Raw genomic sequence first — 116,523 nt, 5'->3', positions numbered from 1 at the left:
CCTCATGTAGCGTGACACATCTCCTTCGCATAGAGTTGATCAGGCTGTTGATGGTGGCCTGTGGAATGTTATCCCATTCCTCTTCAATGGCTGTGTGAAGTTGTTGGATATTGGCGGGAACTGGAACACGCTGTCGTACACGTCGATCCAAAGCATCCCAAACATGCTCAATAGGTGACATGTCTGGTGAGTATGCAGGCCATGGAAGAACTGGGACATTTTCAGCTTCCAGGAATTGTGTACAGATCCTTGCGACAAGGGGCCATGCATTATCATGCTGAAACATGAGGTGATGTCGGCAGATGAATGGCACGACAATGGGCTTCAGGATCTCGTCACGGTATCTCTGTGCATTCAAATTGCCATTGATCAAATGCAATTGTGTTCGTTTTCCATGGCTTATGCCTGCCCATACCATAACCCCACCGCAACCATGGGGCACTCTGTTTATAAGGTTGACAACAGTAAACCGCTCGCCCACATGACGCCATACACGTGGTCTGCTGTTGTGAGGCCGGTTGGATGTACTGCCAAATTCTGTAAAACAATGTTGGAGGCGGCTTGTGGTAGATATATTAACATTAAATTCTCTGGCAATAGCTCTGGTGGACATTCCTGCAGTCAGCATGCCAATTGCACGCTCCCTCAAACTGCACATTTTAGAGTGGCCTTTTATTGTCCCCAGCACAAGGTGCACCTGTGTAATGATCATGCTGTTTAATCAGCTTCTTGATATGCCACACCTGTCAGGTGGATGGATTATATTGGCAAAGGAGCAATGCTCACGAACAGGAATGTAAACAAATTTGTGCACAAAAGTTGAGAGAAATAAGCGTTTTGTGCATATGGAACATTTCTGGGATCTTTTATTTCAGCTCATGAAACATCTTGTTCAGTAAAGACCTTTGTGTACAGCAAGCAAACTTTATGATTGAGTCCCAAATGGCAGCATAATCCCTATATACAGTTGAAGTCGGAAGTTTACATACACCTTAGCCAACTACATTTAAACTCAGTATTTCACAATTCCTGACATTTAATCCTAGTACAAATTCCCTGTCTAAGGTCAGTTAGGATCTCCACTTTATTTTAAGAATGTGAAATGTCAGAATAATAGTAGAGAGAATGATTTCTTTCTGCTTTGATTTCTTTCATCACATTCCCAGAGGGTCAGAAGTTTACATACACTCAATTAGTATTTGGTAGCATTGCCTTTAAATTGTTTAACTTGGGTCAAACGTGTCGGGTAGCTTCCACAAGCTTCCCACAATAAGTTGGGTGAATTCCTCCTGACAGAGCTGGTGTAACTGAGTCAGGTTTGTAGGCCTCCTTGCTCGCACACGTTTTTTTCAGTTCTGCCCACACATTTTCTATAGGATTGAGGTCAGGGCTTTGTGATGGCCACTCCAATACCTTGACTTTGTTGTCCTTAAGCCATTTTGCCACAACTTTGGAAGTATGCTTGGGGTCATTGTCCATTTGGAAGACCCATTTGCAACCAAGCTTTAACTTCCTGACTGATGTCTTGAGATGTTGCTTCAATATATCCACCTAATTTTCCTTCCTCATGATGCCATCTATTTTGTGAAGTGCACCAGTCCCTCCTGCAGCAAAGCACCCCCACAGCATGATGCCGCCACCCCTGTGCTTCGCAGTTGGGATGGTGTTCTTCGGCTTGCAAGCAACCCCCTTTTTCCTCCAAACATAACGATGGTTATTATGGCCAAACAGTTCTATTTTTGTTTCATCAGACCAGAGGACATTTCTCCAAAAAGTACGATCTTTGTCCCCATGTGCAGTTGCAAACCGTAGTCTGGCTTTTGTATGGCGGTTTTGGAGCAGTGGCTTCTTCCTTGCTGAGCGGCCTTTCAGGTTATGTCGATATAGGACTTGTTCTACTGTGGATATAGATAATTTTGTACCTGTTTCCTCCAGCATCTTCACAAGGTCCTTTGCTGTTGTTCTGGGATTGATTTTCGCACCAAAGTACATTCATCTCTAGGAGACAGAACGCGTCTCCTTCCTGAGCGGTATGACGGCTGCGTGATGCCATGGTGTATATACCTGCGTACTATTGTTTGTACAGATGAACGTGGTACCTTCAGGCGTTTGGAAATTGCTCCCAAGGATGAACCAGACTTGTGGAGGTCTACAATTGTTTTTTCTGAGGTCTTGGCTGATTTCTTTTGATTTTCCCATGATGTCAAGCAAAGAGGCACTGAGTTTGAAGGTAGGCCTTGAATTACATCCACAGGTACACCTCCAATTGACTCAAATGATGTCAATTAGCCTATCAGAAGCTTCTAAAGCCATGACATAATTTTCTGGAATTTTCCAAGCTGTTTAAAGGCACAGTCAACTTAGTGTATGTAAACTTCTGACCCACTGGAATTGTGATACAGTGAATTATAAGTGAAATAATCTGTCTGTAAACAATTGTTGGAAAAATTACTTGTGTCATGCACAAAGTAGATGTCCTAACCAACTTGCCAAAACTATAGTTTGTTAACAAGAAATTTGTGGAGTGGTTGAAAAACTAGTTTTAATGACTCCAACCTAAGTGTATGTAAACTTCCGACTTCAACTGTAGTTCACAGGAATAGGGTGCCATTTAAATTGATAATACTGCACAATTTAAACACTTGCCCGCTATTCACCCCTTTCTCTGATACATGTGTAAATATTGTACTATAAATTGTGCCTTCCTGCATACTTATGCTAAAATGTTTATTATATTCTACTGAGCCATTTACTTTATGTTCATATTGTTATCTTTTATTATTTCTTAATGTTGCATTGTCGAGAAGGAACCTGCAAGTAAGCACTTTGTTGGACGGTGTATACCAGGGTTCTTCAATTCCGGTCCTGGAGGGCCGAAACACTTCTGTTTTTTATTTCTACCTGGTAGTTAATTGCACTCACCTGGTGTCCCAGGTCTGAATTAGCCCCTGATTAGGAGAGGATGACAATGCAAATAGTCCGGGTAGCCATGATTAAACTATTTTGGTCATAAGAGACGGTGGCAGAAACATTATGTACAGAATAAATTACCAATAATGCGAAAAAACACACATAATAGCACAATTGGTTAGAGGGCTGTAAAACGGCAGCCATCTCCTCCGGCGCCATCTTTTCATAGACTGACCAGGTGAATCCAGGTGAAAGCTATAATCCCTCATTGATGTCACTTGTTAAATCCACATCAATCAGTGTATATGAAGGGGAGGAGACAGGTTAAAGAATGATTTTTAAGCCTTGAGATATGGATTCTGTATGTCTGCCATTCAGAGGGTGAATGGGCAAGACAAAAAATGTAAGTGCCTTTGAACAGGGTATGGTAGTAGGTGCCGGGCGCACCGGTTTGTGTCAAGAACTGCAATGCTGCTGTTTTTTTTTTAAAACGCTCAACAGTTTCCCATGTGTATCAAGAATGGTCCACCACCCAAATGACATCCAGCCAATTTGACACAACTGTGGGAAGCATTGGGGTCAACATGGGCCAGCATCCCTGTGGAACGCTTTCGACACCTTTTAGAGTCCATGCCCTGACGAATTGTGGCTGTTCTGGGGTGCAACTCAATAATAGGAAGGTGTTCCTAATGTTTAGCATACTCAGAGAATATCACAGGTTTTATACAGGGCTGTCCGCTAGCAGAGTCTAGACCTGAGAGAATATTACAGGTTACATACAGGGCTGTCTGCAAGCAGAGAGGAAGAGGCGAAACGAGAGGATTTACTCCACCCAAAATCTGTCTGCATGAGATAAGCTTTTTTGTATAGAGGTCTATGAGAGTGTCGAATAACATGAAGCTTATTTGATCTAATATAAGTTTCGTAATGTTTAGGCTGTTAAATATGTACTGATATAAGTGGATGCACGTGATATTCCGGCAATTTTGCTGTGCCTGTTGTTCACATGCATACATGCCCTCTCATTGGTTAAAATGGTCCCACATGATCTCGGCTGCCTCCAATCATTGAGGACATGTATTTCCATTGTTAAAGCGGTCACTCGGCTATCTTGTCAATATAATAGATCCTCTTTGGTAAGGGGGAGGTCCAGAGGGGGTCAGTCAACTTCCCCCTCAGGAAGTTGGAGCATTTTGCATTTTTGAAAACCCTGTAACTGAGTCTTAAACTATATCAAACAATGTAGCCAACACAGAAGTCTTGTTTGATCCTAAATAAACAGGATTAATTTTGTTTGGGGAGAAAATTCGGAATTATTCAAATAGTGGATGCAATGTAGTAATCTATTTTACTGTAGGCTATTTGGAATATGAACTAGGCCTACAGTGTATTCAGAAAGTATTCAGACCCCTTACCTTTTTACACATTTTGTTACGTTATAGCATTATTCAAAAATTTATAATAATTGTTTTCCTCTTCCATCTACACACAATACACCATAATGACATATCTAAAACAGGTATTTCGATTTTTTTGCAAATGTATTAAAACAGAAATACCTTATTTACATAAGTAATCAGACCCTTTGCTATGAGATTTGAAATTGAGCTCAGGTGCATCCTGTTTCCGTTGATCATCCTTGAGATGTTTCTACAACTTGATTATAGTCCACCTTTGGTAAATTCAATTGATTGGACATGATTTGGAAAGGCACGCACCTGTCTATATAAGGTCCCACAGTTGATAGTGCATGTCAGAGCAAAAACCAAGCCATGAAGTCGAAGGTATTGTCCGTTGAGCTCGGAGACAGAATTGTGTCGAGGCACAGATGTGGGGAAGGGTAGCAAGAAATGTCTGCAGCATTGAAGGTCCCCAAGAACACAGTGGCCTCCATCATTCTTAAAATGGAAGAAGTTTGGAACCACCAAGACTTTTCATAGAGCTGGCCGCCCGGCCAAACTGAGCAATCAGGGGAGAAGGGCCTTGGTTGGTGACCAAGAACCGGTTGGTCACTCTGACAGAGCTCCAGAGTTCCTCTGTGGAGATGGAAGAACCTTCCAGAAGGACAACCAAATCAAATCAAATCAAATCAAATCAAATCAAATTTTATTGGTCACATGCGCCGAATACAACAGGTGCAGACATTACAGTGAAATGCTTACTTACAGCCCTTAACCAACAGTGCATTTATTTTAAACAAAAAAAGTAAGAATAAAACAACAACAAAAAAAGTGTTGAGAAAAAAAGAGCAGAAGTAAAATAAAGTGACAGTAGGGAGGCTATATATACAGTAAAATAAAGTGACAGTAGGGAGGCTATATATACAGGGGGGTACAGGGTTGCAGAGTCAATGTGCGGGGGCACCGGCTAGTTGAGGTAGTTGAGGTAATATGTACATGTGGGTAGAGTTAAAGTGACTATGCATAAATACTTAACAGAGTAGCAGCACCATCTCTGCAGCACTCCACCAATCAGGCCTTTATGGTAGAGTGGCCAGACGGAAGCCCGCTTGGATTTTGCCAAAAGGCACCTAAAGGACTCTCAGACCATGAGAAATAAGATTCTCTGGTCTGATGAAACCAAGATTGAACTATTTGGCCTGAATGCCAAGCATCACATCTGGAGGAAACCTGGCACCATCCCTACGGTGAAGCATGGTTGTGGCAGCATCATGCTGTGGGGATGTTTTTCAGTGGCAGGGACTGGGAAACCTGTCAGGGTCGAGGGAAAGATGAACGGAGGCAAGGACAGAGAGGTCTTTGATGAAAACCTGCTCCAGAGCACTCAGGACCTCAGACTGGGTAAAAGGTTCACCTTCCAACAGGACAATGACCCTAAGCACACAGCCAAGACAACGCAGGAGTGGCTTCGGGACAAGTCTCAATGTCCTTGAGTGGCCCAGCCAGAGCCGAGACTTGAACCCGATTGAACATCTCTGGAGAGACCTGAAAATAGCTGTGCAGCGACACTCCCCATCCAACCTGACAGAGCTTGAGAGGATCTGCAGAGAAGAATGGGATAAATTCCCCAAATACACGTGTGCCATATATATAGCGTCATACCCAAGAAGACTTGAGGCTGTAATTGCTGCCAAAAGTGCTTCAACAAAGTACTGAGTAAAAAGGTCTGAATACTTATGTAAATGTGATATTTTTTGCTTTGTCATTATGGGGTATTGTGTGTACAGTCGTGGTCAAAAGTTTTGAGAATGACACAAGTATTGGTCTTCACAAAGGTTGCTGCTTCAGTGTTTTTAGATATTTTTGTCAGATGTTACTATGGTATACTGAAGTATAATTACAAGCATTCCATAAGTGTCAAAGGCTTTTATTGACAATTGCATTTTTCAAGACCTCTGCAATCCGCTCTGGCATGCTGTCAATTAACTTCTGGGCCACATCCTGACTGATGGCAGCCCATTCTTGCATAATCAATGCTTGGAGTTTGTGGGTTTTTGTTTGTCCACCCGTCTCTTGAGGATTGACCACAAGTTCTCAATGGGATTAATGGGACTCAATGGGACTTTGCAATTCATCTGATCACTCTTCATAACATTCTGGAGTATATGCAAATTGCCATCATAAAAACTGAGGCAGCAGACTTTGTGAAAATTAATACTTGTGTCATTCTCAAAACTTTTGACCACGGCTGTAGATTGAGGAAAATAAAAAATGTAATCCATTTTAAAATAAGGCTGTAACATAACAAAATGTGGAAAATGTCAAGGGATCTGAATACTTTCCAAATGCACTGTATATGAGCTTGTTTCAGATCTCAATCCATGACCTAATCCATAAAGTTAGGTCTGACTACTAGGCTTCTATTAATCCAACATGCCTTGTTGTCATTGGTGAACTGACTGTTATCACATCATTAGCAGCCGACTGTTGCCAAACAGCTATATCAATAGGACAGATCAAGAACTGATTAATGAAGACTGTTAAAGATTAGTAGGCCTAACATACATTTCTGTGAAGAACGGTATTAGCGGAACAGCTCTCTCTGCCATGTCTGTTTCCATCCACATAGCAACGCAAACTGAACTACCACAACACTGCACGTTTCCCCAAAAAACCACTGCAGGTTTCCTTGCTCGTCAAGGCGCTAACACCTACTATCTTTGCGGAGACCAAAGCATGTGAGGGCAAGAAAGTTCTCGCTTTGTTGACTAATAATAAATAGTGGTTATGTGCTTGACTAACACATGCAATTTTGGAAAATGTATTTGGCAAACAGTTAATTATTCTTTGTCCCTTTTTCCTCACACATCAGGGGTATAAAATAACATGCTCACATACCCCCCATCACTCCCATTGATTGTTAGCTTGTGGTGCCTAAAGTTAGCTGAAGTTTGTAGTGGCAAGTTGTAAAATAGTTGACTACTTATTTTATTTAAATTCAACCTCCAACTGTTTGCTCATTGCTGTTGCTCTAAGATGGCAACTCAGCGCAAATGCGCATGTCCCCATTAGACCTCAAGGAAACAGTCAGTGGTGGTATTTGATTAGGCTATCATTTATTTAAAATGTATGGAATTCCGCAAACAAAGAAAGGCACATAACTACAGAGGACAAACATAAGTACAAGGTGGGCGTTTAATAATTGTACTTTTAAGTATTGACCTTGTGCGAATCGATGTAGTCGGAGCTAGATTCCACAAAGCCTGGTCTTGGCTCCACGCTGTTGGTCAAGTTCATCAGAAACATCCATCACAATGGAGTGGAGTTTAGTCGCTAGACGACAGGTAGAGTTTTTGCTTTGAAATGGCGCCTGGGCCTACAGCTACACTCACTCTCATTTGTTCCTTGGCGTTTACCATTCGTCTTCTCTTCACAATAACCTTACAGTCCTCTGTGTGAACATAAAGGCCTTTGTTTCCTCGTCTGAATTTAGCTACGTTGGAGTGAATTGGGAGCAATGACTCTCCTTTTTCAAGTACCAAAATGTCACCCATTAACTAATGCACGGGGACCCTTATTACTTCAGCACTATCGTCATATCGGATATGTGTAGTCATATCCGCTATGTTACAGTAGATAACATCAGATTTACATTAGAATGAGGCTCTTAAGATAAATGACCATGTGTATCTTTAATTAATTGAATCCCACGTACACATTTTTACATAAAAATGTTAGTCATTTAGCAGACACTCTTATCCAGAACTTCGTGCATTCATCTTAAAGTTCACCTGTGTAGCTAACCAAATCTTCTTCTTCTTCTTCTTCTGTGGGTTTTATGGCAGACTACATCCAAAAGTTTATTGCCGCCACCAACTGGACGGTTTGAAATAAATAAATAAAAATCCATACTTAGTGATACTAACAATCCACCCTAATAAAAATTGTACATTGCCAAAACAAACAAAACTCCCACTTCTTCCTTCTTTTAGTTCTCCATATTTCCCTTCTCAGGCTCTAGGACCTGAGAAGGTGGTACGGCTTTTGCTAATATTCTATGTAACTCCTTCGCTGTGAAATCTTTCAGCCCCAGGAACCGCTCCGCCGCAGTCACAATGATTTCTATCTTCCTAGATCTTTTCTCCACCTTGGCAGTGCCATTTATCCCCATTGCAATAAAGGCCACAAAGTCCACCTTTTTAACCTTTAAAATGTCAGGATGCTCTTGGTGTAAGACAACCCCTGCAGACTGCTGTGAAGGCCTATCCACTACCATGGACTCTTCTGGTGCAACATTCAAACTCTCAACCCTTTTCACAGCTTCTGCATATGAAATGCTCTGTACAACCCTGACTTTGGCCACCTCATTCTCCTTTACCCTTGTGGGGCATTCAGAAGACGTGGCTTCATGATTCCCTCCGCAATTACAACATGTCACATTTTCTTCACTTTTATAACACATAATATGATATTTTCCACATCTTGTACATCTCGGTTTCTCCCTTCTGCAAACACCTTCTACATGACCAAAAGCTTTACAATGTTCACACTGCATTGGTCTTGGGATAAATGCTCTAACTCTGTAGTTAATATACCCTAACCACACTTCATTAGGGAGAGACTCCATCACCACACGATTCATCCGACGTGCTTCAATCACTCCTGGAATATTTTTCATCTCTTCCAAATCAACTTCCCACGAAACGCCTGATATAACCCCCTTGAGAGGTGCCCTGTTCCGAAGAGACATACACAACACTTCAAACTTATCAAATCAATTAAGACACAATGCACGTCCCTTCTGATCCGCAGAATCACAAAAAAATCAAAACAAGCCCGCCTCTCGTGATCCTCACATCCTTCACTTTACACAGTACTCTCTCCACCAGTTTAGATAACTCAAATGGTTTCTTCAAGATTGGTACTCTGCTCAGCTGCTCCTTATTAACAAACCGTACTCCTACTATATACGAAGGGTCATTCTCATCACTGTACCCTACTTTTCTCCTTTTTCCATTCTTTTGAACAATACTCAAATTCTCCTTGATTCTACCGCCATTGTATTCAGATTCCACTTCATCATCTGCTTCCGCCATCTTCCTTCTCCAACGTTCGCTTCCTGCCAGCCTCCAACATCACAACCACGCACTTACCCCGTAACCAAATCGTCGCTAGATCGAATTACTTGAGGCTTATTCATGTCCACGTATGTCACGTGCTTGCTATTACGCCCCTTTTAACCCTTTAAATCATTTAGCTAGAGCAATTGCGCGTCGCCGAAAACTGTACTTGTAATGTTAGCCACTAGAGGTCGTGAGTGCTATAATATATTTTTGGGAAAATAGAAGCTACAGTTTATCACATCAGAAAAAGAGTGCATACTTTCAATATGACCTGGACTAGAGTACACAGTATGTCATGTTTGTTTCTCTGTCTGCATTTATATATCCTTTATCTACATCTTTACTCAGGTCCACAAAAAGAGCATGAAATATGTGTGTTTTGCAATGAAGCACATAAGTTACATTTAATTCGTTTTTTGGACATTTAGGCTCTATCATCATTCGTAATCTCTCTCTCTCGTAGGCTACAATCCAAATGGGATGTAAGTGAGTGGATCGCTGATCACTAAATTAATGACATAACCCATTTATGACCCTGATGTGAGTTTATCACCGTAAAAGTCACCTCATGACTGAGGAATAGGCGATGGTGTATGTATAACACTATACATTTATGGTATAAAACTTTACTTTAACATTATCTCTCCATGATAGCTTCCTGTCCTAAACATTTCACACTCTGTCCAACTGCACTTGGCTTTAAACTTTTAGTTATAAATAGTTAATCCTTTAATACCTGCATTGTGGATTACCTAGTTTATCCTGCTGCTCCTTTTAGTCTCTCTTGTCCAAGCAGAATACAGGGAATACAACCAGAATACTGAGGAGTGGGTTAGGCTATATCCAATAGCTGAACCTGGGCCAGTATCAATATAGCTTCTCAGAGTAAGAGTGCTGACCTTAAATCAGTTTAGCCTTTTAGATCATAAGGAATAAGATTGCTTTGACAGAGGGGACCTCATCCTAGATCAGCACTCCTCCTCTGAGACCCTTTATAAATACAGGCCCTGAACTCCCAGTCACCCCTCAGTCTGATCAGAGCTTAGCCAAGGAGCAGATCAGATATTTCCCTCTGCCACATGAGCATGTGTTTGGAATATGATCATTTGGTACAGCATTAGTGGAATGCATGACCAAAGGCAGCATGACAATGTGACGTCTATTTGCATTCATGTTTACATCTGTGTGCTGAAAACAGGCACCACAGAGGCCTACGCCAAACTGGTTGCTGGTATTTCTGAGTTGCATGAGCAATGCTTTATTAGTAGAAGGAAAAGAGCAATAGAGTCAATTGATATACAAACCTTGAAATTTTTTGAAACATCATAATATTTGCTGACCTTTTCTACACTCCTTTTGGCTCATATAAAAGGCAAATTTTATTGAAAGAGTGCTTTGTTTGAATTGTGACCAATATGAACAGTGTGAGGGCTATAATCAGTACCAATGGCCTTTTGCAATGGCTTTGTTTATGTTCATTGAATAGTGATTTAATGTGGTACTGTGTGTGTTTGGAAGGAACACAGTATTGACAAGGGCTGCTTTGGACATGGCACTCTATTCCCTAGTGCACTGCCATAGGGTTCGACAAGGAGCCATATAGGAGGAAAAGTTTCAGATGGATGGAGAGAAACAATGAGGATGAGAATTGGCAGAATGGCCAGCACACTGCCTGACCACTGCGTAGGTACTGACAAAGAGATAGGCATACTTCAGCCAGTAGGTTTGCATTGCTCTGATGTGACAACAGTGGCTGTTGGTGTGGCATTTTTCTGGACAATAGCTGCTATGCAGCAGTTTGGAGTTAGATCCCAATGTTCTGACCTTGTGTTCTATCCGACTCAGAGATTCTATTAGCAGCAGCTGACACGGTCTGAGTCACACCATTATCTGAAGGTTATATCTATCGTCACATGCTGAAATATCAAGATCACAAAAAACGTCCTGAATTGAAATATAACTGACCGCAGCCCTGATCCTCTGAGACAGTAGCCTACTATTGTTCTAATAGAGAAGAATCCTCAGATTACTGTAATGCCTAGTCATTCAGCTTCATGGGAAGTGCAGATGTGAGCCAAAGTACTGAGATCATGTCAGTATGATTTCAATTGTTACTTGTTGCAGAAAATGACTGACCTTGACTTGGTGCATATAATACATAAAACTCACACACACAAGTGGGCTACAGGATAGGCTACAGAATAGAATGAGGCACCTGAATAGGCTACAGCTGTGCTAAATGGGATATATTGCTACATTGTTGTGGAAATAATTATCTCTGACCTGTCAATTTCCTGCCTTAAATTGCATTCTTTCCCCATACAGTTTTTTGTTACTGTGATGAGATGTTTTCTTCTTCTGGAAGTTCATGAATGTAAGAAATGTGAATTGTCAGTCACTCTGAAATGAAGGACACATCAGTTTAATCTGTATTACAAACCAAGCTCACTGTATTACAAACCAAACTCACAAACCAAGCTCACGATTAGTTTTATCTCTATGAATAAGATATACTAATATTATATAAAAAAGGTTAAAAGTTGCTCTGAGAGATCAAATCATAATATCTAAGGATATGTAGTGTTTAATTATAGTATTCATAATTGATCATTTGCTTATCATTAGACAAGTAGACGAGAAGCCACACCTTCCTCGTGGCCAATCGCCAGCAATGACGCGTAGAATATTAAGAATTACTTGTTCGAAGTAGGTGGAAGTTATCGATGGGACTTCGGTAGCCTTCATCTCTATAAAGTTGTCATTGCGATTTTGTTCGACGTTATGACTAGTTGCCGACAACTTTAACGAACACGCCCTCTAGGAAATAATTAAATTGACATTGCTAACTAACTAAGTGGTAGAGGAGAAGCACATTCACCACGACGATGATAGCCTCTCATCTTCTGGCTTACTACTTCACGGAGCTCCACCATGACAAAGTTCAACAAGTAAGTGCCTAGAAAACATAGCTACACGTCTTTGCTCTTTTTATGTTATTAAAGAACAACAAATGAACATATTTTCAAGTGATATTTGTTCGTTGACCGGTTAGCTAGCACTCGAAAGAAGAGGTTACTTGGAAGTACGCCACACGTGTCGTGTGATGACTCGGATCATGTTGGCATTGCGTCAGTGGAACGTCTTGCTAGTTTCCTTGAGCCATTTACCATTGTGTCGAATTCACTCATAGGAGTGGTAGCTAAATAGTTTTATTTCCCGTCAAATGCCCCACGTCAATGTCTATCAAAACTAACTCAATTAAAGTTGAAGACACTGACGAGATATGGCCAAATATTATTCACTTTTACTGACTTGTTCAATATGCAGTAAGAGCGCATCTTCTTGTTTCCGCATTTCAATGCCAGAGCGAGAGCCGTCGGCCCTGTCCATGGATGGCAGCAAGAAATAGCAGCACTGACCTAGCAATGTTTTGATAAATAGACTGTTGGCATGTCAGTTTAGCTTGGCTGAACCAGAAACTTAAGACTGTCTACATCACTGACCTAAACAGGACTATCCACATAATTAGACACAGGATGCATGCACACTTATCTTTACATCAGTAGTAGGCTAACGTTAAATGGTTGTTAAAATGAGCCTACGGTGAAGTGCTGGTACGTAAATCCAGCCTGGTCTCATAGACTAGACGTAACATGGTAAACTTAAATCCGGGACACACAAATTAGTATGTTACTTCTTTTTCGATGAGGTTTAATGGCGGTTGGCATCCAATTTGTTGCATTACCGCCATCTACTAGACTGGAGTACAACTCCTTTATATTTTGCTTGAAAAAAATAAATAAAAAATACCCTACCATCTAACACTACACTCACAAATTCAAAAATATTATTAATAATTAACACCACCCTACTCCACTATTTAAATATATTAATTCCTACTTCATGCCCTCAACCTGAAATGATGGGACATCACCACTTAACACTCCTTGTAACTCTTCTGATGTTATGTCTCGCACACCAAAATACCTCTCTGCAGCTGCCACCACAACCTCAATTTTCTTTGACTTACATTCCATCCCTGCAGTACAATTAATAACCATTGCTATAAATGCTAAAAATCCAATCTTACTGAAACATACATCACTTGTTGGCCTATCCCTCTGTACTGGTACATACCTACTACTCTCACCACTCCTCCCCCTTGACCCATCTTCCTCTACTTTCTTCACTGCCTCAGCATATGACAACTTCTTCACTACTCTTACCCTGGAAACCTCAGACATTTCTGATCATGAGTATGTTACATTTGGTATGGTTACATTAGACATATAGTTACTTAAGTAGATTGGTTGGTTGGTCGGGGTGTGAGTTCAAATCTCATGGACAACTTTTGCATTTAAGCTAATTAACAACTTTTCAACTACTTACTACTTTTTAGCTACTTTGCAACTACTTAGCATGTTAGGTAACCCAAACCTTAACCCTTTTAGCTAACCCTTCCCCTAACCTTAACCCTTTTAGCTAATCCTAACCCTTTAACCTAACTCCTAAACTTAACCCTAACCCCTAGCCTAGCTAACGTTAGCTAGAATTCGTAACAACACATATGTTTTGCTAATTCGTAACATATATGAATTGTAATTCATAACATATCATACGAAATGGGTGATGGGACATCCACAAATTAATACATACCATACGAAGCGTAACACATCACACTAAATGGAATATCTTGGCTTTACGTACAGAATAATATGAAATGCTCTGACACCAGGTTGGTAAGTCATCTTTCTTTCACCCATCACCCTCTCACTCACCTTTTAGGTTTAGGTTCACTACCCCAAACACACACACTCACTCCCTCTCAGCTGTGCTGCATATGTGGCAAGGGCAGCATCTATGAGAGCTTTGTGTTGCTTGTAGCGGGACAGGGGTATTTTGTGACATAAAATTGTAGCAGATGTTGATGCGGGTGTAGCGAAATCCTTATGTTACTAACTCCAACAGTGCAGTAATATCTAATAATACACACACATTTAAAAGTAAAGAATGGAAATATAGAAATATCAGGATGAGCAATGTCGTAGTTCGGAGTATAAGTGTGTGTGTGTGTGTGTGATGTATAGACATTATGGACAGTATGTGGATAGAATATGGAGTATATCTGAAGAATACATGGATGGAATAGTATATGTACAGCAATAGTTGAATAGGATGGCCTTGACTACAATACAGTATATACATATGAAATGAGTAAAACAGTATGTAAACATTATTAAAGTGAGCAGTGTTCCATGTCTATGTACAAAGGGCAGCAGCCTCTAAGGTGCAGGGATGAGTAACCGGGTGGTAGCCGGCTAGTGATGGCTATTTTAGTCTGATGGCCTTGAGATGGAATCAGTTTTTCAGTCTCTCGATCCCAGCATTGATGCACCTGTACTGACCTCACTGTTGCGCCTTCTTCACCACAATGTCTGTGTGGGGTGGAACATTTCAGATTGTCAGTGACGTGTACGCCGAGGAACTTGAAGCTTTTAACCTTCTTCACTGTGGGCATGCTCTCTCTGCTGTCTCCTGAAGTCCACAATCCGCTCCTTCATTTTTGTTAATGTTGAGGGAGAGGTTATTTTCCTGGCACCACTCTGCCAGGGCCCTCACTTCCTCTCTGTAGGCTGTCTCGTTGTTGGTATCGCACCAGTCCAGACAAACTCACCAGCTGTGAGCTTGACTTGCTAAGCCTGTAAGGTGCGGGCACAGACTGTACTACTAGCATCAGACTTAATTGACATTTTACAGCCCCATCTTAGGTCAATAAATGTCACATACTTGTCCTTTTTGATCTGCCTGCTCCGTCACTGGCAGCTACATTTGGGCTTCTCACCCTTCTGATCCATTCTCTCTAGGCTAGTCTGCTTCACCCTACTTACGCCATGACACAATTATGATTCCTGTCCATAGCCGCGGGAAGTAGGGGTGCTGCATCGCCCCCTGATAAATTGAAATAATTTTGCCAAAATTATATAATTACTCCTCTCTGAACACTGACTGAATTTGGGCAGCACGCACGCCAAATAGCAAACAACTTGTGTTGCAGTCATAAGAATATAATCCATAGAAGGGTTTTGGAACCTCTCACCCAGGAATTTGACTGGTAAACTCATGGGTATGCTCAAAATGGCTGCCAGTTCTGACTTGAATGGTCAATGTCATTCTATGGATTATATTTCTCTTCGCGCTGTCAGTGAGTAGCAACATTTTAGACCCTACAGGATTCCACGATTCGGTGATCACCATTTTTTGTGTGCAAAATAAACAATTCCCTGCATATTATCAGTGCATTATTTCTGCATAAAACAGTCAAATCATCGCAACAATATCTCATGAAACTGACCCATCACCCCAGTACAAAAAGAGGGCTCGCAATTTCAATCAATCAGTGCACATCTTCCGCATAATATGGTTCAATCAAGCCACACGTCAAGATTTTTTCCCTCAGTGCATTTCCGCTACAAATTGCACCAAATCCAGAGGGTCAGAAGTTTACATTTACATTTTACATTTTAGTCATTTAGCAGACGCTCTTATCCAGAGCGACTTACAATTAGTGAATATATATATATATATATATATATATATATATATAGCATCACAATGCTTCCGTGCACAATGCAAGGTCCATACAGAAGTGGTTTGTTGAGATCGGTGTGGAAGAACTTGACTGGCCTGCACAGAGCCCTGACCTCAACCCCATCGAAAATCTTCAGGATTAATTGGAACGTCGACTGCGAGCCAGGCCTAACATCAGTGCCCGACCTCACTAATGCTCTTGTAGCTGAATGGAAGTAAGTCCATGCAGCAATGTTCCAACATCTAGTGGAAATCCTTCCCAGAAGAGTGTAGGCTGTAATAGCAGCAAAGGGGGGACCAACTCGATATTAATGCCCATGATTTTGGAATGAGATGTTCGACAAGCAGGTGTCCACATGCTTCTGTCGTGTATGTGTATATCTCTACTCCTAATACTGTACAAGCTGTCTTTTTATTTTCCCTGGGCCAGGTCAAGACCAGGTCATTTTTTATTTATTCATTATCTGTTTGACAGTGTCAGTAGCCACTAATTTCAGTCATTTGTGTAGTATTAAAAAAAATACTGATAATTTCTCCTGTCATGTAGGCATTAATGACGTAAAATTAAGGCCTACCATCAACTCAAAACATATTCTCGTGGCTATGGGAGTGTCATGTCTCGACCATTCTTCCCTCGCTACTTTTCCCCTCTACCATTCTATTCCGGTGTGGTTCTGCTATCTAGGCCTGTCTCCAGTTTCAGATTTAATGCTGTACAGTCAGTCTGTCCAGGTTGCTGCTGGAACGTTGTGTCCTGTCAGTGTATCAGATATGTATTAATCACAATCTGTTGCTTTGGTGCTAGCCAGGACATTCACGCCAAGGTGACTTAAGGGGATGTGTCCCAAATGCCACCCTATTCCCATATAGTGCACTACTTTTGACTAGAGCCTTCTGGTCAAAAGTAGTGCACTAATATGTATGTGTGTGTGTGTGTGTGTGTGTGAGTGTGTATATATGTACAGTTGAAGTTTGAAGTTTACATGCACTTAGGTTGGAGTCACTAAAACTCGTTTTTCAACCACTCCACAAATTTCTTGTTAACAAACTATAGTTTTGGCAAGTCGGTTAGGACATCTACTTTGTGCATGACACAAGTAATTTTTCCAACAATTGTTTACAAACAGATTATTTCACTTATAATTCACTGTATCACAATTCCAGTGGGTCAGAAGTTTACATATGCTAAGTTGACTGCCTTTAAACAGCGTAGAAAATTCCAGAAAATGATGTCATGACTTTAGAAGCTTCTGATAGGCTAATTGACATAATTTGAGTCAATTGGAGGTGTACCTGTGAATGTATTTCAAGGCCTACCTTCAAACTCAGTGCCTCTTTGCTTGACATCATGGGAAAATCAAAAGAAATCAGCCAAGACCTCAGAAAACAAATTGTAGACCTCCGCAAGTCTGGTTCAATTTCCAAACGCCTGAAGGTACCATGTTCATCTGTACAAACAATAGTACGCAAGTATAAACACCATGGGACCACGCAGCCGTCATACCGCTCAGGAAGGAGACGCGTTCTGTCTCCTAGAGATGAACGTACTTTGGTGCAAAAATCAATCCCAGAACAACAAAGGACCAGTAAAATGAGTCTGATATCGACATAACCTGAAAGGCCGCTCAGCAAGGAAGAAGTCACTGCTCCAAAACTGCCATAAAAAAGCCAGACTACGGTTTGCTACTGCACATGGGGACAAAGATCTTACTTTTTGGAGAAATGTCCTCTGGTCTGATGAAACAGAAATAGAACTGTTTGGCCATAATGACCATCGTTATGTTTTGAGAAAAAACGGGGCGGCTTGCAAGCCGAAGAACACCATCCCAATCATGAAGCACGGGGGTAGCAGCATCATGCTGTGGGGGTGCTTTGCTGCAGGAAGGACTTGTGCACTTCACAAAATCGATGGCATCATGAGGAAGGAAAATTATGTGGATATATTGATCTCAAGACATCAGTCAGGAAGTTAAAGCTTGGTCGCAAATGGGTCTTCCAAATGGACAATGATCCCAAGCATACTTCCAAAGGTTTTGGAAAAATGGTTTAAGGACAACAAAGTCAAGGTATTGGAGTGGCCATCACAAAGCCCTGACCTCAATCCTATAGACAATGTGTGGGCAGAACTGAAAAAGCGTGTGCGAGCAAGGAGGCCTACAAACCTGACTCAGTTACACCAGCTCTGTCAGGAGGAATGGGCCAAAATTCACCCAACTTATTGTGGGAAGCTTGTGGAAGGCTACCTGACACGTTTGACCCAAGTTAAACAATTTAAAGGCAATGCTACCAAATACTAATTGAGTGTATGTAAACTTCTGACCCACTGGGAATGTGATGAAAGAAATCAAAGCTGAAATAAATCATTCTCTCTACTATTATGCTGACATTTCACATTCTTAAAATAAGGTGGTGATCCTAACTGACCTAAAACAGGGAATTTGTACAAGGATTAAATGTCAGGAATTGTGAAAAACTGAGTTTAAATATATAAGGTGTATGTAAACTTCCGACTTCAACTGTATGTATGTACATTTTACATTTTAGTCATTTAGCAGACGATCTTATCCAGAGCGACTTACAGGAGAAATTAGGGTTAAGTGCCTTGCTCAAGGGCACATCGACAGATTTTTCATCTAGTCGGCTCGGGAATTAGAAGCAGCGACCTTTCGGTTACTGTCGCCCCCCCCGTGTGTGTGATGCAATTTGGGACGCAGCCACTGTACCAGGGTCTTGCCTTACTTACTGGCGCCGGGCCACGTGATTGTGCAAGGCAGCAGTCTACCACTTTTATCAATGATATCAGCATGTGTAGGCTATGTTGTGGTTTGGAGGCTTTTACTGTAGATCAGCTAGGCATTGAGACTCATACAATAAAGCCAAAATATTTGGTTTGTGGTTTGCTAGCCGTTTTTCACTCGTCTCATGTTCCCCCTTCCTCCAGTCACATGCTCCTTGCTGCCGGACCCGTTTCGCAAGCCAGTGAGGTTGTGTGGTTCCTGGTATTTAGATTAGTGTGGTTGGCCATGTGGGAAATCAGCTGCTTGTACATATGGCAGTTCCTGGAGTTGGAGCCAACCAGTAAAGCAGGGGGTGGGGTTAGTTAGCCCTGGGGAAGTGTGACTTCCAGTACAATAAAATGTTGTCGGAGGAAGGATGTAGTCAGATTTGGCTTTGACGGTGATATGATTGAAGGAAAACAAATGGATCTAGGCCTATTGTAGACGACGTGCCTAACAAATAAGATAGAGAATTATGATTTTCCATAGTGTAGTCTCTCTGACTGCTTGTCTGTAATGTCACCCAGACTGTGGAAACATTCACTCTGTTCTGATTCTGAAACATTAATATTATCATGACAAAGCGGGCATTATCAGATGACTGTTGGCATTTCAGCCAGGGGAGATTGTAGTATGATAAGATGTAACTTTGACAAGATGTAATGCCACTGTCCCTACTGGCTCCGGACCATAGCTACGCATGCGCATGCATGCGCACACACACACCAGGGTTTCCGTTAGGACAACGTGACCGGGAATCACATTTAGATTATGGTAATGCATCTTAACAACAGGACATCCAACTCCTGTAATGAAGCAGCCAATAAAACATATTTTTCAAAACATTTGCCAAAATGCAATTCGCAGGGAAAACACCATTCTAAACAGTGTACCTGATGACAGTGGTTCCATATGTGACAGAGATTAAATTCTCTGTTAGAAACTTAAAAAGAGGGGGAATCTAAAGATGCAACAACTAGGATGGGTTGCTAATATGACTAGGATTGTTCCTTTGGCTTCTGGACAAGGAAAGAAAGTTGATATGAAAACCAATAGAACAAGAGAGAAATGACATTGAAGCAGGTTCTCTAGGCTGAAATAAATTTGCCTAAATTATAAAATTACTCCTGTCTATACAGAATTAAATCATTCAAAATAATTCACCAGAAAGCATGACTTAGCCAAAGAAGAATTGAGGATAATTTGCTTCTTTAAAAAAATAGCTGTGGATTGTTTCAAATCACAAGCTCATAGGCCTATGTCTATTTGGGCAGCGGGAGTGGCAATAGGCCTAGCTGATTTGAGTTGCGGCTGTCAGTGAAAAGCATCAACAATATGTGTGAAGATAATGTGTCTTGATTATAATTTAAAATGTTGAGACGAAGAAGAAGGGGAGGGGTGTGTGCTATAGGCAAGTCTCTCTCCAGAATGGCTCAGCTGTCTCTCGCCAGTTCTTACACATTCATTTTGTCAGTGTGAATTGTTTGCCCTTTGATTGTTTTATTTTTTTAATAAATTGCCAATTACAACAGAATGGCTGAGTAGAGAGATGACTGCGATTTGAAATAATCTGAATTTTCATCTTCTAGTACTGTTTTTATTTGTTAGCTTTATGTATTTTTTTACTTAGTTGACAATAGAGGTTATAGGCATACTGCTGCATTTGTCTATAGGCTATGAGTTCCATGCGCTCATTTCTTAAGCCGCCAATGAATCACAGTATCAATGTGTCCATATGGCAGAGGCTGGTGCTCTCGCATTAGTTGAATTTTATTCAGATTTTTATCTTTAACCATGTGACAATGATTTTGAGAAACATTTTTATTTATTTATTTATTTATTATTGAAATGAAACTGTTCCACGAATGGTGAATGGGAGGCGCGCTTCAATTACCAGTTGAGAAATAAAAATAGTAGCTCATTTTAATCATGCACTAAAACTGTTTTTAACATGCGATTGCATTTAATATTGTTGGGCAATGAACGGGCTTATAAAAGCCCTGTAAGCCCGTTCATACAGGTATTTCTGTAGCTCAGCTGGTAGAGCACGGCGCTTGTAACGCCAAGGTAGTGGGTTCGATCCCCGGGACCACCCATGCACAAAAATATATGCACGCATGACTGTAAGTCGCTTTGGATAAAAGCGTCTGCTAAATGGCATATTATTTATTATTATATATTAGGATACTACAACAGCAACCAGCTGAGCCGTTGCAGGAGATATGCCTCTCAAGATAGGCGCTGCGCGTGTATGATAGTTGTGTTGGATAAAAAAGATGCATGAAGACTAACGAAAATACACAATGCAATTTAATTCTAAATTATGCAAATTAACCTATAGACCGATAAGCATGACGGTCAAATGTATTTACATCGACTAGTATTTCCATCAATGAATAAAAAGCATTATTTTATAAGGTTTTTTTTCTTCCACCCCGGTCATTTTGTCCAGCAGCAGTTTTATCAGCTAACGGAAACCCTGACACACACTAAATGTGCTAATTGAACACAACATTATGTATGCTAACTTCAGTGGTAAAGCAACAAAATAGAGACACGCTTATAACCACATATCTAGGCCTAAACAAACAGATGATTGTTCCTTTGCATAGCTACCAATGTCACTGCATGGCAACCCTAATGATCATTGAATTCTCATGTCAGAATAGAAGTCAGACGTAGCTAATAATCAATAGGGAATATTGGTTAATATTTATGCTAGCGTCCTGTCCAGGGAGTGCACTGGTACATCAAGTTGCCTCATGCTACAGAATCAGGAGATATGCTCCTGCCCTATGAGCCTTTCTGGCTCGAACAAGGCTTACTTATCCATCTTCCTCTCTCTGTCTCCCTTTCCTAAGGTCAGTTGGATAGATACTTGTACCACCTCCAGTTACATCTAGATTACTCTCTTTTTCTCTCTCAAGGTGGATAAATACCTGTACCACCTGCGGTTATCGGACGAGAACCTGATGGACGTATCGGTGAGATTCCGACGGGAGATGGACAAGGGTCTGGGCCGTGACTCCAACCCCACGGCCGCTGTCAAGATGCTGCCCACGTTTGTGCGCTCCACCCCTGATGGGACAGGTGAGAGTGTCGAGGGAGGGGGCTTGACTGACAGCTGTTGAGTCATTTTTTAAAATTTATTTTTAGGTTGTGTCGTAAATAGAGACGCCAAACCCACCACTGGTATGTATGGCCTATGATCTCTATTTTCATGTCATCTGATCAAAGCACTTCCTGGAGTTTGATAAACTGCATTGGCGCTTGGATTGGAACCGGTGCTATGGTCAGATGACATGAAAATAGAGCTCTTTGGCCACGCACACCAATGGTAGGTTTGGCATCGAAAAACAGAAAGATGTGCAGAAAAGTACCTCATACCTACAGTCAAATATGGTGGTGGATCTTTGATGTTATGGGTCAACAGCATCATGAACTTTACCAAGTACCAGGACATTTTAGCCAAAAACCTGGTTGCTCTGCCAGGAGGCTGACACTTGGCCACAAGTTGATCTTCCAGCAAGACAACCCCAAGCGCTTGTCAAAATCCACAAAGAAATGGTTAATTGACCACAAAATCAACCTTTTGCAATGGCCATCTCAGTATCCAGACTTGAAACCCATTGAAAACCTGTGGTTTGAATGTAAGAGGACAGTCCATAAGTACAGACAAAGGATATCAATGATCTGGAAAGATTCTGTATAGGGGAATGGTCTAAGATCCCTCCCAACGTGTTCTCCATTCTCATAAAATATTTTAGAAAAAGGCTGTGTCATTATCATCGCAAGGGCGGGTGCTAGAGTTTTATCTTGTTCTTGATACCGTGTCTTGTTTTGACTGATGTCTATGTTAATATGGTTCAAATTCGCTAGGTAGCTAACCAATAACTGTAACGATTTGAGAGAAGTGCTCATTGTGCAAAGGTATTTATCTTTTCAGTAAACATTGGATGCGAAATGTAGTTTACATGTTGTCAACAATCTAAGCCAACCCCGTCTGTTTTGCCCCATAGTTGCACACACGCCGGTTTTGTTGCTAAACAACCAACCCGTCTATAGACCGGCAGCAAAAAAAGTTTCTTATGAGTGCATTTCACACTACTTTTGGATTATAATTAGATTGAAAGTCTCATGAATGTCCTGCTTAATATAATGTTTGTGTTATCGTTGCTAATCAACTGCATTATACCCCCAAAAATAAACACTTCAACCAGTAAAATGGCTCTTTGGCACCGGCCTATATCAATGAGCGTTAGCATTTTAGCAAACAACTGCTGCATCCAAAATAGGTATTTTGCAACTATTACGACCAAATATATAATTTTGCCGACTGTTCAAGCAACAACGTTAGCCTATGAGAACCCCAGAAAGTGTTTTTGTTTAGAAGTAATAACTATGTAAATCTAGGAAAAGTTGAATGGGCGCAGATTGTGAATGAAAGTTTTTCTTTTTCAAGGTGGCCGTTGTACTTGTTTAGGATATGAATAGCAGCTTGGAGTATGCTTAGAAATATTTCAACTATGGACAGTTCTGTAATTTGCTGAGATGAATAGGACGTCAGGGAGGTTTTTGATTGATTAACAACTTTAGATTTAATTTTATTAGGATCCCGATTAGCTGACGCCATAAGGACAGCTAGTCTTCCTGTGGTCCGACGCATAACTAAAACGACATTACAGACAAAAATACTTTATAATTTACATACAATGACCAATTTAGGTAATGAGAGTATGCTGGTGAAGAATGGCACATACAGTACCAGTCAAGTTTGGACACACCTACTCATTCCAGGGTTTTTATTTATTTTTACTATTTTCTACATTGTAGAAAACAGGACAATGACCCAACACACCTCCAGGCTGTATAAGGGGTATTTTACCAAGAAGGAGAGTGATGGAGTGCTGCATCAGATGACCTGGCTTCCACAATCCCCCGACCTCAACCCAATTGAGATGGTTTGGGATTAGTCGGACCGCAGAGTGAAGGAAAATCAGCCAACAAGTGCTCAGCATATGTTTAACACTTTTTTTTTGGTTACTACATGATTCCATATGTGTTATTTCATAGTTTTGATGTTTTCACTATTATTCTACAATGTAAAAATAAAGAAAAACCCTGGAATGAGTAGGTGTGTCCAAACTTTTGGACTGGTAGTGTATAACATCCGAGCTCTGTTACAATATCCATCCACGCTAGCGTACCACTAAGAAGGAAACTGTGAATTGGGCATGCGCTCTACCTGTAGGCCTACTCTGCATGAACATTGTGATGTGAAGCCTTGAGTCCCAGCTGTGTTTTCCCTGAGTTTGACCTGTGTTAGTGACTGTGACCGAAACAGGTGGCATATCAAAAACACTCTCAGAGACTGGAGAAGGTGATTTATCATTAGTGACTGGAGAGGAACGGTAAATGTGAATTGTAGAGGTGACCAGGCCAAACTTCTGTTTGCCCAGCCTGTTGACTCAGGTCATTATTGGCACGTTAAACCCCAGCCTAGCAGATAAGTGTCTATCCAACTGAACTGCTATTATCTCCCTCGCTCTCAACTCTCTCTCAACTCGCTCTCGCTCGCTCTGCCCTTCTGTCTTTGTTCTCAAGTCATGGTTCTATTTTCTACAGAAATGTGTTCCTTAAGTTGAGACTGACCATCGATCAAGTATTCCTCACTTTGAAAAGGACATTCAAATTAAAAGGTCATTGAAATGTTGAATGTTAGGCTAGTCACTTAACAAATGTGACACGATTCAAAACATATTTTATACTTGTTTATTGAGTTGAATAAAACCTCTGAGTGTGGTAATTAACATTTTATGTTGGTTGTCTGCTTGTTATGCATTAAAACGGAATGTCAGTCCATTGAAAGATTCACCACTTTATATCTCATGAAACTGTTAAAGATGCTACACAGGCTTTTAAAAATGTATTTTGCGTTGTAATTTCAGAAAATGTCCATGATATAGCTGCAGTACATTTTAGTAATTTAGCAGACGCTCTTATCCAAAGCGACGTACAGTTAGTGCATTCATCTTAGGATAGCTAGGTGGGACAACCACACATCAGTCATAGTAAGTACATTTTTCCTCAAAGTAGTTATCAGCAAAGTCAGAGCTAGTAAACCGGATGAACATCATGAAAATGATCGGAGAGGTTGAGGGTAGAGGAAGTTCAGGAGTAAAAACAAACTAAATACAGTGAGGGGGAAAAAAAGTATTTGATCCCCTGCTGATTTTGTACGTTTGCCCACTGACAAAGACATGATCAGTCTATAATTTTAATGGTAGGTTTATTTGAACAGTGAGAGACAGAATAACAACAAAAAAATCCAGAAAAACGCATGTCAAAAATGTTACAAATTGATTTGCATTTTAATGAGGGAAATAAGTATTTGACCCCTCTGCAAAACATGACTTAGTACTTGGTGGCAAAACCCTTGTTGGCAATCACAGAGGTCAGACGTTTCTTGTAGTTTGCCACCAGGTTTGCACACATCTCAGGAGAGATTCTGTCCCACTCCTCTTTGCAGGTCTTCTCCAAGTCATTAAGGTTTCGATGCTGACGTTTGGCAACTCGAACCTTCAGCTCCCTCCACAGATTTTCTATGGGATTATGGTCTGGAGACAGGCTAGGCCACTCCAGGACCTTAATGTGCTTCTTCTTGAGCCACTCCTTTGTTGCCTTGGCCGTGTGTTTTGGGTCATTGTCATGCTGGAATACCCATCCACGACCCATTTTCAATGCCCTGGCTGAGGGAAGGAGGTTCTCACCCAAGATTTGACAGTACATGGCCCCGTCCATCGTCCCTTTGATGCAGTGAAGTTGTCCTGTCCCCTTAGTAGAAAAACACCCCAAAAGCATAATGTTTCCACCTCCATGTTTGACGGTGGGAATGGTGTTCTTGGGGTCATAGGCAGCATTCCTCCTCCTCCAAACACGGCGAGTTGAGTTGATGCCATAGAGCACGATTTTGGTCTCATCTGACCACAACACTTTCACCCAGTTCTCCACTGAATCATTCAGATGTTCATTGGCAAACTTCAGACGGGCCTGTATATGTGCTTTCTTGAGCAGGGGGACCTTGAGCAGGATTTCAGTCCTTCACGGCGTAGTGTGTTACCAATTGTTTTCTTGGTGACTATGGTCCCTGCTGCCTTGAGATCATTGACAAGATCCTCCCGTGTAGTTCTGGGCTGATTCCTCACCGTTCTCATGATCATTGCAACTCCACGAGGTGAGATCTTGCATGGAGCCCCAGGCCGAGGGAGATTGACAGGTCTTTTGTGTTTCTTCCATTTGCGAATAATCGCACCAACTGTTGTCACCTTCTCACCAAGCTGCTTGGCGATGGTCTTGTAGCCCATTCCAGCCTTGTGTAGGTCTACAATCTTGTCCCTGACATCCTTGGAGAGCTATTTGGTCTTGGCCATGGTGGAGAGTTTGGAATCTGATTGATTGCTTCTGTGGACAGGTGTCTTTTATACAGGTAACAAACTGAGATTAGGAGCACACTCTTAAAGGCAGTGCTCCTAATCTCAGTTTACCTGTATAAAAGACACCTGGGAGCCAGAAATCTTTCTGATTGAGAGGGGGTCAAATACTTATTTCCCTCATTAAAATGCAAATCAATTTATAACATTTTTGACATGCGTTTTTCTGGATGTTTGTTGTTATTCTGTCTCTCACTGTTCAAATAAACCTACCATTTAAAATTACAGACTGATAATTTCTTTGTCAGTGGGCAAACGTACAAAATCAGCAGGGGATCAAATACTTTTTTCCCTCACTGTGTATGTATGTGTGATTGGCTGTGATTTTCGCCTATTGATTTCTCCCGCTGGCTTCTGTTGTCAAAATGGGAAAGCGGTTTTGACTTTGGCTGTGTTGTCTAGTGTAAACCGGGGCAAGCTGCCAATGTAGAAATCGTCATTTCCTGGTTGCTAAAACTCTACACTGTTCACTCAATTTCAGTTTATTGAAGAATACAAGCACTGAATAGTGTAGGGAATCATTGTACCATCTAAATTGCTGTGAAATATATTTTCAATAACAAAAAATATAGTCTTTCCATCTGTTTTGAAGCTGGTAGACCAAAACTGAAAGTAAAAGGCTCAAAATGCTAGTCTCCGCCATGTTATGGGGAAGTGAGATGAGGGGGAGATTGTTATAAATGCAGTCTAGTGCTGTTGCAATTCACATACAGCGGGGAGAAGTATTTGATACGCTGCCGATTTTGCAGGCTTTCCTACTTACAAAGCATGTAGAGGTCTGTAATTTTTATCATAGGCACACTTCAACTGTGAGAGACGGAATCTAAAACAAAAATCCAGAAAATCACATTGTATGATTTCTAAGTAATTAATTTGCATTTTATTGCATGACGTAAGTATTTGATACATCAGAAAAGCAGAACTTAATATTTGGTACAGCAAGTTAATTACTTAAAAATCATACAATGTGATTTTCTGGATTTTTTTTTAGATTCCGTCTCTCACAGTTGAAGTGTACCTATGAAAAAATTACAGACCTCTACATGCTTTGTAAGTAGGAAAACATGCAAAATCGGCAGTGTATCAAATACTTGTTCTCCCCACTGTAGCTTCCACATAGGGGAAAGAATTTATCAGAATTTATCAGTAGCACCTTTAAAGGTCATGGGTATGTTATTGGCAATAGGTGAAAAGACAAAACACTTTTCAAAGAGGACTGTGGTGGTAAGAAGGAGTCTACTGCTTCATGGTCAAAGTCCTCTCAGTGGCTGTAATGAAATTCATTTTAGTCTCACCCATGATCCCTGTAACTTCCTTCTTACCGGACACAGAGACATAAAAATGGTATCCAAAATCCCGAAGTATCCCTTTAAGTGGACACATTGAAAGGAAATATCAAAACCAGCAGACACACGACCCTCCATGAATTGAGTGACACCCCTGATCAAATTCAACATTTACTAATGTAAAGAGAACTGAGAGCATGTACAAGAATCCATACATTTTTTTGTGTGAAATTGAGTGAAGGTGTCTCTGTTTTCATCCTTCTCTGTCCCCTGGTGCAGTGGAACAATTCTTCAGCCTCAGTAGCATAACTCTGGATAGCTGGCGTTCTGTAAACATTGAAAGGACATTTTCAGACTGGATCTGACATTTTTAAATATATTTTGTTAAACTGCATTTGCACAATATAACCCCCCCACATCTGCCATGTTCATATTCAGCATAACACTCTGGTTTGGCTCCTAACCCTCACAAACCAGGCTGGAAAGTAGTGTAGCCTCAACCTAGTAAGCATGCACATTTTCTGATTTATGAAATTGAGTTTTGGAATATGTACTGTAGAGATGGTTTGCACATTGGCAAGGTGTCACCTAGATGTAAGAATAACATTCTAATCCCTGGTCGAAGTATGCCATTGTAGAACTGTAGAATCTCACCCTTGTTGACTTTGTAGAACCATTCAGTTGAGTGCATTTGTGGCACAACTTGTTTGTGAGTGGGGGCCGGCTGACTTGGGTCTGTCGTCATCCACATTACCGTGGATGTAGATGAGCTGTCACAGCTGTGTAGTACTACTGATATTGAATACTGCATTGTTGGAAAAGAGCTTGCAAGAAAGGCATTTCACTGTACTTGTGCATGTGACAATAACTTATTGAATGCTGCCTTCGTCTTCTCTGCATCCTACAGCAGTAGAGATGGAGAGAGAAAGAGAGGGGAAGATATTACAATTTACATGCTGTGCTGGGTGCCATGGCGATGGGTAGGCTGCCACTATGGTGAGTGGTCTGTTTTCATCTTTATCTGTCCCCTGGTGTAGTGGAACAATTATTGTTCAGCCTCAGTAGCATGATTCTGGATAACTGGTGTTCTGTAAACCGTAAAAGGACATGTAGATGGGACAGCTTTCAGACTGGATCTGTCATTTTGAATTAAATATTTCTGATTTAAACACCTGCATTTGCATAATATAAGACCTCCATCCTCAGACTCGTGTTTTTATATTAGCGCTGGCTGCCGGCTAATCAGCCGGTTAGACTTCTAATCAGCCAGTTACTTTTTCCACTTCATATTAACTAGGCTACAGTGCATTCGGAAAGTATTCAGACCCCTTGAGTTTTTCCACATTTTGTTACGTTACAGCCTTATTCTAAAATGGATTAAAAAAAGAATAATCTCATCACTCTACACAAAATACGCCATAATGACAAAGCAAAAACTAATTTTTTGACATTTTTGCAAGTGTGTGTATGTATATACAGTGGGGAGAACAAGTATTTGATATACTGCCGATTTTGCAGGTTTTCCTACTTACAAAGCATGTAGAGGTCTGTAATTTTTATCATAGGTACACTTCAACTATGAGAGACAGAATCTAAAACAAAAATCCAGAAAATCACATTGTATGATTTTTACGTAATTAATTTGCATTTTATTGCATGACATAAGTATTTGATACATCAGAAAAGCAGAACTTAATATTTGGTACAGAAACCTTTGTTTGCAATTACAGAGATCATACGTTTCCTGTAGGTCTTGACCAGGTTTGCACACACTGCAGCAGGGATTTTGGCCCACTCCTCCATACAGACCTTCTCCAGATCCTTCAGGTTTCGGGGGCTGTCGCTGGGCAATACGGACTTTCAGCTCCCCTCCAAAGATTTTCTATTGGGTTCAGGTCTGGAGACTGGCTAGGCCACTCCAGGACCTTGAGATGCTTCTTACGGAGCCACTCCTTAGTTGCCCTGGCTGTGTGTTTTGGGTCGTTGTCATGCTGGAAGACCCAGCCACGACCCATCTTCAATGCTCTTACTGAGGGAAGGAGGTTGTTGGCCAAGATCTCGCGATAGATGGCCCCATCCATCCTCCCCTCAATACGGTGCATTCGTCCTGTCCCCTTTGCAGAAAAGCATCCCCAAAGAATGATGTTTCCACCTCCATGCTTCATGGTTGGGATGGTGTTCTTGGGGTTGTACTCATCCTTCTTCTTCCTCCAAACACGGCGAGTGGAGTTTAGACCAAAAAGCTCAATTTTTGTCTCATCAGACCACATGACCTTCTCCCATTCCTCCTCTGGATCATCCAGATGGTCATTGGCAAACTTCAGACGGGCCTGGACATGCGCTGGCTTGAGCAGGGGGACCTTGTGTGCGCTGCAGGATTTTAATCCATGACGGCGTAGTGTGTTACTAATGGTTTTCTTTGAGACTGTGGTCCCAGCTCTCTTCAGGTCATTGACCAGGTCCTGCCATGTAGTTCTGAGATGATCCCTCACCTTCCTCATGATCATTGATGCCCCACGAGGTGAGATCTTGCATGGAGCCCCAGACCGAGGGTGATTGACCGTCATCTTGAACTTCTTCCATTTTCTAATAATTGCGCCAACAGTTGTTGCCTTCTCACCAAGCTGCTTGCCTATTGTCCTGTACCCATCCCAGCCTTGTGCAGGTCTACAATTGTATCCCTGATGTCCTTACACAGCTCTCTGGTCTTGGCCATTGTGGAGAGGTTGGAGTCTGTTTGATTGAGTGTGTGGACAGGTGTCTTTTATACAGGTAACGAGTTCAAACAGGTGCAGTTAATACAGGTAATGAGTGGAGAACAGGAGGGCTTCTTATTTTTTTTATTTTTTTTTATTTTTTATTATTATATATATTTATTTATTTTTTTTGGGGGGGGGTGGATCAGCTTAATATTGCAGATAGATTGTATCTTCTATCAATGTAATTGTCTGCATCACTTCCAATCCCCCATGTTTTTTTTATTTTTTATATATATATTCCCCTTTATTACTTTTCAACCCCACCATCCTTTCCCTACTTGGAGTAAATTAGTGAACAACAACGCCCAGGCCTCTACTTCCGGTCTATACTTACTATCTACACCTTATGGACAGAGTTAATTTTACAATAATTCATATATATATATATATATATATATATATATATATATATATCTATATATACATATATCTATTTATTTTTTTGCTCCTGAACCTCTTCTACTCTCAACCTCTCCGATCATTTTCATGATGTCCATCCGGTTTGCTTCTAAATGCCATATCTTTCTAACTGTGCTCTTTCCCAAAAGCTCCCAACATACAACCTATATACTTATTATGGACACAGTATGCTTACATTATTAGCTATCTTTGTTATTATTTGTTGTTATTTGTTATTAGTCCCATCCTTCAACTCTATTCAATACCTCCCATCTATCTCTTAACACCATCCATATAGGATTTCTATTTGCCATATATATTTCAACCGTACTGTGATGTTTTACAAAAGTTCTGAACCTTTCTATTCTCATTGCTTCTACAGATTGTGAATTAAAAATAAACATTTTTGCTAAAAGTATTATTATATTATTGATTGATTGACTATGACTTTTCAGATCACCCAGTAATGCTATCTGCAAGGTTAGTTCCAGGTAAATATTGCAATCCTTTAGCCATTCCTGGACCTGTGTCCAAAAACAAGCTACAAATGGACAGAACCAAAACAAATGATCTAATGATTCTATCTCTTCACAGCAAAATCTGCAGAGCTGGGAAGATTGTATCCCCCATATAAATAATATTCTATTGGTAGCAAGAATTTTATATAATAATTTTAATTGAAAGATTCTAATTTTTGAATCCGGTGTCGTTTTGCGTGTCAGTTCATAAACACTATGCCATGGGATCGGTACGTCAAAGATCTCTTCCCAACTATTTTGCAATCTATATGGGACGGCTGTCAATCCTTTGGTCCTTAAGTGAAACTGATATACTTTTTTATTTATCACAGTTTTCCTTAACCAATTATGTTCTTTAATGCAAGGCCGACAGACAAGTTCCTTACTCTCTCCCCCTTCAACTTTCCTCTTCCATTTTTGCAGTAATGCTGCAATTATTTGGTTGTAATTTTGGGTAGAGCAGACATTTCCATATGTTTTTGTTAGCTGCATGTGCGACAACTCCACCATTCCTACCGATAATATCATTTACGAAAATTATACCTTTTTTAAACATTTTCTCAAAAAATAACATTTTTTTATCAATTAGTATATTTGAGTTTAACCACAATATTTGTTGCAATATTTGTTCTGTAATTTCTGGAGGATTAAATTGAAATTGCATCCAAACTTTCTATGGCTTGTTTTAGAAATAGTGTCTTTGAGACGCAGAGTAGGTGAACGGATGATCTCTGCATGTGTGATTCCCACTGAAGCATGGAGGAGGTGGTGTTTGGGTGCTTTGCTGGTGACACTGTCTGATTTTATTTAGAAAGCAAGCCACACTTAACCAGCATGGCTACCAAAGCATTCTGCAGCGATACGCCATTCCATCTGGTTTGGGCTTAGTGGAACGATCAATTGTTTTTCAACAGGACAATGACCCAACACACCTCCAGGCTGTGTAAGGGCTATTTTACCAAGAAGGAGAGTGATGGAGTGCGGCATCAGATGACCTGGCCTCCACAATCACCCGACCTTAACCCAATTGAGATGGTTTGGGATGAGTCGGACGGCAGAGTGAAGGAAAAGCAGCCAACAAGTGCTCAGCATATGTGACCCTGCCGATGAAAAACATCCCCACAGCATGATGCTGCCACCACCATGCTTCACTGTGAGGATGGTGTTCTCAGGGTGATGAGAGATGTTGGGTTTGCGCCAGACATAGCATTTTCCTTGATGGCCAAAAAGCTCAATTTTAGTCTCATTTGACCAGAGTATCTTCTTCCATATGTTTGGGGAGTCTCCCACATGCCTTTTGGCGAACACCAAACGTGTTTGCTTATTTTTTTCTTTAAGCAATGGCTTTTTTCAGGCCACTCTTCCGTAAAGCCCAGCTCTGAGGAGTGTACGGCTTAAAGTGGTCCTATGGACAGATACTCCAATCTCCGCTGTGGAGCTTTGCAGCTCCTTCAGGGTTATCTTTGGTCTCTTTGTTGCCTCTCGGATTAATGCCCTCCTTGCCTGGTCCATGAGTTTTGGTGGGCGGCCCTCTCTTGGCAGGTTTGTTGTGGTGCCATATTCTTTCCATTTTTTTATTATGGATTTAATGGTGCTCCGTGGGATGTTCAAAGTTTCTGATATTTTTTTATAACCCAACTTTGTCCCTGACCTGTTTGGAGAGCTCCTTGGTCTTCATGGTGCTGCTTGCTTGGTGGTGCCCCTTGCTTATTGGTGTTGCAGATTCTGGGGCCTTTCAGGACAGGTGTGTATATATACTGAGATCATGTGACAGATCATGTGACACTTAGATTGCACACAGGTGGACTTTATTTAACTAATTATGTGACTTCTGAAGGTAATTGGTTGCACCAGATTGTATTTAGGGGCTTCATAGCAAAGGGGGTGAATACATATGCATGCACCACTTTTGCGTTATTTATTTTTTAGAATTCTTTGAAACAAGTTTTTTTTTTTTTTTTTCACTTCACCAATTTGGACTATTTTGTGTATGTCCATTACATGAAATCCTAATAAAAATCCATTTAAATGACAGGTTGTAATGCAACAAAATAGGAAAAACACCAAGGGGGATAATTACTTTTGCAAGTCACTGTATATGCGTGCACTGAATTTTTTAAAATCTGCCTAATCATATAATTACATATATAATCCCTATTAATTCAATAGGATCTCTGAGGGCCTAGTCGTAAAGATTTTATTGTGGCATAAACACAACCAGTCATGATGTTTTCATCTAATTTGTCAAACAATCACTTCAAAGGTCTCCTTTACTAGGCTACCCGTGCACGTTCATCCACTTGCAGTGCCCAGTGCTTGACTTGGACAGGAGCTCACCTGACCTGAGTACCGACACCTAAAATGTTTCTATCACTTGAGCTCTTGTTCCTCTTATAGAATATTAGCTCAAAAGTACCAGCACCTATTTTTATTTATTTTTTATTTTTAGTCATTTTAGCAGACGCTCTTATCCAAAGCGACTTACAGTTAGTGAGTGCATACATATTTCAGTCCAAGTCAAGCCCGGCACTACCCGTGAACGTGCACTACCCGTGCACATTCATCCACTCGCAGTGCCCAGTGCTTGACTTGGACAGGAGCTCACCTGTCCCTTCAACACTCTTTCCAGTGGTGAATGGAAAGAGACATCTGTTACACCAAAAAGTGTAGACCAGAATTTATGCGTCCACTGTTGTCCACGAGCATCTCAGTGTCGGCCACTCATCTCTGCCTTGGCCAAATTTCAGTGTTTTCATCTAACTACATCGCATTCTGGAGGGTAGGCTATACCACCAGTTTTCAAGTCCATTCGCAAATGTTTCATGCCTCTGACATCAAAAAATGTTTTCCACATGCGCCGAATACAACAGGTGTAGACGTTAGTGAAACGCTTACTTACAAGCCCTTAACCAACAATGCATAAAATTAATTTAAAAAAGTGTTAAATAAAAAAAATTTAAGCAAATAACTAAAGAGCAGCAGTAAAATAAAAGAACAGTAGGGAGGCTATATACAGGGGCGTACTGATGCAGAGTCAATGTGCGGGGGCACCGGCTAGTCGGTAATTGAGATAATAGGTACATGTGGGTAGAGTTAAAGTGACTATGCATAAATAATTAACAGAGTAGCAGTAGCGTAAAAGAGGGGATGGGGGTGCGGGGGCAGTGCAAATAGTCCGGGGAGCCATGATTAGCTGTTCAGGACTCTTATGGCTTGGGGGTAGAAGCTGTTTAGAAGCCATGCGATAATGATAACTGTAGGCTACTACACCATTTTGTTTTAATTAGAGTGATGGGCTCATGTTTTACTGGTACGGCGTACCACATTCTTTATTATGCTGGGACGCCGTACCGGACCGTACCGCTTTTCTTTCACCCCTGGAGAGGGGGATTAGTTTACCTGACTGTGTTGTGATGCAGCTGGTCCCAGATGAGAGGCCAGCTTAGTCTTCAGCTCCGCCAGACACAGAGTCATGGAGCCAGAACGGAGGGGGGTTCACTTTTTTTTATAGGTGTTAAGGGTTGCATAGGTGTTTTTGCTAAACCACCTCTGCCACTACTTGTTGAACACAGATTGTTTCTGTAGACATTCCTTATCATTTCACTGTATTCCCTTCCCTGCTGTTTGTAAACCTTTCTGAGGATGGCATGCTGTTGGACGGGACATGAAGGGGAACTTTGATGGGCTCCAGACAGTGTCATCTCCAGCAGCCTCTGGCTTGTCAGGCTGGTGGGCAACAGGGGGCTGGAGCTTAGGCAAGAGAGCAGGGTTAGCCTCATCTTGCCCACCTACTTTGTGCTGTTTGTATCTGACATCACAAATTGAAAATGATAGAAAATTGTAAATGATAGACAACCCTGGCACTGGTTGGTTTCAAATACTGCTAGTGTTAAAACTACTCTTCACAAAATAGTCATTAAATGCGGTCATTAAAAACAACCTCATGTCCATCTTGTTAGCTACTAGTTCCTCTATGTTGTTGTTAAGGGGATGTTTATGGTAGGGCAATAAGCAGAAAAAGCTGGAATTTCAAAGATTGCATAAGTAAGTCGTCTGGCTCGAGAGACTTTGCTTCAATCACATTCTTGCTGCTTGTGGTCATATCTGTTTGCTGCTACAGTGGGGGAAAAAAGTATTTAGTCAGCCATCAATTGCGCAAGTTCTCCCACTTAAAAAGATGAGAGAGGCCTGTAATTTTCATCATAGGTACACGTCAACTATGACAGACAAAATGAGGGAAAAAAATCCTGAAAATCACATTGTAGGATTTTTAATGAATTTATTTGCAAATTATGGTGGAAAAAAAGTATTTGGTCAATAACAAAAGTTTCTCAATACTTTGTTATATACCCTTTGTTGGCAATGACACAGGTCAAACGTTTTCTGTAAGTCTTCACAAGGTTTTCACACACTGTTGCTGGTATTTTGGCCCATTCCTCCATGCAGATCTCCTCTAGAGCAGTGACGTTTTGGGGCAGTCGCTGGGCAACACAGACTTTCAACTCCCTCCAAAGATTTTCTATGGGGTTCAGATCTGGAGACTGGCTAGGCCACTCCAGGACCTTGAAATGCTTCTGACGAAGCCACTCCTTCGTTGCCCGGGCGGTGTGTTTGGGATCATTGTCATGCTGAAAGACCCAGCCACGTTTCATCTTCAATGCCCTTGCTGATGGAAGGAGGTCTTCACTCAAAATCTCAGAATACTTAGCCCCATTCATTCTTTCCTTTACACGGATCAGTCGTCCTGGTCCCTTTGCAGAAAAACAGCCCCAAAGCATGATGTTTCCACCCCCATGCTTCACAGTAGGTATGGTGTTCTTTGGATGCAACTCAGCAGTCTTTGTCCTCCAAACACGACGAGTTGAGTTTTTACCAAAAAGTTATATTTTGGTTTCATCTGACCATATGACATTCTCCCAATCCTCTTCTGGATCTTCAGACGGGCCTGGACATGTACTGGCTTAAGCAGGGGGACACGTCTGGCACTGCAGGATTTGAGTCCCTGGCGGCGTAGTGTGTTACTGATGGTAGGCTTTGTTACTTTGGTCCCAGCTCTCTGCAGGTCATTCACTAGGTCCCCCCGTGTGGTTCTGTGATTTTTGCTCACCGTTCTTGTGATCATTTTGACCCCACGGGGTGAGATCTTGCGTGGAGCCCCAGATCGAGGGAGATTATCAGTGGTCTTGTATGTCTTCCATTTCCTAATAATTGCTCCCACAGTTGATTTCTTCAAACCAAGCTGCTTACCTATTGCAGATTCAGTCTTCCCAGCCTGGTGCAGGTCTACAATTTTGTTTCTGGTGTCCTTTGACAGCTCTTTGGTCTTGGCCATAGTGGAGTTTGGAGTGTGACTGTTTGAGGTTGTGGACAGGTGTCTTTTATACTGATAACAAGTTCAAACAGGTGCCATTAATACAGGTAACGAGTGGAGGACAGAGGAGCCTCTTAAAGAAGAAGTTACAGGTCTGTGAGAGCCAGAAATCTTGCTTGTTTGTAGTATACTTATTTTCCACCATAATTTGCAAATAAATTCATTAAAAATCCTACAATGTGACTTTCTGGATTTTTCTTTCTCAATTTGTCTGTCATAGTTGACGTGTACCTATGATGAAAATTACAGGCCTCTCTCATCTTTCTAATTGGGAGAACTTGCACAATTGGTGGCTGACTAAATACTTTTTTCCCCATTGTATGTAGCTTTCATAAAGGCTGTGGTAGAATTACATGCGCTTTTTATAAAAGAGCCCTATTACATTAAAAATACCGTTAGGGCTAGTTGTGGTACAGGCTATATGGAAGACTTGTAGTATATTTAACTAGACAAGCACCACATTCCCACTTAAATATTTGGTAGCACACTTGTATTCTATTGCAGTTAGCACTGTAGTGTGTGAGTGGTATGTGTGCGTTTTTTTTTTTTATTGCTTTACAGCAGGCTGTGAAAAATACATGTTTTAGGGGCCAACCTTCTTCAGTGTGATTTATATTTTTTGTTTATCCACCAGAAAAGGGAGACTTCCTGGCTCTAGATCTGGGTGGGACCAACTTCCGGGTCCTGCTGGTGAAGGTGTCTGACAACGGGAAGCAGAAGGTGGAGATGGAGAACCAGATCTATGCCATTCCTGAGGAGCTGATGAGGGGCAGCGGCTCAGAGGTGAGAGGGGGGAGGATTCATGTGAGGCCATTTGGACGTACTGCCAAATTCTCTAAAACTGTGTTGGAGGCGGGTTATGGTAGAGAAAATTAACATTAAATTATCTGGCAACAGCTCTGGTGGACATTCCTGCAGTCAGCATGCCAATTGTGGTTGATAAGGGCTATGAAGTAATATTTGTAATATTTTACCGCAACATTATCATTTAGCTATTATACAAAAGAAATGGGGTTGGGAAAAACAACCAATCATATCAATGAGCTGATGGGTTTTCTAGCACATTGACCAGTTTGCTGCTGTATGTTAACACAGAATACCCCTCTGTTTCTCCTTAAGTTGTTCGACCACATTGCTGAGTGTCTAGCTAACTTCCTGGAAAAGCTGGGGATAAAGAATCAGAAGCTTCCTCTGGGCTTCACCTTCTCCTTCCCCTGCCAGCAGACCAAACTGGATGAGGTGAGGAATAAGGAGGGTGACCATTGAAGACCGCATTGGAAAGTTAAAGGGAAAGAAATAACTGAGATTTCAGAATGCCCCAGAAGTTTTCATTGCCTGTTTGTGTGCGTCTTCATGCAGAGTATTCTGGTATCATGGACCAAGGGCTTCAAGTCACACGGGGTGGAAGGGAGAGATGTGGTCAGCCTTCTGAGGAAAGCCATCAAAAAGAGAGGGGTGAGTCAATAGAAAGTTAATGGGCCAAGGTTATACACTGAGTAGCCATTGCAGTGGCAGCACTACCTTGCCACATCATGCTGTTTCCCCCATACATATCATTTATGGACTCCTAGGAGCTTTCCAGATATTGTGTGCTACACATATCATCTGACCCACTAAGGATATGCGGAAAGTATGGCATGAAGGCTTCAGGCCAGCACTATCAAGGCTAACTGAAACCCAGTGTTAATTCAAGTTTAGAAAGATACCGTCGCACTCAACCCGCTTGGGGGTTTAGAAGTTATTCATTGGTGCCTAAAACCGGTCCCAATAAAAGATGCGTGCACACAAATACATAATAAATCCAACAAATTATATAGATTTTTATAACACAATAGGCAGATACCCCAAGGTTCTTCTGTGTGATTTAAAAGATAAAAATAATAAATCCAACAAATTATATTTATATTTTATAACAATAGGCAGGGGAACCATATTACACACGGAATAATGCTTGTTAGTAGCTGACATGTCTGTTCCCATGCTTGCTGTTTTCACAAAGAAAATCCATAAAGTTTAACTCTTCATATTGAGCTTTACAGTAGTTTTCCTTCCATGTCTAAGGGTGTATTCAAAACACTCGGGTAAGTCGTAGCCCACTTTTCGCTTTATTGATGCAGTCTGTTTTACAATACAAGAGTTACACAACACATTCCTTTATAATGTTTTATTTGGATGTGCATATCTTTCCTTTTTTCCTTGTATACAAAAGTCTGGATGTTTGACAAAAGCTATTGGCCAGTCTGCCTAGTCAGTGCCTACATCAAGGGGCCTTAAACGGGCAGGCCTCAAGTATCCTTGGTCAATACTGTAAGACAATTGTGGGAATTATGGGAGGAAAGTTATGGGAATGTACATTTACAGAAACATTTTGGAGAATATTATGGAAATGTACATTTACGTGAAAATTATGGGAATGCAGCTGGAGTGTATAGAGCCTGGTTTGAGGCCCTAGAGATGCAGAGAATGCCATTGTCTGCTAAGCTATTCAGTATTCACTAGCCGTTTTGTCTTATTTTCCTACATTTCTGTTTATTTGTTGTTTGTCTGATGATGAACTAGTCAGTGGTGAGTCCAGGGGCGATCGCTCGTTGAATGCAGGGCATGCACCGTCCACATGTCTTGCTAAGTCCACACTACGCTTTCCAAAAGCGTGGCGGGAAAAATAGGATGGTAGTCTTTTCTTGTGCTTTGCTCATGTCCTGACCGCTGCACTGATCTATAATGGAATTACTATGTGTTTTCATCCTTCCAAGAAAAGCACCTAATTATAGTTGAATAGGTCATCATTATATTGTGAACTGTGTCATCCACGGATTTCGAACTAACATGAGTTGTTGATTTCTAAAGAGAGATTTGCTAAAACACAGCTGCTTTCACAGCATGTAGCAGAAGTACCAGCTCTGCCAGAGACTTCTTGGCTGAACTAGCTAGCTGCTCGCTCTCTCTTAAATGCAACCCCGAGGTTCACATTTTGTTGCTTTGACAACATGTTGTGCCACTGTTTCATTTAGATTTCAGTGTCAATTCAGGGCAGAGGCTTGTTTCCCTTGCTCTGCAAGGGCTATGGAACGTTAATGCTGCTTTGTGACGGTGTTGTTGGGATTAGAGAGTTGCTGGTTCGCGCCCAGTGCTGGACAGGGTCCGGACCTATTCTGTTGCACTTGTATCTTTTCTACATTCATCTATTAAGCAGAACTGCTGTGGCTCGTTCCCTGTCTTTTACCACTTGAAAAGTAATAACCAGTTAGTTTGCTAGCAAAATAGCAAGCTAGTTTGAGTTTTCCTGTTGAAAAGCAATATCCCAAGTATAAATACAGTAAAGTACACACACTAAAGGGTACATAAAATAAATAAAAATATATATCCTTTGTAATACACTTTTTACACAACTGCAAAGTTCATTGAGTAGGGCTTTCAAGGAGTTGGTCTGATGTGATGTCATCGGCCTCCCTCTTTTCTTAAGGAACAATAGAGGAGCAATAGAGAACAAAAGAGGAAAGGCCCATCCCCCGGCTTGTGTTATGTCATACCTGAACCACCTATTGAGATATGCCTTTTGTTAAGTCAATCAAGTGTTAAATGAGGTGAAAAGGAGACTGGAGTAGGCCCCCCAAAAAATATAAAACAGATTAAACTGGCTGCTAATAACATCGGAGTAGGACTGCTGATCTAGGATCAGTTTAAACTTTTAGATCATAATGAATAAGATTATATGGACAGAAGGGACCTGATCCTAGATCAGCACTACTACTCTGAGACACTTTCTGAATACGGGCCCTGATCACACCCTGCATCTTGGAGTTGCATCATGCGTAATGATTTCAGTCACCGCACGCTGGCCAAGTGAGTCACTTGTTAACTAAATAGTTAACTATGACCTGTTTCTATCTTTCCCCAGGACTTTGACATTGACATTGTGGCGGTAATCAATGACACTGTGGGCACAATGATGACTTGTGGATATGACGACCATCACTGTGAAATAGGCCTCATTGTCGGTGAGTCCCTCTCCATCCTAACATATATGGGGATTAGTGGGAATTTCTGTGATTTGTGTAATCCAACACAATGTTCTCGATCCCAGTATTTTGAGCGAGGTACTGAGCACTCCATCATGAATGCAATCCATACACAATCAATAGGACTCACTTGCAATATTCTGGCTCCCTACAGTGCATTCGGTAAGTATTCAGACCCATTGACTTTTCCCACATTTTATTACGTTACAGCCTTATTCTAAAATGGACTACATTAATGTTTTTCCTCATCAATCTACAGACAGTACCCATAATGTCAAAGCGATAACAGGTTTAGACATTTTTGCACATTTAGAAAAAAACAACAGAAACCTTACTTACATAAGTAAGTATTCAACCCTTTGCTATGATACTCAAAATTGAGCTCAGGTGCAACCTGTTTCCATTGATCATCCTTGAGATGTTTCTACAACTTGGAGTCCACCTGTGGTAAATTCAATTGATTGGACATGATTTGGAAATGCACACACCTGTTTATATAAGGTCCCACAGTTGACAGTGCATGTCAGAGCAAAAACCAAGCCATGAGGTCGAAGGAATTGTCCGTAGAGCTCCGAGACAGGATTGTGTCGAGGCACAGATCTGGAGAAGAGTACCAAAACATGTCTCCAGCATTGAAGGTTCCCAAGAACACAGTGGCCTCCATCATTCTTAAATGGAAGAAGTTTGGAACTACCAAGACTCTTCCTAGAGCTGGCCGCTTGGCCAAACTGAGCAATCGGGGGAGAAGGGCCTTTGTTATTATAGGTGTGCTAAGCTTGTAGCGTCATACCCAAGAAGGCTCGAGGATGTAATCGCTGCCAAAGGTGCTTCAACAAAGTACTGAGTACTTCAATATTGTGATATTTCAGATTTTTATTTTGCTGCTAAAATTTCTAAAAACCTGTTGTTGCTTTGTCATTATGGGGTATTGTGTGTGTATATTGATGAGGGGGAAAACAACTATTTAATCCATTTTAGAAAAATCTGTAGCGTAACAAAATGTGGAAAAAGTCAAGGGGTCTGAATACTTTCCGAATGCACTGTATGTTCTCAACATAGAATTACATATAGAACACTGAATTATTATAGGATCTCTTGGTGGTCACTTTCAATGTTTTGAGGTTTCTAAAAACTGATGTGCTGAGAGGCCTTCATTGTGTGAATACAGTCCATACATGCACTCTCCCCCATATGTATTTGGACAGTGAAGCATTTTTTTGGGGGGGCTCTGTACTGCACAATTTTGCATTTGAGATCAAATGTCACCTTTTATTTAAGGGTATTTTCATACATATGTTTTACTGTTTAGAAATGAAAGTCCTCTGTAGCTCAGTTAGTAGCGCATGACTCTTGCAACGCCAGGATAGTGGGTTTGATTCCTGGGACCACCCATACGTAAAACATTTATGCGTTTATGACTGTAAGTCGCTTTGGATAAAAGCATCTGCTAAATGGCAATTTTTATTATTATTATTATTATTATTATTATTATTATTATTATTATATTTAATCGCTCCCATGTGAAGTCATAAGTATTTGGACAAATTCACTTATATGGTATTAATGCACGAAATGACTACATAAAGTTTGTGACTCAACAAACTCGTTGGATGCATTTGCAGTTTGTTATGGTTATGTTTTACCCAATAGTAACTGAATGGCGACTGGAGTAATTGTCTTTCTAAATGAGTAGATAAACACCTCTATATTAATCCTGATAATGCCATGATTAAGAAAAATCATGAATGAATCATGAATAAGGCTACAACAAAACATGCTAACTTCTCACCATTACCAATAACAGGGGAGGTTAGCATTTTTGGTGGGGTATGATCATGGTAGCATCCACATTAATGTAGAAGTGTTCAGAAACATCTTCTATTCTTACTTACAATAAAAGTGACTCCAAAATGACACAATTCATTATTCTGTTTCTATTGGGCAAAACATAATCCGAAACACAACCAAAACAAACTGCAAATGCATCCAATGAGTTTGTAGAGTCCAAGATTGATGTAGTCATTGCGTGCTAGGAATATGGGACCAAATACAAAACTTTTGACTACTTTAATACACTAAAGTGATTTCTTCACATTGGGGGGCTAGATAAAGCGCTTTCATTTCTAAACAGTAAAGCATACACTGAACAAAAATATAAACGCGACATGCAACAATTTCTAATATTTTACTGAGTTATAGTTCATAGAAGGAAAACAGTCCATATAAATGCATTAAGCCCTAATCTATGGATTTCACATGACTGGGAATACAGATATGCATCTGTTGATTACATATGCCTTTTAATAAAAAGGTAGGGGTGTGGATCGGAAAACTAGTCAGCATCTGGTGTGACCACCATTTGCCTCATGCAGCGTGACACATCTCCTTCGCATAGAGTTGATCAGGCTGTTGATAGTGGCCTGTTGTCCCACTTCTTAAATGGCTGTGCGAAGTTGCTGGATATTGGCAGGAACGTCGATCCAGAGCATCCCAAACATGCTCAATGGGTGACATGTCTGGTGAGTATGCAGGCCATGGAAGAACTGGGCCATTTTCAGCTTCCGTGAATTGTGCATAGATCCTTGCAACATGGGGCCATGCATTATCGTGCTGAAACATAAGGTGATGGCAGCGGATGAATGGCATGACAATGGGCCTCAGGATCTTGTCACGGCATCTCTCTGCATTAAAATTGTCATCGATAAAATGCAATTGTGTTCATTGTCCGTAGTTTAAGCCTGCCCATACCAAGACCCCACCGCCAACACAACGTTGACATCAGCAAACCGTTCGCCCACCACATACACGTGGTCTGCGGTTGTGAGGCCGGTTGTACGTACTGCGAAATTCTCTAAAACAACGTTGGAGGTGGCTTATGGTAGAGAAATTAACATTAAATTATCTGGCAACAGCTCTGGTGGACATTCCTGCCTTTTATTGTCCCCAGAACCAGTGTAATGATCATGCTTCTTGATATGCCACACCTGTCAGGTGGATGGATTATCTTGGCAAAGGATACATTCTCACTAACAGGGATGTAAACAAATATGTCCACAGAATTTGAGAGAAATAAGGTTTCTGGGATCTTTTATTTCAGCTCATGAAAAATGGGACCAACACTTAACATGTTGTGTTTATATTTCTGTTCAGTGTATATGTATGAAAATACCCTCACATAAAAGCTGACATTCTCTACTGTCGCCTCATATGAAACAAAATGTGCTTCACTGTCCAAATACATGTGGAGGGGAGTATAATCAGTATGTAAATAATGCAACTACTCTGGGTTTATTGTGACATGTTCAATCGTGCTTTGGTGTAGATTTGTACAGAGGTTTCAATGCTAAGCCTCTGTACAAATCTAAACCTTGAAATTAGATTTTGAAGCGTGATTGTTGATGATTCAATGTCCACATATGCTCTTTAGAGATTCATTTTCTTTGTCATCAGATTAGTCATGCATGCTAAATATACAAATGATTGAATTTAAAACACCCCGTAAAAAAAAAAAAAAAGATTAAATAAATAAACAGCCAGCATCTATTGTTCAACAAAATAAACACTCTTTTGCTGATCATTGGAAAAAAGTAGCTGGCACATAGTAAAGCAGGGATACTCTGTTGTATCCAAGCCTGGAGGGTGGGACAGAGTACTGCTGGTTTCCAGATTTGAGAGTATCCCTGTATGGAGCTGAGCTCAAGACCAAACTACTGTAGGGCTCACCTGGGCTTGGAAAGAGGAATCTAAAATGGCTCAGGACAAGAAGAGATGGAGGGAGGGGGGGGGGGGGACCTTTTGGAGGCCTTATGTGCCTGTTGCCAACAGTATGACCATGTTTGTCTATCGCTGCCCCCCAGGTACCGGCACTAACGCCTGCTACATGGAGGAGATGCGTCACCTAGAGCTGGTGGAGGGGGACGAGGGGAGGATGTGTGTCAACATGGAGTGGGGGGCGTTCGGGGACGACGGCGCTCTGGATGACCTCCGTACAGACTTCGACCGGGAGATCGACGCCGGCTCCCTCAACCCCGGCAAACAGCTGTGAGTGACAGGCAGACACATGGCCCGCCCTCTACTTCTACTATACCGTCTATTACACTAGTCATCTCTGTCTGTTGCCCAATGCCACCTGGAAAAGATATCAACCTCCAGCTGCCTTGTAGATCCGGCTTGATGTTGAAACTGTCATTTTCAGCTTGTTAACTCTTTAGACCCCAATAGAATTCAAGAATGCTGCTGTAGATTACTGAGAATTTTCACAATAAAGCTAATTTTATCATATTTCAAACCGACATAGCTCAAAAACAAAGAACAAATTACAATTACAAGTTAACTGTTTTAAAGAGCACAAACTCTTTAATATGATACCACATTCATTTCAATAGGAATAACACTAATTTCATCTCCCATTGTGTACAGACACACTCACTATAAAAATAACTAACACTCAAAACAACAAAGAACTCTAAGAGTATTTAAATTGTAGTAAATTTGACCAAATTACTCTAAAAATGTACAAACTATAATATGTTATACTTTGAAATATTATTTACATATACCTCGTCAAAAATGTATCAAAAAGTTGACCAGAGGACACTATACAGAAATTATTTCGAAACCCACACAAAGTAAGCTATTGGATTGGCAAAGATTCTTACTTCTGTTACAATATAAAAATGCAAACAACTATTCAGAGACAATTTCAAAATGTTAGATAACCTCTCCCAATACAATTTAGTAGAGGCCAGGCCTGACACAACTTGTAGAAATAGTACTTTGATGACAATTTAGTGAATTAAACAAGTATTAGCTAGAGAAAGATTCAGATAAACACAACAACTGTTCAGATACTATTTTAAAACATACACAATTTACCTATAAGATTTGTAGTAGAAATGAATGTCACACTCACTCACACAATGTTTTGTGTTTAGCCTACACCAAACATGTCATGGAAGTTGTTGAAGCATGGCCCCATTCTACAAAGTGGCACAAAATGTAAAAAATAATACTGACAACAATTCAGTAAATGCAACAAGTATTAGATAGAGGCCGATAAAGAGAGAAGATTAAAAAAACACTAAGTTTTAGGCTAGCTTCAGACTTTATTGCCGAGATTAGTAGGACAAATTCATATTTTATACTGTCACCTTAGTGTTTGCTTTTAGCCTACAACATGTCATGGAACTTCTGGAAGCACGGCCCCATCCTGCAAAGTGGCACAAAACACAGAGCACCCAAAGGAAGTTTCTACACATCTCCCACTCTTTGCCCTGCGTCCACTCTGGATGCACACCAAACACCCTCTCTTGCGCCCTTCAAACTGCACCAGGGAGTTGCCTGCTTTCAAATTATGTATTACAACTCGGTCCACTCCCCTTGGTGCCACACTCTTGGCTCCCCGCCACTGTATCCATCACAAAGCGCATGCACAGTTTGCATTTTGAATGCCTTCAGGGACACGCACCTTTTTTGCAATTTTGAGCATCCCTCAAAACACATACTGCCACCATTTCCTGCCGGTCCATCAAATATTCTAGTAGCTCCTGAGCTGGTTGAGATGGTCAACCCTGCCCATTTTCTTGTTGTAATCCAGGACCAGCTCTGGAACAGATAGGAGTTCGTTCTGCCTGTATTTTGATACTGGTTTTAGGGTGTCATTCCCTGAGCTGTTAGAACATAGAAAGTACACCTCCTCTCTCCCTCCATTCCCCTCTCCCTCCTCTTCATCCTCCCTCCAATCATCTCCAACTCCTCATCCCTGCCTTCTGGTGCTGAGCCCTGACTCTCCCAATCACTTCCCTCGCTCTTGTCACGGACCTAGAGTAACAGAGGGGAGGGGGGGGGGGGAGCAGCAACAACAAATAGGATACTATTGTGGTCAGGAACCACTCTCTGTCCCTCTCTCCCTTCCTCTCTTTTTTTCCCTCAACTATACACATACTCTCTTCCTAATAATCACCTCTTAGGGGTTTCCATAATATCTTGTGTGGTAGAGTTACACGCCTCCCATTCCACTCACTCACAGTAAAAAGTATCATCATGATGTTATACAGCACTTTCAGTCAATCAATCAAAATTATTTTATGAAGCCCTTAGTGTCCAGATTGTTTCTCAGTTCATGGTGTACATATACAGTGGTGTGAAAAAGTGTTTGACCCCTTCCTGATTTGTTATTTGTTTGCACGTTTGTCACACTTAAATGTTTCAGATCATCAAACAAATGTAAATATTAGTCAAAGATAACAAGTAAACACAAAATGCAGTTTTGAAATGAAGGTTGTTATTATTAAGGGAAAACAAAATCCAAACCTACATGGCCCTGTGTGAAAAAGTGTTTGCCCCCCCCCCGTTATAACACAACTCAACTGTGGTTTATCACACCTGAGTTCAATTCCTCTAGCCACACCCAGGCCTGATTACTGCCACACCTGTTCTCAATCAAGGAATCACTTAAATAGGACCTGCCTGACAAAGTGAAGTAGACCAAAAGATCCTCAAAAGACATCATGCCGAGATCCAAAGAAATTCAGGAACAAATGAGAAAGAAAGTAATTGAGATCCATCAGTCTGAAAAAGGTTATAAAGCCATTTCTAAAGCTTTGGGACTCCAGCGAACCACAGTGAGGGCCATTATCCACAAATGGCGAAAACATGGAACAGTGGTGAACCTTCCCAGGAGTGGCCGGCCGACCAAAATTACCCCAAGAGCGCAGCGACGACTCACCCAAGAGGTCACAAAAGACCCAACAACAACATACAAAGAGCTGCAGGCCTCACTTGCCTCAGTTAAGGTCAGTGTTCATGACTCCACCATAAGAAAGAGACAAAAATGGCCTGCATGGCAGAGTTCCAAGACGAAAACCACTAATGAGCAAAAATAACATTAAGGCTAGTCTCATTTTTGCCAGAAAACATCTTGATGATCCCCAAGACCTTTGGGAAAATACTCTGTGGACTGACGAGACAAAAGTTGGAACTTTTTGGAAGGTGTGTGTCCCATTACATCTGGCGTAAAAGTAACACCGCATTTCAGAAAAAGAACGTCATACCAACAGTAAAATATGTTGGTGGTAGTGTAATGGTCTGGGCCTGTTTTGCTGCTTCAGGACCTGGAAGGCTTGCTGTGATAAATGGAACCATGAATTCTGCTGTCTACCAAAAAATCCTGAAGGAGAATGTCCGGCCATCTGTTCGTGACCTCAAGCTGAAGCGAACTTGGGTTCTGCAGCAGGACAATGATCCAAAACACACCAGCAAGTCCACCTCTGAATGGCTGAAGAAAAACAAAATGAAGACTTTGGAGTGGCCTAGTCAAAGTCCTGACCTGAATCCTATTGAGATGCTGTGGCATGACTTTAAAAAGGCAGTTCGTGCTCTCAAACCCTCCAATGTGGCTGAATTACAACGATGAGTGGGCCAAAATTCCTCCACAGCGCTGTAAAAGACTCATTGCAAGTTATCGCAAACACTTTATTGCAGTTGTTGCTGCTAAGGGTGGCCCAACCAGTTATTAGGCTGTATGGGGCAATCACTTTTTCACACCGGGCCATGTGGGTTTGGATTTTGTTTTCCCTTAATAATAACAACCTTCATTTCAAAACTGCATTTTGTGTTTATTTGTTATCTTTGACTAATATTTACATTTGTTTGATCTGAAACATTTAAATGTGACAAACATGCAAACAAATAAGAAATCAGGAAGGGGGCAAACACTTTTTCACACCACTGTATATGTCAGACTGATGGATAATCAGACAGGATAGAGCACACAAAAAGACGTTCATGGATGACCAGCAGGGTTAGCTGATCAGTTATGAAGCTGGGACAGTTTCCAAATTAATAGCATCGGTAGAAACAGGACAAAACAAGCAACTTGTTAGCTGGCTATGCAAACAAATATCACTGCAACTCAATATCATATGAGCTCCACTGTTCGGGCTTCTACCATAACACGACAGCTAAGATGTCAAATTTGAGGAAAACAATGCATATCTGTACCTAGCAAACATGACAAGCCATAACCTAAGCCCAACAGATAAACACAACATTTCCCTGATCTCCATTTCGGCAGCTAGTTAACTGATTGTCTGCATGGCTAGCTAGTGAAAGTGACAGCTGAGGTTGACACGCTGCGAGCGCAGGCCAAATTTACCACCAAACATATTTTCTGGCCAGACCAGCTAGCTAGCAAGCTATAGCAAGCAGCTTGGGCTGTTTCCATATGAATTACATCGGTAGAATCAATACTAAACAACCAACTAGTTAGCTGACTATATACAGCTAAACACCAACTATTTCCATGAGACAGAGCGCAATCATTGGAGCTCCACCACTGATGTGCTCGCCTGTACCAACCAAGTATGACAGGATTTGTGTGTGTGTGTAGGTTTGAGAAGATGATCAGTGGGATGTACATGGGGGAGCTGGTGCGTCTCATCCTGGTGAAGATGGCCAAGGAGGACCTGGTGTTCAAGGGTCACACCACTCCAGACCTCCTCACCACCGGACACTTCCAGACCAGCTTCGTCTCCGCCATCGAAAACGACAAGTCAGTAGTATGAGTGTGTGTACAATATATGTGTGAGACTGTGGGCCTATTTAATCAAAGTATAAAATAATAGATGACATGGAACTTTCTTTGACTCTGTCTTGTGTCTTGATATAACTTGGTTGATAATAATGAATATGATGATGCTGCTGATGATAATAATGAATATGATGCTGCTGCTGATGATGATGCTGCTGATAATGAAGATGATGCTGCTGCTGATGATAATGAATATGATGATGCTGCTGATGATAATGAATATGATGCTGCTGATGATGATAATTCATATGATGATGATGCTGCTGATGATAATGAATATGATGATGCTGCTGATGATGATAATGAATATGATGCTGCTGATGATGATGATGATGATGATGATGATGATGATGAGCAAGTACCAAACCTAATGTTATACTTTTTAAGCTGGTATGTAACTGAGGTGGTGGTTTCTTTCTGACAGAGACCAGGAGGGTCTGGTGAGTGCAGAGAAGGTGCTGAGGGGGCTGGGCCTGGACCCATCTGGGGAGGACTGCGTGGCCACTCAGAGGGTGTGTCAGGTGGTGTCGATGCGGGCCGCCCACCTGTGTGCTGCCACGCTAGTCTCTGTGTTGAGACAGATCAGAGACAACAAGGCTGCAGAGAGGCTGAGGACAACCATAGGAGTGGACGGCTCTGTCTACAAGAACCACCCACAGTGAGTGGAGCAGTCTTCGTGGACAAGTGTGTGTCGCGTGTGTTTTAGCCCAAGTGTGTGTGAGCTTTGAGATGTTCCCGCCAATTCAGAATAGAACAGATGAAGTGTTGCACTTGACATGGCACTTAACATATTTTACTAGACACTCAGGTAATCTACATCTTCTCTGTGACACACCACTCCGGGTTACTACTCACTGAAGTATAGAAGAAGTGCTCTTACTTCAATAGCATTAAAATGAACTAAACTAGAGTGCACAGTGTAATTACAGTGGAACTGACCCTCGGATCTCAAGTGCCAGTCAAGAATTTGGTTGGTTTTTCAGTTCACCCTGTTCTTCTACAGATGTTGGACTTTAATTTGATCACCCTGTTGTTCCAGGAAATTCCCTGCTGCAAACTTTTAGTGTATTAGTTTAAAAGGCTTTGTAATTTCCACTTAACTTGATTTCCCTTAACAAAAAATGTATCCATCCCTACAAAAATTTCCATTAATTATAATCCACACACTAATTCAGATTTCCTGTTGCTGCAGGGTTATTTTCCTGCTGTGAGAAACTGGTCAAATTAAGATCCTACGCCTTTATGTAAAATAAGACCTTCAAATCAAGTGCTACCATTTCCCTCCTCTCCTCTCTCCCTTGTGGACACACTGTAGATCTCAAGCAGAGCAAGGCTCAAATACACTACTACTCCAGTCCTTTCATCACATCGAAAATGAAATGCAATTGCAAAACATTTCATTCAAATGTATTCAGACCCAATTTGACACTCAATCTACAACTCCCTGAGTTTCACACCAGAGCCATGACTCACTGTGAAGTATAGGAATTTTCCTAGAATAAACTATACTGTCGTATCCTCACATGGTCTCTCCTATCATTGCTATGCGGATGACACTCAACTACTTTTCTCCTTCCCCCTTTCTGACACCCAGGGAGCGACACGCATCTCTGCGTGCCTGGCAAATATCTCAAATTGGATGTCGGCCCACCACCTCAAGCTCAACCTCAATAAGATGGAACTGCTCTTCCTCCCGGGGAAGGCCTGCCCGCTCAAATACCTCTCCATCACGGTTGACAACTCCACAGTGTCGCCCTCCCAGAGTGCAAAAAACCTTGGCGTGACCCTGGACAACACCCTGTCGTTCTCTGTAAACATCAAAGCAGTGACCCGCTCCTGCAGGTTCAGGCTCTACAACATCTGTAGAGTACGACCCTACCTCACACAGGAAGCGGCGCAGGTCCTAATCCAGGCACTTCTCTCCCGTCTGGACTACTGCAACTCACTGCTGGCTGGGCTCCTACCCCTACAGGAGGGTAGCTCCCGCTCAGCCCAGTCCAAGCTCTTCTCTGTCCTGGCACACCTGATGGTGGAACTAGCTTCCCCCTGAAGCTAGGACAGCAGAGTCCCTGCCCATTTTCCAAAATCATCTGAAACCCTACCTCTTCAAACAGTATTTTAAATAATCCTCCTCCTCACCTCCGTTAGTGAGCATTTCTCCTTTGCCAAGATAATCCAGGTGTGGCATATCAAGAAGCTGATTAAACAGCATGATCATTACACAGATGCACCTTGTGCTGGGGACAATAAAAGGCCACTCTAAAATGTGCAGTTTTGTCACACAACACAGTGTCACAGATGTCTCATGTTTTGAGGGAGTGTGCAATTGGCATGCTAACAGCAGGAATGTCCACCAGAGCTGTTGCCAGAGAATTGAATGTTCATTTCTCTACGTCGTTTTATAAAAATGTGGCACTGTCCAACCGGCCTCACAATCGCGTATGGCGTCATGTGGGCGAGCGGTTTGCTGATGTTCAACGTTGTGAACAGAGTACCCCATGGTGGGGTTATGGTATGTGCAGGCATAAACTACAGATAATTAACACAATTGCCTTTTTATCAATGGCAATTTGAATGCACAAAAATACTGTGACAAGATCCTGAGGCCTATTGTGAGGCCCTTTTTTTTAAAGGTATCTGTGACCAACAGCTGCATATCTGTGAGGGGAATTACAATGGAAATGACCCTTAAACCTCAAGTGCCAGTTAGTGACAGGACCAAGTAATGAATGGTTTATACATGCATGTATTCACTAATAAGAAACATGAATAAATTATATTTAATTTACGAACAGTTTACTGATAGCTAATAAAACTTTTAATAACATTTGTATATGCTTAAAGTAAAGTTGTGCCTCTCTTCGCCCAGGTTTGCGCGGCGGCTCCACAAGATGGTGCGGCGGCTGGTGCCAGACTGCGACGTACGTTTCCTGCGCTCAGAGGACGGCAGCGGGAAGGGCGCGGCCATGGTGACGGCGGTGGCGTACCGGCTGGCTACCCAGCATGCCGAGCGGCAGCGTATACTGGACACCCTGCGTCTGAGCCGGGAGCAGCTGCTGGAGGTGAAGTGCAGGATGGGAGAGGAGATTAACAGAGGCCTGGCCAAGGAGAGTCATGACCAGGCCACCGTCAAGATGCTGCCCACCTACGTCCGCTCCACCCCCGACGGCACAGGTAAGGTCAGGAGAGAAGGGGGAGAGAAGAGGAAGGGGTGGTATCTGCGGGAGAATCTCAATTGCATTTCCTTGTGTCCTCTCGCCTCCTCAAAAACCATTGGATTAGAAGGTTAGAGGGGAGGGAGATGGGAGGAGTATGTGTGTCTGGGAGGAGATAGAGCCATAAGATGTTAATTGAAGGGTACCCACCATGGGCCTTGATAATCCTTGAAAGTTTTAGGATTTTAGAAAGGCCTTGATTGAACATCCTGGAAAATAGACAATGTCCTTGGCAGGACTATAGCAGGAGACTGAGGAGTAGGAAGCCTTAAGCTGTTACATGTAGTTAAGAATTTACCAAATCAATACACCAATTCTACAGTCCAGCTGTACCTAGGATTTGTATGTGTGGGTGGTCAGCCAGCAATCAGAGGGTTACCGGTTGGAAATTCAGGGCTGACAAAAAGTCTGCCAGGATGTGAACACCTACTGCCGTTGTGTCCTTAAACAAGGCACATAATCCCCAAACTATAAGTATAATATTAAAACATGTAGGAGTGTTATCGTGCTTGCTTAGCTACTCTCCTCATTGTCTGACTCATTGAACTTATCAGAGCATGGTGACTTCTTGGCCCTGGACCTGGGTGGGACCAACTTCCGAGTTCTGCTGGTGCGCGTGCGGGGAGGGAAGAGACGCAGCGTGGAGATGCACAACAAGATCTACGCCATCCCCCAGGAGGCTATGCAGGGCACTGGAGAGGAGGTAAACCGTAAATGTCCGTCTCGATGGACAATAAAGTTGTGTTATAGGTAGAGCACACAGTCCCACTGCATTGGTCATTTGACAACTCTCTGTCTGTCTGTTCTCTGTCAGCTGTTTGACCACATAGTGCACTGCATCGCTGACTTCCTGGAGTACATGGGTATGAAAGGAGCTTCCTTGCCCCTCGGCTTCACCTTCTCCTTCCCCTGCCATCAGAACAAACTGGACCAGGTAACAAAGCAAACACGCACACACAAAACTCAATGCATTTACATAGTTTTTGTATGGATTGAACCAGTGCTGAACCTCTCAGACAAAACGTTGAAAACACTTGAACAGTCAACGTGCTCTGTCTGCACCTGTTCATTGAAAGGGCAAAGCTAGGAAGGACAAGTGTTGACAGGAGTGGGTGAAGTGCATCACATGGTCTATTCACACATTCTATAGGCGCCTGTAGCCTGCGATCCTGACATAGCATAGACTAACCAACACTCTGCTCAGGACCAGGTAAATATGCCCATCCCCCGCCCTCCTAATGTGATGTCCATTCCTCCTCCTCAGGGTATCCTGATAAAGTGGACCAAGGGTTTCAAAGCTACCGGCTGCGAGGGAGAGGATGTTGTGTGTCTACTGAAGGATGCTATCCACCGCAGAGAGGTTAGAGGTCACACCCACCCACTGGGCTTAGTCACAATCCGACACTGCCCAGAATCAAAACGCTGTTACATATTACAGTACCTGTAGGATGTCAAATCCTTTAAAAATTGGATATGATACCATGAAAGTACACCAACCGTAACCTTTTTGGAATTTCATATTAAAGTATACCAATCTCAAATCTGAAATCCTTTGGTTATGAAAAGGGTTCCATGTTATAATAAGAATAATCTCTGTGGGCTATACTCGGCCTTGTCTCAGGATTGTAAGTTGGTGGTTGAGGATATCCCTCTAGTGGTGCGGGGGCTGTGCTTTGGCAGAGTGGGTGGGGTTATATCCTTCCTGTTTGGCCCTGTCCGGGGGTTTCTTCGGATGGGGCCACAGTGTCTCCGGACCGCTCCTGTCTCAGCCTCCAGTATTTATGCTGCAGTAGTTTATGTGTCGGGGGGCTGGGGTTAGTTGGTTATACCTGGAGTACTTCTCCTGTCTTATCCAGTGTCCTGTGTGAATTTAAGTATGCTCTCTCTAATTCTCTCGTTCTCTCTTTCTCTCTGAGAACCTGAGCCCCTAGGACCATACGTCAGGACTACCGGGCATGATGACACCTTGCTGTCCCCAGTCCGCCTGGCCTTGCTGCTATTCCAGTTTCAACTGTTCTGCCTGCGGTTACGAAACCCCTACCTGTCCCAGACCTGCTGTTTTCAACTCTTAATGATCGGCTATGAAAAGCCAACTGAGAGACCTGAGCCCTAGGACCATATGTCGGGACTACCGGCCGTGGTGACTCCTTGCTGTCCCCAGTCCGCCTGGCCTTGCTGCTATTCCAGTTTCAACTGTTCTGCCTGCGGTTATGGAACCCCTACCTGTCCCAGACCTGCTGTTTTCAACTCTTAATGATCGGCTATGAAAAGCCAACTGAGATTTATTCCTGATTATTATTTGACCATGCTTGTCACTTATGAACATTTTTGAACATCTTGGCATGGTTCTGTTATAATCTTCACCCGGCACAGCCAGAAGAGGACTGGCCACCCCTCATAGCCTGGTTCCTCTCTAGGTTTCTTCCTAGGTTTTCGCCTTTCTAGGGAGTTTTTCCTAGCCACCGTGCTTCTACACCTGCATTACTAGCTGTTTGGGGTTTTAGGCTGGGTTTCTGTACAGCACTTCGAGATATTAGCTGATGTAAGAAGGGCTATATAAAATAAATATGATTGATTGATTGATGTTAGTGATCCGTAAGTCCTTGTGTTGATGTTTTTGTAGGAGTTTGACCTGGACGTGGTTGCCGTGGTGAATGACACGGTGGGCACCATGATGACCTGTGGCTACGAAGACCCACTGTGTGAGGTGGGCCTCATCGTAGGTGAGTCTCCGATAGCCTACTGTATGTGCCTTCTGGACCACAAGCACAGGCTGTAAGAAATCAACAACTGCCTTCCTTTTATTTAAGTAAGTGTCTGTCGCTCTCTCTTTCACACACATACACACACTCACTCACACATTTCCCGTCACTCCAGGTACTGGCACCAATGCCTGCTACATGGAGGAAATGCAGAATGTGGAGCTGGTGGAGGGGGACGAGGGGAGGATGTGTGTTAACATGGAGTGGGGGGGCTTTGGGGACCACGGGGAGCTGGACGACTTCAGCACAGACTTCGACAGAGCCGTGGACGACTGCTCCACCAACCCTGGCAAACAGAGGTAGGCTATTACTGTTTGTTTACAATTGGAAAGAAAGAAAGAAAGAACACCTTTAGGTGGGGTGCTGATTTAAATTAAATCTCTCCTTCCTGTGGATCTATTGGACTGTTTGTTAAAGTTGATGTATGTATCTTTGGAGGCTGGGATTAGGGTTGCAAAGGGAGGGTATATTAATGGAAACTTTCTAATTGTACCAGTATACCAGTATGTAATCTATCACAGGACATCTAGTGGCCCGTTAGTGTACTTCAGATTATCACAGGTGTCTAATTATCTCTGGCCCTCTGTGTGGCCTTATCACATGTAAAATCTATTAAATAAGATGATTTTAAAACAAAAAAATAGAATGACAAAGCTGTAAAATATTATTCTAAATATAAACCATCAATTTAGTGAATTCCATTGGTGTTTAATATGAGGGTTTTAGCATGAAATATCCTTTATTTACACACTTTTTAAATGTATTTTACTATGTCAATGTATTTGTTAATGTTTTGGAGTTAAACTGGTGGCAGTTGTGAAACTAATAAATAGTTGGAAGAGTTGCAGAGTTAATAGAAAAGAATGACATTGTTGATTTATTTTTTATTATTAATTATGCTATTTTCTCGAACATATGGGCTATTTACTAGAAAACCATGGACAATATGGACAGAGATATAAGAAATCAATAATACATTGAACAAAAATATAAATACAACATGTAAAGTGTTGGTCCCATGTTTCATGAGCTGAAATAATAATAATAATAGATCCCAGAAATATTTCATACACACAAAAAGCTTATTTCTCTCAATTTTTGTGTACAAATTTGTTTACATCCCTTTTAGTGCGCATTTCCAGAAAAAATGCACATTGAGCTCACAGAAAACCCCAGAAAGATTAACCAATTGAACCAACATTGGTCAATTTTCTTGTTTAAGAATGAAAAAATTACCTAAATTATCGATGGCAATTTGAATGCACAGAGATACCATGACAAGATCCTGAGGCCCATTGTCGTGCCATTCATCTGTAGCCATCACCTCATGTTTCAGCATGATAATGCACGGCCCCATGTCGTAAGGATCTGTACACAATTCCTGGAAACTGAAAATGTCTCAGTTCTATGGCCTGCATACCCACCAAACATATGTCACCCATTGAGCTTGTTTGGGATGCTCTGGATCGACGCGTAGGACAGCATGTTCCAGTTCCCACCAATATCCAGCAACCTCGCACAGCTATTGAAGAGGAGTGGGACAACATTCCACAGGCCACAATCAACAGCCTGATCGACTCTATGCGAAGAAGATGTGTCCTGCTGCATGAGGCAATTGGTGGTCAAACCAGATACTGACTGGTTTTCTGATCCACGCCCCTACCTTTTTTTAAAGGTATATGTGACCAACAGATGCATATCTGGTTTCTCAAATGACTGCCTCGCCTGGTTCACCAACTACTTCTCAGATAGTTCATTGTGTCAAATCGGAGGGCCTGTTGTCTGGACCTATGGCAGTGTCTATGGGGGTGCCATAGGGTTCAATTCTTGGGCCAACTCTTTTCTCCGTGTATATCAATGATGTCGCTCTTGCTGCTGGTGACTCTCAGATCCACCTCTACACAGACGACACCATTTTGTATACAACTGGCCCTTCATTGGACACTGTGTTAACAAACCTCCAAACGAGCTTCAATACCATACAACACTCCTTCCGTAGCCTCCAACTGCTCTTAAACACTAGTAAAACTAAATGCATGCTCTTCAATCGAACGCTGCTGGCACCCGCCCACCCGACTAGAATCACTACTCTCGACGGGTCTGACCTAGAGTATGTGGACAACTACAAATACCTAGGTGTCTGGTTAGACTGTAAACTCTCCTTCCAGACTCACATTAAGCATCTCCAATCCAAAGTGAAATCTAGACTCAGCTTCCTATTTCGCAACAAAGCCTCCTTCACTCATGCCGCCAAACATGCCCTCGTAAAACTGACTATCCTACCGATCCTTGACTTCGGCGATGTCATTTACAAAATAGCCTCCAACACTCTACTCAGCAAATTGGATGTAGTCTATCACAGTGCCATCCGTTGTCACCAAAGCCCCATATACTACCCACCACTGTGACCTGTACGCTCTTGTTGGCTGGTCCTCACTACATATTCGTCGCCAAACCCACTGGCTCCAGGCCATCTATAAATCACTGCTAGGCAAATCTCTGCCTTATCTTAGCTCATTGGTCACCATAGCAACACCCACCCTTAGTATGCGCTCCAGCAGGTATATCTCACTGGTCATCCCCAAACCCAACACCTCCTTTGGCCGCCATTCCTTCCAGTTATCTGCTGCCAATGACTGGAACGAACTGCAAAAATCTCTGAAGCTGGAGACTCTTATCTCCCTCACTAACTTTAAGCATCTGTTGTCAGAGCACCTTACCGATCACTGCACCTGTACACAGCCCTTCTGAAATTAGCCCACTCAACTACCTCATCCCCATGTTATTTATTTTGCTCATTTGCACCCCAGTATCTCTATTTGCACATAATCTCTTGCACATCTAGCATTCCAGTGTTAATACTAATTGTAATTATTTTGCACTATGGCCTATTTATTGCCTTACCTCCATAACTTGCTACATTTGCACACACTGTATATACATTTTCTGTGGTATTTTTGACTTTATGTTTTGTTTTACCCCATATGTAACTCTGTTGTTTTTATCGCACTGCTTTGCTTTATCTTGGCCAGGTCGCAGTTGTCAATGAGAACTTGTTCTCAACTGGCTTACCTGGTTAAATATATATATATTTTTTAATCTGTATTCTCAGTCATGTGAAATCCATAGATTAGGGCCTAATGAATTTATTTAAATTGACTGATTTTCTTTTATGAGCTGTAACTCAGTAAAGTCTTTGAAATTGTTGCATGTTGCGTTTATATTTTTGTTCTCTCTGTGTGTGTGTGTGTGTGCAGTGCATTCGGAAAGTATTGACCCCTTTACTTTTTCCACATTTTGTTACGTTACAGCCTTATTCTAAAATGGATTAAATTGTTTTTTCCCCCCTCATCAATCTACACACAATACCCCATAATGACAAAGCAAAAACAGGTTTTTAGAATGTTTTGCAAATCTATTAAAAATAAAAAACTGAAATATCAGTTTTCAGACACTTTACTTAGTACTTTGTTGAAACACCTTCAGCAACGATTACAGCCTCGAGTCTTCTTGGGTATGATGCTACAGTGGGGAAAAAAAGTATTTAGTCAGCCACCAATTGTGCAAGTTCTCCCACTTAAAAAGATGAGAGAGGCCTGTAATTTTCATCATAGGTACACGTCAACTATGACAGACAAATTGAGATTATTTTTTTCAGAAAATCACATTGTAGGATTTTTTTATGAATTTATTTGCAAATTATGGTGGAAAATAAGTATTTCGTCACCTACAAACAAGCAAGACTTCTGGCTCTCACAGACCTGTAACTTCTTCTTTAAGAGGCTCCTCTGTCATCCACTTGTTACCTGTATTAATGGCACCTGTTTGAACTTGTTATCAGTATAAAAGACACCTGTCCACAACCTCAAACAGTCACACTCCAAACTCCACTATGGCCAAGACCAAAGAGCTGTCAAAGGACACCAGAAACAAAATTGTAGACCTGCACCAGGCTGGGAAGACTGAATCTACAATAGGTAAGCAGCTTGGTTTGAAGAAATCAACTGTGGGAGCAATTATTAGGAAATGGAAGACATACAAGACCACTGATAATCTCCCTCGATCTGGGGCTCCACGCAAGATCTCACCCCGTGGGGTCAAATTGATCACAAGAACGGTGAGCAAAAATCCCAGAACCACACGGGGGGACCTAGTGAATGACCTGCAGAGAGCTGGGACCAAAGTAACAAAGCCTACCATCAGTAACACACTACGCCGCCAGGGACTCAAATCATGCAGTGCCAGATGTGTCCCCCTGCTTAAGCCAGTACATGTCCAGGCCCGTCTGAAGTTTGCTAGAGTGCATTTGGATGATCCAGAAGAGGATTGGGAGAATGTCATATTGTCAGATGAAACCAAAATAGAAATTTTTGGTAAAAACTCAACTCAACTCGTCGTGTTTGGAGGACAAAGAATGCTGAGTTGCATCCAAAGAACACCATACCTACTGTGAAGCATGGGGGTGGAAACATCATGCTTTGGGGCTGTTTTTCTGCAAAGGGACCAGGACAACTGATCCGTGTAAAGGAAAGAATGAATGGGGCAATGTATCGTGAGATTTTGAGTGAAAACCTCCTTCCATCAGCAAGGGCATTGAAGATGAAACGTGGCTGGGTCTTTCAGCATGACAATGATCCCAAACACACCGCCGGGCAACGAAGGAGTGGCTTCGTAAGAAGCATTTCAAGGTCCTGGAGTGGCCTAGCCAGTCTCCAGATCTCAACCCCATAGAAAATCTTTGGAGGGGAGTTGAAAGTCTGTGTTGCCCAGCGACAGCCCCAAAACATCACTGCTCTAGAGGAGATCTGCATGGAGGAATGGGCCAAAATACCAGCAACAGTGTGTGAAAACCTTGTGAAGACTTACAGAAAACGTTTGACCTGTGTCATTTCCAACAAAGGGTATATAACAAAGTATTGAGAAACTTTTGTTATTGACCAAATACTTATTTTCCACCATAATTTGCAAATAAATTCATTAAAAATCCTACAATGTGATTTTCTGGATTTTTTTTCTTCTCATTTTGTCTGTCATAGTTGACGTGTACCTATGATGAAAATTACAGGCCTCTCTCATCTTTTTAAGTGGGAGAACTTGCACAATTGGTGGCTGACTAAATACTTTTCCCCCCACTGTATAAGCTTGGCACACCTGTATTTGGGGAGTTTCTCCCATTCTTCTCTGCAGATCCTCTCAAGCTCTGTCAGGTTGGATGGTTGGATGGGGAGCGTCGCTGCACAGCTATTTTCAGGTTTCGCCAGAGATGTTCGATTGGGTTCAAGTCCGGGCTCTGGCTGGGCCACTCGAAGACATTGAGACTTGTCCTGAAGCCACTCCTGCGTTGTCTTGGCTGTGCGCTTAGGTTCGTTGCCTCAGTCTGAGGTCCTGAGCACTCTGGAGCAGGTTTTCATCAAGGATCTCTGTACTTTGCTCTGTTCATCTTTCCTTCGACCCTGACTAGTCTCCCAGTCCCTGCCGCTGAAAAACTATGGATGGTGCCAGGTTTCCTCCAGACGTGGCGCTTGGCATTCAGGCCAAAGAGGTCAATCTTGGTTTCATCAGACCAGAGTATCTTGTTTCTCATGGTCTGAGAGTCCTTTAGGTGCCTTTTGGCAAACTCCAAGTGGGCTGTCATGTGCCTTTTATTGAGGAGTGGCTTCCGTCTGGCCACTCTAAAAACCTGTTTTCGCTTTGTCATCATGGGGTATTGTGTGTAGATTGAGGAAAAAAATATATGTAATCAATTTTAGTATAACGCTGTAACGTAACAATATGTGGAAAAGGGGAAGGGGTCTAAATACTTTCCGAATGCGCTGTGTTTGTGTATGTATGTGTACATTTTAGAATAATAGTGAAGACATCAAAACTATGAAATAGCACATTTGGAATCATGTAGTAACCAAAAAAGTGTTAAAGAAATCAAAATATATTCTATATTTGAGATTCTTCAAATAGCCACCCTTTTACCTTGCTGACAGCTTTGCACACTCTTGGCTTTCTGTCAACCATCTTCATGAAGTAGTCACCTGGAATGCATTTCAATTAACAGGTGTGCCGTTTTAAAAGTTAATTTGTGGAATTTCTTTCCTTCTTAATTCGTTTGAGCCAGTCAGTTGTGTTGTGACAAGATGGGGGGCTGTACAGAAGATAGCCCTATTTGGTAAAAGACCAAGTCCATATTATGGCAAGAACAGCTCAAATAAGCAAAGAGAAACGACAGTCCATCATTACTTTAAGACATGAAGGTCAGTCAATCTGGAAGATTTCAAGAACTTTTAACGTTTCTTCAAGTGCAGTCGCAAAAACCATCAAGCGCTTTGATGAAACTGGCTCTCATGAGGACCGGAATGGAATGGAAGACCCAGATTTAACTCTGCTGCAGAGGATAAGTTCATTAGAGTTCCCAGGCTCAGAAATTGCAGCCCAAATAAATGCTTCACAGAGTTCAAGTAACAGACACATCTCAACATCAACTGTTCAGAGGAGACTGTGTGAATCAGGCCTTCATGGTCAAATTGCTGCAAAGAAACCACTATTAAAGGACACCAATAATAATAAGAGACTTGCTTGGGCCAAGAAACACGAGCAATGGACATTAGACCGGTGGAAATCTGTCCTTTGGTCTGATGAGTCCAAATGTGAGATTTTTGGTTCCAACCGCCATGTCTTTGTGAGACTCGTGTGGGTGAACGGATGATCTCCGCATGTGTATTTCCCACCGGAAAGCATGGAGGAGGAGGTGTTATGGTGTGGGGGTGCTTTGCTGGTGACACTGTCTGTGATTTATTTAGAATTCAAGGCACATTTAACCAGCATGGCTACCACAGCATTCTGCAGCGATACGCCATCCCATCTGGTTTGGGCTTAGTGGGACTATCATTTGTTTTTCAACATGACAATGACCCAACACACCTCCAGGCTGTGTAAGGACTAGGTGAAAAATCTGTCGATGTGCCCTTAAGCAAGGCACTTAACCCTAATTGCTCCTGTAAGTCGCTCTGGATAAGAGCGTCTGCTAAATGACTAAAATGTAAACATGTAAATGTAAGGGCTATTTGTCCAAGAAGGAGAGTGATTGAGTGCTGCATCAGATGACCTGGCCTCCACAATTCCCCGACCTCAACCAAATTGAGATGGTTTGGGATGAGTCGGACGGCAGAGTGAAGGAAAAGCAGCCAACAAGTGCTCAGCATATGTGGGAACTCCTTCAAGACTGTTGGAAAAGCATTCCAGGTTAAGCTGGTTGAGAGAATGCCAAGAGTGTCAAAGCTGTCATCATGGCAAAGGGTGGCTATTTGAAGAATCTCAAATAAAAAATATATTTTGATTTGTTTAACACTTTTTTGGTTACTACATGATTCCATGTGTTATTTCATAGTTTTGATGTCTTCACTATTATTCTAGAATGTATAAAATAGTAAAAATAAAGAAAAACCCTTGAATGAGTAGGTGTTATAAAACTTTTGACCATGTATGTATGTATGTATGTATGTATGTATGTATGTATGTATGTATGTATGTATGTATGTATGTATGTATGTATGTATGTATGTATGTATGTATGTATGTATGTATGTATGTATGTATGTATGTATGTATGTATGTATGTATGTATGTATGTATGTATGTATGTATGTATGTATGTATGTATGTATGTATGTATGTATGTATGTATGTATGTATGTATGTACAGTGGGGGAAAAAAGTATTTAGTCAGCCACCAATTGTGGAAGTTCTCCCACTTAAAAAGATGAGAGAGGCCTGTAATTTTCATCATACGTACACGTCAACTATGACAGACAAATTTAGAAAAAAAAATCCAGAATATCACATTGTAGGACTTTTAATGAATTTATTTGCAAATTATGGTGGAAAATAAGTATTTGGTCACCTACAAACAAGCAATATTTCTGGCTCTCACATACCTGTAACTTCTTATTTAAGAGGCTCCTCTGTCCTCCACTCTTTACCTGTATTAATGGCACCTGTTTGAACTTATTATCAGTATAAAAGACACCTGTCCACAACCTCAAACAGTCACACTCCAAACTCCACTATGGCCAAGACCAAAGAGCCGTCAAAGGACACCAGAAACAAAATTGTAGACCTGCACCAGGCTGGGAAGACTGAATCTTCAATAGGTAAGCAGCTTGGTTTGAAGAAATCAACTGTGGGAGCAATTATTAGGAAATGGAAGACATACAAGACCACTGATAATCTCCCTCGATCTGGGGCTCCACGCAAGATCTCACACCGTGGGGTCAAAATGATCAAAAGAACGGTGAGCAAAAATCACAGAACCACACGGGGGGACCTAGTGAATGACCTGCAGAGAGCTGGGACCAAAGTAACAAAGCCTACCATCAGTAACACACTACGCCGCCAGGGACTCAAATTCTGCAGTGCCAGACGTGTCCCCCTGCTTAAGCCAGTACATGTCCAGGCCCGTCTGAAGTTTGCTAGAGTGCATTTGGATGATCCAGAAGAGGATTGGGAGAATGTCATATGGTCAGATGAAACCAAAATAGAACTTTTTGGTAAAAACTCAACTTGTCGTGTTTGGAGGACAAAGAATGCTGAGTTGCATCCAAAGAACACCATACCTACTGTGAAGCATGGGGGTGGAAACATCATGCTTTGGGGCTGTTTTTTCTGCAAAGGGACCAGGACGACTGATCCGTGTAAAGGAAAGAATGAATGGGGCCATGTATCATGAGATTTTGAGTGAAAACCTCCTTCCATCAGCAAGGGCATTGAAGATTAAACGTGGCTGGGTCTTTCAGCATGACAATGATCCCAAACACACCACACGGGCAACGAAGGAGTGGCTTCGTAAGAAGCATTTCAAGGTCCTGGAGTGGCCTAGCCAGTCTCCAGATCTCAACCCCATAGAAAATCTTTGGAGGGAGTTGAAAGTCTGTGTTGCCCAGCGACAGCCCCAAAACATCACTGCTCTATAGGAGATCTGCATGGAGGAATGGGCCAAAATACCAGCAACAGTGTGTGAAAACCTTGTGAAGACTTACAGAAAACGTTTGACCTGTGTCATTGCCAACAAAGGGTATATAACAAAGTATTGAGAAACTTTTGTTACTGACCAAATACATATTTTCCACCATAATTTGCAAATAAATTCATGAAAAATCCTACAATGTGATTTTCTGGATTTTTTTTTCTCATTTTGTCTGTCATAGTTGACGTGTACCTATGATGAAAATTACAGGCCTCTCTCATCTTTTTAAGTGGGAGAACTTGCACAATTGGTGGCTGACTAAATACTTTTTTTCCCCACTGTATGTATGTATGTATGTATGTATGTATGTATGTATGTATGTATGTATGTATGTATGTATGTATGTATGTATGTATGTATGTATGTATGTATGTATGTATGTATGTATGTATGTATGTATGTATGTATGTATGTATGTATGTATGTATGTATGTATGTATGTATGTATGTATGTATGTATGTATGTATGTATGTATGTATGTTTTTTAAAGTTATTAAAGTATGTTAATTACCAAAATTGCAGAAGAATCCGGTAACTTTAGTAAATTACCAGTAGCTTTGCAACCCTAGCTGGGACTACTACACACACCAGTGCAGTAACACTTTCATCCATAAAGCCTGAAGTGTAGTTTTCCAGAGTAGGAGACTGTCAACAAGACTGTGTAGCAGTAAGCCTCAGGAATCAAGTCTCTCTCTATCGGTCTGTCTGTCAGGTATGAGAAGATGATCAGTGGGATGTACCTTGGGGAGATAGTGAGGAACGTACTGCTGGAGTTCACTGCTAAGGGACTTCTGTTCCGAGGCAAACTCTCTGAGAGGCTCAAGACCAGAGGCATCTTTGAAACCAAGTTCCTCTCCCAGATCGAGAGGTGAGTCTGTGTCAGTTTGTTTGTCTGGGAATGTTTGTGGCAATTACGCCTTCAGTCAATTTTTAGTGTTGATGTCTGATGAGCAAAAGGAAGATTTGGGAAAGTGTGTCACTAAAGACGTTAACAGTCATGGTGGGAGCAACGTGTGAATCCCTTTTTCTGGGTATCAAAGCTATTGGATTTGACACCAAAATGTCTAGCATAGGATGGAGAACAATGTGTGCACTTCATGTTCACAAAATGTGTTGATTTGATATAGATGTTGATATTTACTTGACTGTTGTCTGTAACAGTCAGTGCCTGTCTCTCCCTCACTCTCCCCCCCTTGTCAGTGACCGTCTGGCCCTGAGGCAGGTGCGCTCCATCCTGCAGCACCTGGGTCTGACCAGCTCTACGTGTGACGACAGTATCCTGGTGAAGGAGGTGTGCAGCGTGGTGGCTCGCCGCGCAGCCCAGCTCTGTGGTGCCGGCCTGGCCGCTGTGGTCGATAAGATCCGGCAGAACCGCAACCTCCCCGAGCTCAAAATCACAGTGGGTGTCGATGGAACACTCTACAAACTACATCCACAGTGAGTGGTTATTAGATAGTATTATCACAAAAAGACAGTCAGGTTAAAGCTATACTCCATGGGCTGTATTCATGAATCATCTCAGAGTACGAGTGCTGATATAGGGTTTAGCCTTTTCGATTACAATGAAAAACATTATATAGACTGGGTGTACTCTCCTACTCCTAGATCAGCACTGTTATTCGTACACTTTTTGAATACGGGCCCAGACGTTAATTGCACATTTAACTGTAGGCAGCTGGTAGTTTTAGTTTATAGCCTTTACTTTGCTCATACTTTTTTCTTTATTATCTTACTGAATCTATGAATAAAATGAGCCAAAAGGAGAAACAATGAGAAACTCTAACTTAAGTTATTCTGCGATGCTCTGTTTCCATGGTTTCCATTTCGTGGTTACGTAGGTACAATTGTGTAAATGCCAACATCAATCAAGTTAATGAAAATGTTACGCAGGGTTTATTTATGCATTTACAAACCTAATCGGTGTGATGTATGGAGTTTAATTGGAGTGAGATATAGATATATGCAGTGCCTTCGGAAAGTATTCAGATCCCTTAACTTTTTCCACATTTTGTTAGGTTACAGCCTTATTCTAAAATTGATTAAAGAAAACAATTTCCTCATCGATCTACAGACAATACCCCATAATGACAAAGAAAAAACAGGTTTTTAGAAATTTTTGCACATTTATTAAAAACAAAAAACAGATGCCTTATTTACATAAGTATGCTACGAGACTCGAAATTGAGCTCCGGTGGAAAATGTCGAAAAAGTCAAGGGGTCTGAATACTTTTCGAAGACACTGCATATATCTAAAATGCCAGGAGTGTGCAAAGCTGTCATCAAGGCAAAGGGTGGCTATTTGAAGAAGCTCAAATAGAAAATATATTTTGATTTGTTGAACACTTTTTTTGGGGGGGTTACTACATGATTCCATATGTGTTATTCATAGTTTTGATGTCTTCACTATTATTCTACAATGTAGAAAATAGTAAAAATAAAGAAAAACCCTTGAATGAGTAGGTGTTCTAAAACTTTTACCCATATATAATAAGCATCTGGGAATCCTAAAGTCTATCCTCAAATACCTTTTAACAGCACCTTCTTACAGTTACTGCATGTACACCTGCCTATGGGTTTGCCTGATTCGCTTGTCCCTGGCCATGTGAACTCACTTCCCCTTCATTCCCTGCAGCTTCTGGTCCATTGTCTATTCTCAGTAAGAACATTCTAACCTGGGACGTGTTGAATGGAGCTGAAGGATGGGACTAATAACTAACAACAAGATAGCTAATGTTAAGCATACTGTGTCCATAATAAGTATATAGGTTATAGGTTGAGAGCTTTTGTGAAAGAGCACAGTTATAAAGATATGGCATATAGAAGAAAACCGGATGGACATCATGAAAATGATCAGTTGAGGGTAGAAGTTCAGGAGTAAAAAACAAACAAAATATAATTATTGTAAGTTTCCATAAAATGTATATAGTATGTATAAGCTAGAAGTAGAGGCCTAAGCGTTGTTGTTCACTAGTTTACTCCAATTAGGGAAGGGGTGGTGGGGTTGGAAAGTTATAAAGGGAAATATATTTTTTAAAAGGCTATGTATGTATGTATGTGTATTTATTTATTGCGAGAGAAAAAAATATGGGGGATTGGAGGTGATGCTGATCTATCCCCCTTAAAAAAATTTTTATATATATATATATATATATATTATATAAAGTATTTGATCCCCTGCTGATTTTGTACGTTTGCCCACTGACAAAGAAATGATCAGTCTATAATTTTAATGGTAGGTTTATTTGAACAGTGAGAGACAGAATAACAACAACAAAAAATCCACAAAAACGCATGTCAAAAATGTTATAAATTGATTTGCATTTTAATGAGGGGAAAAAAGTATTTGACCCCCTCTCAATCAGAAAGATTTCTGGCTCCCATGTGTCTTTTATACAGGTAACGAGCTGAGATTAGGAGCACTCCCTTTAATAAAGGGAGTGCTCCTAATCTCAGTTTGTTAAAGGGAGTGCTCCTAATCTCAGCTTGTTATCTGTATAAAAGACAGCTGTCCACAGAAGCAATCAATCAATCAGATTCCAAACTCTCCACCATGGCCAAGACCAAAGAGCTCTCCAAGGATGTCAGGGACAAGATTGTAGACCTACACAAGGCTGAAATGGGCTACAAGACCATCGCTAAGCAGCTTGGTGAGAAGGTGACAACAGTTGCTGCGATTATTCGCAAATGGAAGAAACACAAAAGAACTGTCAATCTCCCTCGGCCTGGGACTCCATGCAAGATCTCACCTCGTGGAGTTGCAATGATCATGAGAACGGTGAGGAATCAGCCCAGAACTACACGGGAGGATCTTGTCAATGATCTCAAGGCAGCTGGAACCATAGTCACCAAGAAAACAATTGGTAACACACTACGCCGTGAAGGACTGAAATCCTGCAGCGCCTGCAAGGTCCCCCTGCTCAAGAAAGCACATATACAGGGCCGTCTGAAGTTTGCCAATGAACAGAACTGGGTGAAAGTGTTGTGGTCAGATGAGACCAAAATTGAGCTCTTTGGCATCAACTCAACTCGCCGTGTTCGAAGGAGGAGGAATGCTGCCTATGACCCCAAGAACATCATCCCCACCGTCAAACATGGAGGTGGAAACATTATGCTTTGGGGGTGTTTTTCTGCTAAGGGGACAGGACAACTTCACTGCATCAAAGGGACGATGGACGAGGCCACGTACTGTCAAATCTTGGGTGAGAACCTCCTTCCCTCAGCCAGGGCATTGAAAATGGGTCGTGGATGGGTATTCCAGCTTGACAATGACCCAAAACACACGGCCAAGGCAACAAAGGAGTGGCTCAAGAAGAAGCACATTAAGGTCCTGGAGTGGCCTAGCCAGTCTCCAGACCTTAATCCCATAGAAAATCTGTGGAGGGAGCTGAAGGTTCGAGTTGCCAAACGTCAGCCTCGAAACCTTAATGACTTGGAGAAGAGCTGCAAAGAGGAGTGGGACAAAATCCCTCCTGAGATGTGTGCAAACCTGGTGGCCAACTACAAGAAACGTCTGACCTCTGTGATTGCCTGCAACATCCTCCAGCATGACCGGTTTGGCGGTGGGTCAGTCATGATGTGGGGTGGCATTTCTTTGGGGGGCCGCACAGCCCTCCATGTGCTCGCAAGAGGTAGCCTGACTGCCATTAGGTACCGAGATGAGATCCTCCGACCCCTTGTGAGACCATATGCTGGTGCGGTTGGCCCTGGGTTCCTCCTAATGCAAGACAATGCTAGACCTCATGTGGCTGGAGTGTGTCAGCAGTTCCTGCAAGAGGAAGGCATTGATGCTATGGACTGGCCTGCCCGTTCCCCAGACCTGAATCCAATTGAGCACATCTGGGACATCATGTCTCGCTCCATCCACCAACGCCACGTTGCACCACAGACTGTCCAGGAGTTGGCGGATGCTTTAGTCCAGGTCTGGGAGGAGATCCCTCAGGAGACCATCTGCCACCTCATCAGGAGCATGCCCAGGCGTTGTAGGGAGGTCATACAGGCACGTGGAGGCCACACACACTACTGAGCCTCATTTTGACTTGTTTTAAGGACATTACATCAAAGTTGGATCAGCTTGTAGTGTGGTTTTCCACTTTAATTTTGAGGGTGACTCCAAATCCAGACCTCCATGGGTTGATAAATTTGATTTCCATTGATAATTTTTGTGTGATTTTGTTGTCAGCACATTCAACTATGTAAAGAAAAAAGTATTTAATAAGATTATTTCATTCATTCAGATCTAGGATGTGTTGTTTAAGTGTTCCCTTTATTTTTTTGAGCAGTGTGTATATAAAAAGACAAAAAAACGAACAAACAAAAAAACATTCTGCCTCATCGCTCTCCTTCTCTCCTCTTCACAGCTTCTCCAGCATCATGCATGAGACGGTCAGGGACCTGGCGCCGCAGTGCGAGGTCACGTTCCTCCAATCAGAGGACGGAAGTGGAAAGGGGGCGGCTCTCATCACGGCGGTGGCCTGTCGCATCCGAGACGCCGGGCAGCGCTGAGCGAGGTGCTCTGGGGACAAGGTCTGCGTCCCAAATGGCACCCTATTTCCTATATAGTGCACTACCTTTGACCAGGGCCCTATGCTCAAACGTAGTGTACTATATAGGGGGCCATTTGGGTAACAACCAAGGGCAGGGTCACAACAGGGACAGCACAGGATGACAAAGGGATATATGAAATGTGCTTGTATGAAATGACTCCTCCTCTCTACTAGTGCATCAAACGTTTAGAGGATGAATCCCAAAATAAAATGGAGTTAGTTGTGCGAGACATTTTATAGGTACTAGGATAAGTAGCGTATGGTTTCTTTAATGTGTGCATGGTTTTCTCTAGTTACACATGATAGGTTCAGGGCCAGTATGTCCTGCAGGTACCACTGTTTGTATGGCCACAGCTGTGGCTCTAGGCACATATTCACACATACTTGTGGAACTAAGGGGCCTAGCCCAAACCATTATTCCTCCTCCACCAGACTTTACAGTTGGCACTATGCATTCGGGCAGGTACCGTTCTCCTGGCATCCGCCAAACCCAGATTCGTCCGTCGGACTGCCAGGTAGTGAAGTGTGATTCATCACTCCAGAGAAAGCGTTTCAACTGCTCCAGAGTCCAGTGGCGGCAAGCTTTATACTACTCCAGCCGATGCTTGGCATTGCGCATGGTGATCTTGTGTGTATATATACTGTAGGAAGGCTATCATCTAAAAGTGGTAGGCCTACTTCATTTTTAAGCGCGCTTGCACCATCTGGCATGTAGAGTATCTTAAATAAAAATGTAATGCTATTGTGGGAGATGCCATTTGAAGCAGTATATACTCTGAGCTTGTCCTTGACTGTTAGAACATTACATTATTGAAAGAACATTACAAATTCACCTTAGAGAAATTAACGTTTAACAAACTCTTTAAGAGACAACAGTCAGAATGAATGGTAGACACTTTTTTTTCTATTCTGTTGCGGAATTGGATCTATGGTATTGGTATCCTGAATGGTAAATATTTTATGATGGGCCGGGGTAAACGAGACACCGTCATAACAAAGATTTACCATTCAGTATACCAATACCATAGATTCCATTCTGCAACAGAATAGAAAAAGGACTGAAAGGAATAAAATCCCCAAGTTCACTGTGTTTCCTTTGTCTACACTGTTTCTCAAGGATAGTGCTGTATGAGTCCCAAACTCCGTAATAACCGTGAAAGGAATCAATACAAAGCAGTATCGTGGTATACCCTGACATTGTTAAATTACCAACCATTTATACTGTGTGCCATATTGAGAGTGGACGTAGACGTGTTTTCCTCTTACAAATTAGCTACTTACAGTATACCTAATTTAAGAGGAACTACACTACCAGGTATTTTTGGGGGGGAATGAGAAATGTTTTCTAACCAACTGATATCTGTCATTAATTGTTACATGCTTAAGATTTGTGTGGAGTCTGGGAATGTTTTAATGATCACTTACTCAATAAAGACCAATGGCCACACTCAATATGCACAGAAACTCAGGGCCACACTCAATCTAACGAGGGTCGCAGTGCAGGGTTAGAAATGTATTGTTTGTGAGTTGCAAGAGATCATATGTTTTATAATGATATGACATTGGTAAGTTTGAGATGTTTAGCCTTGGCTAGGTTTGTGTTTTGTGCATCTCTTACAAACTGGGTATTCTTGTACAATAAATTCTGGATGAGAATGAATTCCCATCTGCTCACTATTTGACGACTTAGGCATCATATTTTGATAGCAAAATAGCTCAACTACGTATATCCTTGTCTAAAAGGTTCTGTAAAATCTTGTTTTATTATGTGACATGCACCCAGTTTGAAACACCATTGTTACAGGATGAATTGTGCAAAGATTCCCATTGAACCTTTGGCAGGAACTTTTTTTTTGTTGTAAAAGCTGTCATGTCTGTGATCTTCTTTCAGCCAAACATAAATTATATTCAGCTATTGTTGGCTGCATCTGGCTCCTTCGAAGAATGTGAAGCCACAGACGCCCAGAAAACTTGCATCTTGGCTAGTTTTCTGGGCATGGCTTACAACTACTGTTCCCCCTCACACCTATGCTGCTGCTAAAATGATTATTTATGCGATTTATTACAACTATTACTCTACTGTACATTGTTTGCCGTTACCATTAGTACCTATTTATCCTGCTACTGGTCACTATTACTCCTGTTTACATGTATACGTTACCACAAGTATTTATATATTCCTGCTACCAGTCACTTTTCAGGCCTGTTTACATATCCGCATATCATGTCACACTGACACTCTTACTAACGCCCACACACTTACACTTACATACACACTCACCACCACTCTCACACCCACCCACCACTTATGCTGCTGCCATACTGCTTACTATTATTATAATTTATCCTGCTACCAGTCACTTTCTCCTAATCCCTGCCTACAGGTACATACAGTGCATTCGGAAAGTATTCAGACCCCTTGACCTTTTCCACATTTTGTTACATTGCAGCCTTATTCTAAAATTGATTAATTTATTTTTTTCCCTCATCAATCTACACACAATACCCCATAATGACAAAGCAAAAACAGATTTTTGCACATTTTATTAAAAATATCACATTTACATAAGTATTCAGACCATTTACTCAGTACTTTGTTGAAGCAACTTTGGCAGCGATTACAGCCTCGAGTCTTCTTGGGTATGACGCTACAAGCTTGGCACACCTGTATTTGGGGAGTTGCTCCCATTCTTCTCTGCAGATCCTCTCAAGCTCTGTCAGGTTGGATGGGGAGCGTCGCTGCACAGCTATTTTCAGGTCTCTCCAGATGTTCGATCGGGTTCAAGTGCGGGCTCTGGCTGGGCCACTCAAGGACATTGAGACTTGTCCTGAAGCCACTCCTGCATTGTCTTGGCTGTGTGCTTAGGGTCTTTGTCCTGTTGGAAGATGAACCTTTGCCCCAGTCTGAGGTCCTGAGCACTCTGGAGCAGGTTTTCATCAAAGATCTCTCTGTACTTTGCTCCGTTCATCTTTCCCTCAATCCTGACTAGTCTCCCAATCCCTGCCGCTGAAAAACATCCCCGCAGCATTATGCTGCCACTACCATGCTACACCGTAGGGATGGTGCCAGGTTTCCTTCAGACGTGACGCTTCAGGCCAAAGAGTTCAATCTTGGTTTCATCAGACCGGAGAATCTTGTTTCTCATGGTCAGAGTCCTTTAGGTGCTTTTTGGCAAACTCCAAGCGGGCCGCCGTGCCTTTTACTGATGAGTGGCTTCCGTCTGGCCACTCTACCATGAAGGCCTGATTGGTGGAGTGCTGCAGAGATGGTTGTCCTGGAATGTTCTATATCCACAGAGGAACTCTGGAGCTCTGTCAGAGTGACCATCGGGTTCTTGGTCACCTCCCTGACCAAGGCCATTCTACCCCGATTGCACAGTTTGGCCGGGCGGCCAGCTCTAGGAAGAGTCTTGGTGGTTCCAAACTTCTTTCATTTAAGAATGATGGAGGCCACTGTGTTCTTGGGGACTTTCAATGCTGCAGAAATGTTTTGGTACCCTTCCCCAGATCTGTGCCTCGACACAATCCTGTCTCGGAGCTCTACAAACAATTCCTTCATCCTCATGGCTTGGTTTTTGCTCTGACACGCACTGTCAACTGTGGGACCTTATATAGACAGGTGTGTGCCTTTTCCAAATAATGTCCAATCAATTGAATTTACCACAGGTGGACTCAAATCTAGTTGTAGAAACATCTCAAGGATGATCAATGGAAACAGGATGCACCTGAGCTCAATTTCGAGTCTCATAGCAAAGGGTCTGAATACTTATGTAAATAAGGTATTTGTTTAATTTTTTTCTCAATTTCGAAAAACCTGTTTTCGCTTTGTCATTATGGGGTATTGTGTGTAGATGAGGATTTTTTTTTTTTAAATCAATTTTAGAATAAGGCTGTAACGTAACAAAATGTGGAAAAAGTGAAGAGGTCTGAATACTTTCCGAATGCACTGTATCTACCTCACACTCCAGTGTCTTGTACATTTGGTATTGGCACTGACCCTGTTTATAGCTTCCTCTCATTTCTTATTTCTCCTATTTTCCTTTGCATATATTTTGATATTGATTACTGCACTATTGGGTAGAGCTTGGAAGTTAACCGTGTTAAATGTGCTCACATCCCTGTTGGTGATCTTTTCTCCTTTGTCAAGATAATCCATCCACCTGACAGGTGTGGCATATCAAGGAGCTGATTAAACAGCATGATCATTACACAGGTCACTTTGTGCTGGGGACAATAAAAGGCCACTCTAAAATGTGCAGTTTTGTCACACATAATGCCACAGATGTCTCAAGTTCTGAGGGAGCGTGCTGACTGCAGGAATGTCCACCAGAGCTGTTGCCAGATAATTGAATGTTAATTTCTCTACCATAAGCCACCTCCAATGTCTTTAGAGAATTTGACAGTGCGTTCAACCGGCCTCACAACCGCAGACCACGCGTAACCACGCCAGCCCAGGACCTCTACATCTGGCTTCTTCATCTGCGGGATCGTCTGAGTCCAGCCAGCCGGGCAGCTGATGAAACTGAGGAGTATTTCTGTCTGTAATAAAGCCCTTTTGTGGGGAAAAACGTATTCTTATTGGCTGGGCTTGGGCCTGGCTCCCCAGTGGGTGGGCCTATGCCCAGTCATGTGAAATCCATAGATTAGAGCCTAATGAATTTATTTAAATTGACTATTTACTTTTATATGAACTGTGACCCAGTAAAATCGTTAATTGTTGCGTTTATATTTTTCAGTATAGTATCTTCATCAAAACATCTGCATGAGTCGTCAAGACACCTACTCCTTTTATCGATCTTTAAAGAAGATTATTAACAATATAAATATATTTTGCTGCATATTTACAGTACCAGTCAAAAGTTTGGACACACCTACTCATTCAGGGGTTTTTCTTAATTTTTACCATTTTCTACATTGTAGAATAATAGTGAGGACATCAAAACTATGAAATAACACCTATGGAATTAGGTAGTAACCAAAGAAGTGTTAAACAAATCAAAATATATTTTATATTTGAGATTATTGAAAGTCGCCACCCTTTGCCTTGATGACAGCTTTGCGCACGCACTCTTGGCATTCTCTCAACCAGCTTCACCTGGAATGCCTTTTCAAAAGTCTTGAAGGAGTTCCCACATATGCTGAGCACTTGTTGGCTGCTTTTCCTTCACTCTGCGGTCCAACTCATCCCAAACCATCTCAGTTGGGTTGAGGTCGGGTGATTGTAGAGGCCAGGTCATCTGATGCAGCACTCCATCACTCTCCTTCTTGGACAAATAGCCCTTACACAGCCTGGAGGTGTGTTGGGTCATTGTCATGTTGAAAAACAAATAATAGTCCCACTAAGCGCAAACCAGATGGAGCGCTGCAGAATGCTGTGGTAGCCATGCTGGTTAAGTGTGCCTTGAATTCTAAATAAATCACTGACAGTGTCACCAGCAAAGCGCCATCACACCTCCTCCATGCTTCACGGTGGGAACCACACATGCAGAGATCATCTGTTCACCGACTCTGCGTCTCACAAAGACACGGCAGTTGGAACCAAAAATCTCAAATTTGGACTCATCAGACCAAAGGACAGATTTACACCGGTCTAATGGCCCAAGCAAGTCTCTTCTTATTATTGGTGTCCTTTAGTAGTGGTTTCTTTGCAGCAATTCGACCATGAAGGCCTGATTTCACGCAGTCTCCTCTGAACAGTTGATGTTGAGATGTGTCTGTTACTTGAACTCAGTGAAGCATTTATTTGGGCTGCAATCTAAGGTGCAGTTATTCTAATGAACTTATCCTCTGCAGCAGAGGTAACTCTGGGTCTTCCTTTCCTGTGGTGGTCCTCATGAGAGCCAGTTTCATCATAGCGCTTGACGGTTTTTGCGACTGCACTTGAAGAAACTTTCAAAGTTCTTGAAAATGTCCGGATTGTCTGACCTTCATGTCTTAAAGTAATGGACTGTCGTTTCTCTTTGCTTATTTGAGCTGTTTTTGCCATAATATGGACTTAGCCCTATTTGGTAAAAGACCATCTTCTGTATACCACCCCTACCTTGTCACAACACAACTGATTGGCTCAAACGCATTAAGAAGGAAATAAATTCCACAAATTAACTTTGAAGAAGGCACACCTGTTAATTGAAATGCATTCCAGGTGACTACCTCATGAAGCTGGTTGAGAGAATGCCAAGAGTGTGCAAAGCTGTCGTCAAGGCAAAGGGTGGCTACTTTGAAGAATCTCAATAGTTATGTACTTGAAAATGTATCAATTTACCAATATGGCACATTTGGGCCGACCTTGATACAAAATAGTCCAGTATTGCAACGCTTCACTGGATCAATCTGAAACTTTGCACACACACTGCTACCATCTAGTGGCCAAAATCTAAATTGCGCCTAAACTGCAATATTATATTGTGGCATTTCTCTTGCATTTCAAAGATGATGGAAAAAATGAAGAAAAAAACGCATGTTTTTTTGTTTGTATGATCTTTTACCAGATCTAATGTTATATTATCCTACATTAATTTCACATTTCCACAAACTTCAAAGTGTTTCCTTTCAAATGGTAGCAAGAATAAGTCTCCTGAGTGGCGCAGTGGTCTAAGGCACTGCATCGCAGTGCTAGCTGTGCCACTAGAGATCCTGGTTCGAATCCAGGCTCTGTCGACCGGGAGACTCATGGGCAGCGCACAATTGGCCTAGCGTTGTCCAGGGTAGGGGAGGGAATGGCCGGCAGGGATGTAGCTCAGTTGATAGAGCATGGCGTTTGCAACGCCAGGGTTGTGGGTTCAATTCCCACGGGGGACCAGTATGAAAAAATATATATATATATGTATTCACTAACTGTAAGTCGCTCTGGATAAGAGCGTCTGCTAAATGACTAAAATGTAAAATGTAAAAGAATATGCATATCCTTGCTTCAGGTCCTGAGCTACAGGCAGTTAGATTTGGGTTTGTCATTTTAGGTGAAAATTGGAAAAAAAAGGGTCCGATCTTTAAGAGGTTAAACACAGGAATAACTCTACAGGTGAGAGTACTTCTTAGTTTTAGTGAACTGAAAATTCATCTTAATTTATCCCCACTGTTACAGCAGAAAGCCATCCAAATCTGGCAAGCGAACTGATTACCAGCTATACTTCAATTCAATGCCATTTTACCTCAACACAAAGCAAATGTCAATGAACTGGTCCAAAATGAGTTGGACAAATCATTTGGCACACATGACAAGGGCAAAAGCCAGTCAAATAATTCACTCAACAATTGTAGCCTCAGTTATACCATGCATCACAACTGTGTACCCTACCAAAGGAGCCGAGGATAAGATGTCCCTCCCCCCAAGAGGCTCTCAAAACAATAGATTAAATGAGTAGAAGCTCTTCCGTCATTATCTAATCAGTCTGGTTTGATTTGTGCAATCATTGTAATTGGGTCATTTGTTTGACAGGAGAGACAATCCATCAAGTCCATTGTCTTTGCTGCTGCTCTAATCTGTCTATTGAAAATGACTGATTTCCAGTAGTTTGGTGGCTTGAATTATTAAACAATGTGAGTCAATGTCAAGTGTAGTCTGTAGGGAACTGGGCTTTCATTCATGTACTACAATGGAGGACAATGTGAGGAATGACTATTGCAATTTATTTTTGTATTTTATTTGTTTGTGTACTGCAGAGGGAGACCAGACTGTACTACAACGTATGTCTGTTATACTCTATTTTTATCCAATGCTACAGTAAATGAAAGTACAAACAATAGAATTTGAACAATATTCTTTCAAAATATTATGAGATGTAATATATGATGTAAGGCATACAGGATGAAGATACTCTGTGTATCAACTGGTTCCGTGATGATTTTTTTGTGTTGACTTTAATGTCAGTCTTGAATTTGAATCCATTTGAATCCCTATTGGCTTCCATGACCTTTTACACCCCCAATTAAATCAACAATTGCAGTCTATCACCACACACAGTGCCTTCAGAAATAATTCACACCACTTTACTTTTTTCACATTTTGTTGTTATAGCCTGAATTTAAAATAGATTCAATTTAGATGTTGTGTCACTGGCCTACACACAATATCAAAGTGGAATTATGTTTTTAGAAATTGTTACAAATTACTGAATATCCGGCTTCTTCACCTGTGGGATCATCGGAGACCAGCCACCTGGGCAGCTGATGAAACTGTGGGTTTGCACAACCAAATAATTTCTGCACAAACTGTCAGAAACAGTCTAAGGGAAGCTCATCTGCGTGTTCGTCGTCCTCACCAGGGTCTTGACCTGACTGCAGTTCGGCGTCGCAACTGACTTCAGTGGGCAAATGCTCAACTTCGATGGCCACTTGCACGCTGGAGAAGTGTGCTCTTCACGTATTAATCCTGGTTTCAACTGTACCGGGCAGATGGTAGACCGCATGTATGGTGTTGTGTGGGCGAGCGGTTCTCCTGCCTGCACGAAATTGATTTTACATTTCTGAAGATCTCCCTACACTCTGAGAACTGTATCCATAGAGAAGGAATATTACTTTGGAGGTGTGTGGCTAAGTAGGTAAGAGTGTAACACTGGTAACATCAATACAACGCCATGGATTCAATTCCCGCAGGGATCACATACATCTTACATTCTCTATTTGTATTTATTTGGCAGCGCTAACTTGTACATAAGGCAAAAGCAGACAAAGAAAATAGGAAAAGGTTGAAAAAACTGCAATAGCTCCGTTTGTAATATGCAGGCACTCACACAAAGAAGTTGACAGAAGTATAGACAAGTTTTTGAGCCGTTTCCGCTCTACTTCCTGAACTCCTCCCGTCGATGCAATCCACTTCCGTTCTGCCGGGCTGGGTTTGTTTTGCTAGCTAGCTCCGTTGTCCCGACAAAGAGGATATAAAAATTACAATTACAACATGAAGAAAAGTGGTTCGGGAACGACGTGTGCGGTAGTTGGTTGCAAAAACTCGAGAAAGCACCTGAACGAGTGGTTAGATAGAGAGTGCTACGACCACAAACCAGCTACGAAGAGGCAATGTCCATGCGCTCCATTGTTTACATTTTTTCGCAAGCCTGATACCGACTCGGAATCAAGGACCTGGCTGAAGGCATTGAATCTAAAGAAACCACCCCTCAACGTTTTTGTTTGTTCCTATAACTTTGTTGACCAAAAACCTACCAAGGATAATCCTTTCCCAGAGTTGTGGTTGGGATACAATCGCCCTCCCCAGCCAAAGAGGCGTCAACTCACCCAGCGGACCACTGCCTCCCCCAGATAAAGAAACGCAGACTTGAATCTGAGGGTAAGTTCAGCAACTTTAGCTATGAAGCTGACAATACTGTTAATTATGAAGAAGTTGTCATACATTAACATTGCTACCGGTATTTTGCTAAGGCAGTTGATTGTTTTGGAGATGGGACAAACAATGCCCACGATAGCTACATCATTAATTGTGTGTGTGTGTGTGTGTGTGTGTGTGCCTGCCTCAGTGTGTCTTAGTCTACATCATAAATACAATGCAAGATGGCAGGCTGTTGTGATGATGATTGTGTGTGTGCGTGTGAGTGCAATGTTGTAGTACACATTTTTCCATTGTGATGTTTGTAGTGAGAGGACTCTATGCCTGCATTAATTTTGCTCCATCCATGTTTTCTCTTCCCCTTTTAGATGCTCCAGAAACCTGTCAGCCTGTCTGTGAGGCCGAGCCTGCTACACCAAAATTTCGAGATGCCCAGACCCAATGGGAGGATCCGTCACATATTGATCACATTTACTGTTCAACAACACAGTCTGTTAAAGTAGACAAGGCCACACAGTGCGAGGCAGAAATGGGTCCTACTGTGACCAGCACCACGGTCATTGATGATGCTAGGTCCCGGCTGTATACAGGAGTGCTTATGGTTCAATTCTTCACCCTGGTGACGGTGTTGTTGCCTTTCAGTAAGCCATCAATTACCCTTCCTGTTGTTGACCAAATACTTATGACGTTGATGAAACTAAAACTAAACCTAATATTAGGAGATATTGCTCACCGCTTCAATGTGTCTACATCCATGGCAAGCATTGTGATTAGTCACTGGATTGACGTGATGGGTGAACAGTTCAAAGTCCTGATCCCCTGGCTTCCAAGAGAGACCATTCGTGCCACCATGCCCTTGTCGTTTCAGAGGAACTACCCTCGAACCACCTGCATCATTGACTGTGCCGAAAGTGCCATGCAGAGAGCCACAAACCACGACTCAAGGAGTGACACTTTCAGCCAGTATAAATCACGCAACACTGTGAAATATCTCGTCGCTGTGGCCCCTAATGGGCTAATCATGTTTATATCTGATGCCTATGCTGGCAGAAGCAGCGATAAGTTTATCACCATGGACAGTGGGTTCCTAGACTATCTGAGGGCTGGTGATGAGGTCATGGCGGACCGTGGGTTCACCATTCGAGACTTGCTTGATGAGAGAAGGGTCAGTTTGAACATCCCTGCTTTCACCTACAGGCGCAATCAGTTGACCAATGAGGAGACGACACGCACCAGGCGAGTAGCCAATGTCCGCATACATGTGGAAAGAGCAATCCAGAGACTGAAGGTGTTTAAGATTTTATCCCAGAATGTTCCCATCAGCATGGCACCGAAACTGGACAACATCTTAACCATCTGTGCTGGCCTAGTTAACCTGAAGAGTCCACTGATCAGTGAGGTTTAGAATCTTGCCCTGTGTCCCTGTCTACCAACACCCAGCCATGTTGTTAATTAAATACAGATAAACACAACAAATACTGCGTGCATTGTATTTTTTTATATTATATATGAATATTTTCATAGTGATGTAATTGTGTGGGCTGCTTTTGTATTTTACTTTTAATACCTGTTAAGATTAAACACGCAATCTTTCTTGTTGAAGCCATTTGTTTAGTTTCCTCAAAACAATTAATTAATCCAGTGTTATTTATGTACAGTATGAGCTTACTATGAATTATGAACTGTGTTAAAATAAATTGTAGCACTCTAAGGATTGAAATTACATCAAACTTTATTTTCACTCAAACAGTAGGCACACTGATATATTGCACAGCATAAAGAGATCATGTAAACAATGGACATCTGTTGGCTCCTGTGGGCATGACCTAAATAAGGCAGTTTATTTTGGTTTTAAAATGCTGAGATATTTACTGCAGAACTGTAACCTTCCCTCAACAAAATCATCAACAATTTTCGGGAGCATGTGGGCAAAGTAGAATGTGCGCAGCCTTATGATATGCCCCTGGACAAAGCCTTGGTCGTAGGGTACTTCGATTTCTAGGTGCTCAGTTTTGTTCCAGATCACCAACTTGGAGTGCTGAAGCCCTGTGCAGTGCATCCCAATTTGTACCTGCATGTAGTAGCCTTTTGGACCATTGCAGGCAATATGGTAATCTACCCTATCTCCGTTTGCCACAGTTGTGATTTCGCAGTTCTTTGTTGCCAACAATTCTGCAAGTGACTTGTTTCCCATCACAGGTGATTTGATCTCCAACAGAATGTCGTTGTTTATCACTCCATCGAGAGATGCTGCAAGCCACGGTTCCTTTTCGCACACCACTAAGCCTTTGGTTTCAATGCTGTTGCCCAGAGTTTCCAAATAGTCCCTTGCAAGTTCCTCCCCCTCCGCTCCTTGACGGGTTGCGGCATAGTAGTAGAACCGTGTTCCCAAGCTAGCGTCGACATCGCTGTGTTTACACCGGCAGACGTTGTGCCAACAACTTCCGGCGGAAATGAAATGCATTTGTGTAGAGTTATGGCGCCACCCGGGATACAGCGCGTAAACTTGTCTATACTACTGAACATATTTTAGCCTACACAACATTTGAGCAAATTGACCTTGAAAGATACAGATTACACAGATTGACATTTAATTGACCTGGCATGCCTTGTGGTGCATTATGACCATTGGCCACCCTGCTGCAATATAAATCAAACAACAGAACATTATTAGTACATTAATAATTAGTACACCAATTTAGTTTTATTTACCGGTTGCCCTAAGAGAAGTATAATTAGAAAACTTTTCATAACTTTTTAAGTGCAGAACATTTTAAAAATACAATGTAACTAATTCAATGTTCCTCCACCCACTTTATAGACCATTTTCAATGCAAGGCACTATTTATGGAGTATCACTTTACACGTAGCCAAACAACCAGTAAGCCCCTTTACTTCCATTGATCATGTTCCAATACAGCTCCAATTAATTTAACTGATGACTTTGTTTGATTTGATGTGATTAAAATCTGTAATATTTAATGAGTCATTTTGACTGTCTCATTGCAACATGAACTCAGGTTTAACATTGTTATAAAACAATTACTCCCAGAACACCAATCATATCAGGATACATAAACATGAAATTACAAAGACCACTACAAATAGATAAACACAAACATATACAGTAGTTTGACAATCAGTAGTCTGAAAATAATTTGAAGCAGTGGTTCCATCATGCATTGCGGTATTTACAAAGTGGCTCTTATCCTGTGGTTGAATAAAATACACAGAATGGTATTTGGTTATTGTAAAAACCTACTACAACATGGTAGGCTTCCCTCACATAGGGAGGTTTCCAGTTGTCAGAATAATACACACCTGTGTCTGCAGGCAGTAGTGTTTGTGTCAAAATACATGCTGCACAAACACTGCTATCACAATTGGGGCCAGTTACATTTCCATTTAAATTCTTAAGGTAAACTGAAAATCCAATTTTCCTCAAGGTTTTCCAGTGAGGTATGATCTCCAAAGTGCACTGGAAATGAGGGCGTAAGGTTGACATTGGATTGGCCAGAGTTTATTTGATGCCTTCCGTTTCCTATCCTGCCTTTTTGTTTCCTTCTGTTTATATCTCAGATAGGTGGTGGGCCGTAGCAAGCTGTCTGCTTTAGTTTCGAGATGATCGATCTGTAGAGGAGGAGCTGTTTTTTTCCTTATTGTGTATGTGTAGAATAAATAAATATCTCAATTTGTTGGCAATGTCAATTCTTGCAAATGTTTACAAAATAATAATTTTATGTTAGCTAGCTGGACAGGCAAACGCAGCACGGTACTAAACTGTAAACCCTTTCAAAACGTGTGTACTATCTCTGCTGATCACGTTATCCGTATCTAAGGTAGTAGACAGCAGGTGACAAACTGCTATCAGGTAGTCTTTTTATTTTTTTGTAATCTAACTATTTAGTTATAGAAATGTGATACCATCAATGCAAGCTGTAAAATGACCCAACGTAGAACACAGCAACCTTAGTAATGTAGCTAGCTTTGTAAAAATCTGTTTTTGCCTTGTCATTATGGGGTATTGTGTGTAGATTGATGAGGGGGGAAAAAACAATTAAATCCATTTTAGAGTAAGGCTGTAACGTAACAAAATGTGGAAAAAGTCAAGGGGTCTGAACATTTTCCGAATGCACTGTATGTATATCTGTTCCTCTTCATCAAACAGCAGCTCTTATTTTCACAAGAGGCTGTGTTTACAAGTCTGGCAAATTTGCCTGAGCAGACAGTGTTAAAATATAATTTTTATGATAATATTTTATAGTCATCATAAGAATGTTTTAATGTCATATACATTGAATCTGCTCCTCCCTCGACGAGAATCAATCAACTTCACGTTTTTCGGCTCACCACCTAAGAAGGATCATGGTAAAGAGTCAGCCTTTCTACTGCCTGTCTGGCCAGCACCTACTCCTGTGTGGACATCCTTTGTTGTTCTGACAACAAGCCTTTTTCAGTTTGAGTCCAATGTTTATTAAATAAACTGAGGAACTCAGCAGACCCTTGTGTCTACCTGTTATTTCTACTCTGGTCCTGCTGGCGCTGGTTTACTACCCCCACACATCGCCTCAGAGAAGAATAGGAATTTCATTTTTCATTAGCATGTATTGAGCATATGAGCTTTGACCCTCTTGAACTTTCTCACTCATCATTATTCACAATTCATTCGGGATTATCTGTAGTCATGGTAGCATCCACATTAATGTAGAAGCGTTTAGAAACATTCTATTCTTATTTACAATAAAGGTGACTCCAAAATGACAAGGCATTATTTACCATTCTTTTCTATTGGGCACAAAATAATCTCAAAAACAACCAAAACGAACTGCAAACGCATCCAACAAGTTTGTAGAGTCACAAGCTTGATGCAGTCATTGCGTGCTAGGAATATTGGACCAAATACTAAACTTTTGACTACTTTATTTATAAGAATCCTTAGGTGTGTCAATTTTCTTGTTAAACAAAATCTCTTTCTCTGAGCAATTGTATCAGTATAAAATAATATCATTTCGTTATATAGCTCAGTATGAATTTGAAGTTAATCATTATTGCTCATCTTTATCAAGGGTGTTAATCATTTCGGACGCCACTGTATATACTTAATACAATACAAATATGGAGGCTTTCAGTACACCAATGCAGTATCATGCTTTTGCAACAGTCAATACAACCATACTAACACTTCAACACATGAACATGATTCAGCAGATCTTATTGCAAGCAAGCCACTTTGATCTTTAAACACTTGCAAATTAGTTTTATCTGTTATCTTATCAGCTTATGGTTTGTTATCTTGTATTCTATAAAATATTAGCTAGACTTATTATTGTAAGTGTTACATTCCCCAATAAGAAACCAAAAATCGTTGCTCAACATAAAAAAGGGAACTACCAAATGAGCCACTGAAAACCAAAACAAAACACGTGGGGTCCCAAACATGGGTTCCGAAAGGCATCCACGGGAGTGCTGGCCAAGCAACTCCAGTTGAGTCCTAAAAGATCCCCACCATGGACACCCACTGGACTTGCCTGACATCAGACAAACCAAAAGAAAAACCCCACACCAACTGAGGATAGGGAGCGAAAACAAAAGGGGCGCAAACCCAATTATGGGAAACCACAAACGCTCTGCTCAACAACCTAAAGCCAAGTGGAAGCGCTAAACAGAGGTGTAGCTCTTCCAACATCTATTTTTCTAGCCATTCAATTTCAGCTTTGCCAACACATGTGAAACACCTTCTGACTAAAAAGGACAACAGGTGCAACATCCTGACCAACGAGGAGGATTCCAATCAATAGTAAATTGTTTACCACTCCTTGCTTTGGGCAAACTACCAACACATTCCACCAGAACCCTGCTGAAAGGTTAGTCAAAAGCAGGTATAGGCTGCAAAGGTGCAACCGGCAGTTTGGTTTGGTTTACCTGTCAGCGCGCAAATGCGACAGGATTGACAGTAAACCACAACATCCTGTTTCAGACCAGGCCAGAAGAAGTTAAGCAAGATATGGTCATACGTCTTGTTGACCCCAAGATGGTCTGCCATACTACCATCGTAAACCAAAGTCAGTATCTCTTGTCAGAATTCACATCACTTCCTATCTCACAGGCATAGCAGGTATTCATATGGTAGCATTTATAATGTTACCTCATTAGCAGAGCAGGTATTTATATGGTAGTGTTTATAAGGTTACCTCATCAGCATAGCAGGTATTTACATGGTAGTGTTAGCCTCACATCTCTCCTCCTCCTTCACTATTAGCAAGCGTGTGGAATGTCATTCATCTATTAACTTCAGCCTATGAGCATTGCACACAAAGGCAATTCCACCACGCTTCCTGAAAAACCTATGGGCTCACTCGTACAATAATCACTTTCAGTTCTTTCAACCAATGGGCATAAATGCTTAGCAATGAGGATCAGATTTGCCTTGGTACGTCGGTCTAGTACTTCCCAAGTGGGTTTTTCTTGAAATGCTTTCACTTAGAAGTCCATGACTTGCTTTATTTATTTACCCTGTGAGTGATTATTCAACTTTCCACTGCTTCAGAGGGATTTTAGCGACTACAAGAAACCTGGGACACAAGATCCCGGACGAGCCCCCATTTTGTTACGTTCCCTAATAGAAAACAAAAATCGTTGTGCAACAGAAAAAAAGGAACTAACAAATGAGCCACTGACAACCAAAACAAAACAGGTGGGGTTCCAAACATGGGTTCTGAAAGTCATCCATAGAAGGGCCCACTGAGTAGTGATGTTATGTTTGATACCGGAGCTCTGAGGCATGCGTTGAAATCGCTTTATCAGAAGCACGTGATCAATGACATCCAAAGCTTCGTTTCATCGAACAACCACCTGATTGGTTTGGTATTGGTTTCAGTTATAGACAAAAAGGCTACACTGCACACACGCTACGGCGTGTGCTGCGTCATCTATAATAATTTGGCAGTTAGGCAGACCAGCAGCTCCCACTAGTGTACACTGTATTGATCAAAGCCTCGAGTAATCTACATATTTTCGACACAATTGGCTGGAAATGCTCAATACTTCATGAAGCTTTGTTTCCCCATCACTACCACTGAGTGCTGCGTCCCCATCATGGACACCCACTGGACTTGGCTGTCGTCAGACAAACCAAAAGAAAGAACCCACACCAACTGAGGATAGGGCGCAAACCCAAACTGCCAAAAACAAAGGCTTTGCTCAACAACCTAACATGGACGCGCTACACAGAGGCGTAGCTCTTCCAACATCTCATTTTCCTACAGAAGCCCTTAAATATCGGCTATGGCAGCACAGGTGAAACACCTTCTGACTAACGAGGACAACAGGTGCAACATCCTGACCAACGAGGATGATTCCAATCAGTACCCCACACCCAGAGAACAACTTCGAAATCGAGAGAGAAACCAACTGTAACATAAGGATGCACCAGATTATTAATGGAAAAACGGACTCACATACAGTAACGATAACATAGCATATAGAATAGAAAAATGGCTATTTATACAACCAATACTGCGTCATACCTCTGACCTGAGCCAGGTTTCTTTTTCAGTTTAATTAGTGCTCTGTCTTTTCAGCACCTAAGTAGTCAGTCCTACCAAACACTAGGCAAGGCCTAATAACGTTAGCCTAGTACGACCATCTGGAAATCTTACAAAATAAACAAAGCGGAGGTGCATAAAGATGGCGGCCCCCATGCACTTACCACAAATTCCTTGTTTTGATAAGTTTGCCGTATTGTACATTGCTCTCATTACTCTTTTTTTGTATGGTCATGAGCATAGTATACATGATCCCAATTTTATCTTCAAGACGCCGGTAATTTGAAAAAGTAGATTGTGCTGATTTATTGGCATATTGAACCATAAAAAACTGAGTGGAGAGTGCGAAAACAATGACGTCATATCTGAATTCTGACATCTTTATCCACATTAGCCATTCATATTCCACTCATTTATATTCCAAGCAAAAACAGAATAAGAAGCGCATCACCATGATATATTTGCTTTGATTTGCTCTCTTTCTTTTTAAGGGGCCATATCCAAAAAGCATCTCAGAAAAGGTCTTAGGAATCCTGTTAAAACCAGTTTTAAGACTAAAAAACTCCCCACTCTGAGTAGGTTTTAGGATGATGCTAAAGCTCATGAACAGTCAAAATCATGTTTTCCATGAAATTGGATGATATTTGGATGAAACCATGTCAAAGTATGATGACCAAGGTATGAAAAATGACTGTTGCTTCTACATTGATAAAGTTTGATCATAAAGTTGCTGGTCCCCTCCCCCATGTCAAACACTTGGATTCAGGAGGTGGGATTATTAAGGGGATAGGGTGACATCACCTTAACTCTCATTTTAATACACCAATGGTAACATGATATTCTCTCACCTAATTTAAATATGTACCACCTCGCAACCAACATCGGAAAAGGCGTTTGCGGAGGGGCATGGTTTATATACAGTGGGGAAAAAAAGTATTTAGTCAGCCACCAATTGTGCAAGTTCTCCCACTTAAAAAGATGAGAGAGGCCTGTAATTTTCATCATAGGTACACGTCAACTATGACAGACAAATGAGAAAAAGAAATCCAGAAAATCACATTGTAGGATTTTTAATGAATTTATTTGCAAATTATGGTGGAAAATAAGTATTTGGTCAATAACAAAAGTTTCTCAATACTTTGTTATATACCCTTTGTTGGCAATGACACAGGTCAAACGTTTTCTGTAAGTCTTCACAAGGTTTTCACACACTGTTGCTGGTATTTTGGCCCATTCCTCCATGTAGATCTCCTCTAGTGCAGTGATGTTTTGGGGCTGTCGCTGGGCAACACGGACTTTCAACTCCCTCCAAAGATTTTCTATGGGGTTGAGATCTGGAGACTGGCTAGGCCACTCCAGGACCTTGAAATGCTTCTTACGAAGCCATTCCTTCGTTGCCCGGACGGTGTGTTTGGGATCATTGTCATGCTGAAAGACCCTGCCACGTTTCATCTTCAATGCCCTTGCTGATGGAAGGAGGTTTTCACTCAAAATCTCACGATACATGGCCCCATTCATTCTTTCCTTTACACGGATCAGTCGTCCTGGTCCCTTTGCAGAAAAACAGCCCCAAAGCATGATGTTTCCACCCCCATGCTTCACAGTAGGTATGGTGTTCTTTGGATGCAACTCAGCATTCTTTGTCCTCCAAACACGACGAGTTGAGTTTTTCCAAAAAGTTCTATTTTGGTTTCATCTGACCATATGACATTCTCCCAATCCTCTTCTGGATCATCCAAATGCACTCTATCAAACTTCAGACGGGCCTGGACATGTACTGGCTTAAGCAGGGGGACACGTCTGACACTGCAGGATTTGAGTCCCTGGCGGCGTAGTGTGTTACTGATGGTAGGCTTTGTTACTTTGGTCCCAGCTCTCTGCAGGTCATTCACTAGGTCGCCCCGTGTGGTTCTGGGATTTTTGCTCACCGTTCTTGTGATCATTTTGACCCCACGGGGTGAGATCTTGCGTGGAGGTTCAGATTGAGGGAGATTATCAGTGGTCTTGTATGTCTTCCATTTCCTAATAATTGCTCCCACAGTTGATTTCTTCAAACCAAGCTGCTTACCTATTGCAGATTCAGTCTTCCCAGCCTGGTGCAGGTCTACAATTTTGTTTCTGGTGTCTTTTGACAGCTCTTTGGTCTTGGCCATAGTGGAGTTTGGAGTGTGACTGTTTGAGGTTGTGGACAGGTGTCTTTTATACTGATAACAAGTTCAAACAGGTGCCATTAATACAGGTAACGAGTGGAGGACAGAGGAGCCTCTTAAAGAAGAAGTTACAGGTCTGTGAGAGCCAGAAATCTTGCTTGTTTGTAGGTGACCAAATACTTATTTTCCACCATAATTTGCAAATAAATTCATTAAAAATCCTAGAATGTGATTTTCTGGAGAAAAAAAATCTCAATTTGTCTGTCATAGTTGACGTGTACCTATGATGAAAAGTACAGGCCTCTCTCATCTTTTTAAGTGGGAGAACTTGCACAATTGGTGGCTGACTAAATACTTTTTTTCCCCCACTGTAGCTAGATAGCTACTCCACTGGTGACAAAATTTGACTGTAGGGTGTCAGCAAATATAATTAATAATTTACACTATTAATCTATGGCAAAGATACTTATACATCTCCCCTTTCATCTGTGTCTGATGTTCAGCCAGCATGGAAAAATGGGGGGGAAGGGTATTTCCAAACTCTGACGCAGTTGTCATGTCAACACATCCACCCCATCACAAGAGACATGCCAAATTGGATATTAATTTTTAATGAAATCATTGATGCAATTTCAATGTTATTTGAGTTGCTTTGTGTCCCACCAAATTTGCTTGAGATGATTTTACTGCAGCGCTGCTCACTGTATCCAAGTTTCTTGACATAGGTGTTTCAAGGAGCTGTCAGTCAAGGCGAGCTCATAAATATAAGCTCCCCCCACTCAGCCTGTCTTTTCAAACTTCCTGGTAGTTAGGCATGAGAGAAAAAGTATTTCTATCCCCCCAAAAAATATTATGGGTGATATTTTAGTCACTCAAAATACTATTTTACATGGGAATCAGAATGACTGTTCAGGATCTTTAAGACACAGCTCAGACAGGAGGCGGGATTATTAAGGGGTAGTAATCAGGACAGTTTGAGGTACCACAAAGGAAAGATAGTCATGACCCTCATTGGCATTAATGGGGAATAACCAATTGCGATGAGGCATGAAGCTGTGAACTCAATACCATGCTTCAGATAACCACGGTGAATACCTATGACTGTATACGTCAAATGTTACAATAAAAAACGTTTAATATAATTTTCGCCTGACACGATCACTTTGCCTACCCTTAATTATTGCCTAATATGTTGGCATGCATAAACTTTTTTTAACCAATTCTGAAGGTTGTTAAAAGCAGAATTTGTATACCATTATATGAACACACTGATCACTCCTGTATAACAACTATCGCTTTGGCACAGTAGGCATCAAGTCACTACCGATAATGTTACATAAAACGTTTGAATGGTCTCATTTTCATTGAACACAATCAAAGTTAACAACAAGCCCTATTTGCCCAATTCTTATAAGCATTCCCAATTTAGGCATCTTTTTTTTAACAACGTGATATTGCGCTCCAAATGGATAACTTGAAATAACATGATGTAGGTTAATTAAATAATCGAAATAAAAATGTGATTATTTATTAGCCTAGTGGTTGTAATTATTTCAGATAGCATGTGAAATAGGCCTCATGTAAAATCATTGTCAAAAGCGAAGATACTGTTGCATGTAGGTCTAGATTATTTTGGGATCATAGAAATAGCAAAACATTATTTTAACAACTTTTAAGGTCTACCAAAAGGTCTATCATTTTCGTCGAACACAGTCAAAGGTAACATAAGCCCTACAGTATGCCTTCAACTGCCCAATTTAGGCATCTTTTTTTAACAACATGATGTTGCGCTCCAAAGGCATAACTTTAAATAACATTTAGGTAATTAAATAATTGAAAGAAAAACGTGTTTATTTATTAGCCTAGTGGTTATAAGTATTTAGGCATATTATGTGAACTAGGCAAAAGTGCATGTTGGTCTAGAATCTAGATCATTTATAGAATTATCATATAGAAATATCAAAACATTATTTTAACTCCAAAGTAATTGCATGTGGCGCAGGAACCACTGACTGACTGAGGTCTCCTCTGTCAACTAGGTGGGATTCTTATGACTAAAGAGAAATCATGCATAGCTTTTATTTTTACCCATAAGAGTAGGAGTAAAATCCCACACTGGTTGAATCAACATTGTTTCAATGTAATTTGTCAAAGTATTGTGACATGGAATCAACATAGAAAATACATTGGATTTGAAAAAGGTCAACCAGTTTTGTTTTCTCATTTCAACCAGCGTTGTAAACATTGAAATTAGGGTAAAACTTCAACTTAAATACATTGACTTAACCTGTCTAACAGATTGTTACAATCTAATTTCAACATAATCACCATAACTATTTATACGTTGAAATTGGGTTGAAAATTCTACATAGAAACCTTACAAAAAAAAGTATTCTATATTCAATATATAATGGGGTGGTTGAAATTATGTTACATTTTATATTTGATTAGACATATTTTATTTTACCTTGTTTCAATGTTGATAGTAAAATGGTATGTTTGAATCAACATCATGCCATTGTAACAGTGTCACTTCCATCCCTTTCCTCGCCCCAACCTGAGCTTGAACCAGGGACCATATGCACACATAGATACCAGTCACACTGGAACTTTGGAAGAAGTTACCTTTAGCCCTATAATTAGGATGCCACATCCATGATATTAATAGTACACTTTTACTTTTGGATATTGTCTTGTATATGAAGGATGGTTGGTTGATTTCAAATTTAATGTACAAGTTATTACTATGTTGAATTCACGTCTCCATCTCAACCAAAAATCTAAGTTGAAGAATAGGACTAAATCAAATCAAACTTTATTTGAAGTGCTTTTAAAGTTTGATTTGATTTAGTGCTATTCTTTAACTTAGATTTTTGGTTGAGATGGAGACGTGAATCTAACATATCAAGCATTTATTTGTAGACAAACTGGGTAGCATTGGGCCAGTAACCAAAAGGATGTTGGTTCAAATACCAGAGCCGAAAAGGTGAAAAATATGTTGATGTGCCCTTGAGCAAGGCAGTTAACCCTAATTTACTCCAGTGGTGCCGTACTACTATGACTGACCCTGTAAAACAACACATTACTGTAAGGGTTGGTGTGAGGTGTGACCCAGGTGCGGTGCAGGATAGACAGTAGGCAAGGATGGTGAAATAAGGATCTTTACTGGTGGTCCAAAAGCCAGGATACAAAACAACGGACTATTCACGAAAACAAATGAGGAGCACATAGGTCTCCAAAAAACAGGCCGACAGCAAACAATACAAAATACTAACTGACTGGAAAAACACAAATGACACAGGGAGAACACTTCTCGAGTACCTGTAACTCGTCACGTGATCCGACACTGATACGTACTGCTTGACATCAAGGAACTAGCAGAGAAAACTGAGCATGGGAACACAGGGAAGTGAGGGCATATATACACAAGTGAATCAGATAGACACAGGTGACACAAATAGGCAGATAATTAGTCTCGACTGTGAGTGAGGAGGTGCGCCTATGGTTGTCGAAGGATGACACCTAGTGGGTCGCTCCGGAACTGCGACCCATTCCTGTAACACATTACACCGCACCTATCCCGTGTATGTGACCAAAAAAAACATATATTTAATAGTGAACGCAACCAAATATCAACATTTGAAGGAACTGCATCTTCTGCTTGGATACTATATACTGTAAAGAGGGGTCTGAAATTATTGACACCCTTGATAAAGATGACGAGCACTAATGACTGTATAAAATAAATAATTCAAATACTGAGCTATATTTTATGTTGAAAAAAAAGGGGTAAATTATATTATTTTATAGTAATACAATTGCTCAGAGAAAGAGATTTTGTTTAACAAGTAATACTTTTTTTCTCAAAAAGGTAGAAATTATTGACACCCCTAAAGATTCTTATAAATAAAGTAGTCAAAAGTTTAGTATTTGGTCCCATATTCCTAGCACGCATTGACTACATCAAGCTTGTGACTACAAACTTCCTGGATGCATTTGCAGTTAGTTTTGGTTGTGTTTCGAATTACGTTTTGCCCAATAGGAACTGAATAATGAATTGCGTCATTTTGGAGTCACTTTTATTATAAATAAGAATAGAATATGTTTCTAAACATTTCTACATTAATATGGATGCTCATAGCAGTGGCAAGTAGGGGGGGGAAATCATATAATATACACTACCAGGCAAAGGTTTGGACACACCTACTCATTCAAGGGTTTTTCTTTATTTTTACATTGTAGAATAATAGTGAAGACATCAAAACTATGAAATAACACATATGGATTCTTCAAATAGTCACCCTTTGCCTTGATGACAGCTTTGCACACTCTTGGCATTCTCTCAACCAGCTTCACCTGGAATGCTTTTCCAACAGTCTTGAAGGAGTTCCCACATATGCTGAGCACTTGTTGGCTGCTTTTCCTTCACTCTGTGGTCCGACTCATCCCAAACCATCCTAATTGGGTTGTCGGGGGATTGTAGAGGCCAGGTCATCTGATGCAGCACTCCATCACTCTCCTAATGTCCATTGCTCATGTTTCTTGGCCCAAGCAGGTCTCTTCTTTTTATTGGTGTCCTTTAGCAGTGGTTTCTTTGCAGCAATTCAACCATGAAGGCCTGATTCACACAGTCCCCTCTGAACAGTTGTTACTTGAACTCTGTGAAGCATTTATTTGGGCTGCAATTTCTGAGGCTGGTAACTCTAATGAACTTATCCTCTGCAGCAGAGTTAACTCTGGGTCTTTCACTCCTGTCGCGGTCCTCGTGAGAGCCAGTTTCATCATAGCGCTTGATGGTTTTTGCGACTGCACTTGAAGAAACTTTCAAAGTTCTTGACATTTTCTGGATTGACTGACCTTCATGTCTTCAAGTAATGATGGACTGTCGTTTCTCTTTGCTTATTTGAGCTGTTCTTGCCATAATATGGACTTAGCCCTATTTGGTAAAAGACCATCTTCTGTATACCTCCCCTACATTGTCACAATACAACTGATTGGCTAAAACGCATTACGAAGGAAAGAAATTCCACAAATTAACTTTTAGGAAGGCACACCTGTTAATTGAAATGCATTCCAAGTGACTACCTCATGAATCTGGTTGAGAGAATGCCAAGCGTGTGCAAAGGTGTCTTCAAGGCAAAGGGTAGCTATTTGAAGAATCTCAAATATATAATATATTTAGATTTGTTTAACACTTTTTTGGTTACTACATGATTCTATATGTGTTATTTCATTGTTTTGATGTCTTCACTATTATTATACAATGTAGAAAATAGTAAAAATGAAGAAAAACCCTGGAATGAGTAGGTGTGTCTAAACTTTTGACTGTTACTGTATATAAAAATATATATCTATCTATATAAAAATCTAATCAAATTTAATTCGCCACATGTGCCGAATTCAACAGGTGAAATACTTACTTAGAAGCCTGTAACCAACAATGCAGTTTTAAGAAAAAAACTGCAAATGCAAATAGTCCGGGTAGCCATGATTAGCTGTTCAGGAGTCTTATGGCTTGGGGGTAGAAGCTGTTAAGAAGCCTTTTGGACCTAGACTTGGCGCTCCGGTACCGCTTACCTTGCGGTAGGAGAGAGAACAGTCTATGACTAGGGTGGCTGGAGTCTTTGACAATTTTTAGGGCCTTCCTCTGACACCGCCTGGTATAGAGGTCCTGGATGTCAGGAAGCTTGGCCCCAGTGATGTACTGGGCCATACGCACTACCCTCTGTAGTGCCTTGCGGTCGGAGGCCGAGCAGTTGCCAAACCAGGCGGTGATGCAACCAGTCAGGATGCTCTCGATGGAGCAGCTGTAGAACTTTTTGAGGATCTGAGGATCCATGCCAAATCTTTTCAGTCTCCGGAGGGGGAATAGGCTTTGTCGTGCCCTCTTCACGACTGTCTTGGTGTGTTTGGACCATGATAGTTTGTTGGTGATGTGGACACCAAGGAACTTGACGCTCTTAACCTGTTCCACTACAGCCCCGTCGATGGGTACGGGGCGTGCTCAGTCCTCTTTTTTTTCCTGTAGTCCACAATCATCTCCTTTGTCTTCATCACGTTGAGGGAGAGGTGTTTATCCTGGCACCACACAGCCAGGTCTCTGACCTCCTCCCTATAGGCTGTCTCATCTTTGTCGGTGATCAGGCCTACCACTGTTGTGTCGTCAGCAAACTTAATGATGGTGTTGGAGTCGTGCCTGGCCATGCAGTCATGGGTGAACAGGGAGTACAGGACTGGCAAAAAAGTAGTTGTATAATTATTTTTTATTTTTTATTTTTTATTTAACCTTTATTTAACCAGGTAAGCCAGTTGAGAACAGGTTCTCATTTACAACTGCGACCTGGCCAAGATAAAGCAAAGCAGTGCAATAAAAACAACACAGAGTTACATATGGGGTAAAAAACATAAAGTCAAAAATACAACAGAAAATATAATTATAATTAATAATTAATAACAGTATCTTGCAGGATTCAATAGTTGGAATTGTAAGAGTTTTTGCCCTGTCCCCTTTCTCTGCAAGAAAAAAACCTTGTCCTCTAACATTTACATCAAAGGGTGCAAAGTTATGGGCAAAGACACAAAACAGCCATCAATTTAAATATTTTTCTTGATCAAATAACATGGAAAACAACCCCTTTTTGTGCAATATTAATTTAACATCCTTACAAACCACTTAATGTAAATGTACTGTACATTACTGTATAGTCAACACAATCTCACACTCAATTCGTGAAAATATGTACAAAAGGTATATCAGCAGATTGTTGCGATTTTGTGTGGCTTAATTTGTGTGACTTATTTAGTAGGAAAATAAATTTTGGGGGGCAAACTTCAGAACAATCTTTCTAAAGTTATTAGAGCAATGCATAATATGCAATGGTGTTCTACATTATTTTTTTTGTGTGTCCCACATTTATCTATATAAAAAACAAACATGTTAACAACCCAATATTGTTAATCAACCAGCTTGTCACCAAAATAATTATAATATAATAGTAGCCTTACATTGTCATTTTTTAAATTAATGCCAATACTGTTTTCTATGCTTGTTTTCACTTAATACTTTGGGATACTGGTGCACTTGTAGTCAGAAAGGCCCTTTTTTCGTGTAGGCAACAGTAGACCTACACCATTTTCTTCATAATGGACATAAATGGACACTACCTGTTATGCAACAGATATTGCTCTCCGTAAATAAATAGTGAGAAATGCTCAGTCTGAAGCCATTCGGCTATGGGTTTCACAGCCCTATAATAATGATACAAGTTATATCACCTTAAAAAAGGGTTTATTTACAACCTCTGGGGTATAACATGTTGGGCAAAGTGGTGTAGGAGAGTCTGACATTTAACCCCTAACTTGAGTTCAGTCTTCGCCAATAAGAACCAAGAGGGGCCTAGCTTCGTCCTTCATTACTGGGAAAGGCCTCGATTCTAGGCCGTAGAAAATCCTACATCCAGCTCATTAGATCAGAACAGGATGGATCAACAGTGAATCATATTACTGGTTTGCATCCTAAAAAAAAGGATAGTTGTGTTTTGCTGCATAACACACTTAAATTATTTGTCTACCCATATGATGTCGATCATTGTCAGGTTATTTGATATATAAGCTTCAGTAACAAAAGAACATCATGGTTGTAATAACACTTCAAACAGGTAGTTATAAATGTGTAGAATGTGTTTTTTGGGTCCACACTGGTAAGTTAACTTATTTAAATTAGACAGTCACAGAGGATTTTCTTCTGAATAACTGCTCAGGGCGTAGCACTTTCCATTCATCTTCAGGCAACTTTGATGTAAGGCTTGATCACACCTGTAGTGACTACTTCTATCCGCCACGCCCATTGTTCCTTAGCCATTGTTCACTAGATATATCAATGTAATTACCCCCAAAACAATTTTTAAAAACAGAATGCCTCCCACAACTAGATCACATAACTAGACGTGAGCTGGACTTGATCCCAACGCTGCCACCAGTGTAGTGGAAGAAAGTGAAAGCTGCAACAGGGACTCTAACCAAGGCTCATATGTGGAAAAAGTCAAGGGGTCTGAATACTTTCCGTCTTCAGCAATTCTTCTTTTCTGCATCCCTCTTTTCTACAAAGTATTGACTCAGGGGTGTGAATACTTATGTAAATGAGATATTTCCATTTTTTATTTTCAATATTTATTTATATTCAAAATGTTTTCACTTTGTAATGATGGGGTATTGTGTGTAGATGGGTGAGAATAAAATATATTTAATCCATTTTGAATCCAGGCTGTAACGCAACTAAATGTGGAATAAGTCTAGGGGTATGAATACTTTCTGAAGCCACTGTATGTCTAATTAAATATGAAATGCAACATAATTCCAACCACCCAATATACTTTATATTGAATATAGGATGAAAAATATTTATGTTTCTACATGGAATTTACCGCAGTGTAAAGTATACTTAGTTCTGATGATTATGTTGAAATTATCCTGTTAGTTAGGTTATGTCAATGTATTTAAGTTGACGTTTTATTCTAATTTCAATGTTTACAACGCTGGTTGAAATTTGATAAACAGTACTGGTTGATTTTTTTTTCTTTAATCCAATGTATTTTCCACATTGATTCCATGTCACAATGCGTTGACAAATTACATTGAAACAACGTTGATTCAACCAGTGTGTGCACTTATTATGACCAATTTTCTATTGAGATGCTTTGTGGATACAGGCCCAGGTCTCTCTTTGGTGGTTGGAGGGAACTTAGAGTGACTCCAAGATCAAAGTTTGTCATATGTGGTCTAATTTAAATGTTGACATACCACACCATCTGAAAGAAAATTAAATAAGACTGTGCCGATCTTTTCTATTCATAAGGGATGCTGAAAGCACCTCCATGGTTTCCATCCCCACTAATGATCCCAGGCCTGACACACTCCCATTGGGCTGGTGGGCTCCTCAACATGAAGCCCCTTTTTGTTCATCACATTGCCAATCCCTATTCTTCCAGTCCCCCCACCCTCAACATGGACCGCGTTGCTTCCCACCTTAGAATTATTCTTCTCCAGCTCAAGGAGAACAGAGTCTGCCACATTACCGTCAGTGTATACTTTGTTCCTTGCCCCAAACAAGAGAGGATTGGGGTTGCTTGTGGGATCCCTCAGTCCGCCTCCACCCAACCCACCATTACCCCCACCTCCTGCCCTACCTTCCCTGGTTCCCCTTCCCGTTACCTCACCCCTATTCCCGGGGGGACAGCAGGAGTTGGTCTGGCAGACGGCCTGGAAGCCCCTCTTGAAGTTCTCGTTGAAGTATCCGTAGATGATGGGGTTGACAGAGGAGTTGGAAAACGCTAGCCAGTGAGCGAAAGGAAAGATGTATCCGGTGAGGAGCTCCAACTGTTCCTCTTCCAGCCCACCGTAGTCTGTCAGCAGCATCAGAGTCCACAGCGGCAGCCAGGACAGCATGAACAGCAGGGCCACCACGATCAGCATCTTGATCACCTTGATTTTCTTCTGGGAGATCAGCGGCCTGCCCCCCTCATGCCTGGCTGGGGGAGGAGGAGGTGCTGCATCCTGAGGCTCTCTGCTTGACACCACAGAGGTGTAGAGCTTCACCCCGATGCGCCCGTACATGATGGTGATGAGAGCCAGGGGCACCAAGTAGATGTGGGCGAACAGAACCATGGTGTAGACCTTCCTCATCTTCGGGTCAGCAAAGTTCTCATAGCAGGAGTACAGGGGGTAGGTCATGTTGTAGTTCTGGTTGTAAACCATGTAGTGATCGGCCACCTCCTCCACAGTCAGGGCAGCTGCTGACGGACACATGATTACCACAGCCAGAATCCAGATCATCGCTATGGTCGCCTTGGCAACTAACAGGGTGAGTTTGGGCTGAAAAGGGTACACAATGCAGCAGAACCTGTGGATATTGGAAATAGAGAGAGTAAAAGGAAGAATGCTTGCTGTTTTTTTTTGTTGCCAAGGCACTATACAAATGTGGTCAAATATATTGGCACCCCTTGCACTTGGACTGCAATGTCCTGTTTTTTTCTTTTCAAAACTGGTTGAATGGCTATTTCTAACCTGTAGGGCACCTGCAATCACAGGTGAGATAAATTACCACAGGTGAGATAAATTACACAGTAAAAATAATCATTGTCTCCAACCAAATTCCCTCCCCAGCCTCACTGTAGAGCTCCATCATACTAACCTGTCGACTGCGATGGCCACCAGGGTGAAGACTGAGGCAGCTACAGACATCCCCTGCACCAGACCACTCAGTTTACACACAGTGTTGGTAAACGGCCAGCCTGTTGACAAAATCAATGACAATTACAAACAACAACAAAGAGACAGCAGCCATAGAGAGTTCAACTTACTTGGTAAAATAAGGTTAAATTAAAAGATATAGACCCAGCCACAATTTCCTAGGCCTTGTACACAGTTGTGTCAAATGCGCTGTACATTAGTTGTACACCCTGAGTGTGTACAGTACTAGGCTATGTAAAGCACAGTGGTTAAGACACGTGTGTTGTGTGGTTAGATTCTACACAAATGGGAGTATAGACTTGGCCCTTCTTCACTGAAGATCTGTGTTCAGTGAAATGAATCAATTAGCTTAATGAATGATCTGGCATATGACCTGGCTTAAACGTCAATAGAGGATAGCATTATTTGGCATCCAGTCTGAATTTCTGCAGACCAGGGAAACATTGTAACTGAAGTTTTAGAAACTGCATTAATAGTATTGTATTAGTTATTATTCTGTTATCTCCTTTTCAAATGATAATAGGTCATTGCATAAATAGATTTTGCCTTGTGCAAAATGTTCTCACAAACTCAAGACCAGGCTGTTGTGTCATATGCACCAAAAGGTTGATGGCACAATATACACATTTACATAGACACAATCATCACTCAACCCACAGATGGTGATATAAATACTGGTTAAACATATATTCTGTTTGTTTTGAAGGACTTGATGAATAAGACATAAGATGGTAATGAAGACCAATTCAAATGGGTCTGTAGAATGGGGAATCATAACATGTATAATTTTCTATGTTGGCTGTAATTTGCTATCATGAAGTTATACAACTATCGATTAGCCAGTTATACTACTAGTCTGTAAATTAGCAATTTACATGCCCCCATTTTCCATCAGTAGAATGTGCATAATGACAGTCTGAAATGAACATGATGAAATATGCATTAAATAAAACTCAAACAGCTCTAAGATTTCTAAGTTATGTTAGAACAAAGCTCATCACACCAAGCTCAGCAGGGTATAGGCACAATTTATATCCCGTTGCCTAGATAAATTGCAGAACATGTATATTACCAAGATACACAAAGCAATGATTTGCTGTCCATTAGATTGCTATTGAACTAAAGTGTTTTGTAGAAAGCAATTTAATTTATTCAAATGAATTGGCATGCAAAAGGTGAACATAATGAATAATGAGGACAAGAGGGTGTATACAAGAGGCTGTGTACAAGAGGTTATGTACAAGAGGTTATGTACAAGAGGATGGGTACAAGAGGATGTGTACAACCATTCTTATAGGGATAGTTTCTTGACAGAGAATGTAGAGAATCAGGATCTGATCTTTGTCCTCGAGGTGCTACTCTTACCCATCATTAATATGAATTAAATCTCATTATGACTCTCTACATTGAGTCGAAGGAAAAGGGGAGTTTCGTGCTCAAACAACTGGAGTAGTGGCACTACTCTGTCTGATGAAGGTCGCTGACCGAAATGTCACGTTATGTTTCTAACTTTAGATAAATTAATCATATATTTTTGGCGGCACCACTTTAACTGGGGACGTTGTTTGCATGGAAATGTTTTGTAGCCTTCGTTTTGTCCCGTTTCAACAGAAGTAAATGAACTTGGCTAGCTTTCGCCAGCTGATGTACCGTTAGAGAGAGAGCTGGCCAAAAGTTGGCTAACTTTAGCTATTATTTTTGCCTCAATCACAGTAGATCTTAATCAAACGATGAAACCATCAGCCAAACGATTGAAGATTGATATTCTGAAAAAATTTTCAGTGCAATGTGAGTTTTTATTAGTCTTTATGGCAATATAACATTATTGATCAGTCAGTACCCTACTTTTCACACTGACACAGTAATAAACAGCTCTAATGTTACAGGCTTTACGGTCATGATGCAGCTTTTCATATCGCACTACGCTCACACCCGCTGGCTTTCTGTCTGACTCCCTGGTCCCAAACCCAACCGCAGTCCTGCAATGTTATTTTAGGCGGATGTGATGCAGCTCCCTTGCCAGCCATGGTCCCAGCATTTTTGCGCCCTATAGGCAATATAAAAAAATAACTGAAGAAATAGTTTAAATTACCAGAGATTCTCACATAGCCCTTTTATAAGGTTATATGTATTACTGGGCTATATCAGCCAATGTAGCGAGATGTAGTTTGAAGAGAGCAGAGTAGGAGAGACTATTTTTATAAACTGCCTTTTAGGAGTGGGAAGATTTTCAGACTGAGAAATATGGGTGATCAATATTTAGGCCTATTTCTAGGCAATGTAGTAAAGTATTTAGGAAGTACATTTCCTTCGAAATATAACTGCCCCGTGCTTCTCCGCCCATGCATAGGCTATAGCCTACTCTATTTATTTGAGACCACACGCGCACCTGATCTCGCAGGTATGGCTACTGAACTTGAAGCAGCAAGAATGATGACAGCGACACTTGCTACGTTTTGCATAGGCCTATAGGATATAGCCTACCTTTTAGGAGGATGATTTGCAGGCAGAGACAAATAAATGGAAAAATCTATATTTATTGAAAATGAAAAGGAGCAACACTCGCTCACCATAGTAGCCTAACCTATGTGCGCGTTGTGCCTTTTCCTTTTCAATGATTACATTTTTTGATTGCACTTTGACTCACGTTGGTTAAGCGTCCTCCACTTCTTTCCATGATCAATAGCCTATTTATTTAGAGACACTGTAGTAAACTACAGTCAAGGTCAAAAGTCTGCTGCCTCAGTTTTTATGATGGCAATTTGCATATACTCCAGAATGTTATGAAGAGTGATCAGATGAATTGCAATTAATTGCAAAGTCCCTCTTTGCCATGAAAATGAACTTAATACTAAGAAAACATTTCCACTGCATTTCAGCCCTGCCACAAAAGGACCAGCTGACATCATGTCAGTGATTCTCTCATTAACACAGGTGAGAGTGTTGACGAGGACAAGGCTGGAGATCACTCTGTCATGCTGATTGAGTTAGAATAACAGACTGGAAGCTTTAAAAGGAGGGTGGAGCTTGAAATCATTGTTCTTCCTCTGTTAACCATGGTTACCTGCAAGGCAACACGTGCCGTTATCATTGCTTTGCACAAAAAGGGCACAGGCAAGGATATTGCTGCTAGTAAGATTGCACCTAAATCAACCATTTATCAGATCATCAAGAACATCAAGGAGAGAGGTTCAATTGTTGTGAAGAAGGCTTCAGGGTGCCCAAGAAAGTCCAGCAAGCGCCAGGACCGTCTCCTAAAGTTGATTCAGCTGCGGGATTGGGGCAACACCAGTGCAGAGCTTGCTCAGGAATGGCAGCAGGCAGGTGTGAGTGCATCTGCACGCACAGTGAGGTGAAGACTTTTGGAGGATGGCCTGGTGTCAAGAAGGGCAGCGAGGAAGCCACTTCTCTCCAGGAAAAACATCAGGGACAGACTGATATTCTGCAAAAGGTACAGGGATTGGACTGCAGAGGACTGGGGTAAAGTCATTTTCTCTGATGAATCCCCTTTCCGATTGTTTGGGGCATCCGGAAAAAAAGCTTGTCCGGAGAAGACAAGGTGAGCGCTACCATCAGTCTTGTGTCATGCCAACAGTAAAGCATCCTGAGACCACTCATGTGTGGGGTTGCTTCTCAGCCAAGGGAGTGGGCTCACTCACAATTTTGCCTAAGAACACAGCCATGAATAAAGAATGGTACCAACACCTCCTCCGAGAGCAACTTCTCCCAACCATCCAAGAACAGTTTGGTGACGAACAATGCCTTTTCCAGCATGATGGAGCACCTTGCCATAAGGCAAAAGTGATAACTAAGTGGCTCGGGGAACAAAACATCTACATTTTGGGTCCATGGCCAGGAAACTCCCCAGACCTTAATCCCATTGAGAACTTGTGGTCAATCCTCAAGAGGCGGGTGGACGAACAAAAACCCACAGATTCTGACAAACTCCAAGCATTGATTATGCAAGAATGGGCTGCCATCAGGCAGGATGTGGCCCAGAACTTAATTGACAGCATGCCAGGGCAGATTGCAGAGGTCTTAAAAAAGAAGGGTCAACACTGCAAATATTGACTCTTTGCAAAACTTAATGTAATTGTCAATAAAAGCCTTTGAGACTTATGGAATGCTTGTAATTATACTTCAGTATACCATAGTAACATCTGACAAAAATATCTAAAAACACTGAAGCAGCAAACTTTGTGAAGACCAATACTTGTGTCATTCTCAAAACTTTTGACCACGACTGTATAGTCTAATCATATCTAAGTTAAATTTCATATTTAAGTTAACTGCCACGTGATTCTCCGCCCATGTATGCAGCCTACCCTATTTCAATGAGACCACACATACTAGCGGCACTTGAACTCTCATGCCCAACTAGGAGAGGTAGGCTACTGAAGTTGAAGCAGCGAATTCTGAGTGTGTGAATAATGCGAAAAATATGTGTTTTTAATACAATAGGTAGGGTAACGCATACAAAGCAGAAAGAGGCCAGTTTCCAAATAATCTGTGGGACAACAAAAATATTTGAATCCCAAAGTCGTCTGTCTCACAGCATGACAATTCCGACTGGGCCGCAATGATCTGTGTCAGGACCCGCAGGTCCCGCAGGCATCCCATGGGAATGCAGCCCTCTAGTGCACAGTCACTACTCAACACTGCTCATCATGTCTTAGCAGGATCAGGTGGTGACAGGGGTCCCAACAGGGTCAGACAGCCAGGGAAGACCAGTCTACGGAGCTCAGGTGAATTTTGTAATATATTAATAATATCAGTGAATGATACAAAGTTCCATCTTGAATTGATGGGTAGACCTACAGTAGCTACAGGACAGCAGCTTAAGCTTAAAGCTACAGTCTGGGATCTGGGAATAATGTTCATTTCAATTATTGAACCATTCATTCTATTGTTGGATAATATAATGTACATCAAGGTAATTATTTGTCATGCCTCATCTTAGGAGGATCAGATGGTCACAGGGGTCTCAGCAGGGTCAGGCAGACAGGGAAGACCAGTCTGTGATGGAGCTGACGTGAATTTTTGCAGATACAACACTTTATTCTCTCTGTGCAGCAAACACTGGACAAGCCAGATGCTCTTTTAAGGCAGTCTGACAAACCTCCAAAGTTAATTTCCAAACTGTATCAAGGGTTGATAAAAATGTGAGGAAGACCTGGTAGAAGCTGTTGATGATGATAAATTGATACAGATATGTTTGAATTCCCAGTCATGTTCATATAATCTCAGACACAAATTACTGCAGTTTAAGACCATCCATAGAATGTACTATATGCCAGTGAAACTGAATTACATGCACTCAGAAAAGTAATTCCTCTGATGGAGGTGTAAAACACAAAAGGGGACATATTTGCATATGTTGTGATCTTGTGAAGGCTGGCTGAATTCTGGCAAAGAGTATGTTATTTTATCTCAGCATGTCTACAGATTCTCCCTGTTTTTGTTTGCTTGGAAACGTTGATACTGGAGACTGTTATCTGAAGAAACCGTGTAACCAAGCATTTATAGTGGCTAAGAATTGCATTGCCATTGATTGGAAGGTTGGTTATCCTCCAACAATGTCAAGTTATGTATCACTAGATTTGATTTATTACAAGATTAAGGGTATACTGGGCAACTTTCATAAGGTCTGGATGCCTTATATGGAATACAGTACGACTAAAGGAGTTTGCATTGAAAACATGCCCACGTCAGGGGAGATACCTATTTAGGCAATCCCTAGCTGCTGGGCTGCTCAGTCCTGGCCGTGTGAGTCTACCATCCTGTGGGTTGTCACTCTGGCCTTGGCCTAACACACCCAACCAATAAATGAATGTTTCACTAAGATCCTAAAGCTGAGTGGGATGTGTTAGGTTGGGGCGCTGCAGGGTGGTGGACCCCAATGGACAGGATGGGGCGACCCAGTTATATTGTGTGCCAGTAAAAAGAGCTCTACACAGTGGTGTAAAGTACTTAAGTAAAATAAGTCATTTTTTGGGGTATCTGTACTTTACTACTTATATTTTTGACAACTTTTACTCCACTACATTCCTAGAGAAAATAATATACTTCTTACTCCATACATTTTCCCTGACACCAAAAAGTACTCATTACATTTCAAATGCTCAGGCAGGACAGCAATATGGTCCAATTCACGCACCTATCAATATAACGCATTGTCATCCCTATTGCTTCTGATCTGGCGAACTCACTAAACACATATACTGTGTTTGTAAATGATGTCTAAGTGTTGGAGTGTGCCCCTGGCTGACCGTAAATAAATAAAAAACAAGAAAATCGTGCCGTCTGGTTTGTATAATATAAGGAATTTTATGTATAGTATTTACTTTTACTCAAGTATGACAATTCAGTACTTTTTCCACCACTGTACTTAAGTACATTTAAAACCAGATACTTTTAGACTTTTACTCAAGTAGTATTTTACTGGGTGACTTTCACTTTTACTTGAGTAAATTTCCTATTAAAGATATCATTACTTTTACTCAAGTATGAAAACTGAGTACTTTTTCCACCGCTGGCTCTACAGTACTATTAGGCCTATGAGATTAAATACATGGAGGATTTGCTGTTTCTGTGTGTTAATGTATATTTGACTTGGTCTTGACTAAATAGGGCTATCTTCTGTATACCAACCCTACCTTGTCACAACACAACTGATTGGCTCAAATGCATTAAGAAGGAAATCAATGTTTCTTTCCCTTGGGAATGACATTTTTTAAAGGTGGGAACTGGAAAGGAAATTGTGTTGGGAGAGAGTTTAGTTATTGACTTGTGGGGGTCGGGCGTGCAGATGGCAGGGGCTGGTTGGTCGGTCTGGCTGAAATTTGATATAGACGATGTCTTAATAAAGACAATCAAAAGTCTGTATTTTTTCAAGAGTTGTTCATTTGATAGGCTATTGGTTAAAGGTGCAACACAATATTTATTATTTAATTACATTTGATCTAGTTAAGTCTTATTAACCACTTAAACATATTTAATAATGATATCTTACCTACAGTAGCTTGATGACTGTGGGCATTTTTGCTTACTTTTTGTTCTAAATAGAGACGGCATATTGGATTGTGTAAAAATGCAGGAAATGAGCTTTAGATGCCCCAAAAAATATGTGGGAGGACCCCCAGATCCCCCGCCAGGTATGTCCACCCCACTTCTAAAACCAAAGTGGCGCCCCTGTATTTTTATAATGGAGATTGTCACACCTGAAATTCTGATGCATTCTATATTTCCTTTACATTAAATGTGTTACATGAAAATGGTACAATGTCTAATATGATTAGTGTACAGTACATCTCTAATATGATTAGTGTACAGTACATCTCTAATATGATTTCACAGTTGTGCAGCACAAGGCTATAGTGTGAATGATATATAATGATGTGGCATTAACTATGCATATACATTTTAATATGAAGACAAATGAATTAATCATATTATCTTCACTTTCTAGCAATGTCTTGTGAGAAGTTATGTACAGTACTAGTCAAAAGTTTGGACACACCTTCTCATTCAAGGGTTTTTCTTTATCTTTACTATTTTCTACATTGTAGAATAATAGTGAAGACATCAAAACTATGTAATACACATATGGAATCATGTAGTAACCCAAAAAGTGTTAAACAAATTGAGATTCTTCAAAGTAGCCACCCTTTGCCTTGATGACAGCTTTGCACACTCTTGGCATTCTCTCAACCAGCTTCACCTAGAATGCTTTTCCAATAGTCTTGAATGAGTTCCCACATATACTGAGCACTTGTTGGCTGCTTTTCCTTCACTCTGCAGTCCAACTCATCCCAAACCATCTCAACTGGGTTGAGGTCGGGTGATTGTGGAGGCCAGGTCATCTGATGCAGCACTCCATCATCCTTCTTGGCCAAATAGCCCTTACACAGCCTGGAGGTGTGTTTTGGGTCATTGTCCTGTTGAAAAACAAATGATAGTCCCACTAAGCGCAAACCAGATGGGATGGTGTATCGCTGCAGAATGCTGTGGTAGCCATGCTGGTTAAGTGTGCCTTAAATCCTAAATAAATCACTGACAGCGTCACCAGCAAAGCACCCCCACAACATCACAACTCCTCCTCAATACTTCATGGAGGGAACCACACATGCAGAGATCATCCGTTCACCTATTCTGCGTCTCACAAAGACATGGCGGTTGGAACCAAAAATCTCAAATTTGGACTCATCAGACCAAAGGACAGATTTCCACCGGTCTAATGTCCATTGCTCGTGTTTCTTGGCCCAAGCAAGTCTCTTATTATTATTGGTGTCCTTTAATAGTGGTTTCTTTGCAGCAATTTGACCATGAAGGTCTGATTCACGCAGTCTACTCTGAACAGTTGATGTTGAGATGTGTCTGTTACTTGAACTCTGTGAAGCATTTATTTGGGCTGCAATCTGAGGTGCAGTTAACTCTAATGAACTTATCCTCTGCAGCAGAGGTAACTCTGGGTCTTCCTTTCCTGTGGCGGTCCTCATGAGAGCCAGTTTCAAAGTTCTTGAAATGTTCAGTATTGACTGACCTTAATGTTTTAAAGTAATGATGGACTGTCATTTGTCTTTGCTTATTTGAGCTTTTCTTGCCATAATATGGACTTGGTCTTTTACTAAATAGGGCTATCTTCTGTATACCAACCCTACCTTGTCACAACACAACTGATTGGCTCAAACGCATTAAGAAGGAAATCAATTCCACAAATTAACTTTTAACAAGAAACACCTGTTAATTGAAATGCATTCCAGGTGACTACTTCATGAAGCTGGTTGAGAGAATTTCAAGAGTGTGCAAAGTGTCATCAAGGCAAAGGGTGGCTACTTTGAAGAATCTCAAAAAAGTGTTTAACACTTTTTCGGTTACTACATGATTCCATGTGTGTTATTTCATGGTTTTGATGTTTTCACTATTATTCTACAATGTAGAAAATAGTGAAAATAAAGAAAAGCCCTGGAATGAGTAGGTGTGTCCAAACTTTTGACTGGTACTGTATATCCACAGGCAGGGTTTGGCCTTCACATTGGGTCTTGGGGGTGACGAAAAGATAGTGGGGTGGACCAAGGTTAACATTTTCAATGCTTATGGGCATATATGGGTCCCTCAAATCCAAACACAGTCTATGAGTGATAACATATTAATATGTATGTAAATTGAGTTCTGAAGTAGCCAAGTTTCCTTTTTTTTGTCCTGCTTTTGGAAGATAAGAAGTGAATGGCCAGTGGTAAAAAAAATACAAACTCATGAAAAACATTCTGCAGGAAGGATCTCTGACAATATTCCTCACTCTGTTTATGTCTCCTCTGATCATTTAATGTTGCCTGCAGCAACACTTCGTTTATATTCATTATAACTATGTTTCTGTTCTTTCTTTTTGAGGAGTCAAAAATTCACAAATTAGTAAAGACATGCTCCGGAACATTGCCGACTATTAAGTATTTTTTTCACCTCCCGCTGTTGATGTGTCAATGTGTAGTTCATACATGCATAATCTATGAGCAGAATGTCTTACCTGAATTAGCAACAAAATCCCTAGTTTAAAATCAACAGTTTTTCTGGAACCTGTGCTGTGCCATTTTCCCTACATTTCCCCCCACATGGGCCAGCCCCCTAGCAATTCAGTCAATAAGCTTCAGCCCCTCGCCATTTGTGTGACAGTTAGCAAGATGCACACACAGCAGAGCGAGACAGACAGCAATGACATGGTGCACTATTTTCAGATGTCTCCAGAGATGTTTGACCGGGTTCAAGTCCGGGCTCTGGCTGGGCCACTCAAGGATATTCAGAGACCTGTCCCGAAGCCACTCTTGCGTTGTCTTGGATGTGTACTTAGGGTCGTTGTCCTGTTGGAAGGTGAACCTTTGCCCCAGTCTGAGGTCCTGAGTGCTCTGGAGCAGGTTTCATCAAGGATCTCTCTGTACTTTGCTCCGTTCATGTTTTCCTCGATCCTGACTAGTCTCCCAGTCCCTCCTGCTGAAAAACATCCCCACAGCATGATGCTGCCACCACCATGCTTCACCGTAGCGGCTTCCGTCTGGCCACTCTACCATAAAGGCCTGATTGGTGGAGTGCTGCAGAGATGGTTGTCCTTCTGGAAGGTTCTCAAATCTCCACAGAGGAACTCTGGAGCTCTGTCAGAGTGACCATCGGGTTCTTGGTCACCTCCCTGACCAAGGTCCTTCTCCCCCGATTGCTCAGTTTGGCCGGGTGGCCAGCTCTAGGAAGAGTCTTGGTGGTTCCAAACTTCTTTCATTTAAGAATGATGGAGGCCACTGTGTTCTTGGGGACCTTCAATGCTGCAGACATTTTTGGTACCCTTCCCCAGATCTGTGCCTCGGCACAATCAGGTCTCGGAGCTCTACAGACAATTATTTCGACCTCATGGCTTGGTTTTTGCTCTGACATGCAATGTCAACTGTAGGACCTTATATAGATAGGTGTGTGCCTTTCCAAATCAATTGAATGTACCACAGGTGGACTCAAATCATGTTGTAGAAACATCTCAAGGATGATCAATGGAAACAGGATGCACCTGAGGTCAATTTCGAGTCTCATAGCAAAGGGTCTGAATACTTCTGTAAATAAGGTATTTCAGTTTTATTTTATAAATTTGCAAAAAGTTCTAAAAACCTGTTTTCGCTTTGTCATTATGGGGTATTGTGTGTAGATTGAGGACCATTTTTTATTTAATCCATTTTAGAATAACGCTGTAACGTAACAAAATATGGAAAAAGTGAAGGGGTCTGAATACTTTCCAAATGCACTGCACATTTGTGACGTAGTACGCAATTTTCGTGGACCAGTTTTGGTTCGCCAGCTCAGACAGAGTTGCATTCGCCCCCCCATCCAGAGTTGTATTCCCCACCCTATACAGAGTTGCGTTCACCAGGTCAGTGAAACCGAGTTGCGTTACCTACCTGTGATGAGGTTGTCCACCAGCGTTGTGGGGATGCAGAAAATGCCCACCAGCAGGTCGCTGACCGCCAGGTTGAGGATGAAAAGGTTGGTGACGGTTCTCATGCGGCGGTTCCCCAGCACGATCAGACACACAAGCACATTACCCACCATGCACAGCAGGAAGATGAAAAGGTAGGCCAGGATGAAGCTAGCAGCCACAGGGAGGGAGTGCTGGTAGTAAGGGAAATAGGTGATGTTGTTGGTGGTAGTGTAGTTGGTGTGGTTAGCAGCATCGTAGCAGAGGAGGAGGTGGCTGGAGGAGTTCAGGGCTATCATGGTGCCTGTCGAGCCCTCCAGTTCAGTCAGACTCTCATCTTCTCCGCTTCTCCACACCTCCATCACTCCTCCCTTCTTCAGGGTGGACCACGCAGCCACTCACACACTGCTCTGCACCTTGGGACACAAACAAACAGAAGCATATAATTTCCTTGTGAAATTCTAGCAGATTCATTGTGTATCCATACAGTGAATCTCCAGTACTTCTAATCATTCAGTAATTTTTATTTTTAATAGCCTTCATAGTTTTTCATAGCCTACTTACTGTGGCCAATACACTTTATACTTGGTAGTGAACAAGTTTGGATATTGGGACAAAGACACTGTAATCGACCTTTGATCTGGGCTTGAGGACATTGCTTTCAGAATAAATAACAAGGATCTCATATCATCAATTTGTCATACGCTTACCTCAGACACACACTGATATGAAGCACAATGACATGAAGCACAATTCGTAGTAATAGATAAAGTTAGCTCACAAGCAGCTCCCCTTGATGAGAGCTAAAATGACATGACATCGGTGCCAGTTAGCCCTGTCGTTGACATCGGTGCCAGTTAGCCCTGTCGTTGACATCGGTGCCAGTTAGCCCTGTCGTTGACATCGGTGCCAGTTAGCCCTGTCGTTGACATCGGTGCCAGTTAGCCCTGACGTTGACTTTTTTTTTTTCATCACTGCAACTTAGATCACCTCTTGAATCAAACACTAATCAGGTTCTACACAGTTTTATATTTGAACCAGTTACTGTAATACAATTATGGGCACATGATACCCAAATCCTCATCTACAAACGTCTATTGTAAAAATAAAAAAACATGTTAACCAATTGCTTATTCTGAGTTGAGTGGACTTTAAATGGACAACAATTTGAGCCAATGTGTTAGTTTGTTCACTCAACAAACTCTGCTCGAAGTGAGCTGAATTTGAAAAAGCTTGTTGAGTAAAATTACAAATTGATGTTTGCCTTTGGAAGGTAGTAGAAAAGTAAATTCATCTTTAGTTGTAAGTTAAATCTCAAGATGTTCTCCAATTAAAGGACACATTCAATCTGACTAAAGTATTTAATTATATACATAAAATGTTCTGATATGCCATTTATTCTGCTTCTATAATTCTATTCCAAAAATGTAATGTCTGTCAACTTGACTTTCTGTTTCTTCATACAATATCGGTACACTTAGACATGTAGGATCTTTATTTGAAGGGAAAATCAAGTCTGAAATCTCAGTGGATATTACAAACTTCAGAAGCGTTTTTAAACCTCAAAGATTTAAATCTCCTGCATTGCAGGAAAGTTCTCCTGCAATCGGGTGATCAAATTAAGATCCTACACCTGTAGATGTTTTCATGCCATCTACTGAAAATGTTTTTATTTTACTTGGTACTCATTTTAGAATGGACTTGATGCTCTAGAAAGTTCACTTTTTAAAACGTTTTCCAAGACCACAATCACTTCCCACTGGGCACAGACTTCAATTCAACGTCTATTCCACGTTGGTTCCACGTAATAACATTGATTCAACCAGTGTGTGCCCAGTGGGTTCCCCTTAGAGACTCACTGACACTAATAATTTAGCTTACATTGCATCTTTGACAGTAACGTACAAGGATCATTGTATGCTCTCAAATAATCGTACAATGACAGACATTTACAATAAGTGGCCTTAATCAGAAAATTGTTCTTGTTCATTTCCTTTCTTTCACAGATATCTTTTTGAAACAGCATACTGTAGGCCAGGAAGACATTGTGTGTTATAAATGAACAAGGCCCTAACAATTATAAGAGCCTGCGAACAAAGAGAGACATTTACAATAAGTGACCTTCTCCTGAACCTTTTTCTTAATAATTGCCTTTCTTTCACAGATACAGTACATTACTTTTCTGAAACAGCATACTATAGGTAGGCCACATAATACATACTATAGGTAGGCCACAGAAGACAGAGGACATACGTGTTTTATAATAATTATATTTTAAATCTATGAACAAGGCCATAGCTATCATGTGTGCAAGAAAATAAATCACAGTGCCTTGCAAAAATATTCAGAACCCTTTGACTTCTTCACATTTTATTGTGTTACAAAGTGGGATTAAAATGGATTTAATTGTCCTTTTTTGTCAACAAGCTACACAAAATACTCTAATGTCAAAGGGGAAGAAAAAAAAAGTAATTTAAGATAATACAAAAATACAGTGGGGAAAAAATGTATTTAGTCAGCCACCAATTGTGCATGTTCTCCCACTTAAAAAGATGAGAGATGCCTGTAATTTTCATCATAGGTACACGTCAACTATGACAGACAAATTGAGGAAAAATCCAGAAAATCACATTGTAGGATTTTTAATGAATTTATTTGCAAATTATGGTGGAAAATAAGTATTTGGTCACCTACAAACAAGCAAGATTTCTGGCTCTCACAGACCTGTAACTTCTTCTTTAAGAGGCTCCTCTGTCCTCCACTCGTTACCTGTATTAATGGCACCTGTTTGAACTTGTTATCAGTATAAAAGACACCTGTCCACAACCTCAAACAGTCACACTCCAAACTCCACTATGGCCAAGACCAAAGAGCTGTCAAAGGACACCAGAAACAAAATTGTAGACCTGCACCAGGCTGGGAAGACTGAATCTGCAATAGGTAAGCAGCTTGGTTTGAAGAAATCAACTGTGGGAGCAATTATTAGGAAATGGAAGACATACAAGACCACTGATAATCTCCCTCGATCTGAACCTCCACGCAAGATCTCACCCCTAGTGAATGGACCTAGTGAATGACCTGCAGAGAGCTGGGACCAAAGTAACAAAGCCTACCATCAGTAACGCACTACGCCGCCAGGGTCTCAAATCCTGCAGTGCAAGATGTGTCCCCCTGCTTAAGCCAGTACATGTCCAGGCCCGTCTGAAGTTTGCTAGAGTGCATTTGGATGATCCAGAAGAGGATTGGGATAATGCCATATGGTCAGATGAAACCAAAATAGAACTTTTTGGTAAAAACTCAACTCGTCGTGTTTGGAGGACAAAGAATGCTGAGTTGCATCCAAAGAACACCATACCTACTGTGAAGCATGGGGGTGGAAACATCATGCTTTGGGGCTGTTTTTCTGCAAAGGGACCAGGACGACTGATCAGTGTAAAGGAAAGAATGAATGGGGCCATGTATCGTGAGATTTTGAGTGAAAACCTCCTTCCATCAGCAAGGGCATTGAAGATGAAACGTGGCTGGGTCTTTCAGCATGACAATGATCCCAAACACACCGCCCGGGCAACGAAGGAGTGGCTTCGTAAGAAGCATTTCAAGGTCCTGGAGTGGCCTAGCCAGTCTCCAGATCTCAACCCCATAGAAAATCTTTGGAGGGAGTTGAAAGTCTGTGTTGCCCAGCGACAGCCCCAAAACATCACTGCTCTAGAGGAGATCTGCATGGAGGAATGGGCCAAAATACCAGCAACAGTGTGTGAAAACCTTGTGAAGACTTACAGAAAACGTTTGACCTGTGTCATTGCCAACAAAGGGTATATAACAAAGTATTGAGAAACTTTTGTTATTGACCAAATACTTATTTTCCACCATAATTGCAAATAAATTCATAAAACATCCTAGCTAATTTTCCCCAAACATCAGACACCCCCTGACCTCGGACACTCTCTAGCGGTTGGAGGACTGAATCACCTCGAGCTCAACATTTATATGGACTGAAAAATAACGGTAAGTTTTGTGACTAACGACACCCTTTTAGCTAGCTGACCACCAATTTTCAGTGCAATTTATGTAAGGTAAGTTAGGTTTTGAGAGTTTTCAAAAAAGTTATATGTACAAATTTTGTGGAACACGCTGCATATTGTAAAATTCGACTGCGCGACAGACCACACCTAATTTAATATCCAACTTTTTACCTCTGAAATATAGCTAACGGATTTTCTAATGTTGCTATCTTAGTTGCTAAATGTTGATAGAACTGCTAAGTAAGCAAAAAGGAAATAAATTGTAAGTGTTAGATAAGACATATCACGAAAACAGCTGCATGTTGTCAAGCTTTACCGTATCAAAATTGGAGTCCTCTGACGGAGGCGTTTTGCACAATCTGCAAAAATGTATTTGGAACTTTGAACCATGAACTTTTTGACACCTATCACTGTTGGCTATGTTTCATCTTACAACAGCTACATAGAGGCAGTATTTAGTTAAATGGTACAATGTATGCATCAATATTACACTAATTGGGACACAAATTTTCATTACAGATAACATCAAACAAAAAACGTGGGTACACTTTCAGTTATTGTGAAAATTTTCATCACCTTTCAATGCCTTAGCTTTGAAATGTAAATGTTTATACATATTCAGATTGAGTTATCTTTCTAAAATATGTATAGTATGCCAAGTTATTTAGCTACATGTATTTACCACTGCAGCATGGAGAAAGTCAAGAGGAAGCAGTGGAGTGAGGTGGACATGTTCCATGCCATGGAGGACTGCGGGGCAGGGATGGCTATCCGCCAGGCTGCCAAGGTTAGGCATCTTTTGTTTTTAGGAGATTACCATGTGTATGTGAATTTTATCTGCTAGTAACAGTTTTCTTTTCTTATCTACCAAGGTGCATGGTGTACCTCGGCAGACCCTGGCGGACAGGCTGAGCGGCCGGGTGACCCATGGTTGTCGCAGTGGACCACCCACATTGCTTGCACCAGAGGATGAAAAATCTCTGGTGCAGTACTGTATCTACTGCGCCAGCCATGGGTTCCCCTTCACCAGACAGAGGCTGATGAAATACGCCGACAAAATACGCAGGTATTTGGTGTTTATGTATGTAGATTGGTGGACTGACTGTTCTCAATGTGTGTGATGTAAATGTGGATGTGTATGGTGATGCCAAAACAAACATTTTCATCCTGGATGGACAATTATATATTCTATTCTATTGTAGGTTTCGGCACCCAGGGGAAACAATCCCACCACTGGGGAAGAGGTGGTGGAAAATGTTCAGGAGGAGGCACAATAACCTAAGCATGAGGAGGCCGGACACCCTGGATAGGGGGAGAGCTGAGTGTGCCACACGTCCGACGATGGACACCTTCTTCACTTCTTATGAGAAGCACTTGGAGGAGAGTGGTTTGAGGGAGAAACCCAGACAAATCTATAACTGCGATGAGTCTGGGTTTCGTAGCGACCAGAGCAGGCACAAAGTGCTGGCTCCCCGGGGCGCAAAACACGTGTACCAGCAGGCTCCGGGGACCAAGGAGCACATCACAGTGCTGGCCTGCTTCAACGCAACTGGGGAGGACGTCCCCCCGTTTATCATCTACCCCAAGTGTTTCCCCGGTGGCCACTATACACTGGGAGGCCCCCCCCAAGCCTTGTATGGACGGTCAAGCAGTGGCTACATTGACGGGGACCTGTTCAGGAAGTGGTTTCAGCACTTCATTAAGTATGCAGTGAAAGAGCGCCCTCTCCTTCTCCTCTTCGATGGGCACAAGAGCCACATGGACCCGGAAGTGCTCGCGGTGGCACTAAGGGAAGGGGTTATACTTCTTTGTCTTCCACCACACTGGACCCATGTCCTGCAGCCACTGGACGTGGCATACTTTGGCCCTTTAAAGGCTGAGTTCTCCAAGGTAGCTGGAGACCTTAGCCATTTTGACCACTCCTACATGGTAAACAAATCAGAATTTGCCAGAGTATTCCGCTACCCGTACCAGCGATGCAAGGACATGCGCTATGTGGTGGAAGGGTTTAAGAAGTGTGGCCTCTTCCCTTTTGACCCTTCAGCCATTGAAGGGTCCCGTTTAATGCTGTCTCGAACCCTACCGGGTCCCAACACCGCCTCTACTGGAACCAGCAGCACTGTCCCATCCATCAGCACCTCCTCCCCAGCGACCACAGGAGGACCCTCAGCCCCTGCCCCAGTCCCAGCCGCTGCTCCAGTCCTATCCCTAGCTCTAGAAGAGCACCCCCTAATAGAGGGGGGGCTGATAGCGAAGGACCTGGGGCACATCCTTACTGTCCTGAAGTATCGGCTGGACCGATACAGAAGACTCCCTGTGGTCGCCACATGCCTCACCGGGGAGGAATACACGCGCCAGTGGCAGGAGAGGGGTGAGAAGGAGAGGGCCGGGGCAGAGGAGAAAGAGCATCGGGCAGCCCTCAGAACACAGAGGGCACAGGAGAGGGCTGCCATGGATGAGACCATTGACGCCATCGCCTCTGCTGGACCCCCTGCTGGAACCCCTCCTGACAGCTGCATCACCACTGCCAGTGCCTCCCAGTGTGCAACACCTGTAGGAGCCGCCGGAGTCCC

The 116,523-nt window shown here is 41.5% G+C and overlaps 2 protein-coding genes across 3 annotated transcripts; one reads left to right on the top strand and one right to left on the bottom strand.

Moving 5' to 3' along the window:
* The first annotated feature begins 12,100 nt into the window (after window positions 1-12,100).
* On the top strand, window positions 12,101-70,227 carry LOC121585022 (hexokinase-2). 2 transcript variants are annotated; one of them, XM_041901340.1, is made up of 19 exons: window positions 12,101-12,381; window positions 21,726-21,888; window positions 37,256-37,404; window positions 37,741-37,860; window positions 37,981-38,076; window positions 39,181-39,186; window positions 40,520-40,619; window positions 44,498-44,681; window positions 49,030-49,191; window positions 49,655-49,888; window positions 52,100-52,404; window positions 53,000-53,148; window positions 53,260-53,379; window positions 53,710-53,805; window positions 55,069-55,168; window positions 55,323-55,506; window positions 64,934-65,089; window positions 65,422-65,658; window positions 69,579-70,227. In XM_041901340.1, the coding sequence occupies exons 1-19, from the start codon at window positions 12,319-12,321 to the stop codon at window positions 69,721-69,723; spliced, it is 2,769 nt and encodes a 922-aa protein (XP_041757274.1). In that variant the 5' UTR covers window positions 12,101-12,318; the 3' UTR covers window positions 69,724-70,227. The 2 variants fall into 2 exon arrangements, with proteins under 2 accessions (XP_041757274.1, XP_041757275.1); XM_041901341.1 differs by lacking the exon at window positions 39,181-39,186.
* Window positions 70,228-97,624: 27,397 nt separating this feature from the next.
* Window positions 97,625-110,077, bottom strand: LOC121583999 (neuropeptide FF receptor 1-like). The gene is made up of 3 exons (XM_041899837.1): window positions 109,912-110,077; window positions 98,925-99,024; window positions 97,625-98,633 (listed from the first exon to the last, which is right to left on the bottom strand). Exons 1-3 carry the CDS (start codon window positions 110,060-110,062, stop codon window positions 97,625-97,627), a joined length of 1,260 nt encoding a protein of 419 aa, XP_041755771.1. The 5' UTR covers window positions 110,063-110,077.
* Between the last annotated feature and the right edge of the window lie 6,446 nt (window positions 110,078-116,523).

Source organism: Coregonus clupeaformis, chromosome 16 (genome assembly GCF_020615455.1).
Source record: "Coregonus clupeaformis isolate EN_2021a chromosome 16, ASM2061545v1, whole genome shotgun sequence".
NCBI classification, from domain to species: Eukaryota; Metazoa; Chordata; class Actinopteri; order Salmoniformes; family Salmonidae; genus Coregonus; species Coregonus clupeaformis.
This window is presented reverse-complemented; position numbering and strand designations above follow the sequence as displayed.

What these genes read in the sequence shown, in the direction of transcription:
- LOC121585022 (XM_041901340.1), top strand. Translation starts at nt 12,319, where the DNA reads ATGATAGCCTCTCATCTTCTGGCTTACTACTTCACGGAGCTCCACCAT. An exon ending in CTCCACCCCTGATGGGACAG is followed by an intron (nt 21,889 to 37,255) that starts GTGAGAGTGTCG and finishes TTTATCCACCAG; the next exon opens with AAAAGGGAGACTTCCTGGCT. An exon ending in TGAGGTGGGCCTCATCGTAG is followed by an intron (nt 55,169 to 55,322) that starts GTGAGTCTCCGA and finishes CCGTCACTCCAG; the next exon opens with GTACTGGCACCAATGCCTGC.
- LOC121583999 (XM_041899837.1), bottom strand. Translation starts at nt 110,062, where the DNA reads ATGGTGGGTAATGTGCTTGTGTGTCTGATCGTGCTGGGGAACCGCCGC. An exon ending in GGTGGACAACCTCATCACAG is followed by an intron (nt 99,025 to 109,911) that starts GTAGGTAACGCA and finishes TTTTGTCAACAG; the next exon opens with GCTGGCCGTTTACCAACACT. An exon ending in GTGGCCATCGCAGTCGACAG is followed by an intron (nt 98,634 to 98,924) that starts GTTAGTATGATG and finishes CAATATCCACAG; the next exon opens with GTTCTGCTGCATTGTGTACC.